Source organism: Neovison vison, chromosome 13, assembly GCF_020171115.1.
Source record: "Neovison vison isolate M4711 chromosome 13, ASM_NN_V1, whole genome shotgun sequence".
Taxonomy (NCBI): domain Eukaryota; kingdom Metazoa; phylum Chordata; class Mammalia; order Carnivora; family Mustelidae; genus Neogale; species Neogale vison.
In genome coordinates this window covers 87,022,088-87,146,651 of record NC_058103.1, presented here as the reverse complement: position 1 = coordinate 87,146,651, position 124,564 = coordinate 87,022,088, and the positions used below count along the sequence as shown (strand labels likewise).

Sequence of the window (124,564 nt, the reverse complement as noted above, 5' to 3'; positions counted from 1 at the left end):
CCAACACCTTTGATCAGCAGCCGTCCATTGCTATTTCACTCTTCCTCACCCTCACTCCTCCTCCCTGGGTCAGTTCCCCCCAGAAAACTACTCACATTTAAGCCTTTGTCTCAGACTCTGCTCTGGGGACAGCCTATGTGAGGTACCATCTTACCGAGGCACAGAGGATTACTTACCGACTACGTCACATGGCAAATCGGGGCAGCACAGGGATTCACACCCAGGCAGCAGCTCCAGACCTAGAGCTGCTGTTCTGTTCGCTACTCTGCTCCCCATTGCCTCTGAAAGATTCCAGCATCTCGATGGCATTTAAAAACACAGACCTAGATGGCATCTAACAAGGGAGAGACTGTAAATAGGGAAGAAGTCCCCGTTCCATGCTAACAGAGATATCAAGGAGAGGAGGAACCCGTGAAGGAGCCCGAGAAAGAGGGGCCATCAAGGCAGGAGGAAGGCAGATCCATGTGGCATGTTGGACGCCAGTGTTTCAAGGAGGAGCTATTTCTCTGTGGTTCCAATGGGGCTGACCGGCTGAATAAGACAACAGGACACTGACCTTTGGATGTGCTGACCAGGAGGCCACTGAGGACTTGGACAAGTGCAGTTTCAATGGCATGGCAGAGACAGAAGTTTAGCTGGGGTGGGCTAAGCAGGAATGGTGGTGAGCACATTGGGAGGAAGGAAACGGGGCAGGAGCTAAAGCAAGTCAAAAGAGAGTTTCTTAAAGTGTGAGAGATGACAGCATGTGTCTATGCTGATGAGAAAGATCTGATAGAGAGGAGCAGCCCTGTAGCAGAGGTGGGAGAAGGATGATTTGGGGGCAAAGTCATTGACTAATGAAGGCATCGGAATCTAGTGCATGAGTGGAGTGGCTGGCCCAGACTCAGAGGGGAGGCCATCCATGGTAAGAAAGGAAGGCGGGGACGAGGGTTCAGAAACAGTGATGGTGAGAAGACAGGCACTTTTCCTAAGGTTGAATCTATTTCCTCAGCAAAATAAAAAGTGTGGTGGTGAATGCCTGGGTGGCTCAGTGGGTTAAAGCCTCTGCCTTTGGGTCAGGTCACGATCCCAGGGTCCAGGGTCCTCAGCAGGGAGCCTGCTACCTCCTCTCTCTCTGCCTGCCTCTCTGTCTACTTGTGATCTCTGTCTGTCAAATAAATAAATAAATAATCTTTTTTAAAAAAAAAAAAGGTGAGGTGGTTAGCCAACAGTGGGGAACAGGGAGGAGGTATTGAGGGTTGGAGAAGAGAGAAGAAGATGTGAAACACTCATCTGGAAAGTGGGGCAGTGAATTTAGTAGAGAAACACAATAGGATCTCTGGGCAAGCTGAGTGCCCACTTGAGGTTTGTGGTCAGAAATGTAAAGTGTGGCTAGTCAGCACGGCTGAGAAGTTTCCCTGGCGATATTCGGGTACTTGGTGCAGGTGCAGTTTAGGTAGGGCTTTGGGGTTAAGCAAGGTGGAGGTGTGTCAGGAGAGTCCAGTGGAAGGGAAGGAGAGGGGAGGGCTGGTGCAAAGTGTCGGTACTGTCACAGGCCACAGAACCCAAGCTGGAGAGGAAGGTTCATGAGGAGGTAAAGGAGGTAAAGGACAGACTGTGAAAGAAGGTGAGTTCAATGGAATGGAGGTCCCAAAGGGGGCCAAGAATAGAGTAAATGAACTAAAACCCAAGAGGTGGTAGTCAGAGTGTGGGAATTCAGCAGTGCCCAGTTCTAGGCTATAGTCACAGGACTGGGTGGCAGAGGAGGGAAAGAGTCTGATGGGGAGAGGTGGTCAAAGACCATGCACAGGTGTGCCTGGGTGGCTCAGTGGGTTAAGCCTCTGCCTTCAGCTAGGTCATGATGTCAGTGTCCTGGGATTGAGTCCCGCATTGGGCTCTCTGCTCAGTGGGAAGCCCGCTTCCCTTTCTCTCTTTCTCTGCCTGCCTACTTGTGATCTGTCTGTCAAATAAATAAATCTTAAAAAAAAAAAAAGACCATGCACAGGAGGTATAGGTGTTTGGGTGGGTCATCCATGTCAATGAACTTCTTTTCCACCATCTCTAAGACAGCTCCTTCATCCCCTGCCACTGTGCCCTTATCTGCCTCTTTCCCTTTTGTAGCTTCTCTGCCTCTCATGTATTAAGCACTGCTTATTTATTTGTGAATTGTCCTTGCTCCTGTAGGAATGTAGGGACCTTGAGGGCTGGGACATTGTCGCTCTGGTTTATTGCTATACCCTCAACTCTAAGAACTATATCTGCTGCAATGAACAGGTACTCAACAACATTTTTTGAATGAAAGAATAAAGTTTAACATCTTGAAGGGAAGGAAGGAGCAGAAGTGGAGAGGAAGATCATGAACCTGGCACTAGAATATTCTGTGAATGAGTGGGAATGGTCTAGATTATGGTAAATGTCTATTACTAGAAGGGATGGTGGCTGGTTTGGTCTAACGGTATGGCCTTCAAAGGGGTTGGAATTTTTAAAGAAGGAGGAAGAAGGAGAAAAATCCTAGAAATTGCCATCAGGAACAAGGAGAAAACTCCCCACCTCTGGGCACACTGGTGTGAGGAAGGTAGGGGAAGACACAGACACCACAGGGGGGTGGCTGCAAGGAAATTGTCTTTTGGGGACCAGGGAGGTTTCTGTTAGAGCAAGAAGGTATAAGAATTTTCAAAGCAAAGCTGAATATAGGGGGAGATTTTGCTGATAATCAACTATGAATTCCAGGAAGCAAAGTGAAAGGATTTGGGGCATGGAGTCAGCTTAGGGAATTAACAAGTCATATGGGCATGAGAGTCTGGAGGATGAGAATCACCAAGATTTTCAAGCTTCTGGTGGTGATGGGGATCATAAGAAGTGCAAGTGATGATGCGATGATCCTGATGATCCTTCAAGGGAAGGTGGGTAAACAGGTCTCATCTTAGCCTCCTCCTCTAGGCCAGGCCCTGCGGTGGCAATAAGGCAGCCATGTTGGGAAGGGGGGAAGCCTTGCCAGACACCATCTGTTCTGAATGGGTGGTGAGTGGGCACTGAGTACTGCAAGGAAAGCTAAGTGGGCACTCGACAGACAGTAATTGTCCCAACCTTTCTTCCAAGCAGTTATATAACATGGGCAAAATGGATGTCATTTTCCTTATCTATGAAATGGAAAGGAGAGGGGGTCCCTACTACCTGTGGAAAAATCTTGGTCTTTTCTTCTCTTCCTGACGTCCAGTCTCAGCCTCCCCACCACTCAGTCAAGGCTTAATTCTTCTCAGGCCCTCACTTTATATTCATCACACTCCTGCTGTCAGGGTAGCTGGGACCCAGAGTCAAGGTCTACCACCACACCCCCAACCCCGACCCCAAGTGCTCCTTGCACTGTCCTATGCTGCTTTAATCCCAAGCAACCAAGGGGGGTTAGGCATGCGCTCCCTTGGGCATTGAAGTGGACCTCAAGCATGAGTAAGGAGAGGAAACTCCCCACAGGCAGTGAGGAAGACTCTAGCAGGGACAAGTGACAAAGCCACAGACTGACATGGAGAGCCTCCTCAGGACCTCTAAGAGGGAACAAAACCAGCAACCATGGCTCAGGGATGAGCAGTTCACAATCTAGCAGCTCTGAGAGCCTGGGGCTGGGCCCAGGGAACCAGCCAGCACAAGGTCTCGGCCAGGGGCTTGATTTGAAAACAGACTAGAATGTGGGGGCATTGGATTCTCATTCAGGTCTCCCAACAGCCAGTAGGTGATCCTACCTGATCCACTGGGCAGGGATAGTAATAACAACCTTGTTTACCTCACCTGTTGGAAATATGAGATCATAAATGCCAACACTCACTGGACTCTCAGCACATGTCAGACACTAAGTAATCCTCGCAACAACCCTCTAAATTCAGCTCTCCTATGGTGCCCCTACTACAGAGGTGCAGAACATCTAGGTAACTTGCCTAAAGTCCCATGTCCAGTAAGTGACAGAGCCAGAATCTCAACTTCTAAACCACACCTTAGAGACTTCTTGTCATTTAGGTTCCTCAACAACATGTGAAGTAGGTACTAGTGTCCATTTTACAAATAAAGAAAAAAGGGCTCAGATGGGGTTGAGTTATTTGCCTATGGATCACTGGGATGACTGGTGGCAGAATCAGGATCTGAACCCAGGCCCAACTCCAAAACTGATTCTCTTCTCACTGGGCCATCGCATCTCCAGCACCCACGCCAGGGCAAGTCTTCGGGCTGCCCCGCATGAGGCCCCCGCTGTGAAAACAGGAGAAGAAATGACCGTCTAACTCTGGGCAGGTTCTGCAGGTTGGTGGGAAGGCAGGGTGCTGCTGGCCAGAGGTTTGCAGGAAGTATTTTGCTGAGATACAGCTCTATCACTCCAGAACTCTGATGGCAGGTTTCTACCCCTCCTGGCACTCACCCAGAAGAGGGGATTTTCTCATGCATGGAAGAGTGAGACCAGCCCATGTCTCTGTCTTCTGGAAGAGCTAGGCTGGGTGGGTAGCTGTTTATGTTCCAGCTTCTTTAGAGACTCCCTAGAGACTTCATGGGAGGCTTAGCCTCACCCTTTCTCAGGTTGGATAATTGAGGCACGGAAAGATAGATTCCTTTAATAAGTCTTTTTCTTGGTGTCTTTGGTGTGTGACACAAGGCGAGAAAGTGGGTCAAGGCAGGTCAGGCACAGGTAGAAGTCACAGATTAGGGGAGGAGTATGTGCTCAATAAATGCTAATTAGGCCCCACAAAGGGCTCAAGGAAGACTTTGGGGAGCATGGAGGTGGTGTTCTACCCAGGCCATGAAGGGTATTTAGTTGGTGCCGAGATGGGAGAGAGACTGAGAAAACAGCATGAGAAGCTGCCTGATACATTGGCAGGTGAGGAGATTAGACCATAACTTGGAGTTCCCAAGTCTTTTACCTCTGGGGACCCGGTAACACACGGTAATCTACACTTCCCTTCTAGAGGAACTAGACTTCTCTTAGGCCCAGGACTGCACTCTGCGCCACAAGTCTTATCCCTGGCATGGGCTGCACCAGCCCAGAGGGAACACCTTTCACAAATCAATACCAAGGCACCAAAGAGGCTGACAAGGTCCTGACCTGCTGAGCTGACTCATCCTAGCCATGGCAGTGACCACACTCAGGGTTTTAGGGCTGTCTGCAATTCTGGAACATTCTCTAGCTACGCTGGCCAGCAGAGTAGCACTAGCTGGCTGTGGCTATCAAGAACTTGACATTCAACTAATGAGACTGGTGTTTGAATGTGACATTTTATTTGATTTCAATTCATTTTAACAGCCACATGTGGTGAGTACTTACTGTTTGGGGCAGTGTGGGTGCCCATTCCTGCCGGGTCATAGATGGTTGGCTCCCTAAGAGACTGACAGTGCCTGGGTTTTGCTTATAGGCATCTCCCAGCACCTGCACAGGGCCTCAGACATGATTGGCACTCTATTAATTAAAAGTTGCCGGATAAACCAGTGAGTGAATTCCATTCCCCTCACTATGCCATAATCTCTTTAAGAGCAGAGACTCTTTTCTGTGTGTGGGAAAAACGACATAACATAAAATTTTCCATCTTTACCATTTTTAACTGTATAGTTCAGTTGCATTAACTATATTTGAACTATTGTGTAACAAGAGATTGTATCATTTTGTATTCTCAGAACCCGCACGGTGCCTGGCATAGAATCTTCATAAATATGGGCTGGAGGATGATGGAATGTCATGCTTTGGAGAGGGCCAGAAGGAAGGTTCCAGTACCACCTCCTGCCCTTCCCCTACACGTTTCCTGGGGTTTTGAAAGGAACCCTGACTGAAAGCTCTTAGGGCATCCAAAGAAGTTTCAGGAGGCAATCCATGGGGCTAGGTAATAAAATAAACTGTATTTTATTTTATTGATATATTTTTGTTTGCAAAATCTCAACGTTCAAACCACACAATAAATGGGTTGACAGTGGTACATGTACATGATTTATAATTATACAAATATATGGGAAGGACATTTTTTTTTAAAGATTTTATTTATTTATTTGACAAAGAGAGACACAGCAAGAGAGGGAACACAAGCAGAGGGAGAGGGAGAAGCAGGCTTCCCACCAATCAGGGAGGCTGATGTGGAGCTCAATCCCAAGACCCTGGGATCATGACCTGAGCCGAAGGCAGATACTTAACGACTAAGTCACCCAGGTACCCCGCGAGGGACACTTCTTAAAATTTTGCCAGTTTGGGGGCACCTGGGTGGCTCAGTGGGTTAAGCCTCTGCCTTCGGCTCGGGTCATGATCTCAGGGTCCTGGGATCAAGCCCCACATCGGGCTCTCTGCTCGGAGGGGAGCCTGTTTCCCCCTCTCTCTGCCTGTCTCTCTGCCTACTTGTGATCTCTCTCTCTGTCAAATAAATAAATAAAATCTTAAAAAAAAAATTTGCCCATTTGTTAGAAACTACCTTGCTAGGACCCTGAGAGAGACAAATGTTTCTAACTTAGATGAACAGGGTCTCTCCTAGGCTCCAGCTGCTATCTCCTCCCTTAGTTCAGGGAACCCTCAGTAAATGGTAATTATGAGTAACAAGTTGAAGGTAGGAGCCTGAGGAAGGGAAGTTAGCTCTGCTAAGGGCAGTCTGAGGGCAGGAAGAACTGGAGTAGTGACCACAGGCACCGGCGTATTTAAATCATATTGGTTTTTGAGCTCACTCCTAGCAGAGAAATCAAAATGTAGGTTCTGGTCCTCAAGTAAACTTTCAGTCTTATTCATAAAATTAGGGTATCATACCCCAGGAGTTGTGACTCGAGATAGTTGGAAGAGAATCCATTTTCTGATTCTCCATTTCCTATGCTTTTTCCTAAAAGTGATCTTCCTGCAAAGGCACCTAAGAGAAGGCATTCCCCCCCCCCTTCCATGCAAGTGGGGGGAACAGGGCTTTCCAAGAGAGAGCTGCATCTTTCACTCATTGTAACCCCATTGGGAGCACTGCATTGTGGAGCAGGTATGAGACCTTGAGGGACTCTAAGGATGGGGTAACAAGTCTTTTTGCAAGTCAAGTGGTTTCTAGTTTTTTGCTTCCAACAAAATGAAAGGAGATGCTAATTGCATTGTCAGCAGATCATTAAAAAAGATGTGATAATAATATGAAGTATATAATTTGGAAGTTCAGAGAATCGAATGGCATTCTATAACAAAGCTCACTGGTTTCCATCTATTATGTATTTGCTTGTTTGCTTGTGTGAACAAGGTTTCTCAGTATTTAAATCTCAGTGTTTTAATCATGGGGATGAAATAGACATTGAACCTTCAGTCTAGCAATAAGAAGTTGTCATCCACATATATGCACATGAATGTGGATGAGAACCTTCCCTTCCCATCTCATTAAGAGTTGCACTTCTGAAAGAAGTTTACTTTTTATGTTTAATAGGTGTCAAATTTGACAATTATTTACATTGTTCTCATCGATAGACTATTAGTCCTTGTAACAACTAAAATCAAAACAAAAATTGTTAATACAGCTTTACGAACAAAGGAAGTTTTAACTTAAACATTTTCATTACTGTATTACTCAGTAAAAGATTGTCAATCATAAAAAATATATTACCTGTGGAGAAAATCCTCGTTAACAGAGTGGAATGGAAATACAAGCTCATGGAAGGAAGGGAACAATGTAAATTTCCAGCTGCTAAAGAATTAGAACGTTTCTCCATTTCTTTAAATGGATAATGGAGGCTATCAAATGGCCATGATATTTAGATTCCACTGGACATTTCAAAGAGATTAAGAATCTTTATTTTATAATATCAATATTGATTTTTCTTTGAATTTTCCTAATGGCTGTCATATAGATTACATAGGCAAACAGAAGGATGTGGAAGGTGAAAAAAAAAGTGTTTATAAAATGCTAGAAAGCATATCCTTTAGAACTATTTAAACTTGGGGTGAAAAATTTAAATGCCAACTTAGAAAAGTAGAAGAGCGTATGTAATGTTAAAAATTCTTGTAGAGGATTCGAAAGCCACTGTTGGGGAGTTAAGGATCCCGTGTCTACTGCATGTGTCCCGCTCTGCCTTTACTGGGAATCTTTGATGTGGCTTTAAAAAAAAACAAAACACCCTCCATCGTGCCCTGCCCTGGGGCTCTGGATGCCGCCGTCCTGTCCACCGGGCCCACAGGGCTCCCCGGCTGGCCCCTCCCCACAAGCAGCCTGGAGCCCCACTCCCCCCTGCCCGCCGCCACCTCCTCCCGCCCGGCCGGCTGTCCAGCCAGCCCGGAGTAAATAAACCACGTAAATAAACCACCGGGCAGGGACCCAGACAATGGGCCTTGGCGAGGAGTTAATGGGCTGGGCCTCTCGCGCTAGCCGAGTGTGACCGGAGCTGGCAGGGGGCCTGGCCTGGCGCCAGCATCCATTACGACTAGACGGAGCCAGGGCAGACTTGGCACGGGCGGGCCCCACAGCTGGCAGATTCAGTCACCCTGGCCATGAGGGCATGAGGCCTGCCCCTGGGGCCCGCTGCCACCCTCTGGCCTCACTCCCACCGCTGGCTGCCGTCACTGCCAGTGGAGAAGAGCCTCCCGTTCGGTCCCCAGACCCCTGGCTCTGACCTTTGGTCCTCCCTGGGGGACTGTCCCTGATAGGGCCTCTTCCTGTTCCAGGCTGTTATGTGGCCCCACAGGCTAGGGGTAGAGAGTAGGGGGTGGGGCAGTGGCAAGGAATGAGGGAGGCTGCTAAGCTTGGCTGGTGTCTGTCAGCAGGAAGAGCAGGTGAGGCAGGCCTCATTTCTAGCCTTCAGATTGAGGCCCCAGTGGGCCTTTCTCTTCTAGTCCCTCCAAAACTCTTCAGGGCCATTGGGTCTAGACCACCTCAGCAACGCCACCATGAAGAGATTGTCAGGGCAGCCAACCTGAGGGCTTTCCTAAGTCTCTTTGCTAGGAAGCTGTTCCTGTTGGTGATAGAAACAGGGCTTGGCTGGGTAGAAAGGAAATTCTTGGCTTTTTTTAAGTTTACTTCTAGCTCCCAGACTCTCCTCAGACACTCTCCCCCGGGCAATGAAGTAGAGAAGCAGCGCACGTGTCTCCTCAGGTTGACCCCTCATCCTATTCTGAGAAGGTCCACGGTCTCACAGTGTTGCTGAGCCAAGGTTTCGCTGGTTGGCCCGACATTAGGGGAGACAGATCCCTCCACTGGACAGAGTCTCCAAATCTTAGGGGATGGTCAGTGCATCTCTCCTCGGAGAGGGCCCACTGAGGAGCAAAAACGTGTTTTTCTAGGACTACATTTTTCACTTTTCCATCACTCTGTTCTCAGAAGGAGTTTGCTATATGGAATAACTGCCCATCTGAGGGTGGGGAGACTATGGGGTCCACCAAGTGACACCAGCTCTAACCACACTGGAGAGTCAGGGTCTCCAAACCACGAGAGAAGACACAGTGACAAGTCACAAACAAAACTGGTCTGGACCAGGGATGAGAAATGTCCTGACATTTTGGACAAAAGGAGGAATGGGAGGAAGGAGAAGGATGAACTTTTTCTATATAAGAAATATGGTCATTTGATGGAGAAATAAAAATACGCACGATTCTCTTTTTCCTCCACTGTGCTTACTTTTTAAGTGTCCTTTAAGGACCTACAAAAATCACTTAGGTCGTTTAGGAACATAAAATGTGCTATGCATAACTTGGCTCATAAAATTGTCACCTTTGTTATATGGACTTAGAGATGTGAAGGTCTGTTAAAAAGTTAAAAACGTGTTGTTAATGGAGAGTCTTTATTTTTCCCCATATTTTTTAAAACCAAAAGACTCCTGAGGGAGTGTGACTTTCCCCTCACTCCTGGCCTTCACTTCTACAGCCTGGACTCATCTTTTTGGTGCCCGTTTACATAGGAGCTTGCAGGATTTCCACTCTGGTCCCCTCACACTTGGGGCTGGCTTCATGGGGACCCCACTGGAACCAGGTGCATAGGGACCTGAACTCACAAGGACCCTGCCCTTGGTTTCATATCTGCTGTTGCCATCTTTAAATTCTTCGTAATTTGGGGGCACCTGGGTGGCTCAGTTGGTTGGGTGTCTGCCTTCAGCTCATATCATGGTCCTGGGGTCCAGAGATTGAGCCCCGCATCTGGCTCCCTGCTCAGAGGGGACCCTACTTCTCCCTCTCCCACTCCTCCTGCTTGTTCTGTCAAATAAATAAATGAAATCTTTTTTTAAAAAAAGTCTTCATCATTGAAGAATTGGTGCTGCATTTGCATTTTGCGGTGTGTCCCACAAATGACTTAGAGCGTTCGGCTCACACCCCCCACCCCTGCAATCCCCCTTGCCTAGGCCAATGATGACCTTCCCAGTCCCAGTCCCTCTGGGTCATTACTGGGACTCACTGGCACAGTCTCTCCAGGACCCAGGATGGCCCTTGTCCTTGCTTAACTCCCCTTTCTCTCTGCAGATGCCTGTGTTCCTCACCTGGTCTTTGCCTGATCTTCCCTGGTTCCCTGGGGGTGGGCGTGGGGGGTTAACTCATCAGCCTCTACTTTGCTTTGCATGCATCTTTGCTCTGGCTCTGGGGACTGTGGAGGAGTCTCCAAAAACACCACTGAGCCTGTTTCCAGTGTGGGGTCAGTAGGAGCAGCCAGGTTTGTGCTTCACTGCAGCTGGTGTTCCCTTCCAGAAGCTGTACCTCATGCAGAGCGGGAAACCTTCAAAGGAGCCATGGCTTCCTGGTTGCTCCCTTGCATCCTGATCCAGTCTGATGGTGTTTTTGCAATTTTCCCGTCAGCTCAGTGGGAGAAGTTCAAAGAGACTCAGTCTTCCTTTCTGGCTTCCTTTCCAGACGGAGCAGTTTTCTCTCGGCTACTCCCCTACCCAGCTCTCTCGAGGAAATTGGTGTCTTTCCTTTTCCCTCCCCTACCCCCAGCCAAAAAAAAGTTCCTGAGGGTTGTCCTGAAAACAGGTGGGGGAGTATCTGAAGTATGAAGCAGGTCAGAAATCAGCCAACCCCTAGCTGTGGCATCTCTTTGCCAATGCCCTGCGTGAAGTTAGACTCTCAGAGGCTTTTCCAAGGGAGAAGCTCAGGAAGGGAGGGACTGGAAGAATGTTAGCATCTCTCCTTAGAGCATCTGCAAGTGGCCAATTCTGAGAGAAAGTGACAGATTTTTCACAACTTGTTCCCGGGTACACTTCCTGGCGGCCAGTGACCAAGTGGAACTTGCTCACCTGCGGCCTTCCTGTGGGTGAAGCTTAGTAGCTGAGGCTCTTCCCTGGGAAGAACCTTGGATCTCAGGGGTCTTGGAAGAGGTTTTCAAGCTGAGAATGTGGGGCAATCCCTTGTGGCCCAAATCAGGAGTTTTCCAGTTCTCCCAAGGCATTAGCGCTGCTCCGCACTGTCCTCTGTCAATTCTAACTACCCCAGAAAACCTAGTGCAGGGCCCAGGACAGTGCACAGACACAGGTAACATGATCCCTCTGTCCCTGCTCTGCCTCTTTCCTCTCTACTAAAATGAGTCAAAGAGACCTGGGGTTGGGGCTGCGTGGCTAGAAGTACCTGGTCAGACACAACCACTTACTTTAGCAGCACCTGGCAGGCCCAAGGATGAGCTCTGAGCTCCAAGTCCTCCTTTTAAGATCAGCACTGAAGCAGCCAAAGACAGAATGTGCACCATTCCTGAATCTGGGAAACCATACAGGAGACAAGGTGAACTGTAGGCCCAGAGCCAGCAGGAACACGCTCTGAAAATCAAAATCCCAAAGGATTGGGAAGGGGATGGTTTCCAGGGAGGTCCCAAAGCATAATCCCTGTAGAGAAGGCTCAAATGGCAGAGGGTTATCTGCTCAGCTTCTGGAGAAAGGGGGAAGGTACCCTGGATCAGGAGAAGGACAGAACTGCAAATGAGAGCAGTCAGCAAAAATTACTTCTTGTCCCGCAAAAGGGAAGAGGAGTCAGGATGGAAATTTCCACTAAGCAAGACTGTCAAGACACTGGGTAAAAGTGGAAGGGGAAAGATGTTCACAGGGCAGGAATTCACACCATCAGAATCAAAGTGATTCACTTTGAGCCTAGTGATGGGAGAAGGAAGGGAATCAAGTAAGTGGTGAAACTGTGACCACATTAGTCAATCGCGTGATCTAAAAGTGTGTGGGACTTTCCTTGCAGAATTAATACACACGGACTTGGAAGGCCCTTTGTGGCCAGAGATGGTTAGCTGAGCAACAATTCTGTGCCCTTCCATAGCGTGTGGATGATGCTGGGGAGTGTCCACTCAGCCAGGGACTCTATTCCCCAGGTCCCCTAACAGTAAGCACAGTCCCGTGTGACAAGGACTCACTCATGGAAAATGAATGGGGGTGGTGTGTATCATTTCCAAGCAGACGTGCTTTCTCCACCCTCTTTTCCCCCCATCTGTAATGACTTTGAAGGTACATGCTAAAGTTGGCCAAGTGACAAATTAGAAGGAACCTGGGTTCCTGAATCACCATGTTGAAGGCCACTCCACCAAACATTCACATTAGACAGATGTATGAGTGAGAAAACTTTTTTGTGTTAAACCTTTGAGATTTGGATGGGGTGGGCGGGTTCTAATATACTAGTTATCATTCCTTCCATCTCCAACCCAGAAATTGAACTTCTAGGAAGGTTTCCTCAAAAAAAAAAAAAAAAAAATCAGAGATGCAAAGATTTATTGAACCTAAGAACAAGGAGCAAAACCTTAAATGGCTACGATCACTGTGAATGTTGCACAGGCCTCAGAAGTATGGGGATGGGCAGTGGCCCAGGCAGAGGGAGAATAGATTGGGCAATTGCACAGTAGTGCAAATATTCATTGTTGTGGTGGGAAGAATGAAGAATAGCAGTTGAGAAGAAAAGCAAAAAATGTATCGATAAGTCCTGTGTTTAAAAAGTGTATAAACCGAACCATCTGAACAAACATTCTGGCAGAGTTTGGTGAATAGATCCCGGCATGGAAATACTTTGTTAATTGTGATTGAGGACAATCGGCACTTTTCCCTAAGAAATCCATCAACATAAGATTAAATTGCCATGGTCTCTTTTACCTTTTCTATCTAGATTTCTCCAGCCGTAGTACCCTAGTACCCTAACATGAGCGTTAGGGTACTGGGGCTATCATCTGAAACCTTTTTTCCTTCTTTCTGCAATTGATCCTTCTGGCCATCCCATCTGGCTCCAGGTGGTCATACTGGTGTAGTAAGTACCAGTACTGGAAGTTATGTTTAAAATATACTATATTTGGGGATGCCTGGGTGACTCAGTGGGTTAAAGTCTCTGTCTTTGGCTCAGGTGATGATCCCAGGGTCCTGGGATCAAGCCCCACATCAGGCTCTCTGCTCAGCAGGGAGCCTGCTACCTCCTCTCTCTCCCTGCCTGCCTCTCTGCCTACTTGTGATCTCTGTCTGTCAAATAAATAAATAAAATATACTATATTTATATTTTGTTTATGTGTTCAAATTACTTTCACTATTTTGCAGAATTTGAATCCCTATTTCACAACTGGTGTCTTTTGGACTGGCGACTCTCACATATGCCAGAGTTGATTTTCAAGGTGTTTTTGCTTTTGTTTTGTTTTGTTTTGTTTTGTTTTGTTTTGTTTTAAATAGTGATCTCCAGTATGGGGAGGAAAAAAAAAAGAGAGAGAGAAAGAAGGGCACCTGGGTGGCTCAGTGGGTTAAAGCCTCTGCCTTTGACTCAGGTAGTGATCCTGGGGCCCTGGGATTGCACCCCCGCATCAGGCTCTTTGCTCAGCAGGGAGCCTGCTTCCTCCTCTCTCTGCCGGCCTCTCTGCCTACTTGTGATTTCTGTCTGTCAAATAAATAAATAAAATCTTAAAAGAAAAAGAGAGAAAGAAAAGAAAAAACTGTCCTCTCTGGTAGGTATGTTAGCGGGGATAGGGCAGCGTATCCTGCAGTAATACAGTAACTCTAAAATTCCAGTGGACACAAAAAAGGTTTATTTCTCTCTTATGTGGGGTGTTCATTCCAGGTTGGCCAAGGGCTGTACTCCACATAGTCCTCAGAGACCCGAGGTGACAGTTGACACCATGCTGTAGCTGTCCTATCTGGAGCAAGGTGCCTCCCCAATCACAGAACACGGAAAAAGAGAGTAAAGAATGGCACAAGGGCATTTTCTGCCCCTGCCTGGAGGTGACACACATCATTTCTGCTTTTATTTCATTGCTCTTTCGTATTTTATTGCCACATGGCCCACCTACTATGCAGGACCACATATGTTTCACAAGCATCACTGTTTCTGCCATAGCTATGTCTTCTCTCATCTTACCATCTCCTCCTGCCCGGTTTGCTACTTATCTTTATGTATATACCATAATCTAACTTTCCAAGAGGGCACTAGGAAGGACAGAGGTAGCAGATGTGTACTGTTAGTTCCTCTTCCCATGCCCAGCAGACATTGTTCATTAGTCATGGTGCTCTTTCCTGCTAAGCCTAGATAGAGCATCAGAATCCTTCTTAACACTGCTGGCTGCCGGTTTCTCACTCCAGATGATACTCATTTGCCATTCCCTGCCTAGAGAATTTCATTGACCCCGAGGATGAGGACGAGGCGAGGCGGTGAAACTGGCTTGCTCGGCCCCACCCCCGCTCCCTAATCTGGAGTCTCCAATGTTACCAGCATTTTTGGGCTCTGGTGTTTTCCCTTCAACTTCTACCACTTTGATTGGGGATAAGAACAATCAAAGGAAACTTGACTTCCTTCGCAACTCACATGAGCTACCACATAGACTGAAAGAAAAGGAATCTTCAGGGAAAAACAGAAAAGCAAGTTCTTCTGAACTTTGAAGTGGATCAGTCCAGACCTCCTCTCCAGAGCCTCCAGAGCTTCACAGGTTACTCCTCAAAATCAAGGAAGGAAATTTTTCTTTCATATCTCCAGTGACATGGAACAAAGAGAAAAAAAGCCTTTTTTCATAAAAATATCCTCCTTAAGGGTTAAACAAAGTAGGATCTCAATGAGAAAATCTGGACGGTTTTCCCCCTCAGCCGTGAAAACCCTGCTCACCATTTTCTGTTTATTTCGAGCTTTATCCTGCACCCGCTTCTCCCTCCCCCTCCCACCCAGGTCTCTGGTAAGAGACACTCTAGAAAACAGAGGAGTTGGGGCGGGCTGCTGGCTTTCTCTCTCTCTCTCTCTCTCTCTCTCTCTCTTTTTTCCCCTCTAAGTCATTTCCCAAAACTTCTTAAAGACCTCACATTATACAAAGTGAAGATTTGCTTTCTCACACCAAGAGTCGAGAAGTTTCTCCTGACAGAAGTTTTCCCTACTGTTGCTGTTTGCCATTGGCTCAGCAGACGTAAACAGGGTCATCTGGGGCCAAAGAGGGTGGGTGTTTAGTTTTAAAGCTCTGGGGTTAAGAGTGAAAGCATGTGACTCCAGCCTGGCCCGAAACAGAGAAGCCTTTGTGTGCAGGGAGCCAGCGACTGGCAGTCCCCAGGCTACACGCAGGGGGAGCGGGAAGGAGCGCTGACACAGGTTTCAAGGGTCTGAGAGGAGACCACTGGAGAGAGGCTACCTCTTTGTGTCAGGCTCCCAGGAGGCTCCCAATGAGGGGAGCTTCTGGCTGGGGCTCATGGTGGAGCAAAGAACTTCAAAATAAATAAATAAATACAAATTTTTTTAAAAACAGAGCTGCCGTGGTTTGCGAAGGGACACATGGGCTCCTGGGCCAGTGCTGGGAAGAGGCAGACGGAAGAGACTGGAAGCAAGAGCAGTGTCTAAGGGGGAGTTTATGGGACAGAACTTCCTTGGACTCCCAACATCGAAACACTGCAGGCTGTTTCTGTGTCAGCGCTCTCTGAAGCCCCTCCCCTTCTCATCCCAGATTGTGGAGGTGGGCGGTAAGCAGGAGAAAAGACCAGAGCAGCCTAGACCACATCTCCCCCTCATGGCCCCTGTTCAGGAAAGGGAGGGTTGTGGCTGGCAGAGCAGTGCCAGAGGGAAGCTGGCAGGCTGCTGACTCAGCCCACCCCGATTGCACCCTCAGGCACCCACAGCCGTTGGCAGCACCTTCACCACGGTGCTGGGGACCCGCAGACGTTTGGGGAGCTTGAGCTCCACTCAAGGCCAACACTCAGTAAGGCAGGTCCTCAGCCCGGTCCACTGTGCTAAACTGCTCCCCACCCACCTGTCATAATGCAGGCATGGGGTGGGGGTCAGGGTGTTGTTCTTTCCCCAATCCCGCCCCCAAACTGCTGCTTTGAATCTCACTGAAGTGAGCAAGTTTCTCGAAAGTATGCAGAATCTGACTTCCAGACTTTGGCTGGGGGAGAAAAAGGAAACAAGGTTGATTTTACCACTCAAAGCCTGGGTCCACTGGGACTCCTCAGGGGGAGTTCAGAGATGAATATGGTGGCAGAGAGCCTATCTGGCTGAACATCCCATCGATACTCACCTCATTCCTCTTGTTATTCTCCACTCCTTCCTTCTACAAAGCTTTCTGGGCATCTCGCAAATGTTGGGTTATTTGCTGGATAGTGAGGATCTCGTGGGGAATGGGACAGATCAGTTCCTGCCACTGGGAGGAAGCATGTGGTCTATCTAGACGTGCACAGAGTCATTCACGTACCATTGCCCATTGGTGGTCAGGGCAATGAGTATGTGGTGATTGCCAGTGGTGAGAGGTGGTCCTGAGGGTGTGAGATCCAATCTTCCAGGTGGATTTCAGTTTCTCTAGTCAATGAAATGTCACTAGCTCTTCTCTGCATTTCAAGGAGGGATCTGAAGTTATGTATCTGGACTGGCAATAAACAGCAACACATTGAGGTGTTACCAAGCCCTACGGCTCAGGCAAGGGGACCCTGGACCCCTTAATCCATCAGACTTGGGGGCTCACTGGTTTTTCTGTGGTCACTGTTTAAAGCAGCACCCAGGCCACCTGAGCCTGTGTGTGTGTGTGTGTGTATACATTGTCTATGAAGTTTGCACCCCATGCTCAAGGGCACTTGGCAAATGTAATGATGTGTTAGAAATGAGGTTGCCACCAGCCACTGAACCCTCTCCACTTCAAAGATAGAATCACTGAGCAGAACCCTGGGCTCACTCAGGTGAAAAACAAGAACCTTTTATCTGGGGTGCACAGAGCTCCCAGGCCTTTGCCCTTGACAGCTTCTGGGTCTCCCACAGCCACAGGCCATGTTCTCCTTCACCTTCAACGTCTGATTGCTTCCTACCAGCTCATTCAACACGGACATCTGAGCCAGAAGCCCCTTTCCTCCCTGAGTTTATAGAAAGGCACCAGGCTCATCGCCCCCACTTCAAGGTAGAAAAGCTAGACAGTGTGCAAAGACAGCTGTGGCCACAGATACCCTGTCTGGGCTGGGCTGGGGTGGTCGTCTCCCAAAGGCCAGACCGTGGTCACAGCTTTAGTCTCTGGGTGTGTTGACAATGGAGAAGGGTGCATCTCTGGAATCAAGCATGTGGCACAAGGAACACAAGTGCCTCCAGGAACTGTGCCACCCTCCTTCATGGTATAGGTGAGGATGAGCTGTTCAGGAGGGAGACGTACCCTTGGGTATTACCCAAGAAATACCACTTCCTGTGGTATGAGCAAAGTCAGGGACAGAATGAGGAAAGGGCTGGTTTTGGTTTCTAAGTTTTTGCCGTACTCATTCTTTTGTTTTTCCTTTACCATGAAATTAAGAGTTCCTAAACCTGTGGACCAAGTGACAGATAAAGAGACTCAGTAAATTTCCTGGAGTCCCAGATTCTTAGAAACTCTATATTCTGTGTCATCTCCCGAGGAGAAGATTCCTAGATGGTTTCCAGCAGAATCTCAAGAGTTCAAGACCCAACACAGAAACTGCTGAATAAAAATGCTGGGTGGGTCATAGATATGCAGTCTGGTTCCACCCCAATTTATAGATGAGGAAGGACACCAAGGACCAAGTGAAGTCAGGTCCCTGCCCAAAGTCATTGAGGCAGTTAGGGACAAAGTCAGCTTAAAAACCTAGTCTTCTTAATCCTAGTCAAGTAGGGTTTCCACTGCTTCATAGCAACTGGATTTCTTTTGAGACCTAATTTTGAGGGCAGGGATCACGTGGCCTGTTTCTTTTAAAGCTGTGCATGGGCTTGAAGTGGGTTGTCACTCATGGTGAGAGCCTCAGGCAGTACCATGGACTCGCTCAGCTGATCTCATCTTCTCCAGTGAGCAGGGCTTGACCTGAGTTCAAATGCTAGTGACAGACCCACCTGCAGAGGAGAATGGAAGCCGAGGACTTTGAATGGCAGGAAAAGCAGCAGCTGGAGAGGACACCACTTCCATCACTCTCCTCTCGCTCTTCAGGGCAATCACAATTCCAGTCCAAGTTGAGTCTGCCCATTCTAGAGGGCAAAAACGTCTCCTGGGAAGCAGGGGATTAAGGGCAGGGTAGCTGGGTTGAGTGGTCAGATTGAGTCTCATTTTCTATTTTTAAGATATTTATTTATTTATTTATTTATTTGGGAGAGAGAGAGAGAAAGCAAGAGACAGAACACGAGCAGAGGGAGAGGGAGAAGCAGACCCCCTGCTGAGCAGGGCGTACGATCCCAACCCCCAGGATTATGACCCAAGCCAAAGGCAGATGCTCAACCAACTGAGCCACCCAGGTCCCCCTCTTTTTTTTTTTTTTTAATTTCTATAGTCTCATTTTCCATAGGAACTGGCTGTAAGACCTCCCGTAAGGCAAAAAACACATGAAGCAGAAAGTGCCCTTGGAAATCCATTCTGACACCTGTGAAGGGCCACGAGCAGACATATCACTTCTCAGGAAATTCCAGCCAGCCAGCCAGCCTCTCCTTCAGGTTGGAAGACAGTTCTGTTGCTTCCATGGAGCAGTGGAGGAAACCACTGAATGTCAGTTAAATGTTAGGGCTATCCTGAACCAGGAAAACTTATCTCTGGGTATGATAAGATGCTGGTGTGATATGAGGCCAGGAAAGGGCTGTCATGCATTTTCCCGTGTCACACTCAGTCTAGGCACATGCTCGCTGATTGGAGGGTAGGAGACCCACCTGCTGCACTGTATCCTTACTACATTTCCCTTTCCCTCCCTATGCCCCGCTGCTGGGCTTGTACAGTTGACTTCATGGAAATTAAAGGGGTGCTCTGGAATCCGGGAATCCCCACCTTAATATTAGCCTCTCAATACAAAGCTGTCACTTTGAGTGTTGAAGCCCTGACCTGCAGAAGCTGTGAAATAATAAATGTTAGTGGTTAAGCTGCTGACTGTTGGGATAATTTGTTGTGCAGAATGCAGAAGACAAATACAGAATATTAATACAAGGGAGTAGCTGGAGAGGCAGGCTAAGGAATGTGGACTTGATCCCTTACGGCAGCTTTTCCAGTGGGGAGCGGTAGGAGTGGGTCTGTCTTGTAGAAAGTTCTCCTGGTAGCCGAGGACATGCTGTGGGAGGGACGGGGCTGGCAAAGAGACCAGTTAGGGGACTCTGAGGTTGTCCAGGTGAAGTGGTATATGAAGATGATGTGGAGAGATGGTAAGAGGATTGGTGCAAAAGACCTTTCTGAGGGGCATTTGGTGGCTCAGTCCATTGAACTTCTTCTGCCTTTGCCTCAGGTCATGATCTTGGGGGCCTGGGATTGAGTCCCACATTGGGCTCCCTGCACAGTGGGGAGTCTGTTTCTCCCTCTCTACCAGTTGTGCTCACACACACACACACACACACACTCTTTCTCTCAAACAAACAAACAAATAAAAATGTTTTAAAAATAGAGAGACCCTTCTAAGTAGAATGCTCGAAGCTTATGGATCAGCTGTCTACAGATAAAAATAATAAAAGCAATAATATTATTAGTAATATTCACAGTGAACATTTATGGAAAACTCAATATGTACCAAGCACTACTGCAAGTCCCCTATATGTAGTCACACGTTTAATGTTCACAGCAACCTGATGAGGTAGGTACTAATCTCCTTTTACAGATGAGGAAACTGAGGCATAGGGAGACTATGACCTGCCCAGTGCCACTTAGCCAGTAAGCTGCGGAGTTCAGCCGGTAAGCTGGGTTCAGACTTAGGCAGTTGTGCCTTTATCATCTTAAGGGACTTCCTCTGGAGGGATCAGAGAGGGACAGAGGGAGGGAGAAGTGGGACAAGGGTGAGCTCTGAGGTTTCTAACCTGGGCAACTGAGTGCAGCCTTGCCCTAAGTAGCGGCGGATGATAAAAGACATTCCTCTCACCAATTACCTACTAATTCCCCATGTACCTCAGAGGAGCTGCTTAATGGGCTCGACTACAACCCAGCACGTGCAATGTACAATAACACCCGGATGTGGCACCAGGCCCCGCTTCTACCGCACTCCAGTAAAAATAAATCTCTCTGTCCAAATATAGAGTGGTCAGAAGTGCCATGTTTTACAGGACAAGAGGCAGTTATTTGGCATTAAAAATAGACAAGTTTTGGCTTCCCTGCAGATCTGGGCAAGAGTACTGCTATTTCCAGATGGAAACCTGGGCGGATGGAGTTAGCCCCCCTCTGACTGACTCAGCTATTTAAAAATCCTGAAGAGAAAATTACATCCCCTCTCTGGGCCTCAGTTTACTCATGCATAAAATGAAGCAGTAAGGGGCGCCTGGGTGGCTCAGTCGGTTAAGTATCTGCCCTCTGCTCAGGTCATGATCCTGGGGTCCTGGGATCGTTCCCTACTCAGGGGGGAGCCTGCTTCTCCCTCTCCCTCTGCCACCCTGCAACTCACACACACACACACACACACACTCTCTCTCTCTCTCTCTCTCTCTCTCAAATCAATAAAATCAATAAACTATTTTAAAAAATGAAGAGGCTAAGCACGGCAATTGACATGAAAGCTCCCACTATCTGTGAGGGTAGGAACTGGAGTCCAAAGCTGGCCCTTGGAGAGCAGAAAGCCTCCTAAATTACAGGGAGCCCGTACAGATAAGGTGACCTGGCCCTTCAGCTCGCAGTTCACTGCTCATAGGACCAGAAATGGGGCTTTTTCCGAGGATTTTCAGAATTCTCTCAAGGGATTTTTTAATGACCCTTTTGAGTCAGACACCTTGTTAATCCACAAAGAAATGCAAGTCCCCCTCCAACCAGCACACCTCCTGAGATGCTGCCTTGATAAAAGGAAGCCAAAGACCAGCTAGACACAGGACAGGAGGGTGGGCAGTAGAGGGGCTCCTAGGCATTTTGGGGGTCACCAAGCCTGCTCCCACTGAGGGCCTCTGCCCTTCCCCTCTGTTCTGCAGACCAGCGTTGCTGACACGTCCTCATGGAAAAGCAGTAGGCTCAGAGAGGGGACATCATTTGCCCAAGATCGTTCAGCTGGTGGACACTGAAACCGGATCCAAATCCAAGTCTGGATTCAAAGCCCCAGTCTTTCCACCTCATGGAGCCTCTCCGGTGCTGCTAACTGTGAGGTCAGCACAGCTCCTCTCCACTCCCAGAGGGGACAAGAAGTCCTGACAAAAGCAGGGAGCCTAGGGCTAACTCAGAACAGCAGCCGGAAACAAGTCAGGAGTCTCTAATTCCCTAAGGGATCCCCTTGGAGTTTTATCACACCTTGAAAAAGAAAGACCAGCTTTGCTTTAAAAGTTTTATTAAAAATTGTACCAATTGATGGGGGAGAGTATACACACACATACATGCATGTGAAGAACAGAAAGCCAAATATTCTATACAGGTTAATGGATCCCCATTCCCCTCCCTCTCTTTCCCTGTCTCTCTCCAGAGGCAGTGCCTAGAACCCAGGACAGCTAATCTGGGCTGAACAAAATGCTACATTCTCACTGGGTCTCCCCCTGACGTCCCTGTGGACCCAGGGAGGGGGTGGCCCGCTGGGCAATGCTCACAGAGCAGGGAGAGGCACTGGCTACTTGTGCAGAGACGGGGCGGGGAAGACCCGGCTGCTGGTTCCCAGTTCCCATGGCCTGGGAGGCTTATCTGTGGAAGAGCTTGGCTTTCTGTGTTATTCCTGTGAAGCTCCAAGTCCCCACAGGCTGAGGTGCTCCCTGCCCACAGTGTGCCCAGGAGGCTTCAAAGGGCTGACAAGTTAACCCCTTCCTGGACCAAGTCCAGCCAAGGTCCAGCATCCCACCAAGGATCTGCCTGTACCCAGAGGGCCTTGCAGCTTCTTGTAGCCTGGGCTAAATGCTGATTCCCAAAAGCCCCGCAGAGTAGTGGAGGCAGAAGTCTTTTTGTTTTCGCTGCTCTCCACTTTCCGTAGCCCCTCTTCATCAAGTCCTCCAAATGACACCAGCTTGCCAGCTCTCAGTGTGCTTGCTCCTTGCTGACCGGGGCAGGCGCAGTGGCTCCCCAGCCCCCACTGGAGGCCGTGGCTGGACCATCCCAAATAATACTGCGCACCCCCCATCCCCCCCACTGCCTTCTATGCCCAGGCTGGAACCACCCTTGGATGAGCCTGGGCCACTGGGGACAGTGAGACAAGTCAGTTGAGCCCCTCCGAGTGTTTGAAGAATGCCTGAAAGGTAAGCTCTGGAAACGGACTCACACCCCTCAGGGCTTGGGGAGGTCACTGGGAGGTGATCTTTCTCTCCCTTGCACTAAGCAAGGCCATGGGGACAGCTCTCCAGCAGCCCAACATCTGAAGCAGGCAAAGGCAGAGGCCACCCCAGGTCCTCCAACTCACTAAGGGAGTCAGATGTCTGGCCTGGGGGTGGGGGTTCTCTTCCCAGTTCTGTCTACCAGCTTCCAGAAACTCTAGGGTTCTGAGTTAGAAGGGCTGAATATCAGGCTTCCTCCCTCCAGGGCTTTTCTATAATGAGAGGGAGGTTTCCAGCCCCTCACCCACCCCTCACCCTCAGCAAACCACAAAAACTCCACAAGTCTTCAGCTGGTTACAGGTCAGGAGCTGGGTCAGAGTCTCCCTCCCTCCAAATCTGATTCTCCACCCCCTAACTAGAGGCGGCCAAGCTCTGGGGGATGGGAGAATGGGGGGTGGGGGGTGGGGGCTAGAGATGAGGGAAGGGGGCCCAGAGGGAGGGATGTGCTCCTGAGGCTGGACTTGAGGAATGTTCAGACCAAGTCACCAGGCAGAGGGGGAAGGGGCCAGTCTAGATCACTAGGCCAATTAAAACCAGCCAGCCAGGAGGAACCTCTCTCCTTCCAGGGGCTGTTTACCTCCTGTGTGTTTTGGGGGCAAGAGAGAAGGAGGGGGTTTTTAAATTGTGCCCCAGCTTGCTTAGGACAGTGAGTTAGTTCCTGGCTTCCCATAAGATGGAGACAGTGCAGTCAGATCACCGTCCACCTGGCCCCAGGCTCAGTGTTCAGGTGGGCTTGTCAAACTCTGGGCTCAGTTTCTTAGGGCAGGCCACAGGACATCTTACCTGGGCCTGCCAAGATCTCTGAAGCTGATGGCTTTGCCTCTGCACTGAGGCCCCAGACCATATATTTGTTCTCTCACTCAGCTCCAGTGGGAAGTTCGCTAAGTGGGGTTCAAAGTGGCCAGCAGAAATCATCCTGGTTTTCTTGTGTGCCATTTGGAATACACCAGCAGCCTGTCACTGCCTTGGTCCAGGAGAGGGGGAAAATGGCACATGTCCAATGCACATCCAAAAACAGAGCGGAGACACGCAAAGAAGGCTGGATTTCACAGCAGTCAGCGTGTCCCGGAGCTGGTCTTCACCTGTTCCCTGGGCTCCTCCTTGTAAGCAGGAACCCTTCTTCTTAGCAGACAAACCATGGTATACACCCTGAGAATAGAATTCTAGCCAAGAAGAGGTAATACCTCCAGAACATCCAAGCAAAAGAAAACAAAGGCTAATATACAGTCTGAGGTCCTGCACCTCAGGGCCACTGGGAGCCCATATGGCACCTTTGTGCAAATTAGGAAAGGCACCCCTTCTTCTGAGCAGACATAGCTCCAAACTAGGGCATATAGCCTGGAGGGTAGAGCATGAGCTGAATTTTCGCTTCCATTATCTTCTTCTGCAGGTGCCCTTATGCAGTGAACAACCTGCCCAACTGTACATCCAGTAGATGAATGCTTCCTGAAGACCTCCTCTCTGTAGAACTGGAGAAGCTTGGGCTTGTTTAGATTTGAGTCTACTTGGACTCCTCTGATTTCCTTGGGTAGCCCTGAGGTCTTCTCTGCCCACGGAAGCCACCTTTTCTTTGGGCCTTGCTTCATGTTAGCACCAATGTTACCCTTTTTTACATAGGCAAAAATTATAATTTAATTTCTATGTGTCTGGTTAACAGATTCCCTGTGTCTTTTCAGATTCCCCGCATCTGCTATCAGAGCTGCCGGCTTGGCTGCTTTCAATTCTCTCCATTAGTGCCACAGCAGGTTGAGAAGGGAAGTTCAGAGGCAGTTATGAGCCCACTGAGCTCCAGAGCACGCCCTTCTGGCCTCCCTGGAAGCTGAAGGAAGCCAGGAAATGTGTACCCAGCTTTGACGGTTCCACACTCTAACCACTGTCTGTCACTCTAAAAGACACATTTCAGCTGACAAAGCCATGGAGCTGGCTTCTTCCTGTATCCCACTAGGTGTGGAAAAGGAATGGGGAGAAGCGGGAGGAGGTATGTTGTTTCCAAGGAAACCAAGGGCTCTGGGTTCCTCTCGGGCTGGTTTTCACAGGTGGGATGGCCCCCACGTTCCCCAGCTCCGCTGTAATCCTGCCCTTCGTGCCCCAGAGTGCACAGATAGAGGGGAGAAAACCAGTTTGTTGGCTGGGTCTTTTGAAAGAAGAGCTGACAAAGGCACAAGCTGCTCGTTATGGCATGTTCCTTGGCTATTTGGCTCATCCGTGGTGGACACCCAACCATCCTCAGGCAGCCAGAGGTAGCAGGGGTCCAGCACCTCGGGCCCAATGCTGGGCCTCTCTGAGCGGGAGCAAGTAAGACTCGAGGCCTACCCAGAAGTGTGGTTCATTTTGCGGCACGTTTGAGGGGTCCTTGGAGAAACCCAACCCTCCCTGAGGTCTGCAGGAGATGACAGGGGCTGGGCCAGAATCCCTGAGCCCTTGGGGCTGGCACTGGCTGGGCCAAAGGAGAACCCAGGTATGGAGCTGGCTGACTGGCCTCGTGGAAGTTGCCATGCTCAGCTGGAAAGCCCCTGGCCGAGGCCCTGGGGAATGAAAGCAGTGTGACTGGCAGATCTCGGGCCTGTCCATGGTGGAAGGCTGATAGCATTGGCGGGACCAGGAGTCTAATCCAGTCTCCTATTTCTTAACCAAGCCCCTGTGGGAAAAGTACATCCACTGGCTGGAGAACATCACTACCTGGTTATCTTTAACAACCACTCACTGAGACTCGACTTGTCAGAGCCCTTGGGAGGTCCCACACCACAGACCCATCAGCCTCCGCTTCAACAGTGTTTGACAAAGGCCCTCATTCCTGGTCGAGGTCCTGAACGGGGAAAGAAGTCCCGTGTAGGGTATGTCTTATGTACACGGAAGAGAAACTTGGCAAATGCAAATGCAAAACAGCAACAATCAACTTCACAGGACACAGTGTCAGTCCTCGCTGAAGTCCTTCCTGCGGTGCCCCAGACAAAGAGGGCGGCCCAGCCTCACCTGGGACCCGCCCCATTCCTGTTCCCATCTGCGTTCAAAGCAAGGTTGTGTAGGAAGAGAAGGATCTGCCACCACACCCGATTTTGGTTTTGCTGGTGCTGAAAAGGCAAAAAAAAAAAAAGAAGAAGTTAATTCCTAAAAGTAGCCTGTAGCCTCCACAACCCCCAAGTCCTTATCATTCCCAATAAAAGTTTAGATCGAGGTTGTCTGGGGGCAGCACTTTAATCCTATCAGGACAGCAAACTGGGGAGAGGAGGGGGGAATTGGAGTAGGAGGGTGATGAGAAGAGTGGCGATGAGGGAGAGATAGTGGAGTTCTCCAAAAACAATGGCAGTTTTAACATTAAAAAGAAAAGACCAGGCTCTTTATGCACTGTGCACAAGAGGATTAAACTTTTTCCCCTGCTTGCTGGATTTTCCAGAGTTTAGCCAAGTGCTGCTTTTAATCAGATTGGCTCCTGAGCCCCTCAAACCTCAGCTGCATGAACAACAAACTTTCTTCAGAAAGAAAGAGAAGAGGTGCCCCCCTCGCTCCCCCAACTCCAAAGTAACACAGAGAACAAGGGGGAAAGGGGGGGAGCCTCCATCTGCAAGTGATTTGACACTGTGAAGGTCAAAGGGTTAATCTTCAATTTAAACCACACTGCTGAGGCAGCAAAAATCTGATTTCATCCAGTGCAAACACGCGCATACACAGAGACACACACACACACACACACACACTTGTGTGCCCGCCCTCCCTTCCCAGCATCTCCAGCTTGCTGCTGCCCTTTTTATAGCTGCTCTTGACAGTAAGCCATAAATAATCCCTCTTGGAGCACTTTCCTACTGACTGGAGCCAATTAAACGTTAAGCAAGAACATACTTGAAAACAAAACAAAAACAAAGAATGCACACTACTCTCTGGAGGTTATCCCAGGTCCTACTGTCAGGCAGGGAAGCTGGGGGCAAAGGTCAGGGGTCAGGGGCTCGCAGGACTAGGGCTGGGGCCCCGCCCACACAGGTACCCTTTCCCAGGGGCCAGTGGAGCCCCTCCCCCCTCCACCAGAGAGGACTGGGGTGCTGGAAGAGGCGGTCTTTGTTCTCTCTTTGTCTGCCAGGGCAGGAGGACTGGATTGGGGCCCTCTCCACGGGGTCCTCAGTGGATAGGGGAATAAAAAGCCAGCATGCCGGAAGAAGCCAGCACGGGCTGGACCGGGCTCACTGCAACTTCCCGGTGAACTGACAGCAGAGCTGGGCCCTCCTTGTGCTCTCTTTAACCACTGCCCCAGCCCTTGCCTCTCCGCTGAAGAGGACAGGCTAAGTCAGGGGCAGAATGAAAGTGAGCTCAGGTCACCTGCACCCTTGGAGCTTTGTGGGGGCAGCTGGCCTTGGCCTCCTGGACTTTGCCCCAGGCAACCGTGCAGGTTCTGTGTTCCTGCCAACCCCCCCCCCCATCCCCAGCTGGCCCTGGGCCACTCACTAAGTGAGGAGAGGTGACCTGCAGACTGAGGCTGATGTCAGGGCCATGCTGAGGCAGGTGTACAGAATGCCCTTCTCTGTCTGGGGCAACAGCGAGCCCCTGGCCCCTGAGGAAGGGAGGCTGGAAAACCACCCAGAAAGTTGGAGCCCAGGCCACTGCCAGGAGGGGAAATCGGGGTGTGCCACAGAGGAGTCCTGGCAGACTGCAGCAGGAGACTGATGGCTTCCTTGTGTTTTGTAAACAAAGATGAGTAAAAAGAGGAAACACAGCCGGCTTAACAAAATCTGGTTAGAGTAAAGCAGCGTGAAAAAGGACTCAGCTGCAAAACCTGAAGGCTCTCAGGCCTTCCTGCAGCAGCTGGGCAGGGCACCCCTCCTCCTGCTTCCCCCCCCCCCCCCAGCTGCTGCCCAAGACAGGTGGAAAGGTCATGCGGCGGAAAATCCAGGAAAAGACTGGTCCCCGGAGAGGCCCGTCTGCTGGAATTCCAAGTCCTCTCAGGTGCCTGTTTGAAAAGACCAAGCAACAATAACAACCACAATCATACAAGAATAGTAACACTGAGGTACTATTCTGCCAGGCTCTGTTCTGTTCTACATCCTTGCTTCTCAAAGTGGGGTCCGTGGACCAGCAGCCTTGCCATCCCCTGGGAACTTACTAGAAATGAGGATCTACTGAATTGGAATGTGCATTTTTAACAAGATCCCAAAGTGACTTGGAGACATATTAAACTCGTTTGGCCATTCTCAACAGCCCTATGAGATTGTTCTATACCATCATCCCCATTTTACAGATGAGAACATTGAAAGAGTTCAATAACTCAGCTACTAGGCTACCAAGTGGCCGGGACTGGCCCTAGAGCAATGGCTTTACCCATTATCATTATTCTCTGAGTGCCACCATACACTTTTCTTTATGCCAAAGCAGACCCTCTCTCCTCCCCTTCTCTAAATTGCATCAAAATAGCCCAATAGCCAAGGAAGGGAGATCATAATTCTATGATATGTGGTCTGGGCCAACCCCACTTCTGGTCTTGTTGGGAGACAAAGGCAGGCCACACAGGCCCACCGTTGGGAAGGACCCAAACCCCATGCATCTGTCTGTGACAGGCCTTGGGGTGCATGGATCAGCAAGGAAGGCTCCCTGGGCCAGGAATCAGAGTACCTGGCTGTAGGCAGGGGCTTCCCACCAGCCTGTTTGTGAGTCCTCACTTCCCTTATAGGAAAAATGCAGGCACGGTATGAGATCAGTTGTTCCCAAACCTGACCGCGTCACAGAATCTGCTGACATGCTATTATAAATATGAAGTCCCAGGGTTCTACCCAGACCAACTGGGTCAGAATCTCTGGGGAAGCAGCCCAGGAATTTGTACGTTGAACAAGTGCTCTGGGTGACATTTTAATATTTTATCTGTTTATTTATTTTTAAGGTTTTATTTTTTCTTAAAGTAATTTCTATACCTACAATGGGGCTCGAACTCAGGATCCAGAGATCAAGAGTCACACGCTCCACTGACTGAGACAGCCAGGCGCCCCACGGTGCCATTTTAAAAATCAGAAGTAACATTTATGGTATATTTTAGTCGTCAAAGTAATACATGTTAACAGTAGAAAAAACTGGAAAACACAAGAAATGAGAGAGAAGAAAATAAAATCACTTGTGAGCCTAGAGGAAAATATTTTGTGACTGGGTCTTTTTTTTTTTTTTTTCCCTCAGTCTCTTTCGATCTCTTCCCATCAGAATGATGACTTGGCCAAGCCCGAGGTAAACCCTGCCCAGGTGGTTCTGAGGCAGCCAGGCCACAGAGAGGCATTTGGAAACCACTGAGGTGCTTCCCAACCCTAAGGTTTGTGATGTGAAGTCTGTCATCCACAATTACCCTCAGGATTACAACTCCGAGCTCCAATGGCTGAATCCAGCCAGCCTACTGGAGGGTCTGGCTGGGCCGGGAGACCAGGCTGTCCCATCAGGAGTCAAGCTGGCTGTGCGGCAGCCACGAGACCTGCAAGCACACAGCCTGGTAACCGGTCCTCAGCCTTAGGAGCCCCTGCTCTGGGCACAAGCAGATGCCACACAAATTCCACTCAGCCTTCTCTTGCCACAGGACAGCCCCCAAAAGGCCCTCTTTCTCAATCGAGCTGCCTCATACCAAAACTATCAACAAATGCCCTGATTACGAGAAACAACAATAAATACAATATTGAAAAAAAAAAAATTAAACAAAAGGGCCTGACCAGAAAGGAAAGAAAAAGGACATGAAGGGAGGCCGATGAGAGAAACAGTAAGGAGGAAGGAAATCAACATTCAGTGAACAGGATGAGGTACACAAAGACACCCAATCGCCACGGAACATGGATGCTTCTAGCAGAAGGTGCAGAGGAACAGGGGAGGAGGAGGGAAACAGGAAAGAGTAGGCTTGGCCTCGATGCTTAGGTGCTTGGCAAAGCACGGGGCACAGAACCTGAGCTCAGGGAGTGCAAACCCCCCAAGCAGTGCCCAACTCTCCTAGACTCAGCTTGAGCAGCTTTCTAAGTCTGGGAACCTGCAAAAAGTGGGGGTTCTAGGAATGCAGAGTCAGGGTGCCCTTCGGGATCAGGAGGTTGAGGTACAGGGGATGGGAAATTGCTGGGAACTGAAGGTTACACCAGAAGGCCTCCAACTGAGAGTTGAGAGGGTAGGACCAAGGCATGGGGGAAAAATAGAGGTGAATGCCCCAAGAGAATGGGATCCGACATGGTGGAAAAGAGTATCCTCTTCACGGGCACCTGGGTGCCTCAGTCATTAAGCGTCTGCCTTCAGCTCAGGTCATGACCTCGGGATGTTGGGATCAAGCTCCTAGTAGGGCTCCCTGCTCAGTGGGAGGCCTGCTTCTCCCTCTCCCACTTCCCCTGCTTGTGTTCCCTCTCTCGTTGATTCTGTCAAACAAAAAAATAAAATCTTCAAAAAAAAAAAAAAAAAAGTATCCTCTTCAGTTAAGAGAGCACAGACAGGCATTGGAGACCTCAGGCTCTTCTTTCTCCATCCCACTTTCTTGCTATGGTCAGGGCACAAAGGTGATCCAGCTAACAAGGGCTCGAGTCACCCCCACTGTGTACAAGGCATGGCAACTGAATAGACAGCCACACATCCTGTGTAACAGGGAGCATGCAGGGGCACACAGTAGGTACTCATCAAGAGTACACTGGGCCAACTACAGAAAAGTCAGCCCTGCAAGATAACCCACTTGTCTGAGGCCAGCAACGACTGATGTCTGGCCATGTCTAAAGATGTACTTGATGTGATAGGATCGGCCTCTTGCCTAGGGAGAGGCCCAACTAGTAAAAGGCTTTTTTTTCTTCTTCTTTTTCTTTTTCTTTTTTTTTTGTTTTGTTTTGTTTTGTTTTAAAGAGCTGGCTGTGGTGTCCGACAAGGTTGGATTACACAAATCAAACTCTGTTCCATCCCACGTGGCCTCTACCCTCAGCACAAAGAGTGTTCCCTCCCTTCACTGGATAAGAATCTCCCTTTGCCTCTCTCCCCTTGGATCCAATTCACACCTTCTGGGGGCTTTTGTGTGTCACCCGTGTTCCAGATGCTCCAGCGAAAGCTAATTCACCCCCGAAGAACTAGAGCAAAGAGCAAGCCTACACTGTGGCCAGGCTTAAAAAGAACCCTGCCAGTTTACCAAAAACAGACAGCAATTTACAATATTTCATACCTTCCTATCTTCCTATTTCCCTTCACAAAGATCTGGAACACAGGAAGTACACGTTCTGTCGATCCCATTGTACAGATGGGGAGGTAAAGGCTCAGAAACATTCCCCCAAGCACGTTAGATGAGGGGGAGGTTATTCTGACTTTTGACTCCGAGTTAGGTTTTTCCAGCCAAGTGTTACAGTGTGTTCATTCACATCATGGCAAGTAGCTCTAACTCTTCAAAGAGAATAGTCACTGAGCCACTCCCCTAATATGTTTAAAGACATTGTTTCCAGATCATTAACTATTTAGTAAGGATGCTGTAGACCAGAAAAAAATAAACCTTCCAGAGGCAGAGCTAACTGAAAATCAAACAGAAATAAAGCAGAAACTGCTCTGAAATTATAACTTCAGATCATGTTCTGAAACTACACTTGGTTTCTTTCAAATGAAGAATTTCCTATCCCCTGTTTTGCAGGGAGTTGTTTTCCCGCCCCTTTCCCTTAGCCATCCTAGTCCAAACCCACCCTGGCCGAGGCTGAGGGAGAAAGTCTCACCACCGAGAACAGGAACACAGAGATAAGAGAGAAGTCAGGAATATTCCACTTGAAAGAAGTTGAGAAGATGTTTTTGTTCAATTCAGCAAGCTCTTATCAAGTACCCAAATAAGCACTTTTATCAAGGACCCAAGCTAAGACTAACGAAGGATACAAAGAGGAGCAAGATGTCAACTGTCCTCAATTATCTTACAGTCTGAACGGAAGGCAAGAAGAGCACAGAAGTAAGTTTTATGGGAGACAGAGGCAGGTCAGGGCAGTGAGTGGGTGCTCCCTCATGCTCCTATCTTCCAGGGGGTGCCTGGAAGCAGAGACGGGTTGTGGGAAGACCAAAGTTTGAGGATCAGTCAGATCCGCATGGCTCTTAGCATAGCCACTTAGGGCATAACTTGGGCATGCTGTCTCCTCTGTGTGCCTCAGTGTCCTACAAAATGGGGATAACAGGATCCAGAGGCATGAGATTACTGTGGTGATCTAATGAGAGACATCCACGTAAAGCAATGTGCCTGGTTACTGCTAGGAGCAGATCATTTCCCGTGGGGAGGACAAGGAAACCTGTGCTCCACTTAACCTCGCTGAGAGATTCCCTCAACATCTTCTCCCTCAGAGCGCCTGCCCCAGGAGTGCTAACTTCTAAACAGACTTATGAAGTCCTAGGGAAATCCCTGACTTTTCACTCTGAGATGGGCCAAGACAGCTAGAGGCTGCTGGGCTTAGAATTCCAGGCTGCCAAGCTGAGCAAGGGATTCTGAAACTCACAGGGCAGCCTCTTGTTTCAGTGGCCCACTGAAAGGCTTCTGACCCAGATGCTAGAGGAACAAGTGATGTGGCAAAATGGAAAAGAAAAAAAAAATATATCCCTGGCCAAGAGCTTCCTCAGGGCAGCCAGCAGTGCTAACAGGACCTGGAGGCCACTGGCTGCCATGATGGTAACACCCATCTCTTTCTCAGGGAAGAAAGGGTAGCTCAGGGCCGGCTGGGTGTCAGTGGAAGACAGGACGGTTTCCTCTAATGCAACGGCAGGCCACTGGCTCCAGCCACGGGGTGCTGGGAGACAGGGCTGTGTGCACCAACCATATCTTCAGAGCCTCTGAAGGCTAGAACTCCTGGGGCCCTTCCCCAACCTCCCACAGGGATGGCTCTGGCTCCATCAGCCTGACAATTGCTCCACCGAGCTACTGGACAACTTCTTCAGAACTCAGGAAGGAATCCTGGTGTGTGTGCTCTGGTGGAAGGTAAAGGAGACCGGAGATTGAGGAGCGGCAGATCTGCCATGGGGCTCCAAGACTGTGGAAAAGGAGCCCCCAAAGCTCTGACTCCCAAGTCAGGGCCTTGGCAGCTGGTTGTTCTTGTCCTGCCCAGGGTCAGTTCCCTAGCCAGGACAAGGTAAGCTAAGCATGGACGAATGCTGGACCCTCCTCCCTACCACATATACTGACTGCTCTCATTCTGGTCATGGAACATGCCCTCTCAGTTACCAGACACGATCAAAAGACAAACAAGAAGGCTTTCTTCATCCTTCTTTTCTAGTGCCTCTCTCAACTCCTCCTCCCATCACCCCCCTTCTCCCCTAAGGAGAAAAAAACAAAACAAAACAAAACCCACTCCCATCCCCAAGGCCTAGCTTGGTGAGGAGGGAATGAACTATCCGGAACTACAAGGCCCCTCTCCTGGAAGAGAGAGTAGTCAGGTGCAAAGTTGTGTGGGGAACTCGGCCTCCAGTCAGCCACGCTGATGACTCAGAAGCTAAATATAGTGAGCGATATAAACAGAGCCAGCCACAGAGCAAACACAGGGCCCCCAAGCCCAGGCCTGGCTCTCACGCACAGCGGCCCTCCACAACCCCTCCCCCAGCCTCACTCTTCCCCAGGCACCCTCCTAGGTAGAACTCCCACTGCTGGAACAGAGGCTGGCCCCACAGGGACCTTCTTACACTGACGTGAATCTCTGGGGCTCCTGCCCAGGGCTGCCACTTCTAGGGCCTGAACAACCTCATTAGCCACAGTCTGAGCCCCCAAAACCACTCAGCAACAAGGAAGGGAGCCCAAAGAGTCAGGAAGCAGTCAAGGGCCCCCTAAACAAAGGATCCAGGCTGTTGGCAGATGTAAACACCACTCAGGGTACAACTTCCAAGCAAGCTCCCTAAGAACTATAAAGGCAGGTCCAAGCAAAATCCTAAAATTATATTTTGGCACATTTCTCCAAGTGTTAAGCTGCCCACACCTTAATAGTTATATATGTTATAATCTCCACTAGGCTTTTATATCTGCTCTGCTAGGTAACTATTAGAAATTGAGGCTCAGAGAAGTTAAATGATTTGCCTGTAGACAGAGAACTCATAAGTGACAGAGGTGGAAATTTGAACCCAGATCTGCCTTTAAGTCTAGGATCCTTTCTGTGATATTGCCACAAAAAATAGTTTTTAGTGAGTGGCTAACGTTTTCCTCAGATTTCATTTTCCAGAAAGTCTAATTACTACTCAGGGAATTTCCAAATCTGACTATTCAGAATGAAGCCACTCCTGGTCCAAGTGAAAATGTCATTTCCAACTCAAAGAATTCCAATGTTCTTGTAGCTTTGCTCACTCAATGGTCTACAATGGCTTTTTTTTTTTTTTTTTTTGAGGATTCTTGGCTTCTTAACATTGCCCCATGAATTTCAAGATGGTGCCATTGGGATAGGAGACATTTCTAAGAGGAGGGGATAGCAGCTACTGTCCATTCTTAGGCCCATGTTGGAGGAGACCATGGCAAGGGGAATGGAGTTTCTAGAACCCACACCTTCTGACCCGAGCAACCCAGAAACACAGTGAGGAAGCAAACTTGCACCTGCTCTTCACTGTAGAAGCTGGACAGACACAGAAATACCAGGGTGCCTTCACAGAGCCTGAGTGAAGGTAGGCTGTGATCAGCAGATCACCACAGGTCACCCGCTGCAGAGGAACAAAGAGGAGAACATTCCAGGGGCATCTGGGTGGCTCAGTCAGATGAGTGTCCGACTCTTGATTTCGGCTCAGGTCATGATCTCGGGTCATGAGACTGAGCCCTACATTGGGCTTGGTGCCCAGAGCAGAGTCTTCTTGTCCCTCTCCCTCTACCACTGCCCCTCTACTCTTTCTCTCTCTAAAATAAACAAATAAAATGTATATATAAAAAAAAGAGGGGAACACTCCATTCCCAACCCCATCAAGGGAAGATGGGTTGGGAAGGGCTTTCATCTCAAAGCGCTCAGCCTCTGACTCTCTTGTTGCTTTGGAGACCCACAGAACCAACAAAAATCACCTCACGGACATTGATCTTCTGTCTTCAAATTCTTGCCTTTCCCCCAGAGGAGCCAGCCTGAACTGATCACTAAGTATGTGGCTGGCAAAAAATTGAGGTCCAACATCCAATGGTGGTATCTGCAACATTTTGAATTGGGGGTCATGCTGGTGTACTCGGTTTGCTATAATGCCATCCTACAATGCACTACCCCACCACAGTACCCCACCACACCCCCTTGGCTCCACATCTCCTAGGAAGAAGTCTTCCCCTGACACAGAAAAAGAGTAACTGAGGTCCATAACTAGGGACCAAAAGCAGACACTCACAATCCCTACCGGACTCAGGGACCAATGGCCATTTTCTGGCCCTGGGACACCATCCCAGGTCTGAGGAGAAAGGAAATAGCCAAGCCCTCTCAACACCTTACTGGCTCTTGGATTGTGTTTCCTGGCTCCCTAAACTCAGCCTCTAACGACAGGGGATGACCATCCTTCTTTAAAGAGAAATATACAAGGCCAAGGCCCACAAGTGAACAGCTTGGACACTGATTTCTCTGTGCAGGGCAGGTGGGGGGGAGCTCAGGCAAGGCAGTGCTGCTAAGGAGCAGCCTGACGGGAAGCATGGGAAATGCACAGTGAACCGATAAGAACAAATATGAGGGATGATCAGGCTTCCAAACAGACAATAGGAGACCCACATTAAAGAATACCTACTGTGTTACACCTGGAACTTTCAGTAGTATTTTCTCACTTAATCTTCACGATAATGTTCTGGGGTGTTAGCTCTAATTTACAGAGGAGCTAGAGTTCACAAGGTCAAGGGCCTTCCTGATGGCTAGCGGGTGGTAGAGCTGGTGGTGTTTAAAACTGGGCTTTGGGATTTTGGACTCAAAGCCTAGAGACTTAATCCTAAACCACTTTCTTCCTAGCACCTCGGTGTCCCTGCCTGCAGAGGAAGGGACTAGGAAAAGAAAAGAAAAGGATATAGGAGCCACAACAGTACTTTCTAGATATGAAATATTAGACTGTGGTTTATGTCATAATCAGGGTCAGAAAATGACTTACTTCTTAAAGCTAGCTGCTGAAAGTTCCTCTGCATGCCAGTAGCCTGTGGCCATTATCCTAGCCCTTCCTGCAGGATGAGCTCCTGGAGAAGGTCTGTGAGCAGGGTTAGTGGGGGAGGACAGGGTTAAAAGCAAGAGGATTCCACAGACAAAAAGCCTGGTTCTCTGTAATGGAAAATTTGGTAAAACTGGCTCTGGGCTAGAAAGGCTTAGCCAACAGGCCTCCTGAGACTGTGAGACAGGAGTAGACAGCAGGCAGGAAGGTAAGGGACACAGGGAACTCAGGAGCCAGCAGGGGTGAGGTGTAGACCACCACAGGGGAGATTCTCTGTGCTTCTCCTTTGGCTGCTGCTCTGCCCCCTCCTCCCAGGCTGGGATAGCTCTAGCTGATAGCTTGAAAGATACCCTCAAAAAGGGAGCCCGGGACTGGGGGAAATGGTGCCAAGCAGCAAAGAGCAGGTCAGCTCTTCAAATGAGGGCTGCCTCCTCCCATTCAGGACTGAGTCATCAAGAAAGGGCGCTGGGCTATGTTCTAGTCCTGTCTTCCCAGCCTGCTTCCAAGCCTATGGAGGGCTCACCAATGGATGTACGAATATTCTGGGAAACAACTGTTGAGAGAGATCAGGTCTATTGGGAATGACAGCCCTCTAGATGGATCTGGGAGAACCACAGCCGCTGTGCCCTCCAGCAGCTCCAGCATGGGGACTGGAAGCTTTGAGCTAGTCTCAACCACAGGCCTGTACAACCAGGCTAGAGTGAATGGGGGAGGGAGGAGGCCAAGAGACGTAAATCCAGAATCAGTGAGCCCACACATGGAATGAAGAGGAGATTCGAAGCCATGTTTCCAGAAAACAAAGGAGGGACTAGGGACTGGAGAGAGGAGCCAACCGAGGAAGCTAGGCTGCCTTATCACCTAAGCATAGGGTGATCACTAAGGGACTGGGAGAGCCAGCCAGGACCAGGTTTAGCCCCAGATTTCCCTCAGAACTCCTTGGCAGAAGGCGTTAACCATATGTAACCCCCACAATGGTCTGTTCTCAGGTGGCCAAAAGATAACTCTCCCTTGGCGTTGGTAATGGTTTGACCTTTTAGTCAAACCCACTCTGATCACCTAAAGTTACCCATCTAAACTCAGGGTCTGCCCAATCGTGATGAGTTATTCATTCTCTTGACTCCAGACACATACACACAAACACACAACCCACTAGCCAGGACGGCCACCGAGGCAGGGATTGTGTTCCTCTCCAGGTGGCGTGCCTTTGCTTCTGTGGTGGTTGTCCAAGCACGAATTCAGCCTTGGGCCCCCTCCCTGCCTTGGCAGCCATCCAGAAAGCCAGCCCAGAGAGGAAGGGTTAAGTGCCCCGAGGCTGGCCCAGACAGCGGTTGGCTGCAGAGTGGGGCAGCCTCCAGCCATGGCACGGAGGGCTCCCCCAGCACGAGCCTGCCAGCCGCCGCCTTTGTTGATGGACTGCCACATGCTCGGCAGACACGCGATGCTCCACCCCGGCGGGGCCAGTGCCAGGCTGCCGGCCAAGTGCCCCGGCCGCCAATCTGGAGAGACTCTCCGAGGTACTGCTCTCCAGAGTCCCAGGTCCGCGTTCCCAGACAGAGACAATGAGGAGCAGCCTCCCCAGCTGGAAAGTGTCAGGTTACAACCGGTTCCACCACTTTCCCCCATTCAAGCCCATCCCTCAGCCTTGGTTGGCCTTGGTTACCTGGTTCCCACCGCACCTCAAGTCAGGCACCCCCCCCACCAACTGTCCGACTGTCTGTCTGCACTGCAGCAGCCTGAAAATCTTCCCCTTGGGTGTGGGAGGGACAGTCTCCCAACCTGGCCTCCAGCAGACACACTGCGTCACACAAGGCTGGCTGCAGAAAGCCACCCCGTTTCCCCAGGAGAGATGGTAGCACTTCCTGACAAACCGCTGGACAAACCGCTCTTAGAAGCCTGAGCTCAGAGAGGACAAAGAACCAACCTGGAGCTCAGAGATGGCAAGAGTGCTCAGCCCATTGGGCCCAGCTGGTTCATGGGACTCACACTGGCCATGGCCAAAACTCTGGTACCATCTCCATGAGGCCTGGCAGAGTTGCTGAGGCAGGTCCTAGGCCCCAGTCCCAGCAGACTCTCCCCCCCACCCTGCCCCAAGGCCCCATGCCTACTTGCTGCATGTGAAGTCGATGGAACTGGTCTGCAATGCACTGAAGCTTTCGGGCAATCTGTACCTCTGCTCGATGCTGCCACTGCCCTTCAGGGGGCTGGTCCCCGAGGGGCAAGCCTGCAGGGAAGCTGGCAGGGAGAGGGAGCCGGTAGCCAGCGTTGCCTGCAAAGACAGAGGGCCCACATCTCAGCGTTCTCCACAACTGCACCATCCACCCTGTGCCTACCACTCCTGACTGAGGCTTGGGGCTGGGGGCCTGAGGCCTTGATCAGACACACTTCCAGATGTGGACAGCCCGACCTGCCTGCTGCCCAAGCATCTAAAAGCTGATACTCAGAGGGAGGGAAAGGTCCTAGCTTTCTCCACTCCCAGGAAGGGCCAGGGCAAAAGGACTACTATGTGTGTGGGAGCCCGCCAGCCTTCTGTCTTTATTTACCAAACTATGCTGGACCACAATTTATTTTTCATGCAGTAGCAGGTTGAAGCTCTTCTCTGGAAAAGCTCCGGAGGCAGCTCTCCAGAGTTCCTGGGTTGAGCAAAGCAAGGCAGGAGAAAGAGAAAACCAAAATGTGCCTTCACTTTTTCCTCCTGGCTGGTCCCAGGTCCTGAAGCTCTGGACAGTGGTGCTAAAACTACGGAGAGAAAACTCCTCAGACCCACTGAATAGCCAAGTTCCTCTCTGGAGGAGCCCCAGGCCAGACCGCAAGACCTCGAGACCAGTGCTGCGCCCTACCCAAATGCTGGCAAGCGAGCTGCCGCTAGGGGTGCCCGCCCGCCTCCTCCCTCTGTTCCCTCTTCCCTGCAGCCCGCCGTATCCATCTTCCCCGCCTCCCCAAAGAACTACTGGGCAGCTCCCTTGGGAATAACTGCAGCGTCTCCTTGATAGGCTCCCTCAGACCTAGCAAGACAGCCTCCGAACCTTTCCCCTCCCTCCGTAAGCTATTGTGCTAAAAGAAGAAAGTGGACTGAGTGTCTGACCCTGTTCCTTCACCAGAGGAGGGCACGTTACTCATAAAACAAACCACTTAAGCCCACAAATGAAGGGGTCTTGTCTGATTGAGCCTTGCAAACTGTTCTTGTGCTGGCATTGAGCCCCAGCAAGCCTAACCTCTTTCTCTAGTTCCCCTTCCAAGCACAGAAAGTCCCAAGTGACACCTTCTGCCTTCAGGAACCTTCCCTTCCAGGAAGGACTGGGTTTTTCCCTTCAGTGTCATCAGCGAGTCACAGATCCCCCAACCTTCTCTGGGGCCACATTGGCCAATGTATGGAAGACATATCACTCTCAGGAACACAAAAGGATGTCAAGCTCAAGGCCTAGGTACCCTCTCTCCAACCCCAAAAGACACCATGACCCCAAAGATCCCTGCAGAAAGGGACAAAAAGGCAGAAATGATGGCATCGCCACTTGCCTTTCTTGGTGCCCGAGGAGCACAGGTGAAAAGCAATACCAAGCAGAGAAGCAGAGTGACAAGAGTCAAGGAATCCATAGCCCCTGTTGTTCAATTTGGGGAAGGAAATAACAAAGTGCAGGTCTGAGGAGGGGAAGTCCCCTCTTTTCCCCCAGTCTCTATGGGAGGAGTCTTGAGGCTAAGAGCACTCACCATAAAAGAGTCGCTGGGGTTCTTCGGTCACCCCACAAGGCAGCATGACACCCTGACTCGGGGAGGCCGGACTGAGGGTCTGGGTGGCCTTGTCCTCCTGGCTGGTGGGTCGAAGCCCAGGGCCACAGCAGTGAGTGAGAGGGAAGAGATGCAGACGGCTAAGCGGGCAGTCCAGCTGGCTCTGGGCAAACAGGTCAGCAGAGAGCAAGCTCCCAGGCTGGGTCCCCGGCTCCCCATCCTCTGGCTGGAACACATCATCCTCCAGCTCCTCCACACACTGAGGCGGCTCCATCTCCCCTGTGAGGGTGCAAGGCAGGCCTCTGGGATGCTGCTCCTCCCTGGGCCAAGCCTGAAGGATTCTCCTCCCCTTTCTTCTTTCCTGCTTCCCCTTCTTATCTGGGGAAGTGGGGCCAGGTACTGAGGACAGACAACCGGTGATAAAGTACTACCACGGCCTCATATCCAAGGGTGCGGCCTCATGTCCAAGGGTGCGCCATACCTCAGCCCTGGGCCCTCCCAGAGCCACCCCCGCCCCGGGCCTTTTCTTCTGACCCAGGCTGGTTCGGGTCACGAAGTCTAACTGCTGTTGACTCTGAGCAATAGCAGGGGTATGATCAACTGCTCCAAGCATGCAGGACACCTGGGGAAATGTCAACAAGACTAGACCCTGTGAGTGGCTGTGGGAGGGCAGAGGGTGCTGTGACGGGCAGGACACACCACGCTCACAACACACACACACACACACACACACACACACACTCTCACTCACTCACTTCCCTGAAGAGTAACCACCCAAGCCCTCATCTCAGTCTGAGCTGAGCTCTGGCTGGGCAGCAAAAAAACAAAAGCCAGCAATCCTAGGGCTGTCCGGGGTTCCCTCCAAACCCACTAAGCCCCGCCCAGCTGCCCATCTACTCTGGTCTCCACCCCCTGCTTGCTCAACACAACAAACAGGCTCCACGGTGTGGTAAGCCTGTGTCCTGGAAGAGAGGGCAGAAAGACCCAAGTTAGTCACTGCCCTCCCAGCACAGCAGCAGCTTGGCCTAGAGGGGAGGTCCAACACCGGGCAGTGAGGCCAGCCTCCCCCAGCTCAGCCTACTCACTAGGGCCCATGACTTCAATCTTCTTTCCCTACAGCCTACCATTCCTGTCAGCGCTGAACCTGAGACTGGTATAACCTTCCTCACAGAAGGAAGTGAAATTCAGCCCTCTTTCTGTGACCTCACTCACTGCCTCTATACTACTCAGGTTGTCGAGAGGAGTTTCTTGGTGATAAAGAAGTTCCTCTTGCTCCACCTGACGGCTTTTGGAAATATGAGCTGGGAGCCACCCAGCATCTTGAGTTCCCAACACAGCTACACACACACACACACACACACACACACACACACACTCTGTTACGGTCCCTGGGGCAACAGAAGCAGCAGCTACCTGAATGGTTAAGGATATAGAGATACTGTTTGTCGCTGCCAGATTCAATTAGAGAGCCCATGGGAATTCTGTCTCCCAGTCCCTTGCCTTTGAAGAACAAGCCAAATGGTCTGTGGGTTGGTAAAGTACTTAAAGGAATCTCACTTAAATTCAGAATCTTGGCTTCCCTAAATTCAAGCTGTCTCTGAGGTGCTTGCTTCAACCCTCTCTCCATCCCAACAAGCCCGTGAGCTATCTCTGATCCCATCTCTCCCCTCTTCCCTGGTGAGTGAGGAGACGCTGGCTGGGATGGCAAAACAGGCACATGGTGTTCTTTGGAAAGTGTTTCCCAAAAGAGGGGAGGAGATCTTCAGCTCATCAGCACCAAGAAACGAAGTTTCCGGTTAAAAAGACCAAGAGCTGTCTTGCCAGTTACCTGGCAGGGGCTCCCCTCCTGCCCTTCAGCCTTTTCTCTGCAAGCTGGCAATCCCAGCCTAAAAAGGGGCCCACCAAAGCGAATCACAAGCAGCAGTCATTGTCTTGGTTTTTCCTTTGAAGCCTGTCACCTCCCCCTCCCCCTCCCAGCAAAGTCCCAAAGTTCAGCCCTTGCCTGGACTGGACTGGACTGGACTGTGGGGTAAATGTAGCCATAGGGGTGTCTCTGCAAGCCCTGAAGACCCTACCCATTCTCCACAGGATCTGCAGGTGGCTCTTCTGTAGGCGGGAGCCTCCCAAAGGGTCCTGGGCAAAGTCAAAGGTAAACTGGGGTAGGGCAAGGAGACCCACTTCTCCCCTTTGCCTGAGCTGAGGCGGTCATGTCCAAACTGGTAGGAGGAGCACACTTCTTGAGAGCACAGCCTGGGAAGGCTTTATTCCTAGCAAGGGGAACCAAAGCCCGCTGGAGCCATTCCAGCCCCCAACGGCTGTAACAAGGATGCTGAACTTAAGACTCCTCCTCCCAGAAGAAGACAGGAGCCAGGCACTCTGAACCTCTATAGGAGTTAAAATCTGGGAACGCACACATACATGCATACACACGCACCCACACGACACACAGCAGACCTGGGTGACTCCAGGAGAGAGTCTCAGCCTCCGAATCGTGATGCCAGGGCTCCGCGCCAGGGTCCAGCGTGACGAGCACTCAGGGGCTTGGCGCCCAGACGCAATTGGGAAGGAGGGAAAGAGCCCAGCTGTTAAGGAGAAGAGCCTTCAGACTCCGCACGGAGGCTGGCCGCCCCACAACTCCCTGTCCTACCCCAAAGTCAGATCCAGAGGCCCGGTCATTCTCGGGAGCCCAGGTCTGCTCAGCAGTGAACCGCAGGTTCCTCTGCCCACCTGGACCCAACTCCTTGTTGTCTGGAATGCTGCTACCCCCAAGTTCCCTCGTGGAGCACTGCACCTAGATGAGGGTTCTGCACCCCGTTCCCGCACCCCAGCGCTCCAGTCCTTCATGGTCACCCCATACGCCTGCAGCCCAACCCTTCCCGGGCCCCCATGCGCAGCACGACTCCTCTCCCCACTTCCCCGAGGAGGTGCGATCCAACTCCGCCCGGTCCCCGGCCTCCCGCGCGCTCACCGGGCTGAGGCGGGTGGCGGGAGGCGCGGGCAGGGGCGGCGGCGGCAGCTGCCTGGCTGGCGCGGGAGGAGGCCACTGTGCACCGCGCGGTATTGTTTCCAAAATACGCCCGCTCGGGGCATCCCGCAAACAGCTGATGAGGCCCCGCCTCCTGCGCGTCACGCCCACGGCTGGCCAATGGCAAGTGGAGCCCCAAGTCCCGGGCTGGGCGGCTGCCAGGGACTGTCACGAATGTACGAACCTTCCCTTGGAAACGTTGCAAGGGGCCGAGTGAAATTCCGGCTTCCGTCAGAAACGCAATTGGAGCGCTTTAGTCCGCGCAGATTCTGTTCCAAATGCAAGCTCGGGAAGCGGCCGAGAGTCCCTGAGTCCTAACAGAAGGGAGAGAGGGGGCGCCAAAGTGACTTTTGTCTTTTCTTTCTCCGGAATGGACCGAATAATTACGGAGCGTCCAGAAAGGGAGGGGAGGAGGAGTCCGGAAGCATTAGACGCGGCTGGCGGCGTCCACCTAGTGCAAGGTGCGGGCCCTTGGGGATCCTGGCCTGGTGGCAAAGCACCCTCCCGCCTGCTTAGCGCGTCGGAAATAAACTCCAGGCGCAAATCTGTAGGAAGCGTGAGAACACGTGCGTCTGGCGCCGTTACTGAGTGACATTCAGATCAAACACATCCGAAGTGAATCTCATGTCCTCTTCTTGAGTGGGCGTGGACACTAACAGAATAAGTATCTGGCTGAGGAGAGGAAAGATAAAAAATGCAGGGGCTGCTTGAGCAGCTGACACCCATCCTGTTTATGGCAGCATCCAGAGATGTGTCCTGAAGATCGCGTACTATCAGTAAAGGAGTCTCCAGGCCATTTCACAAACATTTACTGAATACCTACATTGTGCCAGATAACTGGGTTAGGAGCCCAAAACCCGGTGCCTGTCCTCAGAAAGCTTACAGTTTCCTCCCGGAGGAAGACTTGAAAATAACGGAATGCCGAATGCCACATGAAATGTGTTAATTCTGAGGAACAATGACCGCTGGAAGGTGGAGAAAAATTGAGAAAGCATTCCATTAAGGAAAGCTTCAGGGAGATCGCTTTTGAGTTGGGCCTTGAAGGATGGGGGAATTTTTCAATAAGGAAGACCAGATAAAGCAGCCCAGGCCAGGGGCAGCAGAATAAAGAGCTGAACTGGACAATCTGTCTTGGGAGCAGGGCAGGCTGGAGGAGGGGTGTTTGGGGGCACCCCAGGATTCAGGTGGATTCAGGTCTGAATACATAGGTGTCCCTGCAATGCCAGGCTGGAGAATCCGTACTGGAGGCAAAAGGGAGCCAGCAAAGATTTTTATAGAGGATGAGTGACTTGACCAAGTCTGCATTTTAGGAAAGATGAAAGAAGCCAGAAATCAGGGCGCCTGGGTGGCTCAGTGGGTTGAGCCGCTGCCTTCGGCTCGGGTCATGATCTCAGGGTCCTGGGATCGAGTCCCACGTCGGGCTCTCTGCTCGGCGGGGAGCCTGCTTCCCTCTCTCTCTCTGCCTGCCTCTCCATCTACTTGTGATTTCTCTCTGTCAAATAAATAAATAAAATCTTTAAAAAAAAAAAAAAAGCCAGAAATCAATGAGAGCAAGCCAGTCCCTGTAACAGACTAGGTGGTCAATGATGGGCCTGACCCCAGGGATTGTAGAGACAGACATTCCTCTGACCACCAAACTGCTCTCTCTGGTTGTAAACTCAGACAGATTTAAGTTAAGTGGACCTGGGACTCTTGCCCCAGAGGACCCTGAAATCTCCTTGCACCTTTCCCCCTACCCATTCTTTCCTTAACTCCCTCAAAGTGCACCTGAAAGAGAGCCAACCAGGCATATAGAGGGCTGGAGTTAGTAGGGCAGGAAAACACTATCTCCAAAGTCCAGAGAAGAGGGAAAAGGGAAAGAGGGGAGAATGAAGGTTGGCCAGCAGCCCAGTTCCCCAGGAGTTGACGGATAACAGAAAGGAGGTATATTATTTTACCAGGAGACTTGGCCAAGAGGGAGTGTCACCAGGTCATGGTGACCTCACATTCATGCCACATGTGGGGAAATGAGGAAACCAAGCCCAGCCTCCCTACAGGGCACTGGGGAGCCCTCACCACATTCACCATGCACAGACCTCTTTCCCCACCTTCCTACCATCCTTCTCTTCCTAATGGCTTTCCTCCTTGGCCAATATCTCAAGCTAGCCGGTGATGACTATGGGCATTACCTAGGATCAAGAATGGAACTGAAGGACAGAGCAGCTCTCAACCTCTCTTCTCAGGCAGCACAGGCCCTAGAGGACAGCTGTCATACTCATTTTCTTTACCCACCCCAATACCCACCTCTCCATCCCCATGTCTCCACCCCCGAGTCCCCACCCCCACTCCAAGCTGCTATTGCTCTGTCTGCTTCATCACAGCAGAATTCGGTCCACAAGGCAAGGATGATGGTAGAGCAGAATTTTTACCTGGGATCCATGTACCTGCCAGACTCACCAGAGTCTCTCTAGTTTTAGGGGCTATGAACCCCTGAAACTGGCTGAACTGTGTACATAGGCTCACACAAACATTTTGAGGGGTGACTCCATAGCTTACTTACAACAGTTTCCCAAAGGGGCCCGTGACCCTATAAAGGGTTAAAAATCACCAATATAGGGGAATGGGGCATCTTAGTGGGTCTGAATAGCTGGGAGGAAGGTCACACCCTCTAGTGACATTTCTTCTAAGACCTCTCTCCCAGGCCTTCCCAGCCTCTCTCTCAGGCTGGTTCTGAAGGACACCCAGTGGCCTGGCCTCCTGCGCTATTGGCCTCTAAGGTCAAGCAGCAGGGGCCCAGCCTCCTGAGCTGCAGGGACCAGAAAAGACTGTCTGGGATAAAGGGGTCAGGGAGGTCAGGAACCTCACTCCCCACCTCTCATCACTGTCAAAGCAGACCCTTCCCTCTGTACCGTTCCTCCCCTTCTAGTACAGGCTATCAGGACCTGCTTGGCTAGAGATCTGGGCTCTGAACCCGGTGACCAACTGACCAACAGCAGCACCCTAGTTGAGGCTGCAGAAATCTATTTTGGAGAATTTTCTCTCTCTCTCTTCCCACCCCTTTCGGCCATTTGTTTTCTCCTCTGCTGACTGATGCTGGCTGTAGGAGGAGGGTCCCTGGAGAAAGGCAAAGTTGCTCTGAAAGGTGCCAGCCAACAATCTGGGAGAGATGCAAAGAGTTAAGGGGAGGCTGCTTTCAACAGAAGAGAAAACCCAGCTCCCTATAGAAAGCAGGCAGCGGCCCTCTCCATTGTTTTACCTGGCTATAGGATTTCTCTCTAAGACAAGGAATGGGCTCTAAAACTCTGGTAACTGGATCACTGGGAAGGGAGGTTTTTAAAAAACCAGCTGACAGCTGAATAATAGGAATTACCAGGCAGACTGCCCTGGGGTTGCTGAGGTTTGTAACTCAACCCCCAAGGAGGGGTTCGATTGGAAACTGATTTATGGGTATGGTGGGGGTCTTGGTGGGGGAGTCCATAGTGCTTGACCCCCTCTTGCCTCTTAACTCCCTCCAGGAGGGATCGTACCCATAAGAAAGACCAGGGACCCAGAAGATTTGAGTGTTCTTCTCTTGCTGGAATTGCTCTAACAGAATGAATTTATCTCTCAGAGCATCATTCCATCTGTCTGCAAAGGAACAGTTGCTCTCTTCTGAGTTGCGATGTGTGTGTGTGTGTGTGTGTGTGTTTAAGAGAGAAAGACAGAGAGAGAGAGAGAGAGAGAGAGAGGAGAATATACTTGAATAGACAGACTGGTTTCTGCTAATTGGGTAAGCAAGTGGAGAGACTTGATTTCCCAGTCAATGAGCTCACTTCTTGCCCATCTCTGGTTCAGTGGGATGCAAAGAGAAAAAGCAGGTGCTAAAGAGAAAACATTTAGAGCTCCAGACGTGGGTGGAAAGGAAGAGGCAGAGCGAGGCTGCCATGCGAAAGCTCAATGGAACCTAAAAGATAAGGTAAAGTCCAGGATCCCATGATTTATGACATTTAGCACACATTCAGTTTCAGTTTGCAGTGAATGAATAAATATACACTTCCAGATTTTAAAAATATGAATAGTGTCATGTTGGGGAGTGGGAAAAAAAACCCTGCAGTGGAGGATTTCCATAAATGTCCTCTCTCCATTGTGTTTGTCACTAGGGATGGCTGGCCTTCCCTGAGTCTCACCTCACCAGCTGAGCCTCCTCCTAGAAGACAAAGGTGATGCTGCCAGGTCTTTGGTACCCTCAGACCACCCTCCTCCTGGCTGAACCTGACAGAACATCTGTGGAGACACATTTATAGGAAAGCTACAAGCATGGCCCTCAGGGCGGTGTCCTCAGCTCCCCTCCCCACCCCCAAACTGCTCCCCAGCCTACCAAAAAGAAGTAGGCTTTATCTTGCCAAGGAATGAAGAAGTCCAATCAAAATACTCTCCTTTTACTCTACTTCACCCAGGACACCATTTTCCTGGGCAAAGGTACACCAGGACATTAGTACATTCTACTCCTTGGGCTTGTCAGGGAAACCTCAGAAATGTTCGGCTGAGGCTAGAATGTTCTGTTGATTGCTATCAAGGAAACCTGCCACCTGGAAGAGCTGGGAAGCAGTCTTTTCTGGGTCTAGAGCCTCCTGGGTTTTGAATCTGGTGCTCAAAAGGATCAGGACCAAGAAGATGAGTTGGATCATCTCTTTCCCAGCCAAGCCCTTAGTCCTACTATCCTGGAGTGGGAGAAAAAGTCACTATCAGGCAATGACAGAGGGGTTCCATCCCCCAGGTGTGAGTTCATCACACATCTACTGAGCATACACCATGTTCTAGGCTCCACATCAGAGGCTGGAAGTACAGATATCCCTGGGGGAATCCTTGAGCCTATCTGTACCCTCCCTCCCAAACACAAACCCTCATATGCACATCTCAAAGGGAAACTGGGGACAGGAGGAAGGTCTTTCAGGGAGTGCTGCAACTGAAAAAGCTAAAGGTAGGCAGATTTCCCAGGGAGCCTCAGCCTCCCCCGAAGCAGTCCTGCCTTCTTTCACACAGAGTTATCCTGGAAATGTCCAAGGCCCCACTTCTTCCCTGTTTCCAAGGCTCACCTGTCCTCAGGTGGAGTAGAAAGATGCAAGGAGATTTGAGCTCCGTTCCCAGCTCTGCCATCAACAGGTGCCCTCCACCACTCTTGTGTCCTCATTCAGAGGGACATGCCTTCCATAAACAGGCTGGCTTGGTGGGGCTTAGGACTTTGGGGTCAACATGAGCCTCTTATCCTAATTCCGCCAGAGGTCCCTGAGTTATAACCCAAACAACTCCCACTGGGTGAGCACCGATGGAATGCTAGACAGTAGACAAAAGGCAGCTCATTTAATCCTGAACGAACCCAAGAGGGAGCTGTTGCCATCTGTGCCATTTTACACTCAAGGAAACTAAGGTCCCTTCTCCACAAAGACAGGCAGGAAATAGCACAATGATCCGAGGTCAATCCCCTATATCTATTGCCTTAAAGGCACATCCAGTCCTTCCCCCAAAGATGGAATTCATTCCCCTTCCCCATCAATAGCACCCTGGCCCCTGTGCCCCCAGAACAGGAAGGCCAAGCCTGAGGCAGTCTAGCAAGGTAAATTCCAGCCTCTCTCAGTTGCTACCACTCCCACCACCACCTGCGGCAGAAGCGGCAGAAGCGATTGCATCACCCTGCAGGAAGTGGTCCAGTAGCCGGCATGGGCCCTGGGGCACATTTTCAGTTCCTACTTCTATCCTTGCCTACTCTCAGCACCCGGCCTTATCTTTTGCCCCTACACCGGCCCTGTGGGTTAAGGCTAATGTGGGTGCCTGGATAGGGAACTATGGTTTGTTGCTTGGATAGGATTTGTACCGGACTGTGCCTGGATAGGGGACTATGGTCTGTTGCTTGGATAGAATTTGTACCGGACCAACAGGAGCCCCTTGTCTCATTTCCAAATGCTGCCCGATGGGGGAGGAGAGCCTTGCCAGCCAAAGTGATCAACCAATCAGAGATCCCAGGGCTCAGACAAAAAGTCCTCTTGGATGCAGGAGACAAGTCCCCTGCAGCCACCATTACCCTGCACCTGCCTTTCAAAGACAAGTACCTGCATGTCTGGGCCAAGGTGCCAAAGAGCCTGCCAGCACAGCCAGGATGTCTGTTGTGGTGTATCGAGCCTATTAGATTTGCAGACACATTGCACTTGGCTTGGTTTCCCTTCCTACATTCACCGTGAGATCTTCTGGAACGGAGGATAGATCCTCAGCCCTGAACTTCTGCTCCCGCACGTCCTGGACTTCCTGTCCCTCTCTGCCAACTTCCTTCTCTCTCTCTCCCCCTTGCAGCACTATTCCTTTATTTCCTTAATCTCTCTTCCTACCCTGGTTTCCTCCTGCACTGGGTACTTCTGTCTGGCCTCTCTCTTCTGAAGCAGCCACCGTCAGCTCAGAAAAGGGACTTATAAAACATTCAACATTTTAGCAGAATTCAATCTGTGTAGAGAAGCTGCTTCCTTTAATGTTATCATCCCCATTTGAAAATGGTTTGAGTCTGAGTGACATTTGAAATGGCTTTATGAGTGGGGTTATCACTGTCTCTTCACTCTTCGCGCGTGCGCGAGCAGACTGTGCGAAACCACTGACTGCCAAATGGATCTCTCCAGCTCTCAGATGCTCTTTGCACCACCGACCTGACATACTCCTTGGCAGGGGTTAGGGCACCTGAGACAATGCTTTAGATAAATGCCAAGCTGTTCTTTTGGGACCAGCTTGGCCTGAAATGACCAATACTGGTTTACTTTGTTTAAAAAAAAAAAAAAAAGTCAAACTGCAACGTGGAAGGGCGTAATGATAGGGCCAGTCACGCTCTCTCTCCCAAGGCTTGGTGTGTGCGTGTGTGTGGGGGGGGTAGTTCACTAAACCTGTTCTAGAGGTAATTCACCTCTAAGAAATGAAGGAGGACCTCTACTCTGAGCTCTCCCTGCAGATCAGACCTGGTTATGGAGACTATTCCAGGTTTCATAGACTCCTAAGCATTATCTAGGGCTATGTAAACACTTCATGGAGAAATTAAATGTCACAATCAATCCTGGACTTCACAGCTTGAGAAAAATATCAAAAATTCCCAGATGCTTCAGAGTAGAATCAGTTTTCAATCCTAACCCCTCTTACGAAACTGACCTCTGTATAAGCCCCTGGCATAAATTCTTATTAACTTCAGGGAGAAACTATTTCTCCACTTATATCCACTCTGAGACAGGGTCATAGACTACGAACTTCACTGTCCCTTGGACTAAGTAAACTCTCAGAAGGGAGGAAAAAAAAAAGAATCTCAATGTGGCTTTAGGTTTAGAATGTATTTCCCTGAAAAGCAGTCTACCACTTTCCTTGTCTGCAGGAAGGAAGTTTTTGCTTAAATGTTTATTGCTCAAATATTCCTTGAAGGCAGAGACCTTCTGTATTCCATTTCTTTGGTACTGAAACAAAAGAGTGTGTGTCATTATCTTTGAAATGTGATTTCTTTTTTTTTTTTTAAGATTTTATTTATTTGACAGAGAGAGATCACAAGTAGGTAGAGAGGCAGGCAGAGAGAGAGAGAGAGAGAGAGGGAAAGCAGGCTCCCTGCTGAGCAGAGAGCCCGATGTGGGACTCTATCCCAGGACCCTGAGATCATGACCTGAGCCTAAGGCAGTGGTTTAACCCACTGAGCCACCCAGGTGCCCCGAAATGTGATTTCTAAGAAATAATTTAATCTTATATTTGGGGCACATCATTTTATTTGATCTTTTTTGGTTCCTTGGCAATGGGGATCTCTTGCTATTTCTACATGTCTCCAATAAGTTTAACCAAAATCATGATTACTTCTTCCCTGAAAAGAAACTATTTACTTTACACTATTAATTGAGCACATACTATGTGCCCCAAGCTATAATAGGAGTATTAAGAAGCCAAGAGGTATAATCTCCTGTCTACCTTTCCCACTGCCTGCCATGTAATTCACTTACCATAAAATGCGCCTATTTAAAGTATGCAAACTTGGGGTGCCTGGGTGGCTCAGTGGGTTAAAGCCTCTGCCTTTGGGTTAAGCATCTGCTTTTTTTTTTTGTAAACTTCTCATGCATTGCTTCTTTTTTTTTTTTCCAATTTATTTATTTTCAGAAAAACAGTATTCATTATTTTTTCACCACACCCAGTGCTCCATGCAAGCCGTGCCCTCTATAATACCCACCACCTGGTACCCCAACCTCCCACCCCCCCACCACTTCCAACCCCTCAGATTGTTTTTCAGAGTCCATAGTCTCTCGTGATTCACCTCCCCTTCCAATTTACCCCAACTCCCTTCTCCTCTCTAACACCCCTTGTCCTCCATGCTATTTGTTATGCTCCACAAATAAGTGAAACCATATGATAATTGACTCTCTCTGCTTGACTTATTTCACTCAGCATAATCTCTTCCAGTCCCATCCATGTTGCTACAAAAGTTGGGTATTCATCCTTTCTGATGGATGCATAATACTCCATAGTGTATATGGACCACATCTTCCTTATCCATTCGTCCGTTGAAGGGCATCTTGGTTCTTTCCATAGTTTGGCGACCGTGGCCATTGCTGCTATAAACATTGGGGTACAGATGGCCCTTCTTTTCACGACATCTGTATCTTTGGGGTAAATACCTAGGAGTGCTATTGCAGGGTCATAGGGAAGCTCTATTTTTAATTTCTTGAGGAATCTCCACACTGTTCTCCAAAGAGGCTGCACCAACTTGCATTCCCACCAACAGTGTAAGAGGGTTCCCCTTTCTCCACATCCTCTCCAACACATGTTGTTTCCTGTTTTGTTAATTTTGGCCATTCTAACTGGTGTAAGGTGATATCTCAATGTGGTTTTAATTTGAATCTCCCTTAGGGCTAATGATGATGAGCATTTTTTCATGTGTCTGATAGCCATTTGTATGTCTTGATTGGAGAAGTGTCTGTTCATATCTTCTGCCCATTTTTTGATATGTTTGCCTGTTTCGTGTGTGTTGAGTTTGAGGAGTTCATTATAGATCCTGGATATCAACCTTTTGTCTGTACTGTTATCTTTGGGGTAAATCATGATTCCAGGGTCCTGGGATCAAGCTCCACATTGGGCTCCCAGCTCAGCAGAGTCTGCTTCTCTCTCTGCCTGCCACTCTAGTTAGTTGTGCTCTCTCTCTATCTCTCTGTCAAATAAATAAATAAAATCTTTTTTTTTTTTTTAAAGCATGGGAAACATGTTTAAACAAAAACTTAAACACAAATGTTCAGGGGCTCGATCCCAGGACCCTGGGACCATGACCTGAGTCGAAGGCAGAGGCTTTAACCCACTGAGCCACCCAGGCACCCCAAAATAAGTCATTTTAAAATAATAAATTAAATTAAATTAATATTTATTGTGCATCAACTATGTGCCAAGTATTTTGGTTTGGGGAAATAAAAACTGCAGAGGTCAAAGGGTCTTGATTAGCGCCCTCCCCCCTCCATTCTAGCCAGCATCCTCAAGTCATCAAGACACCTCCCTCCACCCCTGCAAACACCTCTCCATTCACACCCAGGGGCCATTGAAAAAGGAGCCAGGATTCCTTGGGGATTTAATTAGATGGCCAGACATAATGCTGTGAATCAGTTAAGAAGCCAGAATAACAGGATCAGAACAGGGCTTCAGAGACAGACAAATGGGGATTCAAATCCCAGCATTGACACCTACCGGTAATTTGGGAATAATAAATTAATTTCTTTGAACTTAGTTACAGTAACTGTCAGGTGGAAATAATTATAGTACCCTCTTCACATGGTTGCTGGGGAGTAGAAATTGCAAAACACTATACAAGTCACCCTAGTAGAGTGCTTTTGTACATAACAGATGCTCAATAAGCTATACCTATTACTATGTGTTCAGCACTGTGTGGCAGCCACAGGATAAGGAAAGAAAGTCCAAAAAAAGAATGAAAAAACAGGGGCACCGGGTGGCTCAGTCGGTTGAGCATCAGCCTTTGGCTCAGGTCATACATGATCCCAGGGTCCTGGGATGGAGCCCCTAGCAAGGCTCCCTGCTTCTCCCTCTGCCCCTCCCCCCTACTCTCTTTCTCTGTCTCTCTCTCAAATAAATAAATAAAATCTTACAAAATATATTTTAAAAAAAGAATGACTCCTGCTCAGCGGAAAGCCTGCTTCCCCCCTACTTGCCGCTGCTCCCCCTGCTCATGCTCTCTCTCTCTCTCTCTCTCTCTCTCAGACAAATAAATAAATAAAAACTTTAAAACCAATTTAAAAAAAAGAATGGAAAAAAAAAAAAGTTGGCCAAATTTTCAGAATGTTCATGTTCTGGTTGGTGAATCGAACCTAACACATATAAAATATCTGTAGCATTATAAAAAGTAGCATGTAATTTGTCTAAAAATCATATACAGAATATGATTACTATAGGAATAAATAAAACTATAACATATAAATGTTTGACACCAAAGTGCCTGACATATAGTGAGCACTTGATAAATGCTAGTAGTTATTATTAACGGTTGCCTTTGCCTTAGGAGTCTCTCTAAACAGTGGTTTTCAAAGTGTGGTCCCTGATCCAACAGTTTAGCAAAGTATGAAGTCAAATGGAAGCCACGGTGACCTAGTGCCTATATGCCATCCTGTATAAGTGGTTGTACAAAATGAGACCTTTGGAAGAAATAGATTTTCACCCCTAACCCTGCCTGCAATTAGGGAAAAGAGCCACCAGGCTCCTCAGCTGGGCTTGCTGGTAAAGCAGGAGCTTCCTCTGCTATAGGCTGTTTCAGGGAAGGAGTTAGTAGTGAAAGAAGGGTGAGGTTTGGAATCCTTCAGCACAGAAATCCTGCTGTGCCCCCTTGTCAATTACTTAACTTGTTAGAGTCCCAGTTTCTTCATCTGTTTATAAAAAACAGGGATTAAACAAGAGGACAAACATGCAAGTCCTTAGCATGTTGCCAACCACATAGATGCTCAGGAAATGTTTGTTTCCCTTCCCTTTCCCAGAAAAGGGAAGGAATGGCAGGGGTATGATCGGTCAGCTGTCCGAGTCTCCTCTGTGACCCCCCAGAACCAGTGTCCCTCTGACTCAGTGTCTTTATCTTTCAGAGCTTTTACTAATTAAGAACAGAGTAAGATTTACATGTTAAGTAAATCTTCTCTGATAATTCCCCAGCGGGGGCTGCAGCAAACTGGTGGTTTAACTCACTTTCAATTACAATCTACAGTCCCAGTCCATAACTTAGAATTTTAAGTAAGAGAACATAAGTTTTGTAGTTTTTTTTTTTTTTTGAGATTTTATTTATTTATTTGACAGACACAGTGAGAGAGGGAACACAAGCGGGGGGTGGGGGGGGCAGGGAGTGGGGAGGGAAAGGCAGGTTCCCTGCTGAGCAGGGAGCCCAATGCAGGGCTCCATCCCAGGACCCTGGGATCATGACCTGAGCTGAAGGCAGACACTTAATGACTGAGCCACCCAGGTGCCCCCGAACATAAAATTTATTTTAATTCTAGAATTATTAATGTAAAAAATAATATGACAGTCTTGTGATACTGTTGCTTCATAGGGGAGACAGTGCCTCCCAGGCTGGACCCATTCCCATGTGGGGTTGGGGCTTTCTTCTGTGCTTTCATTTTTGGGATTGGGTTCACATTTCTCCATTCTCTTACAGAGTCTAGGGCTGAATTTCTAAAACAAAGAAGAAAAGGAAGTAGAAGGAAAATAAGCTGTTTTCTTTAAAAAAAGGAAACGGTCCCATCTTTTAAATCCCCCTAGCCCACACGGATGCCCACATGAACCCCACATTCCCAGCCTGGGAATCTGAACAAAAATAACACCAGGACTCTTGGGATCGCCACATATGTTGCACTTATTTGCATACACTTAGATGCAAACATACACAACGAATTAATTGGGGTGCCCAGTGGTGATTGCAATCAACCCCAATATTAAAAACTGGCCTGTGGGAAATAGGTGACATGACCACAGGCAGACCATGCTACTGGCTGTGCTCCAGGGAGGACCAGAATCCCAGTGCAAGAGAGACCTAGTGTCCTCCCTTGATCTCTCTGCTCTCCCAACTTTCTCCCCTTTTCTCCCTTTTCAGATCCAGATCCAACTGCCCTTCCTTCTCCCTTAAGATCCAGGGGAAACCATGGCTCAGTGATTCCCTCTTAAGAGCATGGAGTTAAGGTGGGCCTGAGCCCCACAGGATTCCCAGGCTGCAGAGAGCACACCAGTGTAGGAAGAGGGGGAACCCCATAGGCAGTACCCAAGAGAATCTGCACGACAGCTACACTGGTGGCATGCAAGAGCATGCCAGCAGCATGGGACCTTGCAAGGAAATCTCCACGGAGGTGGGCAGAGGCCCAGATTTGGGAATGTGGGGGAATCTGGCCCTGATCTAGGACACCAACCTTTACAGCACACCGTTGAAGTTTCACACTGTCTCCCAGAGCCGCAGAGCCCTTTCTTCTCCGGCCATTGCTGACCAGTGTGACTCCTGGAAAGAGCCAGACAGATTGTTCTAAAGTCTGGATTTCCTACTGGCTCCCTGCATCCAATAGGCCGTCACTCAGAACCCTGCCCCAGAAGCCTGGAGGAAGTGGGAGGGGACAGCGTGTAAGGCAGGATCCACAGCTGGGCCTGTGCTTCCCCTGGGTTACGGGGAAATCTTGACTGCCCTGAACTCTGGCCCCAAATTTCACTTTCAAGGAACTCAGTGCCTTTAAACTTTGAGTTACCTGGTCTTCCCAGGGCAGAGCCCTGGGGGCAAGGTCTCCAGATCCTGCATGATCCTCAGGCCAGCATCACCCACATGGCATTGCTTCAGGTGCCTTCTCTCCTCACAGGATTGCCCACACTGGGCCCAAGATGGCAGCTGCCAATCTGGAATGCTATGGAAAGTTCCTTTTCCCTCTGGGTTCCTACAGCTTGCCCTGAGGCCTCCAGGTCCACACCTGGAAACCTTTTGGCATAACCAGAAGGCCCTGTTAGGATCAGCTGTTGATTCGAGAAAGGGGCTGTGGCCTTCCCTACAGGAGGTGCTCCAGCTTCTCTGGGGTAACATTCAACCACAACCTCTTCCCAAGGACCAAGGGGCTTTTCCTCCTATAACCAAAGCCATGGGCCCAAAGCTCTCTCTTTACTGCCCTTAATCCCCTCTCCTGCAAGGGGCTTCACACAGCACATGTTTGGTTGGCCATCGTGGGAAAGACTGCTTCAGTGGAGTGCAGCTCCTAAGTGATTAAGTACAATTGGCAAATAGAGCATAAAACCGAAGGACAGTTACAGCCGCAGGGAAGAGAACTCTAGGCGCATGTCCATAATCTCTTATCTGAAATCCAAAGGCCAAAATCTAAGCAATAAAAACAAAAACAAAATCCAAGAACAAAAAAAAACAAAACAAAACCAAAAATTGCCACATGTGTAACGTATTTGGCATCAAAGCCTATGAAAATGATGTGACGCTATCTGTGATTTCTATCTCATTTGGGTGATTATTACTACGTTTTCCTGCCAGATCAGTACTTGCTTATGGAGTGCTGGCCCAGATCCTGCTGAAGGCGGTAGCAAAATACACGGAATGTGACCCATAGTATATGTCTCCGACGGTTCAGATAAGGGATTGGGAACACACAGAGTAGGCTATTACGAGCAAAGAATAAATTATACCAAGGTATGAACGGCATTGCTCAGGAGACTATTTAGACTGTGTGGAGTAAGTTGGCTATGAGTCAGACCTGCTGAATTCAGATCCTAGTTCCAACATTGACCAGCTGCGTGACCTTGTAAACATTGCCCAATCTCTCTATACCTCCTATTATGAACTGAATTGTTTCCACCCTCAAATTCCTACATCGACACCCTAACTCCCAGCACCCCAGAATATGACTGTAAGTGGAAAGAGGTAATTAAATTAAAACGAGGTCATTCGGGTGACCCTCTAATCCCATCTGACCCGTGTCCCTGTATAAAGAGGGGATTAAGACATACGGAAGACACTGGGAATGCACGTGTATGAAGAAAAAGCCATCTGCATCCAAGTGGAGAGGCCTCAGAGGAACCAAAGTGACAGCCAGCGAATTGCTTGACTGACACCTCGGTCTTGGACTTCCACCCTCTAAAAGCGTGAGAAAAGAGTTTCTGTTGTCTGAGACACTCGGTCTGTGGCATTTTGTAAGACAGCCCTAGCGGACTGACTAATACACCTCCTTTTTGTGGATGATAGTAATAGAACCCAACTGTAAGGGTTGTTATGAGGATTGAATGAGTAAGAATGTAAGAATTATGTCCAATGTCTGGCAAAGTAAGCACTCAGTAGATATCATCTATTATTATGTTGAAACAAAGACATGTCACATTTACTCATTCACTTATACCAAAAAAAAAAAAAAAAAGTATAAGCCCAGCCCATTTCTTGTCCCTGAACTGTAGACCAAAGGCCTACTCAGCATCTCTGTTTAGATGATGAAAGGGTACTTCCCACAGACCGGCCCCTCCTCAATCTTCCCCATTGCAACCGGCCACTCCATCCTTCTGGTCTCTCAGGCCAAAACTTTGATGTCATCCTCAACTCCTCTTTTTCTCATATTTCACATCCAATCTGTCAGTAAACCCCATTGGCCGTGCCTTCAAAATGTATCCAGATTTTGGAACTTCTCACTATATCACTGCTACCCCCCAAACCACCATTATCCCTTGCCTGGGTTGTTGCAACAACCGGCCTCCCAATTCCCTCTCTTGCCCCTTGTAGTCTATTCTCATCCCAGCAACCGGAGCAATCCTGTGAACACCCACACCAGATGGTGTCATTGCCCTGCTCAAAACCATGCAACTGTTTCCCATCTCACTCCAATTAAAAGCCAAAGCCTGCAGTGGCCTGCCTACAAGAGTGAGTGTAAGTGACTCCTGATTACCTCGAGAATCCATCTCCTCCTTCTCTCCTCATTCCCTCTGCTTCAACCCAGTCAGTCTCCTTACTGTTCTTCTAAACTGTATTTCAAGAAATACTAAAGGAAGTTCTTCAGGCTGAAGAGAAGTGATATCAGTTGGAAACTTAGATCTACCAGAAGGAATGAAGAGCACTAGAAATGGTAAATACCATGGGTAAATAGAAAAGATCATTTTCTTAATTTATTTAAGAAGAAAATAATAACCATGTATTATGGGATTTTTTTTTCAATGCACAGAAGTAAAGTAGATGAGAGGAATAGCCGAAAGATGGGAAAGGGTGAATGGAAGGTATAGTAAGTTTCTCACATTATTTGTGAAGTGATATAATGTAGATCCAAAGTAGCCTGTACGAAGTTAAAGATGCACATCGTAATCCATAGAGAAATCATTAAAGATAAAACAGATATCCAGCTACAAAGTGTAAAAAGCAACAAAATGAGATAGTACCAAGTAATCCGACCAGAAGCAAGCATAAAAGGAGGAACAAAGAAACAATGAACATATGGGACGAGTAAAAATTAATAGCAAAATGGGAGACATGAAACTAACCATATGAATAACTGCATTAAATAAAGATGGACTAAGCATGCCACAGAAAAGACAGAACTTGTCTAACTAGTCTAAAATGTAAGATGTAACCAAGTTTGTTTACAAGAGATGTACTTTAAACAGTGGACAAAGTAAAGGCCATGACAGTAAAAGGATGGAAAAAAAGATGCTACACAAACACTAATCATGAATAACCTGATTGTATTAATATCAAATAAAGTAAACTTTAGGACAAAGAGTATTGCCAAAGGTAAATAGGAACATTTCATAAAGACGAAAGGATCGGGCCACTTGGGGGACTCAGTGCAGAGTCTGCTTAAACTCTGTCCGCTTCTCCCCACACTTTTGTGCACTGGCTTTCTCTCTTCCTCTCTCTTCCTCTCAAATTAAAAAATCTTAAAAAAAGGATGAAAGTATCAGTTCATCAAAAGAAATAACTATCAAAAATGTGTATGCACCTAAATAACAGGGATTCAAAATACATGAAGCAAGAGTTGACAGAACTAAAGGGAAAAATAAACAAATCCGTAATTATAGTAGGAGATTTTAACACTCGGTAGAACCAACAGACAAAACTCAGTAAGGATGTAGAATATTTGAACAATAATATCAGCCAACATAATCTTTCTGACATTTATTGATCACTATATAGAAAATATATTCTTTCCAAGTATACATGGAATACACATCAAGATAATCTATATGCTGGACCTCTAATATCTAGACATGCTCAGGACCTTTGTACTTGCTATTTCCTGGCACTGGAATAATTTTCCTTTCAGCTATCTACATGGCTTATTTCCTCACAACCTTTATGTCTTTACTCAAATGTTACTTTCTTAGGGGATCTTATTTTATTTTATACCTTCTCTCCAGAGCAAGTCCTATTTTCCTTTATTGTTGCCTCAATGCTATTGTCCATCCTTGCATGCCAGATCTGGGATGTGCTTACTCTTCCCTGGCTTGAGTCTGAGGCCCAAGACCTCTGGAAGGCCTTTGCCCAAACAGTGCATCTTGTCAAGAGCAGTAACAAAACCAAGTGCTAGGTGCCTTATCATGGTCCTTTCTATTTACTAAAAAGCCACAACTAGTATGGAATGTGTAATGAAGGGTTCAGGTGTCACCAAGAACTTGACCATGTAGCCAGCAGAGCTGGAGAGTAAAAGAGAAGAAGATGGATGATGGACAGAGACTAGGAAGGAGAGGAGTAGGAGCTACCATCTCTATAAATTATTATCATAAAGATTCTTCCCGAACTGAGCTCCCCTGCTTCTGGGGGTTGTTGGTCCTCCGTGTCACCTGTATCACTCTCCTCCTCTGCTGGTCACCTACTAGAGGCAGAAGACAAGGTCACTGGAGCCAAACAGGTTCCCGAGGCCACATGCCAGCCCCTGTCCTCCCTGGGTAATGGCCACTAAATATGAGCTGAGAGAAATGTGTGGAATCCACAGAGTCCCCACCCTGAAGACTTTATGGTAAAACAGTAAAACAGGCCCACAGTAAAACAGTATGTGGGGCAGTAAAACAGGCCCACAAAATATGTCACTTCAAAAGTTCATTGCTTCTAGCCACTATAACTGTACATGCCCACTTCTTGGCTCAAGCCAACAGTTAAAGAGTACTGGGCTGGGTGTCTAGGATGGTGCTGCTCGAACCTTATGGAGTCTCCTGGACTTCTTATTACAGTGCAAACCACACTCTGATTAGCAAAGCTGCAGAGGATTCAAAGATGAAGAAGTCAAGGCTCCTGCCCTCGCTTTACTTAAAATCCAGACAACACAGCATGGTTGGGGGGTGGGGGGCAGAGGTGCCATGATAGAAGCATAGCAGAGAGGACAGCAGAGCGATGATTTCATGGGTTTCCACCAAAAAGTGCAAGGTTAGGGTAGATAGCAAATCTCAAGCCACTAGACAGATTTAACATCTAAGAGCTTTTGGCAAGAGAGAGCTGGGGGTACACAAAAACTTGGAATAATATGACTGAAACCAACTTCTGTATGACCAGGGCGAATACAATGATGGGCTCCTCACTTCTGTCCACTCTGATGGAAATTGCTGGAGGAGAAGAGACCACCATTGTGACGTGGCCAGTGTGAATGTCTTCCCATAGGTAAAGAAGGCTCAGGATTAGCTGTGGGGAGCTTCTAGGAAATGAGCCAGAAGTACATCAGAAGGGAGACGCAAGCAGAGAGGACAGGCAGGGAGAGTCTAGCCCATTGTGGGCTGGTCCTGAATTCTTGTCATTTCTAAACATGGAGCCCTGCCTGCTTCTTTCAGATTGGCCCTGCTTGGAGGGGTGCATATTTGGGTAAAGCCTGAAGTTTAATACCCACAGTGGCCACGAAGGGCTAAGCCTGCCTCAGACTCTTCACTCAGACTTATCTAGGCAAGGAAGGAACCTTCACAGAATCGTGGGATTTTAGAGCTGGAAGTTCTTCCCTCAGGCCCAACACCTTCCCTTTAACACCAAACTCACCAGCAGGCCAGGTACTTTTTAGAATAGCCCATGGTTCTACCTTTTCCCTGGAGCTGAGATTCTTACCCCCCACCCCACCCCCATCAGGATAGCCCCACAGTTCCCACAGAATCCTCCCTGGGCCCCTCAGCAAAGCATGAGGAATGCAGAGAAAAAGGGCTTGTCCTCTGCTTGGGGTGGAGGGTCAGGAGGGAGGAGGGCCAGTTTGTCAGCTTTGGAGCCATCATCAGGGGCCAGCTGGCAAGACTGCATGCTTGCTGATTCAGCCCCAAGAGGCAGAACAAGCAGGAGGACCCACCACTTGGCTGCTGAGGACAGTGGCAGTTAACCTTGCCTGTTAACACAGCAGTCTGGAGGGCCAGTGGGAGGAGGATTCCAACTGGTACAATGCTCAAAGTTAGAAAGGCTTTTGTGCATATTTGACCAGGACAGTCCCAGCACATAATATATGACTGCCATGCAAGCAAAATTTTTAAAATTACCCCCTTTCACTACCCATCACTACTACTCTTTTAGATACCAATTTCTGTGGTTACTTGGTATATATAGTTCCTAGTCTGACAGCAAAGGCTGAAGGGTGGGGTTCCTGAGCCCCTGCCCTGGCCCTATGGGGCCTTCCTTCTCTGCCCCTGCTCCCCGCTGATTGATCTGGACACACCTCTAGTACCCAGCACAGGAAGGAGTAGAGGTCTGGGCTCTGGACTCTGTGGGGAGCCTGGGAGGCTCAGCCTGGCCTCCAGATACCTCCAGAAGGGTAGCGAGAGGGCCAGGAAGCCCTCTGGGGCTGATCCAAGGTAAAAGACAATGCCAAGCCCCAGCCAGGCCTGTCCTAAAGCAGACTTGAAGCTGCTTGCTCGGTAAGAGCCGGCCTTGGGACAGGGCACACACTTCTTAAATAGTTGCCGCATAGTGTTGGACTTTCCCCTCTTAGGTGGGCCAGGGAGACAGCAGGGACTGTAGAGTGGAGAATCCAGGAAGCCAGGACATACACCAAGGCAAGGTAACTCATTAATAATCATTAAAACTACAACCACACTGTTCATCGACTACTAATATCATCGCGGGCTGTCTCCTTATATGTGGGGACAGGCTCCAGCACAATCCAGCTACAGTCCTCTGAGGATGTCACATTCCAAGGAATGACACGCCAGACTTGCCTTCCCCTGGGACCCAAAGGACCCCAAAAAAAGGTCCAAAGGACCTTTGCCTTTGAAGGAGCCCTCCTTCCATGGCGGCTAATGGGGACCCTGATTCAACTCTCTCCTCCCTTCCTCTACTATCACATGCTGTTCCCCAAGGTAGAATGCAAACTCCATGCAAGCCCCAAGAGTTCCTGGAGCCTAGGTGTCCAGAGGGTTCCTGGGCCAAGGGGCGGAACCTCTCCCCGAGTGAGGATTAGCTAAGGGGTTGAAGCCTGCAGCTGGTGCCTCCACTCCACTGAAGGGCCCTTCATTTAGTTCCTGGCAAATGATTAACAGGAAGGCCCAGCAGCCAAGCACCCGAGGCCTGTGCTCCTGAGAACTTTGTGGAGCGGAGCCACCATGCCCAACCCCCAGGCCGTCCCTTAAGAGAACAATAGCCTCCATCTTGTTCAAGCCATGCTTATTTTGAATATCTGTCACCCACAACCAAACCCAATCTCCACCGGTAGAAGTATGTGAATACTTCTTGTTGCTGCTCCACTTACTTCCAAAAATAATTTGAGACAACTTATGGTCAATGACAAATAAATGATGGAAGCATGCAGGCAAGAATAAAGAAATCAGAGGCATATCATAAAAACGGGGTAACACTTTTTCCAGAAAATATGCACTGAAGGAAATTATTATACCTGCATACATTATTTTGCATCTAACTTCTGTGCCATGGAGTCAAGTAAGGACCACCTGCTGACTTAATGTACCTCTCATCATCAGTGTGGGTGATTGGGAGAAGAAGGGTCCACCAGGGTTGCCACTGGTAGGTTACAAAGCAAACTCTTTGTTTCCAACAGCATTATCCCACAAGGACCAAGTAAATCACAAACCTGCCTTGGAGGGGCGGCAGGCTGGCTCAGTCATTAGAGTATGCGACTCCCGATTTCTGGGTTGTGAGTTTGAGCCCCGTGCTGGGAGAAGAGATCACCTAAAATAAAATCTCGGGGCATCTGGGGGGCCCAGTCGCTTAAGTGTCTGACTTTTGCTTTCAGTTCAGGTCGTGATCGCAGGGTGGTGGGATTGAGCCACAGAGGGCTCTGCGCTCAATAGGGAGTCTGCTTGTCTCTCTCCTTCTCCCTCTGCCCCTCCCCCTGCTCACACACACTCTCTTTCTCAGATAAATAAATAAATCTTTAAAACATAAAAGAAAACGGAAAAACTGGGAAAAAAACCCAAACAAACCTGCATGGGATGGCATGCTCTATATGGCCCACTTGTCCCATCTTCTTCTCTTTCTACTGTTTTCCCAGCAGTGTCCTAGAGGGACTGTATCCTACAGTGCTCTTGCACTCTGCCTGCCAGTTGGTTTGACTATTGGGAGGCCCTAGTTAGGGGACCATGAGGTAAGAAGAGAGAGATGCTAGAGTATTTATTCTTCAATACCATCATGGAGGTCAGTGGCTACATCCCTTTATCTTCAGCCCCATTTCCTGCCAGGCTCTCTCACTGCTGTAATTCTCGATGGGCTCCAGGAACAAATCCAAACCCCATCCCATCAGAAGCAGGGATAACAGCTTTCCCACTATTGCTGGTCCTTGAGTACTTCACCATCCTATATCGGTCCCTTTTAATCCTGTCCCTGCCATCATAAATTATCCCTCCATTAAGTCTCATTTACGGTCGCTGGTTTCCTGCTAGGAACCCAACTGATTAACAGATGATATCTCTGTTAGGAATGAACTTTGCTTCAAGTAACAGAAAGCCTGACAAACAGTGGCTTAAACAAGACAGGGATTTTTGTTTGTTTGTTTTTTTCACATAATGAGAATTCTGGGGGTAGCAGTTCCAGGTTGGTGAGGTCATTTTTTCCCCCTTTTTAAATGAAACCATCATTTTCCTTTATTTAACCTTTCCCAAGCAAAAATAAAACAAAACTGTGTGTTCTTTACATTTTCTTAAGTCAAATCAAGTTTCTAACAGGGTGAAGAGTCAATATACAAACTATTCAATGGAAATTACATGAAGCCACTCTAAAAATATCATTAGTGTGAATCCATTTGGAGTCACGTTCTTAAGAACAAATAACTGGTGAAACTCAAAGATCAGCTCTTCATTCACCTTCAGCTTCCTCACAACCATAGTAAGATTAGAATTTTGGGGAGCTGGTTGATGATCATGAGATGTGATAATATGGTAGATTTTTGGAATGGTATAGTCACCAGCTTCCCCATGATGGCTGCTTTTCCTTGGAACTGTTTTCCCTCCCAGGAAAAAACTGTGTATGATGTTGTCATACAGCCAGGCTCTTCCTGCATTTCTGTTCTGCTTTCTCTTAGCATATTAACTCTTATCTTTCTGTTTTCACTTCATGGTCACAGGAGGCTGCCCACATCCAGACATCACATCTATCTCTAACTTGGGAAGCAAGGCAAAAGGCCTAGGCCAACTGTGTCTCTTCCACCTCCATCTTTTCTAGACTTCTGTTTGGGTCACGACCAGATCAAATGGCCACTCTCAGATGCAAGGGAAGCTGTCATGACTGGGCTGAGAAAAGTGTGAGGCACTGCTTGGGGCAGGGCACATAGCCATCGCAGGAAATCATCTTGTTAGCAAAGGAAAGCAGGAGTCATTAGCATTCCGTAAGCCATGAGTCCTGATGACTGCAGTGAAGTTAATTCGGCCTGAAATTCCCCAGCCCAAGATGACTGGGAACAGGTAACTGAGACAAGCTGGCCCACAGTAGTTTCTGCAATTAAAGGTGAGGATATGGATGGAAGACAGTTAAAAACCCAGTGTCCCTAAGATGGCCTGGGGCCCTGTTTCCCCATTCAGTGAGAGTCATGGGGAAAAGCCCTAGATACAGTCAGAAAACTGCTCTGGAAATTTGGAAATTTCTCAACGGCCGTCTCAAAGCTTCCCCCCGCCTCCGTGTGGCCAAGCTGCACTCAGTACTTCTGTGGACCCACTCAGTCCCACTGTGGGTACTGCAGTTTTCTTTCCCTCCCGGCTGTCTTCACCCACTTGGTGGGGGATGACTGGGGACAAGAATCTCATCTTATTTGTGACCCCACTGCCCAGTTAGTGTCTGGCTTATAATAGCAAACACTCAATAAAGGTTTATTGGCTGAGTCACTAAGTGAAGGACTACAATAGAGACGAAGGGCTGGAGTGTGTTCTCAGTCTTCCCCCAGTCTCCCCCCCAGGACGCTGTGTGACCCTGGGCAAAGAACTTCTCTGAACCTTGGTTCCTGGCCTGTCACCTGAGGAGCTGCACTGGAAGATCTCCAAAATGTCTTCTCATTCTGACATTCAGTGATTTTTTTTTAATGATTTTATTTATTAATTTGACAGAGACACAGCAAGAGAGGGAACACAAGCAAAGCAAGTGGGAGAGGGAGAAGCTGAGATCTGACCTGAGCCGAAGGCAGACGCCTAACAACTGAGCCACCCAGGTGCCCCAGCATTCGGTGATTCTTAACTCCCACCACAGACAAAGGAACACCTCTGGACTTATTTCTTTGGACTGAGACATTAGCTATCTAGATCTCTCCGGTCAAAGTGCACAGACAGCAGATGGGGAAGTTACCATAATAAAAAACCCACTGGCATTACCGAGGAAAGTTCTCTGATGTTTACAATTAGCTGCTCTCTGAGAGAAGTTTCTGGGGCGGGGGCACACAGGACAGGTAGGAAAGAAAGTCTGAAACAGAGCATACAGTCCGGGTACTTTGGGACTGCTTGAGATTCTACGAGAAATAGAGAGGGGGCGAGGAGTCTGGATAACTGGGAGAGAGGGGACATAGAGACAGTGAGGAATTATGGGGACACAGAAAGCCATCAGAGAATATATCAGTTCCCCTTGGGTGTCTAGCAGAATAACTGAGCAAGAGGAGCCAGACTGTGGATCGCAGAGAGAAAGAGGGGCAGGGATGGGGCCAACACCCTGACTAGTGGCCTGATGGGAGGTGGCTCTGCACAGCAGCTTGTCAGGATGCTACCTGGAGCCATTGGCCTTCTGCTGTGACACCCAAGGGGACGGTCCTCAGGGTCCCTGCACGACTGAAGCTGAACAGAAGAGAAAAGGACCTATCCTCTCCATGCTTTCCAAATCCCCCCCTCCACTAGACCTGTGCAGAGAGTCAGACCCGAGGCAAGTGGCATTCTTCCCAGGATGCCTACTTTTGTCTTTTTGCATAACCTGTCATGTTCTCTCCCCCTCACAGATATTTTTGCCCTGAGTATAATGGCATTACTTTATTATTAGTCACCCTCCCTAAGTGATCTTTTTTTTTTTTTTTTTAACCCCAGGTACATTGGATTAATCACAATCCTGGGTCTATAGCCCTCTCTCCTCTTTGATCCAGGCATGGCCCACCTTTGTGGTTATTTGTGTTTAGTTAATTATTTATTTCAAAACAATATAAGTAACGCCCATGAACACCCAGGGCTAGAAATGAAATACGGACAGACCCATATTCACCTATGAGTTCTTCCTATGTCCTATCCCTTGCCTGCCACCCCACTACCTGCCCTTGATTTTCTAAAATTTGATCTCCAAATCTTATAAAGTATCACGACAATGACCAGAGTTGGTTCTCCGGGAGCACGCCCAGCCAGTCCTTCTGATGCATTCATGCTCACAGAAGCCTGAGTCTCAGGCAATGACATGTGTTAATGGCACTGTAGCCGGGGCCACCCAGTTGTAATGAAGTCACGTAACACACACATATATTTCACATTGTTTTAAAATTTTGTCTAAGCCAGGATTTCCCAACCTTGGCACTACTGACACTTTGGGCTGGATCCTTCTTTGTTGTGAGGGGCTGTCCTGTCTGTTGTAGGATATTTAGTGGTGTACCTCTACCCACCAGATGCTGGGAGCTGCCCTGTCCCTGCCCCCCCACCCCACCCCCCATTGTGACAGTCAAAAATATCTCCTGGGGGAGGAGACAAAAACCACTCCTGCTTGAAAGCCACCAGTCTGAGCAAATATTTGGCAATACTCAGTTGAACAAATTCTGCAACTCAAATGCCCTAAGACAACATCCATGCCCATTTGTGCTGTGCGCCGGGCTACGCAGTGTGGTCCTGAAGCCAGCAACCCGCACACCTGGAAGCTCATTAGAAATGCTGAATCTCAGGCCCCACCCTGGTCCTGCTGAATTGGGATCTGCATTTCAACAAGATCCCCAGACCATTCCTGAAATTTGAGAAGCTCTGACACAGAGATGACACAAATTCTGCTTCTCTGAAGAATGTCACCCAGATGCAGTGTCTCTCAGTGGGGAGTTTTGGGTCGGGACAATCCTATTGTTGCAGGACATCTCTGCCCCATCCTTATTAAATGTCCACAGCACTCCCCAAGCTCCAGACAATCAGCAATACGCTCATCTTCCAGACACCCTCTGGGGAGCAGGAGAGTGTTTTCTTACAATGAGAGCACTTTGACAGTGGCGCTGCCTCAGTCTGCAGACATCCAGGAGGCAAGGAGAGAGACAGAAGTGAAAACAGCTCCAGGGCCTTTCCGTCACATCTTCAAGGTGGGAGGGCTATGGTGCCAAGGGCTGAGCACTCGCCCCCTGGGGCCGAGAGGAAAGCGTCAGAGCTGGGCACAGGGAGGGGAGGAGGGGAGCAGGAGCTGTGACCCACAGCCCAACCAGTTAGACCAGCTGGGGCAGTTCCCCCTGGTCCTGGCAGCCTTGATAGATAGCCTCATCAGGATAAAGCAAATGAGTGAAAATAGCTTGGCATCTACGAGGTGTGTCTGAGGTACTGAAGGGAATGCATCCAGGTGGGATGTGGGAGGTACCCATTCTGAGCCCTGCCCCCTTCTCACCTGGGACAATCTTCAGGATTTCCCCCAGCCCAGAAGATAGCTAACTCCATGCACATCTGGGAAACTTGAGACGCCAGGGGGGAAGAGACCTAGCTTCCAGGCTGCAGCTGGATACTACCCTACACTGGGAGCAGAAGGAGCTGGGCTTGCCCTCCAACCTTCCTGTTGGCCAGGCACTTGAATCAGGGGCTACCCGGCCAGATCCCCCCCATCCCTCCCCCAAACTTCTACCATTATGACTCCCTGCAGCCCCACAGACCCCAAGAATACTTACTCTCTTGCCCACCTGCATTAGAAGTGCTGTTCCTTCTGGCTAGAAAGCCCTTCCTTACCTTCCAGTAACTCCCAGTCATTTTCCAAGACCTCTCTTGGAAGCACTTTCTGACAAGGTCATGAGTTGGCTGTTCTCTTTTCCACATTTCAGTCAGTCAGTCAGTCAGCTAACCGGTGTTTGTTGAGCACCTGCCTTGGGCCAGGTCCCGAGAATTTTTTTTTTTAAGACTTTATTTATTTGACAGAGAGAGAGAGACACAGCAAAAGAGAGAACACAAGCAGGGGTAGTGGGAGAGGGAGAAGCAGGCTCCCCACTGAGTGGAGAGCCCAGTGTGGGACTCCATCCCAACATCCTGGGATCAGACGCTTCATAGACAATAATGCCCCAGGTCCTGAGAATCTGATGAGGACCAATCTCGCCACATCTCGCCTTGTGGCTCTTACACATTCCTGGGAGGAACTCAGGGGAGTGGTGGAAGGCAGAGAAGGCAGATCTGATCTCTTTGTTCGCAGCTGAGGAGGAAACTGCAGCCTGTAGACTGGAGGGATAAACCTCTCTCAGACCTGTGTGATGGGTCTGCCCCATGACAGCCCCGTAGCTAATGCCGTGCACTGTCCATCCCCTGCAAACACCTCCTCCCCACCCCCACCCCTGCCACCCCTCAAATGCCACAGCTGGTGACAGAGACCACCCATGGCACATCTCCCTGTCTCCATTCTGAGGATGCCCATCACCTTCCCTAATTCCTCCCAAGGGGCCTGGATGGAGACTCAGAAACAGGATCAGGTTGATCCACATCTGTCTTTTGGCTCTTAGGGGAAGATGTTTTTCTAACTTGACTGTCTCCAGACTCTCTTCTCCCTGCTTCAGTTTGGAAGCCTGTGTTGGAAGAAAGGCCCTGAAACTTCCTAGAGGCAATGTGTCCTGAAGTCCTCTGTGAAGAAGGGAAGCTTGTGTGGTTTTGTCCTGGCCCAAGAGACTGGGCTTCGCATCACGGGCAAGTTCAAGTCCAGCAGGGAGTCTCGGATTCGGAAATGGGAAGAATTCTTCCAATGTTGCTCGAGAAGGGTCCCAAATTCATATCTCCTGCTGGCTCTCAGGTTCAGAACTGTTTTAAGAAAGAAAAAATGTTGGCCAATTCTAGGGAGGACCCACACCTTCAGACAAGGTCAACAACAACAACAAAAAGCTGGAAGGGAGGAGGGTAGAGTTGGGAACAGAGACCTCGCTTAGCTCTTCTCTGAATCATCCCACTTCTAGCCACAGTCAGCTTCTCACGGTGCGATCCAAACAGCTCCATGTTGGCTCCCACATCTAGCCAAACTAAGTTGTTTCCCAACATCCCATCCTCTCCCAGCCTGAGCCTGTGGGCCCCTGACCTCTGGCCTTTCCTTGGAAGAGCCTTGCAGAGCCCAGGAATGCCTCCCATGGCTGGGCCCCTCAGAATGTCAGAAGGGAACTTTCTACAGCCTGCCCTAGGACCCAGGAGGCAAATCTGGGAGAGGGAGCAAGGAAGCCTGACTGGCAGAGAACCAACGAGAGCACGAACATACCCACCCTCAGCCATGCTGTCCCCCTGTCAGCTTTCCCACATTGCTTAACCCAGCCAAGAACCATCCCAAATATCGTTCTCCTATCATGGGATCATCTCCTCCTCGCATAAGGACAAAGAGGCCTCACCGCTGTGGGGCCACATGAACACAAGTGATGGGGACTCTACCCGCTCCTCCATCAAAACCTCTAGGCCCAGGGCCACAGCCAGCAAACACCGTGCTTTCTGTGATTTAGAAAAAGGAGGCTCCTCTGCGTAGAAGGACTTTAGAAGGATCTCCCCTGAATGATCCAAGCAGGAAAAAGTGTCCCATCTGTACCTCTGGACTGGCTCTCTTGGGCATAGCATAATTTGTTCAACTATATATGTGGCCCTGGTTCAGCACCCCCTTCCAAAGCCTCCCCTAGGTGGTCTGGGAATCTTCCAGAGTGCTTGTACTCACCAATGAGTCTTACCCACAGTTACCCCCCAGCCTCCACCACGCTCTTCCTTTCCTGCTTCAGTTCCCTGATTGATGGCTCTACCTCTGAGGCCACTGGAGGATATTTCCCGTCTGCTGGAGACTGCTGGGAGGGTGCTGATGTCCAGGCACAGAGTAGCCCCAAGGCCTTCCTAGAGCACAAAACTCTGGTCAGGATAATGGCAGGGCAAAACAGCCCCAATGTGTTCTTCTTAATAGCTACAGTTTATTTAGCTCTGCGTCTACCCAGTTTCTCAACAGCACTGCCATATGATTGCTTCTGTTCTCAGCTTGTGGTCCATTCTGAACTTTTGTTTTTGTTGTTGTTTCTTCGTTTTTTGTTTTTGTTTTTGTTTTTGTTTTTTTTCTACCTGATGCATTGAAGTTGATAACTGGTATTGTTTTATTCAGCATGTATTTTTTTGCATATATCAGCATGGAAGTTCGGGGTCAGGAAATTTCTAATGGTTTGAGAAGACCTATGAAAAGTAAGGTAGTTCTGCCAAAGAGCAGAAACATCATTCAGAAAAGAATTTCCACGGAATTGAAGAGAGAGAAGTCCTGCTCCTTGGAGCTTTCCCTAATACCCTGTCAGCAACAGCTACTGTGAGATGTAACTGGGTAGCAGCCAGTAGTCTCCAGCCCTGGGCTAATGCATCTTTTCACCCTTCACCTCCCTTCCTCCTGCAAACACAAGATGGTTTGGATTAATACGCTCCCTTCTCATTGGTCCTTCTACCTCAAGACACCTCATCACTGGTAAAGACAAGATGCAGCTGCTGCCCTGATTGGCTGATCTGTTGCTGGGGTAAAGGCCAGCAGGGTGATTCTGCTTTCCCAGATGTGGTCTCCTTCAGGCCCTGAAGATACACACCCCCATTCAGTCTCTCTTGACCTTCCTCCTACCCCCAGATAGCCCCTCCTTCCTCTTGTGGTTGCACAGTAAACAATCACGCCATCCAAGGGTTCCCTGGGGAGATCCAGAGGTTTTCGTCTTTGCAGTGGTTAGTGTGCGAAAGTAGGATTTCATATAATCCATGAAGGCAAAATTGGGGGAAATCAGCCTTTGATAATCAAGAACACATACACTTCCACAATACCAAACAAGAGGTCATAGATTTTCTGACAACTAAATCCCTCTGACAGCCACTAATGCAGATTAAGTAGGGCTTTTGCACGTAAAGTAAATGTGTAAAAACACAGGGCTTCCTAGTCCCCAACTGCTACCAGTAGCCACTGTGCCTGAAATCCCACCACTAAGACTTATTCCTTTATAAATTTTCTTCTCCTGGGGCCAACTGATAAAATACAAAGAGCCCAAAGTCTGTTCTGAAAGATGTGCGAAAAGCATGAACTCAAGTGAGTTTAAAGACACCAATATGTTTTAGGACCCCCTGTGATAGGCAGAATTGGGGTCCCTAAAGATGTCCATATCCTAATCCATGGAACCGGTGGCAAAAGGGACATGGCAGATGTGATTAATATTCAGGACTTTGGGATAGAAAGGTTAGACTGGATTATCTGGATGGGTCCAAAATAATTACATGAACCCTTAAAGGCAGAAAGATTTTCCTAACGGTGGTCAGAGAAAGAGACATGGTAATATAGAAGCCAAATCAGACTGATGCTTTGTTGCTAGCTTTGAAGATGTAGGAAGGGGGCCACCAGTGAAGGAATACTTGTGAATGCTTCTAAAAATAAGAAAAAAAGGAAACAAATTCTCCCAAAGGGCTTCCAGAAACACAGTCCTACCAACACCTTGTTTAACCCAGTGAGGCTTGAGGCAGACTTCTGACCTGCCAAACTGTAATATGATAAATTTGTGTTGTTTTAAGCTACTAAGTTTATGGTATTTTGCAGCAATAGGAAATGAAAATAACCCTTCCTTAGAGATTCAAAATACACGTTGGCATATTAAAGAGACGAGGGAGACTTTCAGTAAAGATACAAGTTTAAGTCGGCATTTCAGAAACTTATTTGAAAACCACACCTGGGATGCCTGGGTGGCTCAGTCAGTTAAGCATCTGCCTTCAGCTCAGGTCATGGTCCCTTGGTCCTGGGATGGAGTCCCATGTCGGGCTCCTTGCTCCTCAGGGATCCTGCTTCTCCCTCTGCCTGCTGCTCCCCCTGCTTATGCTCTCCCTCTCTTTCTCTCTCTGACAAAGAAATAACTAAAATATTAAAAAAATAATAAAAGGAAACCACACCTTTAGTCCCCTGTAACATCTACTAAGCATCTTAGAACATGATATGGAAAATACTGCTGTAAAGCATTAACTGTTACTAACATCTTAGTGTGACTTAGTTCCTGTTTTCAGTGTGATAGCTAGGTGAGAGAGAACAGGACACAGGACAGGCAAGTTTTAGCAAGCCGACACGGAGCTCTAAAGGGGTGAACTCTGGGTACAGGAAGTCAGTGGAGAGAGTGGGAAATAGAAAGGAAGTGGACACAGACTAGAGAGAAACTTCAGCTGTGACAAGCCTGTGTTGACATGCTCAGTAGTTTGTGCCAAATCTTCCCTACCTTTCAGGTTGACCATCTTCGCTATAAAATCTGCCCTGACCTCCTCCTCTCCCCCAGGCCTGGGCTGGAAGGTCCTTCATGAGCCTCCATGGCCCCTGTGTTTGTTCAGCTCTGGCCGTGGCAGCAATATAGTGAAATTGCCTGTTTATTTGTCTGTCTCTACCACTAGCCTGAAGTTGCTGGAAGACAAGGGCTGTGTCTGGTTCACTGTTCACATCTTCCGTTTCCCACCCATGCTCGGCACATGGAAGTACTCAGGCTGAGCCTCTGTCCTCCCCTTTTTGGACCAGAACTGTAAATGAGATTATTCCTTTATTTATGACCAGTGAGTGCTGTTGAGACCCGTATCACCACTCAGCCACAGTCCAGCCCAACAAGAACTAACCTTCCCAGTAAGACCACAGAGTACCTTCTGTCATACCTTTTTAAAAAAAACCTGTCTCCCTTCTCTGGTGAAACAGAGTTTAGTCTGAAAGTGTTCCATGTTGGACCACAGTTTGTAGAGCTTCTGTAGAGGCTATAAGGAAGGCAGGTCAAAAGAGCACATGCTACATCTTCCAAGATGGTTTATAGGAAGCAAACGGAATTAAGGGTTGTATGTGTTGAATAGGACACTCCGGGGAAAGGAAACGAGGGCTAGGTCAGTACAGGTGTGAGGTGAGAGATAAAACAAGCCAGAGAGAGAATCCCCTACACCACCTCTCCCACAATCCCGGAAGTCTTCTTGGACGAGAAACACTTAGAAGTAAAGAGAAACCAAAATTTCCTGTGGGGAACCACCCCTTCCCCTCTCCCCCCACCAAGATGAAACACATGATTTGGGCCTGGATGGTTAGAGCCCTAAATCTGCTAGTTCCAGGAAGGGGGCGGATTGGAGGGATAGTGGGAAGTAGGCAGATGCGAGTGACTTCTGAGTCTGAACTTGAACCTGGAAGGACAAAGTCCTATAGCTGTCACTCAGTGGAGAATGACAATAAACTACCATAAAGAAGAGCAGAGGTGAGAAACAGAAAGGGTCCCAGTTCTGGTGCCACCACATGAGTCCTGGGTTAAGTGTCGTCTGAAGTCTTTTATATATGAGTCAATAAACTCCCCCCCCTTTTAGATTTTATTTATTTGAGAGAGAGAGAAAGAGAGAGCGCGAGCGCACAAGCAGGGGGAATGGCAGTTAGAAGGAGAGGCATAGGAAGAACTGGCTCCCCGCAGATATGGAGCCTGATGAGGGACTCCGTCCCAGGATCCCAGGGATCATGACCTGAGCCAAAAGCAGATGCTTAACCAACTGAGCCACCCAGGTGCCCCTAAACTCCCTTTTCTGAGGAAGTCAGTTTAAGTTGGATTCCCATTCCATTGCAATCAAGAGTCCTGATGATGTAGAAGAAAGAAGAGCTTACATAGTATGAGAAAATGGTGGAAGGGCACTCAGGTGGCTCAGTGGGTAAAGCCTGCAACTCGGGGATTTACGTTTGAGCCCCATGTTGGGTGTAGAGATTACTTAAAAATAAAATCTTTTTAAAAAATGGTGAAGAAACCTGAAAACCAAGAGGCAAGGAGTAGTGAACACCTACTTCCAGCTCTCCTCTCTAGGAACTGCCACCTCTCCCCACCCCCAAGTTCACAGGAGGAGGGCTCCCTTGTAACTGGGTTTTGTTCAAAAGACCCTGCTCCCCCGGCCTCAACTGAGCCCACCGTATTTTCTTTCTCAGGAAACTGGAGCTGGGACTAAGAGTGCAGTGCCAGTGGAGGCTGGTATCCCGAAGATGAAAAGACGCCAGATCTTGGGATGCGAGGCATCGCTGTATTTTCTGCCTGTGGACTGTGCAGTAGAGAGAAAGGCAATACATCACATTACAGATGAGAAATTTGAAAAGTCAGAGAGACTATATAGCTTTGCCTAAGGTTGCACACTTGGTAAGTTTTTCACAGAACTAGAGTCTAGCTTTTCTGAATTCAAAAGTTAGGCAGGGGGGCGCCTGAGTGGCTCAGTGGGTTAAAGCCTCTGCCTTCAGCTCAGGTCATGATCCCAGGGTCATGGAATCAAGCCCCGCATCGCGCTCTCTGCTCCGCGGGGAGCCTGCTTCCTCCTCTCTCTCTGCCTGCCTCTCTATCAAATTGTGATCTCTGAGTGTCAAATAAATAAATAAAATCTTAAAAAAAAAAAAAAGTTAGGCAGGAAACAGCGGGATCGGGGCGCCCCAAGAACTCTAGACCTGTGAGTAACTTGAGCCAGACAGCAAGGGGTGATCACAGCCTGGCCAACCACCCAAGAAGAGTCAAGAAAATCGAAAGGACGCAAACTCGGGCTCCCAGCTCCATGGGGAGTCTGCTTCGCTCTCTGACCTTCTCCTCGCTCATGCTCTCTCTCACTGTCTCTCTCAAATAAATAAATAAAATCTTTAAAAAAAAAAAAAAAGAAAGGACGCAAACATATCTTTCTGTGTTCAAAATATCAAAGAAATCCTGGTGCTTAAAGTGTCCCTTCGCTCGGCTCAGAGACTTGCTTTACAGCACTTCCCGAGAATTTACACCGCCTCAACCATAGCAGTCGGAGCAGCCACGGACTCCCCGAAACTGCAACTCCCATTATGCATCGCGACTGCACGGACTAAACCCGGGATAAACTACAAGCCCCAGAATTCTTTGGGAGAGAGATACGCTAGTACGAAGGGGCGGAGGAGCGTATTCACGTCGGCCGCGCGGGACCGTTAAATTTGAAACTTGGAGGGTTTGTGGTGGCTGGTTTGCCAAGGAGTCGGGTGCAAACTTTTGTCCCTCTGGTCGCTTTGTTACCTCTAAGGGCAGGTTGCGGAAGGAATTCCAGGCGGTCTGCAGCCCTGAAGAAAGGCCTGCGGCAGGAAGTGGGCTTGAACCGGGAATGCAGGATGGCGGCGACGAAGAAGGAAGGGGGTGCTCTGAGGTGGGTACCGGAGAAAGGCTGCCGGGAACTGTGCCTGCGAGACCCGAGGATGTAGCCGGTGACAGTCTCTGCTCAGTGCAGTCCAGAGGAACACGGTCGGGAGAAGAGTGGGCCTGGCTGGAGCCTCCTTCCTCCTGGAGTCGGGGGCGCAAGTGTTGGAGGTGAAGACAGGGTTAGTTAGCATCGACCTCACTGGGGTGAGGGCACGGGAGAACCCAGCTGCATCCAGCTTCAAAGCAAAGGAGGCTGTGCGATCCCAATGTACAAAGAACTTGGAATTTGTAGTGTGGTCTGTGTATCTCCGCTCAGCCATTTTCTAGCTCTTTGATCTTGGACTCACTCGTCTTAGGATGGAAAATGCTGGTGGGTGGGGGACGGCCCTAACTGGGTGATGGGCATTAAGGAGAGCACTTGAGGTAGTGAGCACTGGGTGTTATATGCAACGGATGAATCACTGAATTCTACCTCTGAAAGTAGTAATACTGTGTATGTTAATTGAATCTAGATAAAAAAGGATAGCAGAGATATAATAAATTGCTACTTAAATATTAAAATCATACTGTAATCTTATAAATAAAATCACACTGTTATCTTTTAAAAAAATATGGAAAATGCTGATGAATTCAAAGTATGTGTAAGGTAACTGCCTCCAAATAAGTGCCAAATGGTAGGTGCTTCCATGTCAATGGCATCATTAAAAATATAAAAAGCCCTTCTCTGCATGCTTGCTGCATATATATATATATATATATATATATAAAACTCAGTTCTTCTAGGTTGGAAATCTGTATGCATTTTTAAAAAAGATTTTATTTATTTATTTGAGAGAGAGTGAGATAGAGCATGAGCAGGGGGAGGGGCAGAGGGACAAACAGACTCCTCGCTGAGTGGGGCACCCTAGGTGGGGCTCCACCCCAGCACCCTGAGATCATGACCTGTGCCAAGTCAGATGCTTAAACTACTGAGCTACTCAGGTGCCCTGAGGTATGCATTTTCATTATGGGGTACACTATACTTAGATAAATGCGATATGGAGAACTCTTTAGCTTACGCAACAAATATTTATTGATCACCTACTAAGCGCTAAATATGGCAAATAAACAAAAGACACAAAAATCCCTACCCTTGTGAAATTTAAGTTCTGGGGTGGGGTGAGGGTGGGTGCAGCAGACAAGAAACAAGATCAATAAACTTAAGTTAAATGGTCAGTACGAAAAGAACTAAAACTGTGGGGATTAGGGGCATTGATGCAATTTTAGATATTTTTGAACAGGGGGCTCACTGAGAAGGTGTCTTTTGGGTCAAGACTTGAAGGAAACTGCTCTGAGTTAGACTCCCTGCTCACCATGGAGTCTGCTTCTCCCTCTCCCTCTGCTGGTCCCCCTGCTTCTTCTCTCTCTCTCTCAAATAAATAAAATCTTTTAAAAAAAGACTTGAAGGAAACTCAAGAGTCAGTCAAGCACATATCTGGGGGAAGTACAGAGATTTGAAGGGTGAGGGTTGGGGGAGGGAGCTGCATCTGGCAAGTAGTTGGAGTCAAGTGAACCAGAAGAGCAAAAGGAAATGAAGGATGAGGTAGAGGTGAGGATGCAAAGATTGTAAGGACTTGGCTTTTACTCTAGTTCAAAAGTCAGTGGAAGGTTTTGAGCAGAGGAAAGACAGGATCTGATATTAGTTTCAATAGGATCACTAGCAGCAGTGTTGAAAAGACTAAGGCAGAAGAGGATGAAAGCAGTTATGAGGTTACTGAAATAATCCAGGCAAGAGAAGATGGTAGCTTGAGCCAGACTAGAAACATTGGAGATGACAGAAGGTTGATTTCTGAATCTGTTTTGAAGGTAGAGCCAACAGAATTTGCCAGGTAACTGGAGGTGGGGGATAAGGAAAGGGGTGTCAAGGTTGGCACTGAAGATTTTTGGCTTGAGCAACTGGAAAAATGAAATTGCCATTTATTTGAGATGAAGGAACACTGGGAGGAGCAGGTCTGGAAGGAGACGAGACAAGCAAGGAGGGAGGGGAGCAGTCCCAGCTCAGTTTGGGACATTAGGTGAGGTAGTTTAATTGCTTTTTTCAAAATTAAGAAAAGAAATTCAGATGAACTCAGCAGACATTTATTCAGTGCTCCCTGGAGACAGTCTATAATATTAGACCATAAGGTTGTAAAAATAAATGACATGGCCCTTACATTTATAAGATTCACACATATAGTTAAAAAAGATGTGAGTAGTTACAACCTAAATTATTAATCACTTATAGTTAACCTTCTTGAGAGTTTTCAGCTCTCATCTAAACTAAGGTCACTTACTAAGTCACTTAGTAACTTTCACTTCATTTCAAAGATTAGTGCCTATCTGTTTCTCTGTTTTAAACCCAGAGATGGCGTCTCTCAGCCAGAAGTAAGCTTTTGTCTGATAGTTGCAGAGCTCTGAAGTTCAGAGCACATACCCCATAAGGTGATTGCCTCCAAAAAACTTGTGGGAATTTCCCCATCCACAGGCTGGGGGCAGTTGTAACCAATAAATCATATTTTTGTCTGCTTGTGCTCTGGGCTACCTGTATATACATATAAACTTCAGTTTTAAGTTATCAGTTGAAACATGGTGTGTTGGTCTGACAAACTGCTAATTTTTTTTTTAAGATTTTATTTATTTATTTATTTGAGCCTAAGAGAGAGAGAAAGCACACACAAGCAAAGGGAGGAGCAGAGGGAGAGGGTTAAGCAGACTCCATACTGAGCGCAGAGCCCAACGTGGGGCTCAATCCCACAACTCTGAGCTGAAATCAAGAGTCAAATGCTTAACCAAGTCAGCCACCCAGGTGCCCCTGTTTGCTAATTTTAAACTAAATGAGATGATGCATTTAGTGCTTTTTATCTACTTTGCCAAATTTATAATTTTTCTCCTTCTTTTGTTCCTTAAATTTTATTCTTATAACTGTCCTCAGTACCCTAGTTACATTCTCTCTTCTGTTAGGCAATACTACAGCCATAAACTTGGAAACCAGGTTACAGAAAGGCTCAGACACTTAGGAGTATAAGAACACTACTAATGTGCCAGCCCACCATATTCAGCCCAAAGATCATGAATAATCACTTATTTGAAAACATTTATAATAATCTGTATATACATATAAGTATGAAATTTACTTTCATTTCTCTTCACAGTGAAGCCATGTCCTTGGAAGGAGATGAGTGGGAACTGAGTAAAGAAAATGTCCAACCGTTACGGCAAGGGCGGATCATGTCCACACTTCAGGGAGCATTGGCACAGCAAGAATCTGCCTCTAACACTACTCTTCAGCAACAGAAACGGTGTGTAGAGTGGTGGGGGGTGAACCTGTCATCATTCATCTCCAACTGTAGTTGGTAATGAAGATGTGGATCCATGCCTACTGGCATTAAGAAGTACTTTTCAAAATTTGATAGTGTGAGAATCTGTTCCCCACCTGCTTTTTCATCACACAACAGCTACTTAAAGATCTGCTCGAGTATGATTGAGAACAAGAGCTATAGGATTTCATTTAATTATGGAGCAGTCAAACTCTTGTATCAATAGAAATAGATCTTATACAGAACAGTGAGAAACAAGGGAAGTATCATATTAAACAATATTTATCAAAAGTGTTATATCATGCTGGATCCCTAAATAGAATTAACTCTTGAATAGTAATCAGTTAAAAGAAATTGCTTCCTTGGATTCTGAGTACTAAGAGAGAGTAAAATCTTCTATCTTTTTTTTTTTTAAGATTTTATTTATTTAGACAGATAGAGATCACAAGTAGGCAGAGAGGCAGGCAGAGAGAGAGGGGGAAGCAGGCTCCCTGCTGAGCAGAGAACCCAATGTGGGGCTCAATCCCAGGACCCTGGGATCATGACCTGAGCTGAAGGCAGAGGCTTTAACCCACTGAGCCACCCAGGCGCCCCCGACTGCTGATTTTTATCAGTAGTGTCTTAGATTTTAGTTTTCCACCATTTCTGCAGGTAATGGCCTCATTATCTCATACCTAAATCACCATATTAACTTCATAATGGTGGTTCCTTTTCTAATTTCTTTTATTCTTAAAATGTTACTTAATTGATCTTTTTAAATCTTTACTTAACATATTCAAGATACTCTCCAATTAAAGAACCAGTAGTGGCTTGAGCAGATGGAATCCAAAGTCTTTTAGTTTAGTTATATTTCTTTTAAGTAATCTCTGTGCCCAGTATGGAGCTTGAACTCATAACCCTGAAATAAAGAGATGCATGCTCCACAGACTGAGCCAGCCAGGCACCCCAAGTCTTTAAATTTATATTTAAAACAAGACCTTCTTCTCCAGTAGACATTCTAACGTAGTGTTAGACTACTACTGACCTCCTGACAATATGTCAGAAGGAAGATCTTTTGCTCCTGGACCATGGTTGTGTGTTTGTATGTATATCATGGTAAGGTTAATCCCTTACTATGCCTATCTCCATTTATTCCTGATACAGTTAGTATCAGGAGCTAGTGTTAGTAACTCTCCCACTTTTACAACTTTATTCAACATTGATTTCTTGGAAATCTTGGAAAAATCCCCCCCTTTTTTTTTTCCCCCAAATTTTATGGTTCCTTCAGAATCCCACCTTCTGATGCTGCTTCTGTGATACCTCCTTTTGACTTATCAAAACCTTTATGATCCATTCTTGGCAACTGTGATATACTATCCTGCTTTGTATTGTTAGTTAATTTTCCCTTTGTATACTTTGTCTTTCTTATTATAGATTCCTTTGCATCAGTAATTATTGTATAGTTCTTTGTATCAGATATAACCCTTTATACATTTTTTATTAATTTTTTATTTTAATTTTACTTTATTAATTTCTATTAATGTAAATTGTTTATTACCTAGTACTTCCTATCATTTATGGAGTACTTATTATGTCTAAACACTTTATAGTAAGAGTAATCAACCTAGTAAATTAGGTAAGTACTACAGTAGTCCTGCCTGATCTGTGGTTTCACTTTCCTCAGTTTCATTTACCTGCTGTCATCTGTGGTCCAGGAGCAGATGATAGTCCTTCTGACATATTGTCAGGACGTCAGTAGTAGTCTAACTCTGCGCTAGAATGTCTACATCATTCACCTCACTTCATCTCATCATGTAGGCAATTTATCATCTCACATCATCACAAGAAAAAGATGAAAGATGAGTACAGTATAATAAGATAGTTAGAGAGACCACATTCACATAACTCTTACTATAGTATATTGTTACAGTTTTTCTATTTTGTTATTGTTGTAAATCCCTTACTATGCCTAATATATAAATTAAAGTTTATCATAGGTATGTATGTACAGGAATAAAACATAGTATATATAGGTTTAAGAAGTATCCTCAAATTCAGGCATCCATTGGGGATCTTGGAAATTATCTTCCTGCAGATAAAGGGGGGACTTCTTTATTTTTATTCCCAATTTACAGATGAGGAGACTGAAAACAGAATTTGAACTGGTTGTCTAATGTCACTGTGCTATTGATTAGTAGAGCTGCTAATTTGAACCTAGGGAGTTTTTTTCCAGAGTTCTAAACTGCTGTGTAATTCTGTTTTTCTATTTCTATGTTGTTTTGGAATTTATCTAATTTCCCCATGTTTTGTCCTTCCTGTTATATTATCAGGCAGAATCTTGATTATTTCTATTTTTCTTCCTGTTTAACAAACCCTCAAGCTCCAGCGAAGTTATTTGGATTGATGCTAAAAAATGAATAAAATTAAATGAATAATGAATGAATATGAATAAAATTCATATTAATAAAATTGAATAAATAAAAAATAAATGAAATGAATAATAAATGAAGTAAATAAATAATATAATAAATGAAATAAATAAATGAATTGAATAAATGAAAAATGAATAAAATTAAAAAATGAATAAAAATGGAGGTGATGCTTGTTTATTTGGCTATTTATTTCTTTTGCTAATGCTAACATTTTCTGTTTAAATTTCAGGGCATTTGAATCTGAAATTCGGTTTTACACTGGAAATGACCCTCTGGATGTTTGGGATAGGTGCGTCTTTTTTTTATTTCACAAGGGCACTAGAAACTTAACGGATGAGTCCTTACGGCCATGCCTCTTAAATTAGGGTGTACGGAGCAGTGTGTCAGAATACAAAGTGGTATCTCCCTCTCTCTCTCTCTTTTTTTTTTTTTAAAGATTTTATTTATTTATTTATTTGACAGACAGAGATCACAGGCAGAGAGGCAGGCAGAGAGAAGGAGAAGCAGTCTCCCTGCTGAGCAGGGAGCCCAATGCAGGACTCAATCCCAGGACCCCAGGATAATGACCTGAGCTGAAAGCAGATGTCCAACCATCTGAGGCACCCAGGTGCCCCAAAGTGATATCTTTGAGAGAGACAGACAGTGTTTCTTCCTGAGGTGTTCGTAACTGAAGAAATTTCAAATTTGTGGCATGCAGCTGAGAGCTACACCCTTTTATCCCCATACCCATTATTTCCCAGAGGCACATGTTAGCAAAATTTAAGAAATATAGGCTTAGGACATGTCATTGAGGGCATCTAAATAAACATACTTTCAAATTAGATATTTTTGCTTAAGAAAGTCAAGAATGGGTCTTGGTGCAAGAATAAAAGTACACATTAAACTTTAAAATTCTTTTTGAGTGCCTGGGTTGCCCAAAAAGTGGCTCAATTGGTTGGGTGTCTGTCTTCGGCTCAGGTCATGATCCTGGAGTCATAGGATTGAGTCCCATGGCTAGCTCTCCGCCCAGTGGGAAGTCTGCTTCTCCCTCTCCCCCTGCTCTTTTTATTGCTCACTCTCTCAAATAAAATCTTTAAAAATCAATCAATAAATAAAAGTTTTCTTTTCTTTTCCATTCAGGTATATTAACTGGACAGAGCAGAACTATCCTCAGGGGGGGAAAGAGAGTAATATGTCAACATTATTAGAAAGAGCTGTTGAAGCACTACAAGGAGAAAAACGATACTATAACGATCCACGATTTCTTAGTCTTTGGCTCAAATTGGTAAGTCTTTCTCAAGTCTGTTTGAGTTTAACGTATTATGCCAGGTGATTTTCTCTAGAGCTTTCTGGTACATACCAAAAAAAAAAAAAAAAAAAGGCAAAACCTGAGCTATTTAGTAGGTACTAAACTAAACAATTAATACATACTCAATATTTGTCAAATTTGCTCTATTTAAAGATGGATTTTAATGGAAGTTGGGTTTTTTTTTGGCCCCGTTAAAAGTGATCATAAGGCCTGTATACCTCCTCATGGAAGTGGATTATTTATTTCAAATATAACTGGGCCATGCAACTGTACTGGGAGAGGATCTGTAGGAGCCAACACATGGCAGTAGTATGATTGTTAGTGAAAAAGAAAAAGTTTTCCAGGTGATTCTAGTATCCCTTTGTCCCCTTTCTGAGAATCAATACCATGAAAAGATAGTGTTTTTTATGTAGTATATTGCTACATCTAAAAATATCTGCCTGTCCACTTTATATTATCTCGTTTGACATGTAGTTCTTTTATTTCTAGAACACTCTTGAGGCTTTTTTTTTTTTTTATGAAAATATCTTCAACTAAGATAATGACCAAAATTTCTTAGGTATTAATTTCATTGCCTTTATCCTAAAAGAGACAAGAAAAAGTAAGTGATTTAAAAAAAGAGAGAGAGGGACGCCTGGGTGGCTCAGTTGGTTAAGCAGCTGCCTTCGGCTCAGGTCATGATCCCAGCGTCCTGGGATCGAGTCCCACATCGGGCTCCTTGCTCGGCAGGGAGCCTGCTTCTCCCTCTGCCTCTGCCTGCCTCTCTGTCTGCCTGTGTTCGCTCTCTCTCCCTCTCTCTCTGACAGATAAATAAATAAATAATCTTTAAAAAAAAAATAAATAAAAAATAAAAAAGAGAGAGAAAAGAAAGATAAAGTAAGTGATAAATATTTAGAATAGAATGTTAGATAATAGATAATTAGATAATGGATAACTGGATACTTATAAAAATAAATTCTTTTTATTAAAAAACCAATAAATATAGGGGCGCCTGGGTGGCTCAGTGGGTTAAGCCGCTGCCTTCGGCTCAGGTCATGATCTCAGGGTCCTGGGATCGAGTCCCGCATCGGGCTCTCTGCTCAGCAGGGAGCCTGCTTCCCTTCGTCTCTCTCTGCCTGCCTATCTGCCTACTTGTGATCTCTCTCTGTCACATAAATAAATAAAAAATCTTAAAAAACAAAAAACCAATAAATATAGATAATTATATTTTAAATTATTCTAAATAATAGAATATTTACAACAGCCATTGTAATATAAAATATTGACATTTGAAATTGATAAAATTTTTGGCTAAAATATATCTCTTGAGACCTTATCTTAAACCTCAAATATCATTAATAAAGGGAATTAGGTGAGTCCTGAAGGCATAAGCTATCTTGGTTTCCATAGGACATTTGACATATCTTGGCATCATTATTGACAAGTTGGAAGAATTCTCTTTGGAGTGTTAGTGATAAGAGTTTATGTCAAAGGATGGCACCCAAGGAATGCTAAACAGATTTGTTAGCATGGAGACTATGGTCCCTGGTAGCTTACAAATAGATTTTTTTCTTCATTCCATCCTATATAATATTCTTATCCTAAATAATGTTCTTATATGTAATTTACCTAACGTTTGGACTAGATAAATCTCTAAAGTAATTCTTTATCTCAGGATTCGATGATAATATTTAGTTGGAACTACTGAAAGTAACAATTAATTGGAATAATTTTGCTGTTCACAAATGCTAACCTGGTGCTGGTATTGAAGAATAGTGATATTATTATAACATAAAAAGCATAGTCTAGACCAAAACTACTGGAAGAATGGTCTGCAGACTGTTCAACATATGTAAAAGTTCAGAGCAAGCATTTCGAAGTTTTGTTAACAAATTTGACTTTCCCGCAACATCCAAACACATCATTGTATTTCTAGTGATTTGTTTTTATTATATTTTTTTAAAAATACCAATCAACAATAGGGAAAAAAAAAATACCAGTCAACAGGGTGCCTGGGTGGCTCAGTGGGTTACGCCTCTGCCTTCAGCTCAGGTCATGATCTCAGGGTCCTGGGATTGAGCCCCGCATTGGGCTCTTTGCTCAGCGGGGAGCTTGCTCTGCCTGCCTCTCTGCCTACTTGTGATCTCTGTCTGTCAAATAAATAATTAAAATCTTTAAAAAACAAAACCAAAAAACAGTCAACAATGGAATGGAAACTTGAAACTCACACACACCAAAACTAGCTTCTTTCCCATGGACAGTCTGAGAAGCGCTGTTCTAGACAACTCTCAGAGTCAAATGATCAGCCCTAGAATGATCAGCAATAATCTGAACTTTGTAGATGGTTAACAGGATGCATGATGAACTATTTTGCTGTTTTGTTTTTTTTTCTTTATGTAATGGTCAAGAAGAGTAACAGTTGGCTTCCTCACACTACTTTCTTTGCTTTGCAGAAAAATTTCTCTAAGAATTATTTTTGTAAGGGGTAACTACAATCTAGCTAAGGAAAAAATTGTTCTTGGGCAGTATCCAGGATTTCTAGTTAAAAGTGTAAAATTGTTTTAGTTGTCTTGTTAGGGATTACCAGAAAGATTTGTTTAACTCTTGTATATATTAATCTAACCATGTGGTCCTTTTATTTATGTTATTTCTTAAGTAATCTCATTTAGCACTCTAGAATAACCTGATCTTTTTTGGCTTTTTCAGGTTGAACCAGAGCTATTTAGAAAGCCATTAACAAGTACAGTCAATGTTAACCTTTATTTATATAGTAATAGATGTCGAGGACTGTATCTGATACTGATAACATGTTCAGAATTAGAACTTGAATTGCTATCACAAAGGAGAAAACATCACTCATTTGGATAAGCAGAAAACTCCATTTATTGAATTGCTATACAATTAAATTATAAAATACTATTTGTTTTTGTTAGAGATAGAAATGGAGCATTTCATTTATTCAGTTTTCTACCAGACCCTATCTAGAGATTGGGATATAGTGGATAGTAATATTTTGTGCCTTTGTGGAGCTTACTTTATTGGGAAAGACAGATATTAAGCATTTAATTGTCACAAAAGAGAAAGCAGGAAAGTATTGAGTTGTGTAGGAGAGAATACATAAAAGGAGGACTTAACCTAGGCTAGACAATCAGGAACAGATAAAGAGGAGAGAAAATGTTATCTAGTAAATAAATAGGAGAAAATGTTAGTCTCCTTTGTGGTATAAGAACTCCTAATTACAACACTGAAATGCCATTTTTGTATGAAAATAAAATTGGGTATTTTCTGTGCAATTAGTATTTGGGAATAAGTACTAGCACTTTAAATTTGTACAACACTCTTAGAAAGCAAGTTGTTGCTTTTTAGAGTGATTTAGGGTGATTCAGTCCATTAGGCGTCTTAGGCTCAGGTCTTGATCCCTCGATCCTGCGATCGAGCCCTACATCAGGCTCCCTGCTTCTCCCTCTGCCCCCTGCTGCTCCCCCTGCTCATGCTCTTTCTCTCTCTCTCTCTCTCTCTGTCAAATAAATATATAAATAAAAATCTTCTAATAAAAGGGAAATTTGTTACTGTTTAACATAGTTCTATTTCTAAGACTTTATTTAAGGGAGTAATATGAAACATGAAAGGTTGTGTGCATGAAGATATTTGTTATAGAAATTATTGTAATGGGGGGGCACCTGGGTGGCTCAGTGGGTTAAGCCGCTGCCTTCGGCTCAGGTCATGATCTCAGGGTCCTAGGATCGAGTCCCGCATCAGGCTCTCTGCTCAGCAGGGAGCCTGCTTCCTCCTCTCTCTCTCTCTGCCTGCCTCTCTGCCTACTTCTGATCTCTCTCTGTCAAATAAATAAATAAAATCTTTAAAAAAAGAAAGACATTATTGTAATGGGGCAAAGTAGAAGCTGTCTATCCAAAAAAGAGGGAGTGGCTAAATGATGGAAGATTTCTGGGTGGAATATTTTTTACTTATCTAAAAATAATAACGAATAACCAGCAACATGGAAAAATGAATGATGGACAATTAAGTGGAGTAAAAGCAAATTTTCTTGTGATTAAAACTTTATAAAATGATAAAAATCCCTTTACCTGTGTAAAATGATATATGTTCTTTTTTTTCCTTAAGGAAAAAATATATGTCGCACTGTTAATGATGTGGGATTTTTTTTTAAAGATTTTATTTATTTATTTGACAGAGAGAAAGATCACAAGTAGGCAGAGAGGCAGGTGGGGTGGGGGGGTAGCAGGCTCCCTGCTGAGCAGAGAACCTGGTGCGGGGCTCGATCCCAGAATCCTGAGATCATGACCTGAGCCAAAGGCAGAGGCCCAACCCATTGGGCCACCCAGGCGCCCCTGATGTGGGATTTTTATTGAGCCATTCCCGTACCTTCTTACTACTAGAATTATCTACATTATATCTGGCTTATAAGACCCTCCTAAAATACAAATACAGATTTGACCATGTCATTCCCTTGCTTACAGCTCTCCCACCCAACACACATACATTTACTATCAGGTAGATTTAAAATTAATTACCTTAACATTTAAGACCTGTTAAACCCTTTTTTCCAAGCTCCTGTCTTGTCTGCATCCCTATAAACTTTAAGTCTCTGTCTTTGCTTAAACCATTTTCTCTGTCTAGAATGTCCTTCCTTTCCCATTCTCTACCAGATATGTCTATTCCTCCTTCAACGCCACACTCAAATGTCATACTTTCTTGAGATCTTTCCTTCTCATACCTTTTCCTTTTTTTTTTTTTTTTTAAGATTTTATTTATTTGACACAGAGAGAGAGAGATATCTCAAGTAGGCAGAGAGGCAGGCAGAGAGAGAGGGGAGGAAGCAGGCTCCCTGCAGAGCAAAGAACCTGATGCAGGGCTCGATCCCAGGACCCCGGGATCATGACCTGAGCTGAAGGCAGAGGCTTTAACCCACTGAGCCACCCAGGCGCCCCTCTCATCCCTTTTCTTACAAATTAATTTCTTTTGTTTACTTTTTAAGTCTTCCCAATAGAGTCCTTATAACATTGTATTATAACAGATACATATTTTTTCAATGCAGAAACTACATAAAACTCCAGTGATTTTTCTGGCACATAAAAGACAGTAAGTGAATAGAAATTGGTTAACTGTTAATGCTTTTAATTTGTTACAGGGACATTTATGCCATGAGCCTTTGGATATGTACAGTTATTTACACAGCCAAGGGATTGGTGATTCACTTGCTCAGTTCTATATCTCATGGGCTGAAGAATATGAAGCTAGAGAAAACTTTAAGAAGGCAGATAAGATATTTCAGGAAGGAATTCAACAGAAGGCGGAACCACTGGAACGACTACAGTCACAGCACCGGTAAACTTCTCTAGAGCTTATCTTCACTCTTTAAAACTAATAGATATAAATCATTGGTTTTGCATCTGAATAAAATGTTCTCCATGGATTGGCAAGTTTCCTTAGTTTTAATTTTTAATTTTTTAAAATTAAATTTTTAAAATTTAATTTTTTAAAAGACCAATTTATATTTAACATATAGTAAAATCTACTCTTTGTTGTACAATTCTGTAAGTTTTCACAAATGAATGGAGACCTGTAACCATTACCATGATCAAGTTCCGTCACTCCATAGAATTTCCTTATGCTCTCTCCCTTTGTAGTTTAACACATACTCTCATTCCCAAACCTTGGCAACCATTGATCCTATTCTCCAGCCCTATAGTTTTGCCTTTTCCATAATATCACATAAATAGCATCATTCACTGTAGCTTTTTGAATCTGACTGCTTTCATTTTAGCATAATGCATTTTGGTTGTTAAATTGATTCTGCTTTAAAGATGGATATTCTGAATTCAAGTCTTTTGTCAGGTATGTGACTTGTAAATCTTCTCCCAGTTTCACTATGGTCTATTTGTTCTATTAATAGTGTGTTTATAGAACAAAATTTTTTAATTTCACAGAAGTCTAACTTACTTGCTTTTGCATGGATCATGAGAACTCTGTGTAGTGGAAGGTTGCCAAAAGTTTCTCCTATGTTTTTATCTTGAAATTTCAAGAAAAAAATTTGAATATAGTTTATACACAACATTGCATTAGTTTCAGGTGTATAGTATAAGGATTGGATAAGTTGATAAATTATGCTGTGCTCATCACAAGTGTAGCGCCCATCTGTCACCATACAAAACCCTTACAGTATCAATGACTTTATTTCTTATGCTATTGTTCTTATGCTTTTATTCCCATGACTTATTAATTCCATAACTGGAAGCCTGTGTCTTCTCTTTTTCACCCATTTGTCCAGCCCACCCACCCCTGTCCTCTCTGGCAATCAAGAGTTTGTTCTCTGTATTTATAGGTCTTATTCTGCTTTTTGTTTGTTTAAGTCGACTTATTTCACTTAGCATAATAGGCTCTAGGTACATCCATGTTGTCACCAGTGGCACCAATTCATGCTTTTTTATAGCTGCATAATATTCCATCGTACGTTTACGTGTGTGTGTGTGTCACACACGCACACATAAGCACACAATATCTTCCTTATCTGTCTATTGAGAGACACTTAGGTTGCTTCTATATCTTAGCTGTTGTAAATAATGCTGCAGTAAACATAGGTGTTAGGTGTGCATATATCTTTTTGAATTAATGTTTTTGGGTTTTTTTGGGTAGATACCAAATAGTGGAATTATTGGATTATATTGTATTTCTATGTTTCTTTGTTTAATTAAAAAAAAAGATTTATTTATTTACTTTAGAGAGAGAGACCCACAAGTATGGGTAGGGGCAGAGGGAGAGAATCTTTAAGCAGACTCCCCACTGAGCAGAGTCCGATATGGGACTTAGTCCCATGATCCATGAGGTCACGATCTGAGTTAAAACCAAGAGCTGGATGCCCAATCAACTGATTCACCCAGACGCCCCAATCTTTAAGTCTTTGTAGTTTTACTTTTATATTTATGTCTCTGATCCATTTTGAGTTAATTTTTATAGAAAGTATTGATCAAAGTTTTGTTTTTGTTTTTGTTTTTGCATACAAACTTCCATTTGTTCTTGTACCACTTGTTGAAAAGATTTTCTTCATTGAACGGACTTTGCACCTTTGTCGAAAATCATACTCGACATTAAAAAAACGTATTTGTGTAGGTTTATTTCTGTTATTCTGTTCTGATCTGTATATCTGTTAATTAGTGTATATACCACAGTATCTAGATCACTGTAGCTTTATAGTGAGTCTAGAAATCAGGTAAATAGGAGACCTCTAACTTTGTTCTTCTTTTTAGGTCTTCTAGTTCCTTGGACTTTCTGTAAAAGTTTTAGAATTAGCTTCTGGGATTTTGATTAGTATTGTGCATAAACTTGGTATATTTCTCCATTTATTTAGATCTTTGATTTTTTGAGTATGCTTTTATAGTATTTGTCTTTTGAGGAATTGACTCATTTCATCTATGAGTTTAGGAGCATAGAGTTGTTTATAGTGTTTATTTTCCTTTTGATGTCTGTATGTTATATAGGTATCTCTCCCCTTTCATTCCTGATATTCATAATTTGTGTTTTCTCTTTTTTCCCCTCAGTCTAGCTAAAAGTTTATTGATTTTATTCATTTTTTTTAAAGACTTTATTTATTTATTTGATAAAGACACAGTGAGAGAGGAAACACAAGCAGAGGGAGTGGGAGAGGGAGAAGCAGTCTTCCAGCTGAGCAGGGAGCCCGATGTGGGGCTCGATCCCACAACCCTGGGATCATGACCTGAGCTGAAGGCAGACGCTTAACGACTGAGCCACCCATGCGCCCAAATTTTATCGATCTTTTTAGAGAACCAGCTTTTGGTTTCATTGCTTTTTCTTAATTGACTTTTTCTTTTTCTTTTTATTAATTTCTGCTCTTTATTATTTCCTTCTTTTAATTTTTTTTATTATTATTTCCTTCTTTGTGTTTGCTTTAAGTTTAACTTGCTCTTTTTCTAGTTTAAGGTGATAACCTGTTTCACTAATTCTAGATCTAATATCTAATCTATGTCTTATCTAATATAAAAATTTCCTTCTTAACACTGCTTTAGCTATACACCACAATTTTTTTTTTTAAAGATTTTATTTATTTATTTGAGAGAGAAATCACAAGTAGGCAGAGAGAGAGGGGGAAGAAAGCTCTCTGCAGAGAGCCTGATCGGGACTTGATCCCAAGACACTGAGATCATGACCTGAGCCGAAGGCAGAGGCTTAACCCACTGAGCCACCCAGGCGCCCTGTACTCCATAAATTTTTATATAATACTGTATTTTTCATTTTCATTCAGCATAAAATATTGTAATTTCACATATGTTGTTCCTTTGACTCGGGTTATTTAGAAGTGTATTAATTTAATGGGAAATGTTTGGAGATTTTTCAGATGTCTCTCTGTTACTGATTCCTAGTTTAGTTCCCTTAAGGTCAGGGAACATTTGTATGGTTTCAGTTTTTTTTAAGTTTTGTTTTATGGCCCAGAATATGTTCTGTTGTCAGTGAATATTCTATGGACACTTGAAAAATATGTGTTTTCTGCTGTTCAGGGGTAGAATGTTTTAAACGTTATGTAGGTCAAGTTGATGGATAGTCTGTTCTGGTCTTCTGTTTCCTTGCTGATTTTCTGTCTACTTGTTCTATCAGTTACTGAGAGGAGAATTTTGAAGTCCTTTTTATTATGAATTTGTCTATTTTTTTCTCTTAAGTCCCATTTTGTTTTGCTTTATATATTTTGAAATTCTGAAGCATACACATTTAGAATTGATCCCTCTTTCATTATACAATGTCTATCTTTATCCCTCTTCATATACGTTCTGAAGTCTCCTTGGTCTGATATTAGTACAGCCAGTCTGGCTTTCTTTTGTTTGTATGATATATCTTTTTCCTTTCTTTCTTTCTTTCTTTTTTTTTTTTTAAGTTTTAGAGTTGTGTGACCACCACTATCTAATTTTAGAACGTATTTAACACCCCAAAATGAACCCCATACTCATTAGCAGTGACTCCCCATCCCCACTCATCCACTTCCAGGCAATTGCTTATCTGCTTTCTCTCTCTAGATTTGCTTATTCTGGGCTTTGCCCATAAATGAATTCCTACGTTATGTGGTCTTTTGTGACGGGTTTCTTTCACTTAGCATACTGTTTTGAAGGTTCGTCCTACTATGTTCATCACTGATGAACATAGTTCTGTCGTATACTAGTATCTCATTCCTTTCTATTGCTCAGTAATGTGCCATTCAGTGGCTATGCCACATTTTGTTTATCCATTCATCAATTAATGAGCAATTAGGTTGTATCCAATTTTTTGGCTATTATGAAATAATGTTGCAGCAAACTTCATGATGCAGGCTTTTGTATGGATTTTCTTTCATTTTTATCCAATGTCTTCATATTTAAAATGGGTTTCTTATACACAGCGAATAGCTGGGCCTTGATTTTTCATCAGCTCTCATATCATCTTTTTAAATGTTGTGTTTAGAACATTTACTTTAATTATTGTATTGGATTTAGATCTATTATTTTCTTATTTGTTCTCTACTTGTTCTATATATTTTGCTCCTCTCTTGCCTCTTTCCTGCCTTCTTTTGGATTATCTGAATATTTTTTAATATTTTGTTTTAATTTATTTTATTGGCTTTTTTTTTTTTCCATTACTGTTTTTTTAGTGGTTGTCTAGGGTATATTATAAACATACCTGACCTTTCATGTTCTACTTAGAATTGATATTTTACCACTTCAAGTAAGAAAATACTGAAGCTTTATAACTATATAGGTCCCTTGATCTTCCCTACTTTTTTGGTATACTTGTCATATGTATTACATCTACATATGTTGAAAGCCCCACCAGACAATGTTATAATTTTTGTTTTCAACAGCCTTACATATTTAAAGAACTATGGAGGAAAATGGTCTTTTGTCTTTATCATTTTTGTTCTTTCTTCATTCCTTAAGTCCCAAGTTCTCCTCTGGTATAATTTCCCTTTAGCCCGAAGAGATTCGTTTAGCCATTCATTTAGAGTGAGCCTATGGCTAATAAACTGCCTTAGTTTTTCTTCTTCTTTTTTTTATTTTTATTTTTATTTATTTGACAGAGAGATCACAAATAGGCAGAGAGGCAGGCAGAGAGAGAGGAAGGGAAGCAGGCTCCCTGCTGAGCAGAGAGCCTGATGCGGGGCTTGATCCCAGGAATGACCTGAGCCAAAAGCAGAGGCTTAACCCACTGAGCCACCCTGGTGCCCCCTTAGTTTTTTTTATCTGAGAATGTCTTCATTTCATCCTCATTCCTAAAGGATATTTTCACTGGATGTAAAATTCTGGGTCAACAGTTCTTTTTTTTTTTTTTTTTTTGTTGTTGTTGTTTTTAAAGATTTTATTTATTTATTTGACAGAGAGAGATCACAAGTAGGCAGCGAGGCAGGCAGAGAGAGAGAGAGATGAGGAAGCAGGCTCCCCGCTGAGCAGAGAGCCCGATGCGGGACCCGATCCCAGGACCCTGAGATCATGACCTGAGCCGAAGGTAGCGGCTTAACCCACTGAGCCACCTAGGCGCCCCTGTTGTTGTTGTTTTTTATATTAAATTTTATTTATTTGGGAGAAAGAGTACACAAGCGGTGGGGAGGGGCAGAGGGAGAGGGAGAAGCAGACTCCCCAGTGAGCAGAGAGCCTGACACAAGGCTTGATCCCAGGAGCCTATGATCATGATCTGAGCTGAAGGCAGCTGCTTAACCGTCGGAGCCATCCAGGTGCCCCTCAACAGTTCTTTTCTTTCAGTACTTTAAAGATGTTGTACTGTTTTCTGGACTCTGTGATTTCTGATGAGAATGGTTCCTTCTCTATATGTAATATGTTGATTTTCTCTGGGTGCATTTAAGATTTTTTTTTTTAAGATTTTATTTATTTGACAGAGAGTGCACAAGCAGGGTGGAGGGGTAAAGGGAGAAGCAGACTCCCCGCTGAGCAGAGTGCCCTTCATGGGACTGGATCCCAGAACCCTGGAATCATGACCTGAGATGAAGCAGACATTTAACCGACTGAACCACCCAGGCACCTCTAAGATTTTTTTCTTTAACATTATTATTCAGAAGTTTGATTATGATGTGTCTCTGTGTGATTACCTTTGCATTGAATCCATCTGGGGTTTACTGAGCTTTTTGAATTTGTAAATGTGTGCCTTTCCCAAAATTTGAGGTTTTCAGCCATTATTTATTTCTGCACTTATATGTCTTTTTCTGAGACTTCGGTTACACATGTTGGACTTTTTGATATTATTCTAAAGGTCCTTGAAGCTTTTTTTTATTGTTTTGTTTTTGTTTTTATTTTTTTAATTTACTTTTTTTAAAAAAGATTTTTATTTATTTATTTGTCAGAGCACAACCAGAGCGAGCAGCAGGCAGAAGCAGAGGGAGAAGCAATCTCCCTGCTGAGCAAGGAGCCCAAAACGGGCTCGATCCTAAGACGCTGGGATCATGACCTGAGCTGAAGGCAGATGCTTAACCAACTGAGCCAACCAGGCACTGCCCTTGCTTTTTTTTTTTTACTTTTTAACCTTTCTTTTTTCTGTTCTTTAGAGTGACTAATTTTTGTTGATTTGTCCTGAGGTTTATTTACTCCTTCCTTAGCCATCTCCATTCTGATCCAGTAATTTTTTATTTCAGATTATGTGTCTTTCGGTCTAAATTTTCCATTTGATTCTTTTTTATAGTTTTTGTGTCTCTGCTGAGAACTTCTGTCTCTCTATTCATTTCAGATATTTTTACCTTTATCTCCTGGAGTGTCGTTATAATAGCTGCTTTTAAATTTCTGTCTGGAAATTCCCAATACCTAGCTCATCTTGATTTTGATATGTATTGATTGCCTTTTTCTTTGAGAGTTGATCACATTTTCCTGGCTCTTTTTCTGTCAAGTCATTTTAGATTATATCCTGGACATTTATCCCGTTACTATGTTATTAGACTGAGTCCTGTTGGTTAATATTCTCTGGGGAATCTGATATTTTTGTCTTAGCAGGCAACCAACCTTCAGATATCATAAGTTCTTTTTCATGTGGGTGGTGGTTCCATTGGCAGTTCAATTTTCAAGACCTTTGAGTCTATCCCATGTGTAGGCTGCTCAGTGGTTAGTTTAGGACTTGGCCAATGGTTTATATCATAGTTCAGTTCTCAAAGCCTTTTCTGTGCTGCTTTGGGCCTGCCTTCTGTATGCATAGCTCAGGAGTGAGTCCAGGGCTTGTGCCCGTTCATGTAGAGAGTTAGGAGATCCCCTGCTTCAGCTCATCCTCTCCAGTATCTTTCCCACATTGGTTGGCCCTCAGAGTCCCCTTTTCCCAGTACTCTGGCCAGAAAGATGAGGTTTTAGCTTCCCACACCATTGTTGCAACAATTTAAAACCACAACAGAAAAGAGAAGAAGAAAAAAAAAAAAAACAGGAAACAACCCTGTGTGGGTTGTTTCTTCAAGTTTGACTCCTCTCTACAGTCTACTTGCTTTTGTTTACTTTTCAGAGGCCTCAGTTGCTTTTTTTGTATTTTGTTTAGAATTTTTAATTCTACCCAGTGAGAGAGAGGCTATCACAGGCTTACTCCTTCTTGGCCAGCATTTGCAGTTTATTCTGCTTTTTTACCCTTTTGATAATATGTAAAACTTCAGCAGCAGCACAGAAAATTTAATCTTCAAACTTCTGCGAGCTTTGCTAAAGTAAAATGACATGTGGAATGCAACTTCATTTCATATGGGTTGGGAAAAAATGGTATGGGGGTGAGCAATGTGCCTAAAGAGAACAAGAGACATAGGCGGTGATAGAATAGATGTGGCAAGACATTAACAGTTGCTGAATCTAGGTGAAGAGTATATGGATGCTCATTTACTCTTCCAGCTTATTTTGTAAGTTTAAAAAGTTGGTGGCAGGGGTGCCTGGGTGGCTCAGTGGGTTAAGCCGCTGCCTTCAGCTCAGGTCATGATCTCAGGGTCCTGGGATCGAGTCCCGCATCGGGCTCTCTGCTCAGCAGGGAGCCTGCTTCCTCCTCTCTCTCTCTCTGCCTGCCTCTCTGCCTACTTGTGATCTCTCTCTGTCAAATAAATAAATAAAATCTTTAAAAAAAAGTTGGTGACAACTCTGACCTTAATAAATTCTTTAACCTGAGTCACCCCAGTCTGATCCTGAGATCAGCCTATGGTGCTCTTCAGAGTATGCCAATTGGTTGAGCCTTGGACATTAAAGGGGAATTAAATCATCCTATTCCAAACTTTCTCTGAATTCAAGGTAGCTTTGTTTATTCCTGAGAGAATAAACACTTTCTTTGGGCTATTTGTCTATATTTCTTCTCCCTTGTTTTAATAAATCAGAAATTTTGATTCCGATGAGTAGTCTTCACCTCCTCCAAAAGTTAATTATCCATTCTCTTAGACAATTCCAAGCTCGAGTGTCTCGGCAAACTGTGTTGGCCCTTGAGAAAGAAGAGGAGGAGGAAGTTTTTGGATCCTCTGTACCACAACGAAGCACACTGGCAGAACTAAAGAGCAAAGGGAAAAGGACAGCAAGAGCTCCAATCAGCCGTGTAGGAGGTGCTCTTAAGGGTAAGTTTGTTAAGTGTTATTATGGGAAACTCTTAGTCGCGGGCGGTAGGCAAATTATGTAAAGAGATAATGTATAAATATATATGTGGACACTGTCCTAGTTTTCTGAATACTAGGTAGCAAAAAGAAGGAAGTCTTCAGAGAGCTGAGATTACAGTATGCAGTAAAAGCAAAACATGTCAGCAATTTTGTGTCTTAATTAAGAAAAACCTAATATATAGGGAGCATCGAGAGTTTCTGAGTTTGAGTTGTTTGGCTAATTTGTCTTCTCTAGATTCAGCACATTTCAGCTGATAGCCATTGAGAGAACATTTTAAGTTGACAAATGAAGATTTAGGTTAGGGTAGTCTCGGAGAAAACTAGACAACGTTAGAATGATGATTGAAGGAAGATGTAGAATTTTTTTTTCCCCGAAGATTTTATTTATTTATTTGTCATAGAGGGATAGAGAGAGAGAGAGTAGGCATAAGCAGGGGGAGTGGCAGGCAGAGGGAAAAGCAGGCTCTCTGCTGAGCAAGGAGACCAATGTGGGGCTCTAGGACCCTGGGATCATGAACTGAGCTGAATGCAGACATTTAACCATCTGAGCCACCTAGGCATCCCTCTTTTTTTTTTTTTTTTTTTTAAACATATCTATAAATAAAAGACTGTAGGTGAGGGAAAGGAGGGGGAGAGTATAACAAACAGAATAGATTAAAAAGTTAGTAATTTGATTCATGTAAGGTTTTTAAAAAATTATTATTTAAAAAAATCTCTTTGGGCACCTGGGTGACTCAGTGGGTTGAACCTCTGCCTTCAGCTCAGGTCATGATCTCAGGTTCCTAGGGTAGAGCCCCTCTGCTCAGCAGGGAGCCTGCTTCTCCCCACTCCCTCTCTGCCTGCCTGTCTGCGTACTTGTGCTCTCTGTCTGTCAAATAAATAAATAAAATCTTAAAAAAAGAAAAACTTTGTTTCTATGGTAGTAGGGGTAATCTCCTTGGCTTTAGGAAGAATTAGGTATACCTTACTAGCACCACAGTTGATAATTAAAGATTTTACATGAAGTTTTAATATTTTTCTCCTAGCTCCAAACCAGAACAGAGGACTCCAAATTCCAGTTCCTCAACAGAGACAAAGTAATTCCAGAATTACTATTTTTGATGAAAATGCTGATGAGGCTTCTAGAACAGAGTTGTCTAAGCCTACAGTTCAGCCATGGATAGCACCCCCTGTGTCCAGGGCCAAAGAAAATGAGCTGCAGCCCGGCCCTTGGAACACAGGCAGACCTTTGGAATACAGGGTAAGGACTATTATAGCCAGTGTACTTGCCAACATAACAAAGACTTCAGACTTAGTGTAGAGGAGTATTTTTAGTGTCTCTTTCTTAATTCCTCCTGAATGATTAGGCATGGTCTGCATATACCTTGTCAGAATGTATAACTGTGGTAATTATCATTTTCTTCTTCATCGCCAGCCTCGTGGTGGTACAGCTTCTGTGACCACTGTACCCCCTCTGCTTCCCAGTTTTACTCCATATGTTGAAGAAACTGCACAACAGCCAGTTATGTGAGTTTGATTTCCTGATGTTTTGAGGGGGTAATTATTAAGAGTGAGCAGGGGCACCTTTATTCTGGTTCCCAAAGGCATTTCCTTCTTTACAGTGATGAAAGTTAACAAAGAGTGTGTGTGTGTGTTTTAATGTCTTTATTCTTTAGAGTATATTAGGACTAAAAGACCATTTGGTAAATTCTTTTTAAGGAATAAACTTCATAGGTTAAATTTAGATTGCTATAGTCAAAGATAATCCCTTTGATTTAAGTGAGATGTTCTATTTTTGTTTTGACAGTAATTAGAGATTATGATAGTTTTTCCTCTTACCCTGCTCTTTCCTTCTGAATATCTTTTTCTTTTTCTTCCTAACCCTTAGTATTTCTGTTATAGGAAAAAGAATGATAGGTAATACTTAAATCATCAGGCAGTGTGAGATCTAGTCTAATACACACTGCAGAGCTTATAATACTAGGGTCAGATTCTGTGTCCAGTTCCCAGTGCAAGAGTTTTCTCATAACTTATCTGTAACCCATCATCCCTACATGCTAGGTACGGTAGGAAGGCAAAAATAGATAAGATTCATAACAAAAAATTCTGCCTATTAAGAGCTCAACACAGGGGAGGATATTATTAGGAAATTTCTATGAGGGGCACCTGGGCGGTATAGTCAATTAGGTGTCTGACTCTTGGGTTTGGCTCAGGTTATGATCTCAGGGTCATGGGATCATCTGAGTACAGAGTCTGCTTGAGACTCTCCCACTGTGCTCACTCGCTCTCTCAAGCAGATGAATAAATCTTTTAAAAAAAGAACAAAAGAAAAAAAATCCCATGAGCCTTTAAAAAAGATTTCCTGAAGAAATTGCTAGCACACATTTGTGGATATTTAATTTTTCTAATGTTTCAGATCACCTGTAAGTACACTTATGGCAAAATAAATATGGTATAGAAAATGTTGAACTTTATTTTTATTTGAACTCTTCTTCATGGCTGTCTTATTTGACCTATCTGCAACACTTTTCTTTAGTTTGTGTTTTCTTAATGATGTGTTCCAGGGTCTCTTCATAGATTAAAATAATCAGCAAAAATCTTTAATAGGAGTTGCAAATATTTCCCCCTGATTTGTTGCTGCTTTCAATCTTGTTTAGCAATAACCATTACCAATATATTTCTAATTCCTATATAGATTTAAAAGTCTTCTTTATGGTGTCTGTGTCTCCATCATTCTTTGCTGGGTTTACTACAACCTACCTAATCTTTCTACTTCTACTGTTACTCATCCCATTCATTCTTTATGCTGTCACAGGTCTGCATTGCAAATCTGATTGATTCATTTTCCTGATCAGAATCTCTCGCTAGGTCCCCATAACCTTTGGGATGAAACCAGAGCTCCTTAAGATTAATTATGAGACTGTTCTTGATGTGGCCTCTGCTAACATCTCCAGTTTCCTCCCCAACATATAGTCAAACCAGATTGTTTGCAAGTTCCTGAACTTGTCTAGAGCAGCTACTGTTTGGACGTTTGGGTTGTTTTTAACTTTTTGGCTAATTATGAATAACGCTTCTGTGAACATTTGTGTATATGGGTTTTTTTGTGGACATATGTTTCCGTATTCTATGAGTATATACCTCGGAAGGGAATTGCGGAGTCATATAGTAACTCCATGTTTAACATTTTCAGGAACTCTCCAATTGTTTTCCAAAGAGGGAAACAATTTGTTTCCAAATTGCCGTAATGAATGAGGGCTCCAATTTCTCCACATCCTCACCAACACTTGCTATTTTTGTTTTTTTGTTGTTGTTGTTGTTATTGCCATCCTAGTGGGTGTGAAGTGGTATCTCATTGTGGTTTTGATTTGCTTTTTTCTAATGATTAATGATGTTGAACATCTTTTCATGGGCTTATTGGCCATTTGTATTTCTTTGAAGAAATGCCTTTTCAAATCCTTTGCCTATTTTTCAATTGGATTATTTGTCTTTTTATTTATTTTATTTGTTTTAAAGTTTTTATTTATTTATTTGGCAGACAGAGATCACAAATAGGCAGAGAGGCAGGCAGAGAGAGAGCAGGGGAAGCAGGCTCTCTGCTGAGCAGAGAGCCCAGCCCGATGCAGGGCTCGATCCCAGAACCCTGGGATCATGACTTAAGCCGAAGGCAGAGGCTTTAACCCACTGAGCCACCCAGGAGCCCCTCTTTTTATTTTTTTAATAGATTCTATTTATTTATTTGAGAGAGAACACGAGTTCAGTGAGAAGGGGTGGGGCAGAGGGAGAGGGAGAAAATCCCAAGTGGACTCCCCACTGATGTCTTAGCCTAAGGCAGGGCTTGATCCCATGACCCTGAGATCACACCCTGAGCTGAAATCAAGAGTTTGTCACTCAACCCACTGAGCCACCCAGGTGCCCCTGTCTTTATTTTTGAGTTGTAAGGATTTATATATTCTGAGTACAAGTCTTATCAGATATATCATTTACAAATATTGTTTCCCATTCTGTCAGGTGTCTTTTCACTTTCTTTGTTTTTCTTTTCACTTTCTTGGTGTTACCTTTTGAAGCCAAAAAGGTTTAAAAATTTTGATGAAGGGGCGCTTGGGTGTCTCAGTCATTAAGTGTCTGCCTTCGGCTCAGGTCATGATCCCAGGGTCCTGGGATCGAGCCCCACCTTGGGCTCCCTGCTCAGCAGGAAGCCTGCTTCCCCGTCCCCCACTCCCCCTGCTTGTGTTCCCTCTCTCGCTCTATATCTCTCAAATAAATAATAAAATCTTTAAAAAAATTATTTTTGATGAAGTGCAATTTATTCTTTTCTTTTTTTTTCTTGTATTTTTGGTGTTGTATCCCAGAAGGCTTTGCCTAGCTCAAGATCATGAAGATTTACTCCTGTGTTTTCTTCTGAAAGTTCTATAGTTCTAGCTCTTACATTTAGGTCTGTAATCCATTCTTAGCTAATGTTTGTGTCTGATATAAGGAAGGAGTCCTACTTCATTCTTCTGCATGTGGATATACAGTTGTTGTTTGAAAAAACTTCTTTCCTCATTAGATGGTCTTGGTACTCTTCTTTTCATTTCTTTTTTTTTCCAGAGAGGGGTTCAGGAGGGACAGAGGTAGAGAGAGAGAATCTCAAACAGGCTCCATACCCAGCACAGAGCCTGATGGAGAGCTCAATCTGACAACCCAGCATGACCCAAGCTGAAGTCAAGAGTCAGATGCTTAACTGTCTGAGACACCCAGATGCTTAACTGTCACAAATGGTCTTGGTACTCCTGTTGAAAATCAACTGACCATAATATATTTTTGAGACTTTTCTATTGCATTGATCTACTTGTGTATCCTTATGCCATATCCTTGATTACTGTATATTTGTTGTAACTTTTGAAATCTAGAAATTTGAGTCTCCCAACTCTCCCAACTTAGTTCTTCCGTTTAGACTGTTTTGACCATTCTGGCCCCTTTGCAATTCCATCTGAATTTTAGGATCATTTTGGTAATTTGTGCAAAATAACCAGCTGGGATTATGTTACAGATTGTGCTCTAAATTTGGTGTTCAATTTAATGAATATTGTCATCTTAATAATACTAAATCTTTTGATACATGGACATGGAGTATCTTTAATTTATATCTTCTTTAATTTCTTCCAACAGTTTATCATAGTTTTTAGAATATAAGTTGTGCATTTTTTAAAAAAAAACGAGTAGATTTTTTTTGAGTTATTTTAAGTTTATAGAAAAAGTGTACAGAAAGTACAGAGTGTTCCCATATACTTCCTCCTCCCCCACCCTTTACACAGTTCTCCCTATTAACATCTTGCCACCAGTGGTTCTTTTGTTGTAATTGATGCACCAGTACTGATACATTATTAACCAATGTTCATAGTTTACATTCGGGTTTATTCCAATGTGTTTTACAGTTCTATGGGTTTTTCAGGTGTCCATCATTACTTTGTCACATAAATATTTCAGTGCCTTAAAACTTAATTCCACCTGTTCATTATCCTTTCCTCAAGTCCCTGGCAACCACTGATCCTTTTATGTCTTTTTATTTCTACATTTTCCAGAAGTCCTAGAGTTGGAAATAAACAGTGTATAAGCTTTTCAGACTGGCTTTTCTCAGTAATATGCACTTAAGCTTTTTTCATATCTTTTTTGTGGCTTAATAGCTCATTTATTTTTAGTACTGAATGATATTCCATTGTGTGGATGTTCATCCATTTATAGGAGGACATCTTAATTGCTTCCAATTGTGGCAATTATGAACAAAGTTGCTCTAAACCCTTGTGTGCAGGGTTTTATGTGGACATAAGTTTTCAACTCATATAGCTGGATTATATCATAAGATTCAGTTTTGTGAGAAAGTGCCGAACTCTCTTCCAAAGTGGCTATACCATTTTGCATTCATTCATACCTCCACATCCTTGTCAACACTTGGTGTCAATATTTTAGATCTTAAAGATGTATGGTGGTATCTCATTATTTTAATTTGTAATTTCTTGATAACATGTGATATTGAATATCTTTTATATGCTCATTTGCCTTCTTTATATCTTCTTTGGTGTTTGTCTATTCACATTTTAAAAAATTTATTCTGAAGTACTTCACTCTTTTTGGTGCCGCTGCAAATAGAAATGTTTTCTCAATTTCTTTTCCATTCATTGCAAGTGTATAAAGCACAATTGCTTTTCATATATTGGTTTTATATCCTTCTTTTTTGGTGAACTCATTATTTGCCCTTGTCATTTTTATAGATTCTTAGGATTTTCTGTATATAAGATCATGTCATCTACAAGTAGAGATCATTTTACTTTTCCCACCTGGATGTCGTGTTTCTTTTTTTAGTTATGCTTTATTTCTTTTTTTTTCCTGATTGCCCTGGCTAGAAATTCCAGTACAGTTTTGAGTAGAAGTGGCAAGGGTGGGTTAAAGCCTCTGCCTTTGGCTCGGGTCACGATCCCAGGAGTCCTGAGATGGAGCCTCAGTCCCACATCGGGCTCCCCTCAGCAGGGAGCCCGCTTCCTTCTCTCTCTCTGCCTGCCTCTCTGCCTTCCTGTGATCCTGTCTGTCAAATAAATAAATAAAATCTTTAAAAAAAAAAAAATGGACATTCTTATCTTGTTCCTGATCTTAAAGAGAAGTATTCAGTCTTTCATCATTAAGTATGATGTTTGTGTGTGTTTTTTGTAGATGTCCTTTATTAGGTTGAACAAGTTGAGGAAGGCTTTTAGGTATATAGATGATTGGTACCTACCACTAAAAGTTCTGATTTAGTAGATCTGGGGTAGGTACCAGATGTCTGGGCTTTTTGTTTGTTTGTTTGTATAGATTTTATTTGTTTATTTAGAGGGAGTGTGAGCAGGGGGAGAGGCAGAGGGAGAAGGAGAGAGAGAGAATCTGAAGCCAACTCTGCACTGAGTGTGGAGCCCAATGTGGAGCTCCGTTTCAGGACCTGAGATCATGACATGAGCTGAAATCAAGAGTCAGATGCTTAACTGACTTAACCAGGTGAGCTGGGACCAGATATCTTTAGCTGTGAAAAGGCACATAAGAAAATAAAAGGTATATAAGGAATTTTGTCCATTGCCAGGATTGAGAATATCTGCCCTATTTTGCTTGAGGTATTTTATGCTTATTCTTTTCAAACCTGTGTTATCACTTTCATTCTTCCCCTTCAGCTGAGAACCTTGAACTTCACATTCCTGAATGTTGTATTCTTAACTCTAATTGTTTTTGGCAATAAACAGTAGCAAATGGGCTATATTGAGTAGGTTAATTTTTTTTCATACACTGGGTTTGATTAAGATATGATATTCAGATCTGTTTTACCTATAAGGAATATAAGCTATTTGATGACCCTAAGTTATGGCTAATTTCATTCCTCATCATAACAGAGTAATACTCCGAACATAATTGTTGATAATCCACATAAATTATTTTTTAGCCTCTTTTTTCCATCTTCTTTTTTTTATTTTTTGAAATCAATTATACATAGTCTTACTACTGACATTGTCCCTGTGTTCTTTCAAAACATGTAAGAAATAACTCATTTGACCTGTATAGTGAATAATAATTATTTTGCTTCTTTAGGACACCATGTAAAATTGAACCTAGTATAAACCATATTCTAAGCACAAGAAAGCCTGGAAAGGAAGAAGGAGATCCCCTGCAAAGAGTCCAAAGCCATCAGCAAGAGTCTCAGGAGAAGAAGGAGAAGATGATGTATTGTAAGGAGAAGATTTATGCAGGGGTGGGGGAGTTCTCCTTTGAAGAGATCCGGGCTGAAGTTTTCCGGAAGAAATTAAAAGAGCAAAGGGAAGGTATGTGTATTTTTCTAGTTCACAGCAAAATTTCTTGGGAATTGTAATCTTTGTCCCTGCCCATTATTTTTGCAAGCATTCCCTCTATTCCAGTGAAGCAGCTCTGATCATGGTCACCAGAAACCTCCTTTTTGCCAAATCCAGTGGCCATATTTCAGTCGTGATCCTTTTTGCCATCTTGGCTTCACTTGACACAGTTGAGGAGATACTTGTTTATGAAATGCTTCTGTTGGCTTCTTCCTTTTTGTGTATTCCCTCTCAGTTTCCTTCACTGCTATTCTTCTCATCAAAGACTTCTTCCTAAGACCCAGAACAGAGTCTTGGACTATTCCAATTATCTTTTCTTTCAACAACTATCACTAGATAATAGATTAAATACTGTTTACAAGATGGGGATTCTTGAATTTATATCTCTATCCCTGACATTTCACCTGAACTCTAAACTATCTATTGGCTATTCCAACAGACGTTTTTAAAAATTGTTTTTTTAATTTTTTTTATGTTGTTAATCACCAAACAGTACATCATTTGTTTTTGACATAGTGTTCCATGACTCATTGTTTGCATATAACACCAATGCTCCATGCAATCCGTGCCCTCCTTAATACCCATTACCAGGTTAACCCATTCCCCTCACCCTCCAATAGACATTTTTAAACTCAACGTAGCCATAATAGAATTATTGATTTCTGCCAAAAACTACACCCCAACACATGCACATTCCACAGGCTTCCCCATTTCAGTAAAAGGGAACAATATGCACTCAGTTGATTCAAACAAAAAAAAGCCAGAAGTCATCTCTGATCCCTCTTTCTGTACCATTCCCCCATATCTAATGAATAAGCCTATCAACCACACCACCAAAAAATTTCCCAAATCTTTCATTTATACTGTTCTCATTATTAATCCAAACCGCCATCTTTTTTTTTTTAATATTTTTTTTATTTATTTGATAGAGATTACAAGTAGTCAGAGAGGCAGGCAGAGAGAGAGAGAGAGGAGGAGCAAGCAGGCTTACCTCTGAGCAGAGAGCCTGATGCGGGGCTTGATCCCAGGACCCTGAGATCATGACCCGAGCTGAAGGCAGAGGCTTTAACCCACTGAGCCGGCCAGGCACCCCCTAAACCGCCGTCTTTTAGTTAGACTTTCTGCCTTCATTCTGGCCTTACTGTAGTCCATTTTGCTCAGAGAAGATGAGTTTTATAAAACGTCCAGGTCCTGTCATTACTTTACTTAAAATTCTTCAATGTTTTCTCATTGTCTTACCATGCAGTACGAACTCTACCCACACATGGTATTAGCCTCATAATATTATATGTTTCTTATATATATATATATAACATAATATATAGCCACATAACATGGCTCCTGCCTACCTCTCCAACCTCTTCTCTTACTTTTCTCCTTCTTACTTTGCTACAGTCATACTGGCTTTCTCTGGAGCTCACTTTTGAACATAGTGATCTTGTTCCTGCATTTGGGCCTTTGTGCCAGCTTTGGCCTAGAATCTTTCCCCAGATCTTTATATGACTGGCTCATTGTCATTCAGGTTACAACTTTATGAATGTCGTTCTCTTAAAATGATCTTCCTGGCTTACCCATCTTAAGTAGCTCCTGACCTCCATTCTCCTACTCAGTCACACATTTTTTTTATCACCTATTTTATTTTTAACACTGATTTCCTTATTAATTTGTGTGTCTGCATGTCTCCCCCAAACTGAATATTAGTGTCACATGGCCAAGGACTTTGTGTTATGTACCACTGACAAGTAAATGCTCTGAATTGTGCTTGGTACATCATAGATATTCTGGTTCTTATTGATTAAATAAATGAAAGAATAGAGACCTAGACCTCAAGTAGAGGACTGTGGTCCATTTATATTAATCTCAATCTGTAATATTAGCACGCATATTTAGGCCATGAACTCCAAAGACATTTTTTGACAGAATAAATTGCTATGAGGACTAATGCATCAGCCAACCTTACTGTTTCTAGCTGAGCTACTGACCAGTGCCGAGAAGAGAGCAGAAATGCAGAAACAGATTGAAGAGATGGAGAAGAAGCTAAAAGAAATTCAAACTTCTCAGCAAGAAAGAACGGGTGATCAGGTCATTTCTCTCTCTCTTTCTCATTTTTTTGTTTTTGGTTTTTTTTTTTTAAAGATTTATTCGTGTATTTTAGAGAGAAAACATGCAAGCAGAGAGAGGGACAGAGGGTGAGAGAAGGGGAAGGCAGATTCCTCACTTAGTGCTGAGCCCCGTGCAGGACTCTATCTCACACCAGGAATTCATGACCTGAGGTGAAATCAAGTCACACGCTTAACTGTACCACCCATATGTCCCCTTTCTCTTTTTTTTTTTTAATAAAACTATGCTTATTGAAACAAATTTAAACAATATCAAAGCATAGAAGATAAAAATCCTTCTAACCCCCATTCAGAGCTTCTGGTAGTTTCATAGCTATTAGTAGCAACAAAGTCCAGCAGGAAAGTAATTTAACAGGTGACCTCAAATAGAACTTGAGCCACTAAAAGCAATGCAATTTATTGACTTCTTTTTATTCTAGTCATGTTACATATCACCCAAAGAAATTTGGTATATGCTTGGCACTGCTCAGTTGAGTACAACAGAAACAGCTTATACTAGGAACGTAAATTATTAGAAAGAACTTTTATAGCAGAGATATTTTATATGGTTAGTGGTTATCTACGCAAAGAGTATGGTAAACCTAATTTTGGAACTAAAGCTTGAAAATAGGTAGGATTTTTTAGATAGAGGGACACATTCATTTTGTTTATTTAATGCAAATAGCATGAAGAGAAGATGCCTACACAGGAGACAGCAGAACTGCAAATTGCTTCAGGGTCTCAGGAAGTACCAGGAATGACTCTATCCAGTTCTGTTTGTCCAATAAATTCTTGTTCCAGGTAAGACCACATTTGGTGAAAGGGATGATGCTTATAGGAGGGCACTTAGAACCAACCTTTTACTCTAATGACTTGGTCTTTTATAATATCAAGACATAATATCTGCAAATCTCTGTCACAGCATAAGCTCTAGTGATGATGAGGGAAGACAGGGTACTGACCTTTTTTTTTTGTTGTTAAAAAAAATACATGTTTGGGGTGCCTGGGTGGCTCAGTGGGTTAAAGCCTCTGCCTTCGGCTCAGGTCATAATCCCAGGGTGCTGGGATCAAGCCCTGCATTGGGCTCTCTGCTCAGTGGGGAGCCTGCTTCCCCCTCTCTCTCTGCCTGCCTCTCTGCCTACTTGTGACACGGGGCTCAATCCCAGGACCCCGAGATCACAACCTGAGCCAAAAGCGAGGCCCAACTTACTGAGCCACCCAGGCGCCCCTCAAATATAATTTTTAAATTAAAAACACATTTTTTAAAGTGGGCTCCATGGATCCCAGCATGTGGCTTGACTTGAACTCATGACTCTGAGATTAAGATCATCGCTGAGATTAAGAGTTGGACACTTAACTGACTGAGCCACCCAGGCACCTCTCAAATATAATTTAAAACCACCCATTTCTACCACCAAGAGATTATTGCTATTAACATAAGTATATTCCTTATGTGTTCTGTTTTTTGTTTTATTTGATAAAAATGAGAGCTTACCATTTTGTTATCTGCTTATGCTGTAAATGTTACAACATCTATTATCAAATATACTTCTATAAAGCAATTTTAATGACCGAAGGAAGGTTTTATCTTAAAGAATTTAGATTGACGGTATTAGAATTTTTCTTTTTTATCTTAGAGAGAAGATTGTATTTAATAAAAAAGCCTCTTGGACTTATAAGAATTAAGTAATTCTTTTTGTGGGTACTTAGGACATGTCTTAAAACAAGTTTCTTTACAGAGAGACTTCACCTGAAGAAAACATTTGGCAAGAACCTCATTCTAAAGGTGAGTTGCATTTGACAATGTCATGAAAAACTTACCAATAACAAACACATTATGTAATATGTGGTAAATATTTTTCTTAATTATGGTAAAGGGAGTTGTAAGAAGGCAGAGGGGAACTAAGGTAGTATCATATCTTTGAGTTATGGAATTCAGTTATAAGCATGTAATTTGAGATAAGGAAGACATTTAAGAGTATTTTTGTTTTTATAAGATTCCTTGGTGCTTTGAAATGTTTAGTTTAAATGTAAATTTAAATTTATATTAACTACTGAATATCATCTTCCACCTTAGCAGTGTATACTCAGCTAAACCTATCAGTAGTATTTAGCAGCCAAGAAAGTGGTTTTTCAGAAGAAAGAAAAAGAAATGTCCAAAACTGAAGCAATTTAGGGGTACCTGGGTGGACAAGTGCCTAAGTGTTGCCTTTGGCTCAGGTTATGATCCCAGGCTTCTGGGATCAAGGACTGCGTCAGGCTCCCTGCTCATCGGGGATCTTCCTTTTCCCTCTGCCTCTCCTCCTGCTTGTGCCCTCTCTCTCTCTCAAATAAATAAATAAAAATTATTTTTTAAAAAATTATTTATATTCAAATTTATTTTTAAAAAGATTTTATTTATTTATTTGACAGAGAAAAAGAGTGAGTAAGCACAAGCAGGGGGAGCGGCAGGCAGATGGAGAGGGAGAAGCTGACTCTGCATGGAGCAGGGCGCCTGATGCAGGACTCAATCCCAGGAATCTAAGATCATGAACTGAGCTAAAGGCAGACACTTAGCCGACTGAACCATCCAGGCGCCCCAAATTTATTCTCTTTTCATTTGAAAATGCATTAAACGTGGTAAAACATAACTATCTACCTGTTAGTAGTTTAAAAAATATATAGGATATGATTAAAACCCCAACTCTAACCACCAATTTATAGGAAATACAAAGCCTGGAGGAACATGTTAAGCATGTTAAGCACAGGAAGATGTAATTGGCAAAAAAAATCCAGGTTTATTGGGCAAACAACCTAGTTTCTTCAACAGAAAATTACTAAAACGACAACAAACCCTAAAGAATCAAAGTGATTTAGGAGGCGTTTCAACCAGTCACGATATATGAATCTGCATTCTCACTTCAGACTTTCTAAATAATTTTGGTAAAAAGCGAATCTTCTGATTGGATATATGATACTCAGAAATTACTAATCTTATAGGTATGATTATGTTTTGAGATTATGCTTTTTTGAACGAACCTCTTTTAGAAATACATACTGAAATATTTACAAATGATATGATGTCTTAGATTTGCTTTAAAATAATTCAGAATTGAGTTGGGTTTGGAAAGTAGTAGCAGTGGTGGGGAATAAAGATGAGACACATTCATGTTTAGGTAACTGTTATTAAATATCTCTACTTTTATATGTTTTAAATTACTCATTTCATTCATTTATTTATTTATTTTAAAGATTTTATTTATTTATTTGACAGACAGAGATCACAGGTAGGCAGAGAGGCAGGCAGAGAGAGAGAAGGGGAAGCAGACTCACCTCTGAGCAGGGAGCCCGACGCAGGGCTGTCCTGATCTCGGGACTCTGGGACCATGACCCAAGCCGAAGGCAGAGGCCTTAACCCACTGAGCCACCCAGGCGCTCCTGAAATTATTCACTTTTTTTTTCTTTTTTTGTTTTATTTACTTGACAGACAGAGATCATGAGTAGGCAGAGAGACTGGCAGAGAGAGAGGAGGAAGTAGGCTCCCTGCGGAGCAGAGAGCCCGATGGGGGGCTCGATCCCAGGACCCTGGGATCATGACCCGAGCCGAAGGCAGAGGCTTTAACCCACTGAGCCACCCAGGCGCCCCCAAAATTATTCATTTTAAAGAACAGATTACCTTTCTGCTTCCAAATAGCACAAAATATTAATTGACCTAGATGTCTTGAAGAATAGGCATTTACTCTTAAGAGCATAAATCTGTTCTCTTTTTCTTTAGGTCCCAGTTTACCTTTCTCCATTTTTGATGAGTTTCTTCTTTCAGAAAAAGAAAACACCAGGTTTGAAGTTTTTTGTTTTGTTTTGATACTTTAAAGTCTTCTATTATTATAAATAAGGATGCATTAAGGGCTACTGTTATCTATATGAACAGAAAAATAAATTATGTGTTTTTTTGCAGTCATCCTGCAGCTCCCCCACGGATTTTAGCCCAACGAAGACCCCTTGCAGTTCTCAAAACTTCAGAAAGCATCAACTCAAATGAGGACGTGTCTCCAGATATTTGTGTAAGGAACAGTATTCCTAAGTTAATATAAGCAGACTTGAGAATTGTTTCATGCAGTTCTTACAAATTTAGGGTTAAAATTAAAATAACAGGCTTCAAATTTAAGCACATGAAAAGATGCTTAACATCTTTAGTCATTAGAGAATGTAGACCAAAACCACAGTGAGATAGTACTTCACATGTACTGTGATGACTATAATCAAAGACAGAAAATAACAAGTGTTGGTGAGGATGTGGAGAAATTAGAACCCTCATAGTGCTGGTAGGATTATAAAATGGTGCAGCCACTTTGGAAAACAGGTTGGTAGTTCCTCAAAATGTTAAACATAGAGTTACCATATGTATGACCTAACAGTTCTCTCCTAGGTATATATCCAAGACAATTAAAAACATTTTTACATTTTAAAAAATTGTACGTGAATGTTCATGGCAAGATTATTTATAATAGCCAAAAGATACTAGCATTTATCCTATAATTTCACTTGTTATAAACCCCCTTATTTATTTATATTAATACTATTACTGTTTTTTAAGAGTATCCACACCCAGCATGGGCCTTGAACTCACGAGCCCAAGACGTAGAGTCATCTGCTCTACCAACTGAGCCAGCCAGATAGCCCTGAAACCCTTTCTTAAGTATATGCGTGTAACCTACCAGGTGTTAAAACAACTGTTGCTTCTGGGGAATAGTAGTTGAAGTAGAGATGAGGGTCAAGTGCAAGAGGGAGACTTTTTCACTATATATCCTTCTCAACTAGTTGACTTTTTAAACCATATACATATATTACTTTGAAAGACAAAAGAAGGCACTTGAGTGGCTCATTTGGTTGTGTCTGACTCTTGGTTTCAGCTGAGGTCATGATCTTGAGGTCCTAGAATCGAGCCCTGTGTCAGGTGCCATGTTCAGCTAGCACTTTGCTTGAGATTCTCTCTCTCCCTTTGCCCCTCCCCTCTGCTTGCACATGTACTCTCCCTTAAATAAATAAATCAATGTTTGAAAGACAAAGGAATATTTTTTAAATTTTTCCATTTTTTTAATACTTTATACTCCATCTTTTCTACAATGACTGTGAATTATCTTTAAGAAATAAAATAAAAATTCAACATTTGGCATAGAAAAAAACTTAAAAGCTAGGAGGATAGCAGATTATTAGAACATTTTCTAGGTCAAAGCCAGAAGAAAAATAGAATTACTCCTCTCGTTTTTAGGTGAAATTGGTTGGGAAAAAAATTATCCAGTATTTTTCCTTTGTATGGCATTTCCTCACAGTATACTTTTTGATAATACATAGTTTGCTATTTTAATGATATAAAACCTTTTCCCTCAAACGTTATGATGTGCTTTTTAAAATTATCTTTTCTAGAAATTCTTATACTCTACTTCCATACCTTACATCAAAAATCACTTATCTAATGTTTGTCTCTCTGAATAAAAAAGGTAGGTCCTCTAGATGCTCACTGAAATATTTCAGCTAAACTTCACGAATCTTTTTTCAGGATGAATTTACAGGACTTGAACCCTTGAGTGAGGATGCTATTATCACAGGTTTCAGGAATGTAACTCTATGTCCTAATCCAGAAGATACTTGTGACTTCGCCAGAGCAGCACGTTTTGTATCCACTCCTTTTCATGAGATAGTGTCCTTGAAGGATCTCCCTTCTGATCCCGAGAGACTGCTGCAGGAGGAGGATCTAGATGTGAAGATCTCTGGGGACCAGCAGACTGCTTGTGGCACCATCTACAATCCAACTCTCAGCACCAAGAAGCTCAGGTAATTGATTGTAGGTTGCACAAGCCAGACTGTCTGAGTGATCTCATATTCTGTGTGTGCTTATCAGTTGGAGCAATCATTTATCAAGTTCTCACTACCTGCCAGGTTCCATGCTAAGTGCTTTACATGACAGTGGGACTCCCCGTGACAAAGTGATGGTGGTGTTTGGTAATTGATTTGAGTATGAGGGTTAGAAGAAGTCAATTTTGATGGTTATGAGACTGAGAGCCCCAGGAGGATTCTGGTGTCTTTGAGGAAACTTGGTAAACTATGCCATGGGGAGACAAGGAGGCATTTTGTTTTTCCTTTAATATTGTTTTAAATAATGGTAGTATAGCTTGATACTAATTTCAGATAGGCTAGAAGTGTACTTTTTTTTTTCTTTTTAGATTTTATTTATTTGAGAGAGAGAGAGAGATCATGAGTGGGGGGTGGGGCAGAGGGAAAAGTAGACTCCCCGCTGAGCATGGAGCCCTATGTGGGACTTGATCTAGTGATCCTGGGATCATGACCTGAGCTAAAGGAAGGTGCGTCACCGACTGAGCCACCTGAGGCACTCAGAGTATACTTTTTTAAAGTATCTTTTAGGGGTGCCTGGGTGGCTCAGTTGGTTAAGTAGCCGACTCTCGATTTTGGCTCAGGTTATGATCTCAGGATCATGAGATCAAGCCCTGGGTCGGGCTCTGTGTTTAGCATGGAATCTGCCTGAGATTCTGCCTCTGCCTCTGTCTCTCCCCCGCGCTCTCTCTCTCTCTCTCTAAAATAAATATAAATAAATAAATAAAATCTTTTTTCAAAAAAGAGAATCTTTTAATGGGGAGGTGGAAATGAATAAATGGTATGAAGAAATGGTGTAGAGAGCCACAGACAAAACCTTTTGATGTATTTGTATTTAAAAGTTGGCTAAGTTAAACAAATAAATGTTGGTTTTAGGAATATTCTTTAATGTGCCAATTTGTGCTTTTAAAACTGCATTTTATTTTATTTTATTTTATTTTTTTCCAATTTATTTATTTTCAGAAAAACAGTATGCATTATTTTTTCACCACACCCAGTGCTCCATGCAAGCCGTGCCCTCTATAATACCCACCACCTGGTACCCCAACCTCCCACCCCCCCGCCGCCACTTCAAACCCCTCAGACTGTTTTTCAGAGTCCATAGTCTCTCATGGTTCACCTCCCCTTCCAATTTACCCAAATTCCCTACTCCTCTCTAACGCCCCTTGTCCTCCATGCTATTGGTTATGCTCCACAAATAAGTGAAACCATATGATAATTGACTCTCTCTGCTTGACTTATTTCACTCAGCATAATCTCTTCCAGTCCTGTCAGTTTAAAAATTTTTGTCCAATAAACTTTTTATCACATTTTTGTTAGCATGTTTTCATCTTGAGTGATTCGGGTTTCCCTTTTTCTTTCTTGATCTTTTCTTATTAAAGAATAAACTGTCTAGAGAAAGGATAAACAAGAAAAAAGTACCTCAGTCAGTGTTTCTCAGTAGTATAGAATAGATTTAGATTAGGCATTTGCTATTGATTAGATAAATAAAGCATAAATTTAGGAAATCTAATGCTCAGCATTGACTGTCAACCAGGGTAGATAAAGTCACCTAAATTCTGATTATAAATCTATATCTGTTTCAGGAAATTAATGGACTTTGAAAATTAGACTAAAGAATATTAAATAAAATAACAGATAAAGTGATATCTATTATCCCTATGAGAACTGACTCATTTGTGCTTCTTTCAGCCCAATTATCGAAGACAGCCGTGAAGCCACACACTCCTCTGGGTTCTCTGGGTCTTCTGCCTCAATTACAAGTTCCTCCTCCATCAAATGTCTTCAGATTTCTGAGAAACTGGAGCTTACTAATGAGACTGCAGGTAGCTTCATACCACTTGTAAGCAAACCTCCATACCCGTGTTTACTGAACACTTACTTATCTCAGCAAACTGAACTATGTGTTTTTTTTTTCTGTAGAAAAAAAGTTCCCATAAATTGTACAGTTTCTAGAATGAATCAGTATTAATTGAACACCATAAAAACCTGAGGTAGATGAATTTTGTTAGGTTAGCCATGTTGATTGTACAATCTGGTGTTTTTTCCTCTCCTCTGTTTATAACACCCATTTTAGGTTTTGGGGGTGAGGGGGTTTTTGGTTCGTTTGTTTGTTTTCAACTTTTTTTCCCCCAGACAACCCTACTCAGTCACCCTGGTGTCCCCAGTATCGCAAACAACTACTAAAATCTCTAATGGAGCTGAGGGCCTCTGCAGAGTTTTTTATAGAAGATAGACCAATGCCTAAGTTGGAAATAGAAAAGGAAATTGAACTGGGTAAGTATCATTGAACACATGAGGTTTTTTTGTGTGACACTGTAGAAGTAAGTTATTATTTGTACTTGAGCCTGTTGCTTGAGCACAACAAATATTTTTAGAATCTAAGAACAACATTATAGGGGTACCTGGCTGGCTTATTCAGTAGAACATGCAACTGTTGATCTAGATCATAAGCTGGAGCCCCACACTGGGTTTAGAATTTACTTAATTAAAACAAAAAACAAGAAAACTCATGTATTAAAAGAAAAAAAAAAGAACAAAAAGAAACAACATTATAGAGGTTGACACACTGATAAGTTCATGTTCTAGTAACAGTATGGATTCTGTCTTCCCCTCTTTCAACTTTTAACAATGATTTTGAAAAGTATTCTAATTAGCTGTTAACTGGCAAATATAAAGTACCTTTAGCCCTTAAACCAGGAAGTAAAAGCTAAGGGGCTGTACATATTCATAGTGATCTTTAAATGGAATCAAACCTTCTCAACAGGTAATGAGGATTATTGCATTAAACAAGAATACCTAATATGTGATGACTACAAATTATTCTGGGTGACACCAAGAAACTCTGCAGAGTTAACCATAATAAAGGTAGGACTGATTCTTTGTCATTTCAGTTACCTTGTAAAAAATAATGTGGGTTGAAGCAGTAACTTTGGCCACGTGGTACCATCAACTCCCTTGAATAGTCCATAAGCTTTCTGATAGAAAAGTTGCTGAGAAATTTAAAAAAATCACTCAGCATTGTGTGCCAGGATCAGATGTCAAAAATGAGAGGCAATTGTGTATATCTCTTAGAAGTCCAAACATACTAAATATTCTACCAATTCTATCTTTTTGAGGAAATACCCTGAAATTTTCTGGCCTGCTCCAATCCGGAAAAATTACATCCTGGGCTCTCTCTCTCTCTCTCTCTCTCTCTCTCACACACACACACACACACACAAACTCAGAGTACTACCTTGACATTTCCATTCTCCATTTTCCTAGGGAGTCGCATTACGTCTTTCTTATATTGGATGCCCAGTAGTATTGGCTCCCATTTTTATTTCTTTCTTGATTTAAGCCTTCACATTTTAGTAGTCTCCCGAGAAAGGATGCATGGGTATAAATCTTTTTGAAATGTTTCATGTCAGAAAATTTTTTATTCCACATCTTTACTGGATTGGTAGTTTGAATACTGGAATTCTAGGTTCAAAACTTTTTTCCTTAGAATTTTGACAATAGCTTTATTATCTTTGGGCTTGCGGCTTGGTTTTTAAAGTCTTTTGCCATTTTTTGTGTGAGACTATTTTTCCCTCTCCCTGAATCCTTGTAGGATCCTCTGTTTGTCCCTAGTATTCTGAAATTCCACAAATACATCTTTTGGTAAAAATCTATTATTGCCCATCTGCTAGACACTGAATGGCCATTTCAATGTGGAAACTCCTTCAGTTTTGAGAAATTTTCTTCAAAGAATAAATTATTTCTTCTTTTCAGTCTTCTCTGTTCTCTACTTCTAGAATTCCTTTTATTAGGATATAGGGTCTCTTAGAGATCCTTTAAAAATCTTACTTTTTTTCTCCTTTTCTCTGTCTTTTTGCTTTACGTTCTGAAATGTTTTGTCAACTTTATATTCAGACTTGTTATTGGGTTTTTCATTTCTTTTGTCATGTATTTGATTTGCCAGAGCTCTTTTTTATTCTCAAAATTTTCTTCTTTATAACATTCCGCTCTTCATTTTAAAGGTGGAATATTCTTTCTCTGAGTGTATTTGCGAGGGTTTAAATTTTTTTTCTCCTTGCATCATCTGTTTCCTTTTGTCTGTTTTGAACTCTGTCTTTCATATTAGAGGTTTTCTTCAAGACTTTGACTCTATTCATATTTAAGTATGAGACTCTAAAAGCTAATTGAAAGCTCTATGTATTTAGGACCTTGACAGCTGTTGGGCCTCACAGTAAGACGATCTTGCTTGGCCATTCAATAAAATGCCTCAATTCTTGACACCTTTTCTTTTGAGCTGATCAGATTCTTCACAGAAAACTTCTAATATCTTTCTTGGAGCACATAATCCTGGCTGCTAGCTTCTTAAAAGCTAAGTGGGAAAATTAGTCTGGAGAGTGGAGGGGTAGACAGGTACATCTTAACATTTGAGGTATAAACTTCCCCCACCCCTGTCTCCCTTAAACAGTCCCTGGCAACCTCTAGCCCAGAGCCCTTCTGCTTTATACTTTCTAGGGGTAAACTTTTCGTCTTCTAGAATGGAGGAGAGGCAGTTGTTAGGCTGGGCTATAGGAGCAGCAGAGGAGTCTGGGGTTTAACTTCCTCATTAATAGAATTCAACCACTCCTGTGTTTGTTCCTTCTCCACCTTATTTCTCTAGGTAATTGGTGTGATCAGTTTTATACCATGGGGAGATGGTCCTGTGGCATAAATTCAGTTGTGCTCAGCTTTCTCTACTGCTAGAATCAGCTTTCCTTGGGTCTGCTAAGTGGATTGTTACCTCTTACTATACTCTTTCCAGCTTTCAGAATTTGTTGCTGCTGTGTTTTTTACTATTGATTTATGACTTTTAAAACATTCCTTTACTACTATTTCTGTTGGGGTATCATAAAGGCTGGAGGGAATGTTTTGAATCCACCAACCATAATCAGAGATTCTAATAGCTCTTATTTTTAAAATTTCTTGCAGGTATCATCTCAACCTGTCCCATGGGACTTTTATATCAACCTCAAGTTAAAGGAACGTTTAAATGAGGAGTATGATCATCTGTGCAGCTGTTACCAGTACCAAGATGGTTGTATTGTTTGGCACCAATATATAAACTGCTACACCCTTCAGGTTTGAATAATATAAAAGCATTATCATTTAAAGCCCTTAAATAGAAAGATTTGTGCTCCATTTAGCAAAAGAATTAGTGCAAAATTCCTGTTAATCTTCTAGAAATAGACCAATTAAATTATAAACTTGAAGCATTGATCATTTTCCTTTCCCAAGTTGTTTTGGCCAAAAACTTCTTTGGTACATTTTTTCTTAACTTTTTATTATGTCAGTTTTCTTCTTTTTTCTTAACATTTGTTTATTTACATAATCAGTACACCCAAGAAAGATGGGGCTCGAACTCATGACCCCAAGACCAAGAATCCACACTCTACTGACTGCGCCAGCCAGGCCACCCCATTATGTCAATTTTCAAACAGACAAAAATAGACAGAATTGGACAGTGACCCAGTAATCTAACTATGATCGTCATCAGCTCATGGCCACTCTTAAGTTAAATTCCTGGTGTGATAATTCCAGTATTTTTTCCATGTCTGGTTTTGATATTTCTCTGTCTTTTCAGATTGTGTTTTTGGCCTTTTAGTTTATCATATAAATTTTCTCTTTTCTTTTTTAAAGATTTATTTAATTGAGAAAGAGTGCATGTGCGTGTGTGAGGGAGAGGAGGGGCGGAGGGAGAAAATCTCTAGCAGACTCCCTGCAGAGTGCAGACCCCTGTGTGGAGCTCCATCTCACTCACCCATGACCTGAGCCAAAACCAAGAGTCGGCACTTAACTGACTGAGCCACCAAGGCGCCCCTAATTTTTCTTGACAGACAGGCATGATATACTGGGTAAAAGGACCTGCTATAAATTGGCCTTTAATAATGTGGTGATAAGGTTTGAGGGGAAGGAAAGCATTGTATAGTTCTGTTATGTTCTTTTATAGTGAGCCTATGCCTCTGGACTGTGTTCCTCCCAAGAATTTCACCTCTCTTAGGTGAGACATGATGGCTAGAGCAGGCTGGCATTGGGTTATTTCCCTTCCCCAGGTCAAGTAGGCTCAGATAATACTCTAGCAGGTTAGGTCTGGTTAACTGGTTTCTCCTGATGACAGAGTTTAAGAACAGTGCCTGTAGCCTATTTCAAAATGGTTCCTCTTCCCCTCCACCTCTGGAAGCACAAGGAGAATTTTTCTCCAACACTTATTGTGAGAACCTGATCTAGCTCCTAGACATAAAACTCACAGAAGTGTGAGGAACCCCCTTTACCACTGCCGCCACCATGCTTATAGATCCTAGAAGAGTTGATTTTTCAGTCTGTGGCAGAGTGACACAGAGTGGCAACTTCCAAACTCTTTACATAAGGAATGGTCTATTTTTGCTACTCTTGGTCTATCTATGCTATCCCCCAGTAGATTATTTTTAGAACCCAAACACAATATATCATTTTATTCTTTGGAGTGTTTTTTGTTTTTTTAAGGTTTTGTTTATTTATTTGAGAGAGAGTGTGTGCAAGCCAAGGAAGGGGAGGAGCAGAGAGGGAGGGAGAGGGACAGACTGTGCTGAGGTCAGAGTCCAACTCAGGGCTTGATCCCAGGACCCTGAGATCATGACCTGAGCCAAAACCAAGAGTTGGTCGCTCAACTGACTGAGCTACCCAGGTGCCCTTGGAATGTTATTTAGATGGTAATATGTATTTTTTAAAATGGTTAGAATGAGGGTATTTTGAAATTACCATTTATTGTGGGCCTGGTTAATCCTTGATGGTCTTCATCTATTATTATTGTTTTTTTTAAGGTTTTATTTATTTATTTGACAGAGATCACAAGTAGGCAGAGAAGCAGGCACAGAAAGGGGAGGAAGCAGGCGCTCTACAGAGCAGAGAGCCCGATGTGGGGCTTGATCCCAGAACTCTGGGATCATGACCTGAGCCGAAGGCAGAGGCTTTAACCCACTGAGCCATCCAGGCGCCCCCTCTTCATCTATTATTTCATTAAGTCCTTATAGTATGGGATATATATATATATATACACACTATTTATACTATATACTATATAAGAGAGCAGTGTTGTTAGAACTGAGGCAAAGACCCAACCTATGAAAGCCAGATTCTAGTAGAGAACAACAAGGAGTACAAAGCAGCAACTGATAAGGTATTGAGGGTAAGTACAGTCACCCCAACTTAAGAAATACTGAATTTTCTGTCCTTTGGTTTCTAGGATCTTCTTCAACACAGTGAACTTATTACCCATGAAATAATAGTGTTAGTTATTTATAACCTTTTGACAATAGTGGAGAAATTACACAGAGCAGAAATAGTCCATGGTGACTTGAGTCCGAGGAGTCTGATTCTTCGAAACAGGTTGGTCCTTTTCATTCTCTTAAAATTCTGTCAGCTTTCTCTTAAAATACGGATAGTTTCCATTTCCTTTTGCCTCTTGACAAATGCTGTATTGAGGAACACAGTATGTTAAAGTATTTGCTATCTAAAAGTAAATAATCAAGGTGAATGGTTTGAAAGAGTTCAAAGAAAATACATTGAGGAAATACATTAATTCAGAAAAAAAATTAACCACTCTGAGTATTGTGATGATTCCTTACAAGAAGAGATATAAAATATGATTCCTTGGAGGAATGTGACTTAGATTTGGTAGTCTTTCTCTGCGTGCGGCCAGTATGGATTGAGTGAGGGTGCTAGCAAAACCAAGGCACTTCTTGGCTTCAATACCAAAATTTAAGTCAGGCCAAACTGAGGTCATTGCTAAGAGCAGTGGCTAAACCAGAGTGCAAATGCAAACTATGCCAAGGAAAGGGGCTTAGAGTTCCAGTTAAACCCAGTTAAGCCATCAAATTCAAGGGTATCATTCTGTGCTGTGGAGGTATGTGATGGGATTAGTCAAAGCCTACCCTTAAAAATATAACATCTCGCACTGATACTCATCAGGGATTTGAGGGAACTGAGGAAAGCAGAGACAAAAGGAACACAAAAATAATTCATTTTTTCTCTCACACAAATAGTTTATGTCTCCTTGGAGAGTACTTTATTGCATGGAATAGATAAACCCAAGGAAAATATAATTAATAGTGAATTAGTGTTATTAGGTTTTCTTTTATCTGTTTTGGGGGTTAGGAAATAATGGTTGGAATTACAGGTAAGAGAGAATATGGTGTTAAATAAAAACAGGATAGTTTACAGTAGAGGTGGCATCTTACACAAAAACAGCCTTTTGTTGTTTCAGTTAAACTCTGAGAAGGAGGACTCTGAATGACCCTTGGAAAGCCTAATCTACAGTAGTGAACAAGAAAGGCTATGACATCTATAAAAGCTTCTAATTCTTCCATAGTTCTCATCAGTGTGTAAATCATTGCTATTGTACCTATTAATGTGTCTAGTATAAGACACTTCCAGTACTTGTTTTATATAATAACTATAATATGATAAATGTTCTGTGGTGCCTATACATTATGGTTTAGATATCCTTGTATCACTAGACTAACCTCAACATTCCCCGCTTAGCTGGACACTGCCACTGCCCTTACAGGTGCATTTTCATAGCTAACCACAGGAGGGAGCTGTTGGCATAGCTAAGACACACCTGCAGTACCTTTTTTTCCCCCCTTTTTTTTCCTCCTTTTTTTTTTTTTTTTTTTTTTTTTTAAGAGCAGCTCTGCAGCTTCTTTCATGGCCTATTTTTATTATCTCTTTCTCTTAAATCTGGGCTTAGAATCCACGATCCCTATGATTATAATAAGAACAATCAAGCTTTGAAGATAGTGGACTTCTCCTACAGTGTCGACCTTAGGGCACATCCTGATGTTTTTATCCTCAGCGGCTTTCGGACTGTACAGATCCTGGAAGGACAAAAGATCCTGGCTAACTGTTCTTCTCCCTACCAGGTAAGTGTAAAACAAGCCTGAGCAATTATGGGGAGGGTTTCTTAATCTCTTTCTTCCATGGATAAACCATGAAAGATAGTATTTACTGATATAGTCTCCCCTGGAATCGATGACCTAGTTTTCAGATATCACCAAGTCAAGCAAAATGTACCATTTTTGTGTTACAACACTGAAGACTATACACATACACGTGCAGACACATGACTAACTCAGTAACCTAAGTATCAGGGCCATTTCTATCACTCATCTATGTGATCTTCTGTAAGTAATTTTCTATAATCTTTGTAAAATAAGGCTAACAATCTGCTCTGTGTGTATCAGAATTGTTGTGAGGGTTAAATGTACATAAAAAGATTACAAGTGTTAAGTGCTTTATGTGGTAGTGTTCTATACAAAGTCCCTTCTGACTCATCTCTGGATATTTGGCATTTGCTGATTGAAAATGTAGCATGAACTTGAATCAGTCACGTGGATCACATATAGATCACAGCTAGAGTCCATGCACATTCAGTAGGTCTACAAATTTGAATTTGACAGTCTGTATAGTTTTGTTCTTCAGGATAATTTTGTTCCCATCTTTTGTTCTTAAGGGTAATTCCCAGAGTTAGCTTTATAGATCACTTCTTTGGGGATCTTCTCTCTTCATGGTAGGAGTAGGGAACAGTTTACTAAAATGTATGTCATAAAATAAACTTCAATACTATAATAACTTTCTGCTTTCTACGTAAAGAAATTGCCATGATAGTAGCAGAGAAATATTTTAGCTGATGGTGCTTTTTGTGATTTCAGGTAGATCTGTTTGGTATAGCAGATTTAGCACATTTACTATTGTTCAAGGAACACCTACAGGTCTTCTGGGATGGGTCCCTCTGGAAACTTAGCCAAAATATATCTGAGTAAGTACTGGCGATTTCAGGGTCTTTGCCTATCCAGATAATTTTCTTTTACTCTTGGGTGCCCTCTGCTCGGGCGGCCTTAGTTTTCTTAGTCCGAATGCCATGATTCCATTAATTTCAAACAGTTTTCGTTAGTGTGTCAATGGAGCATCTAGTGCAGAAGCAGAACAAAGGAACTGCTAATTAAAAATAAGAATCATACTATTCAGACTTTAGGACATCTTTCTGGACCTAGATATATCATATAGACTGTGACTATGGTATGGAAGCCTCTCATTCTAGAAGTGTTAATAGAAACATTTCATAAGAATAATTTTATAATCAATTGATGTTAGTCTAATAGCACTTTTTAATAGCTATTGTTATCAAAGTTAATAAGCATCTCTTGAAGAGAATTAAATTTCTCAATTATATACTAATTTTAGGCTATTATTTATTTAATGAGTAGGTAGAATCAAAGCAGAGAACTGAATTCTCCTTGGAGATGTAAATGCTCCCTTAATAAGAACTGCTTGGTCTCAGAACCTTAGTATTCCCTCTAGCCAACTCATAAAACTTATTAAATATCCCATGGTCCACTTTAGCTTATCATAGCTAATAACCTCACAGAATAAGCTTACCATATACCAATTAATTGGTATATTCTTTGGCTTAAAAAAAAAAATAAAAACCACTATTGAGAATTTAACACCCCTTCTCCATTCCCCCTACTCCCAACAAGTGAATTGTATTTTTTCTTTATTTAATTCAGAATTTGGTCAGTCTCATATGTCTCTGAAATATACTTCTAAAATGGGCTTTAAATATAATGTAAGACCTGTAGGTTAAATTCAGGTATCTCCACTTAGCTGTGGTCCTAGGTGGGTGTAACACAAACAAATAGGTAGGGACAGCTGGGGTTTCCTAACAACTCTGCCTTGTCTGATAATACAAGCTTCTTTGGTTAAAAGAAAACAAGGAAGTTAAACATCGTAGACATAAGCAGTAGTTACTTTAGTCAAGCTTAGGATTCTCGGAGGATTGTGAAGATAATAAAACTCTGGGCAGGGGAGAAGGAGAACTGCAGCCTGTCTAATGACCTAGACTTTAGGAAAGTTAGAGGAGAGGAGCAAAATTCACTTTTCTTTTTTGTAGAGCAGTGCTACATCTTAGCACATAGAGGAAATGTGTAGATTCCCAACAGAGACTTATGGGAAGATTCTCCTCTCTTTTTTATTATCGTATTATGGCTCTCCTCTCTTTTATATAGTTCTGCCTTGGGCTTTGAAAGGATTACTTGAGTTCTAACCCTAGACTTCTAGCCGTTACCTTAAATCAGTCAGTGCATAATGTAGCACTGATTTAAATACAGAATTCTTTTATATGCCTAATCTTGATGGAAATGGTTTTATGTATTTTTAGGCTAAAAGGTGGTGACTTGTGGAATAAATTCTTTGTACGGATTCTGAATGCCAGTGATGAGTCCACAGTGTCTGTTCTGAGGGAACTTGGAGCAGCAATGAGTGGGGTGTTTGATACCACATTCCAAAATCACCTGAACAAAGCTTTGTGGAAGGTAGGGAAGTTAATCAGTCCCGGGGCTTTGCTCTTTCAGCAGGATAGGCAATCAAATCTCTCACAGATTCCTGCCTAAAACCAATGCTTGTATTGTGGAACACTGGACCTGTGTATGCTATAATTTAATTTAGGACATGTTTAGATACACTACCAACGCATTGCTACTTTTTAATAGAGCTATATTTCTAGTAACTGGCATTTTTAACATAGCACTATATCTGTTCTTGACTTTGTCTAACAAAGAACTGTTTTATTCTAAATGGACTCCATATGAATGGGTGCCTTGTTGTCATTTAACACATTTATCTCTACTTTTCCCTGTACATTTTTCTTTTGTAATTTGTGACATATACCCTTATGATCACTCTGTATTTTTTTTTGATCACTATGTATTTTTAAGTAATAAAATAGTATTTGTTGAATTTGTGCTTCTAACATCTCATCTACTTTTTGCCAACTAAGGTAATAAATGGCTTGATTTCGCAGACAAGAGCTGTTTTACCATGGAAATTTATATATCCTAGACTTGGAACTGCCATGATAGAATCATAACAAGACAGAATAGCCAACCATTCCTTTGGGTGTTCCTGACCTTCCACTAATGGTCTAAATTTAAAAGTATATAAAATGATTTAATATAAGGCCAAATTTTCTTAAATTTCAAGTGGCAAAATTGTTCGTTCTATTTCTATTTTAATGTTTTCATTTTTTTTATCCACCAAACTCTTTGGACTATTTATATAATCTCATGGTGTTGCAGCTTCTGGGTCTCTTGATTAAGACCGTAGCTCTAAGAAAGGAAGAGAAAAGGTTTTGAACAGGGTGTAGCAACCTTTCAGAAATGGAACAGTCACCATTCTACTACCTGCAGAATAACTTGGTGGGGCAAGTGTTCATAAAGGAATGGAAGGAACTTTTGATTGGGAGATTTGAATAGTTAGAGGCCAGGATAAAAAGATAACTTGGAAGCATGTAATAATCTGGGAAAGACTAGATCTAGAGGAAGTATTAGACCCCTCAAATAGAAGCATAAATTATACCTGGCTTTGGGCATAGGGAGGAAAACTGGAAGAAAGGGCAATGAAAATGATCAATTCCGTATCCAAATATCAAAATTCTCATCTCTGCCTCCCTCCATTGCTGGTGCCTGATTTTTTTTTTTTTTCCCTTTACTCCAGTTGTCACTGTTAGTGCTCTAAGATTGCTGGAAAGCAGAAAATTCTAAGTATATCTCAACTAAAAATATTTAAGCACATATAGTTGATGCACTGAAATATAACTTGAATCTGAAAGATAATCAACTTAGAAAATTTTGCTCTTAGCCAAAATACAACTTTTCAAACATTTTCATGTTTGCTTCTCATACAACTGATGATGTAAAATTATAAATTTGTGTCTTTGATGTAATTGAGCCCTTCTTTCCCCTATGCTCTCCTCATTTCTTTCTTTCTTTTTTTTTTTCTTTTTTAAAGATTTTATTTATTTGGGTGCCTGGGTGGCTCAGTGGGTAAGCCTCTGCCTTCAGCTCAGGTCATGGTCTCAGGGTCCTGGGATCGAGCCCTGCATTGGGCTCTCTGCTCAGCAGGAAGCCTGTCTCCCCCCCACCCCACCCTGCCCCGCCTGCCTCTCTGCCTACTTGTAATCTCTCTCTTTCTCTGTCTCTCTCTCTCTCTGTTGAATAAATAAAATAAAGAATCTTAAAAAAAAAAAAAAAAAGATTTTATTTATTTATTTGTCAGAGAGAGAGAGAGAGCACAAGTAGGCGGAGTGGCAGGCAGGTGCAGAGAAAGAATCAAGGATCCCCATGTAGGACTCGATCCCGATCATGACCTGAGCCGAAGCCAGCGGCTTAACGGACTGAGCCACCCAGGCGTCCCAT

The 124,564-nt window shown here is 44.3% G+C and overlaps 2 protein-coding genes across 2 annotated transcripts; one reads left to right on the top strand and one right to left on the bottom strand.

Moving 5' to 3' along the window:
• Positions 1-21,505: 21,505 nt before the first annotated feature.
• On the bottom strand, positions 21,506-42,252 carry BMF (Bcl2 modifying factor). The gene is made up of 5 exons (XM_044229591.1): positions 42,222-42,252; positions 41,708-41,835; positions 39,236-39,532; positions 37,636-37,796; positions 21,506-25,557 (listed from the first exon to the last, which is right to left on the bottom strand). The coding sequence occupies exons 3-5, from the start codon at positions 39,525-39,527 to the stop codon at positions 25,456-25,458; spliced, it is 555 nt and encodes a 184-aa protein (XP_044085526.1). The 5' UTR covers positions 39,528-39,532; positions 41,708-41,835; positions 42,222-42,252; the 3' UTR covers positions 21,506-25,455.
• Positions 42,253-74,704: 32,452 nt separating this feature from the next.
• On the top strand, positions 74,705-123,107 carry BUB1B (BUB1 mitotic checkpoint serine/threonine kinase B). Its single transcript, XM_044229878.1, has 23 exons — positions 74,705-74,930; positions 78,094-78,240; positions 80,899-80,958; positions 81,789-81,933; positions 87,086-87,282; positions 95,322-95,491; positions 96,556-96,770; positions 96,945-97,036; positions 103,094-103,323; positions 105,320-105,432; positions 106,135-106,250; positions 107,189-107,235; positions 109,204-109,264; positions 109,384-109,489; positions 110,986-111,260; positions 113,010-113,143; positions 113,454-113,594; positions 114,085-114,185; positions 116,265-116,414; positions 118,555-118,697; positions 120,061-120,232; positions 121,022-121,128; positions 122,530-123,107. Exons 1-23 carry the CDS (start codon positions 74,896-74,898, stop codon positions 122,759-122,761), a joined length of 3,189 nt encoding a protein of 1,062 aa, XP_044085813.1. The 5' UTR covers positions 74,705-74,895; the 3' UTR covers positions 122,762-123,107.
• Positions 123,108-124,564: the final 1,457 nt, after the last annotated feature.

What these genes read in the sequence shown, in the direction of transcription:
- BMF (XM_044229591.1), bottom strand. Translation starts at nt 39,527, where the DNA reads ATGGAGCCGCCTCAGTGTGTGGAGGAGCTGGAGGATGATGTGTTCCAG. An exon ending in ACCCCAGCGACTCTTTTATG is followed by an intron (nt 37,797 to 39,235) that starts GTGAGTGCTCTT and finishes CTGTCTTTGCAG; the next exon opens with GCAACGCTGGCTACCGGCTC. An exon ending in ATCGACTTCACATGCAGCAA is followed by an intron (nt 25,558 to 37,635) that starts GTAGGCATGGGG and finishes TTGCCTTTTCAG; the next exon opens with CACCAGCAAAACCAAAATCG.
- BUB1B (XM_044229878.1), top strand. Translation starts at nt 74,896, where the DNA reads ATGGCGGCGACGAAGAAGGAAGGGGGTGCTCTGAG. An exon ending in CTCAGCACCAAGAAGCTCAG is followed by an intron (nt 111,261 to 113,009) that starts GTAATTGATTGT and finishes TGCTTCTTTCAG; the next exon opens with CCCAATTATCGAAGACAGCC. An exon ending in TAAACTGCTACACCCTTCAG is followed by an intron (nt 116,415 to 118,554) that starts GTTTGAATAATA and finishes TTTGGTTTCTAG; the next exon opens with GATCTTCTTCAACACAGTGA.